This window comes from Panthera leo, chromosome D1 (genome assembly GCF_018350215.1).
Source record: "Panthera leo isolate Ple1 chromosome D1, P.leo_Ple1_pat1.1, whole genome shotgun sequence".
Lineage (NCBI taxonomy): Eukaryota > Metazoa > Chordata > Mammalia > Carnivora > Felidae > Panthera > Panthera leo.
The window spans coordinates 17,420,548-17,561,595 of NC_056688.1; the positions used below are offsets into that span (position 1 = coordinate 17,420,548).

General features: G+C 52.8%; 1 protein-coding gene and 4 long non-coding RNA genes across 9 annotated transcripts; 1 reads left to right on the forward strand and 4 right to left on the reverse strand.

Annotated features, from left to right (window-relative positions):
- Positions 1 to 26,563: 26,563 nt before the first annotated feature.
- On the reverse strand, positions 26,564 to 32,338 carry LOC122200645. The gene is made up of 3 exons (XR_006193880.1): positions 32,252 to 32,338; positions 31,705 to 31,902; positions 26,564 to 27,059 (listed from the first exon to the last, which is right to left on the reverse strand). It is a non-coding gene; the product is annotated as an uncharacterized LOC122200645 (long non-coding RNA).
- A 7,646-nt stretch (positions 32,339 to 39,984) lies between these two features.
- Positions 39,985 to 81,107, forward strand: LOC122200524. Of its 4 annotated transcripts, XR_006193832.1 has the most exons (6): positions 39,985 to 40,114; positions 46,089 to 46,266; positions 47,600 to 47,714; positions 71,299 to 71,445; positions 77,955 to 78,160; positions 80,600 to 81,107. It is a non-coding gene; the product is annotated as an uncharacterized LOC122200524 (long non-coding RNA). The 4 variants fall into 4 exon arrangements; XR_006193833.1 differs by lacking the exons at positions 77,955 to 78,160; positions 80,600 to 81,107 and adding an exon at positions 71,650 to 72,296; XR_006193831.1 differs by lacking the exons at positions 77,955 to 78,160; positions 80,600 to 81,107 and adding an exon at positions 71,580 to 71,657.
- On the reverse strand, positions 51,942 to 52,917 carry LOC122200525. The gene is made up of 2 exons (XR_006193834.1): positions 52,474 to 52,917; positions 51,942 to 52,160 (listed from the first exon to the last, which is right to left on the reverse strand). It is a non-coding gene; the product is annotated as an uncharacterized LOC122200525 (long non-coding RNA).
- On the reverse strand, positions 78,218 to 103,472 carry TRIM29 (tripartite motif containing 29). Its single transcript, XM_042906195.1, has 9 exons — positions 102,601 to 103,472; positions 94,573 to 94,668; positions 93,561 to 93,794; positions 92,154 to 92,352; positions 89,493 to 89,594; positions 87,066 to 87,158; positions 84,958 to 85,053; positions 81,919 to 81,995; positions 78,218 to 78,979 (listed from the first exon to the last, which is right to left on the reverse strand). Exons 1-9 carry the CDS (start codon positions 103,402 to 103,404, stop codon positions 78,917 to 78,919), a joined length of 1,764 nt encoding a protein of 587 aa, XP_042762129.1. The 5' UTR covers positions 103,405 to 103,472; the 3' UTR covers positions 78,218 to 78,916.
- A 25,920-nt stretch (positions 103,473 to 129,392) lies between these two features.
- On the reverse strand, positions 129,393 to 131,943 carry LOC122200884. Of its 2 annotated transcripts, XR_006193964.1 has the most exons (3): positions 131,901 to 131,943; positions 130,932 to 131,223; positions 129,393 to 129,581 (listed from the first exon to the last, which is right to left on the reverse strand). It is a non-coding gene; the product is annotated as an uncharacterized LOC122200884 (long non-coding RNA). The 2 variants fall into 2 exon arrangements; XR_006193963.1 differs by having other exon boundaries at positions 130,932 to 131,937.
- Positions 131,944 to 141,048: the final 9,105 nt, after the last annotated feature.

Genomic DNA, 141,048 nt, shown 5'->3' on the forward strand with positions numbered 1-141,048 from the left:
CTCCATCACTTCGCAGCTGGGTGACCTTGGACAGGTGGGTTATCTTGCCTTGGTTTTGGGGTCCTTTGCAACGACTGGATAATTCCGGCACCCACATCATGGAAGCACGTGATGATGACATGAGCTAATGATGGCGCCTGACACACTAGAAGCGCTCGACGCAGGTGCCTGCTCTCATCATTGCTGTCATTGTTGTCGTTTCCCCCTTCCCCGAATGGCCCACACCTGCTTCCTGCCCCGCCCTGCCCCGGCTCCCCGTCCCCCTGGGCCACACACCTTCACACATCCTTGATGGAGCGGAGGCATCTTTGAGTGCAATACACTGAGAAGAGACTCTTCAGCCTCCACCTTATTCCTCCCCTTGCCACCAATGTGCCCTGAAACAACAGATCTCAGACATCACACCTCATTTATAATAACCCAGGCCCTTGGGACCAGAGAAGGGGTGGGAGCTCTGCCTGGGCGTGGCCAGGGCATCAAGGAGTCAAAAATAGAATCAAAAATAGAAGAATCCAAGGGGAGAGCCCAGGAAACCAGCTGCAAGTGAAATGCTACATCTCTCTCGGCCGCGACGGACGTCTGGACGTCGGCTGGGGACTTTGGCCAGAAGGCTCATGCTGCTGCACGCAAACACCAGCGGGCCCCAAATGGAGGCATGAAACACTCTCCTGGGGGGAGCAGCTCTACTTCTGGCTCGGTCACCCACTGCCTCTGAGTTGTTTGGCTCCCCAGCCTATGGCCTTTGGTGACTCCGTGTTTGGCAGGCTGCCAGGAGGGCTAAACCCTCCACGTTGCCCGTGCGGTAGAGCAGTCGGGATCTCTGTTTCTGCCCGCAGCAGCGAAACATCAATTATACACTCCAATTATGTGATTACACATATTTTCACTAATTAATAACAATTCTTGCTACTCATCTGCCAGCTCCTATTGGAGGACCTCAGAGGCCAGGCGAGAGGATAACTTGCAGCTTTGACACCAAGGGGGGAACAGGCAAGGCCTGTAGAACTTCCGAGACGAAAGGGAAACTGAGTCACCGGGAGGCACCCTCTCCAAGTCTGTGATAGAGGTGACCATCGACTCTAAGACTTGGCTTTGTCTCAGTTAATTATTTACCAAACGTATGGGCCTGCTGGATGGTGCCACCGCCTGGAGAGGCGGCCGGAAGGAGAAAGTAGTTTGGCCCGAGGGCAGTACTTTGTGGGTGTCACACTGGCTGATGTTAAGGTTGAAAGTTTCTCCAACTTACAGAAAGCTGGATCTTTTGGGTGACATATCATGCTGTGTCCTCCCCTCCTGAGACTTATTAGCACGCTGTGACGAAAAGTCGCTTCCTGATCTGGACAAGAGCATTGCTGTATTTCCCGGAATCATATTTCAGAGCAGGGTGGCCCTGGGAGATCACCTGGTCCAGCCTCATCATTCTCCACAGCAGAAGCTTGAAGCCCGAGCCAGTAAAAACTACAAGGATACCTCAACATCACGTCCAGTGTCAAATTTAATTATCAAAAAAAAAAAAAAAAATACTGTGAAGTAAATTTTACTATCCCCATATTACAGAGAAAACTGGGGTCTTACCGACTTGCCCAAGGTCCCACCGCTTCTAAGTGACAGAGCTGTGACAAAACCCAGGTTCCAGGACATCCTGAAACCAGTGACTTTTTCACTGTGTCATGCTGATCACACAGCCAATTGGTGGCAGAAGACTCGAGCACTTTGATGCATATGACAAATCCATGAGCTCTTGGAATAGAAGATAAGCCAAACTGACAAAGAGAACAAGACATTCCATCCTTAAGCCGAGTGGTATCGTCAGACAGCAGCCCTGGTCACTGAAAAGAAAATCAATCAAAGCAGTTTTGAGACTGAACAGACTGATCAGCATAAGGGACCTGATGAGTTCAGGTCCCACGGTTCATCCAGGCCAAGTGAAAGCCTTGAGTGATGTCAGGATTAGATCTGCGTGCCCCCCACTGACAACCTCACTGGACTGAGTCCTGCCACCAGAATGCTATGGCCAGCTCCCCCACTGCCCAGCCGCCTGGGGCCAGGACCAGCAGGGAGAGCTGGGCATGTGGGTCCCTCAGCTCTGCCCTCCACCGCAGTGGGGAACCGAGGGTCAGGATCTTGCCCCTGTCGACTCTGTGGCCAAGGGCTTTGTGTCTGTGGCTCTGGTGGGCTTGGTGGGCTGAGAGTCCAGGCAGGCTCAGAACTTATGTCCAGGAACAAGGAAACCTAACGAAAGGAGGTGAGGCTCGGGGTCAGCCAATCCACCCACCACCCCACCACCCCACCACCCCACCACCCCACCACCCCACGGGTCTGTGCCCAACAGAGAGGTGGCCAGTAGCCAAGCACTGAAGCACCGCCATCACAGAAACGGGTCTGAGACCCCTCGGCCCTGTCCCTACTGCTTGGTTCCAGGAAAACGACACAGACCAGACGCGAGCTCTCCTCCCTGTCACACCTATACCTTTTCATCAGTCCTTTTCATAGAACTGATTCGCTGTGCTGTGAATTCATTTTCTGTATAATCTTCTACTGCCTCTGTTAGAGGTTGAGAGAGTCGGTATCGGGGTGTTATTATGTACAAATAGATATATGAATGGCCAATAAGTACACGAAAAGGTGTTCAACATCATTAGTCATCAGGGAAATGCAAATGAAAACCACAATTAGAAACTACTACACACACACCCATTAGAATGGCTAAAAGCTAAAAGAATGAAATGCTGAGTGTTGCGAGGACATGGGACACAGCATGTGCTCTGTACAGCCCCACGAAGTAGACCCTCATCCATTACCAGTGGGCGTGTAAAATGGCACAACACCTGTGTTGGGAAAGATACATGCTAGACCCAACATGCACTGAACCCAACATACTCTAGACCCAACATGCACTGAACCCAACATACTCTAGACCCAACATGCACTGAACCCAACATACTCTAGACCCAACATGCACTGAACCCAACATACTCTAGACCCAACATGCACTGAACCCAACATACTCTAGACCCAACATGCACTGAACCCAACATACTCTAGACCCAACATGCACTGAACCCAACATACTCTAGACCCAACATGCACTGAACCCAACATACTCTAGACCCAACATGCACTGAACCCAACATACTCTAGACCCAACATGCACTGAACCCAACATACTCTAGACCCAACATGCACTGAACCCAACATACTCTAGACCCAACATGCACTGAACCCAACATACTCTAGACCCAACATGCACTGAACCCAACATACTCTAGACCCAACATGCACTGAACCCAACATACTCTAGACCCAACATGCACTGAACCCAACATACTCTAGACCCAACATGCACTGAACCCAACATACTCTAGACCCAACATGCACTGAACCCAACATACTCTAGACCCAACATGCACTGAACCCAACATACTCTAGACCCAACATGCACTGAACCCAACATACTCTAGACCCAACATGCACTGAACCCAACATACTCTAGACCCAACATGCACTGAACCCAACATACTCTAGACCCAACATGCACTGAACCCAACATACTCTAGACCCAACATGCACTGAACCCAACATACTCTAGACCCAACATACACTGAACCCAACATACTCTAGACCCAACAACCCCACTTCTAGATACTTACCCAAGAGAAATGAAAACATGTGTCTACACAAAGACTCAGACATGTACATTCATAGCAGACTGATCTGTAATACCAAAACCTAGAAACAGCCCAAATAGCCATCAGCAGGTGAAGAGAGAAACAACCCATAGCGTAGCTATACAATCAGTGGAATATTGCTCAGGAAAAAGGAAAGGAAGGAACTGATTGTATATGCAACACAGTGCATGCATCTCAAAAAAAAAAAAATTATGCTGAGTGAAATAAGGCAGATAAAAAGAGTACACAGTATATGCTTCCATTTGTATGAAATTCCAGAAGACAGAAATCTAATTTATGGTGACAAGAAAGCAAATCAGTGATTGCCCGGGACTGGCAGTGGTAGGAGATCAGACAGGAAGGAGCACAGGGGAACTCTGGGGTGGCGGAAATGTTCAGATCATGACTATAATGGTGCTTTACAGGAGGGTATGCATTTGTCAAGACTCTCTGAGCTCTGTACACTCAAAAAAGGTCTATAAATTATACCTCGATAAAGCTGGGGAAAGGCTGTGTACAAGATTATGATGAACAACCTTAATTTGGGATTTCAATAACACCTTGAAGTTAATAACACTTAAATATAACCCAAACTTAGAATAAAAGAATAAATGTCAACCCCCCCCCCCCCCACCTCCCACACACATGCTATTATTGATGGACTCTGGCCTGGGGACCCAGGAATACCTAAAAGCTGCCCCTAAGGAGAGTCCTTAAAGAGACGGAATATGAACAAAGGAGGAAAGCAAGACAAAGAAATAAGTTTTCATCGGCCACAGCTTTGCCCCCAAACGCCACTGCAAAACCCTAGTAAGCTAGCCTGGCCCATGTGGAAGTGTCCATTTGCTAGGCCAGGCGGCCTTGAATGGCATAAAACCACCTAAGCCCCACCACTCTACCATTGCTCAAATCCAGGTCTCTGATTATGCCCCGCCCATGTAAGCCACGCCCACCAGCGCCGGGAGGGAAAGGAGCCAGAAATGGGCATTCACCCACTCAGGTTTATTTCATTCCCTAAAGTACCACCCCCCCAGCACACACAGCCTAATCCATGGCCAGCACATCCTTACTCAAAACAGGGCTCACAAATTCAAATTCCCATAGGGGTCCACAGGTAAGGTACAGAAATGGGCAACTACCGTGAGACAAGAGGGGGTGGGGGGACTGCAGTGGACCGGGGATTCGCAAGTGCTACGTGAATGGAGTGCCAGTCTGCAGACCCGCTGTTGTGGCAAGCGGGAAGTAGGACTAGTGTTGCTGGGCCCTCTGATTTCTCAAGAGAAGCCAAACATTCAAACTTGTATGCAAACTGTCTCCATTTTAAATACTGGCAACCAGTTTTGGGGGCACCTGGGTGGTTCAGTGGGTGAAGCCTCCAACTCTTGGTTTCGACTAAGGTCACCATCTCAGGGCGGTGAGATCGAGCCCCGCACTGGGCTCTGCACTGAGTGTGGAGCCTGCTTGGGATTCTCTCTCCCCCTCTCCCTCTGCCCCTCCCCTGCTCACTTGCAATCTCTCTCTGAAATAGAAAAAAAAATATATATATATTTTTTGAATAAAAATAAATAAATATTGGCAACAAGTTTTTAAAACGTTAAACACGGTATGAGCCAAACAAAATACGTGCTCAGGCCAAAGCAACAGAGAACCACAGGGTTGTGATACTGCTCTAGAGGCCTCCATGTAGGGGTCAAGGGCTATATTTGCCCTTGAAAAGATCGCATGTAAACTGCCTGTCAAGGCGTAAATCCCCTGTTCAACATTTCCAACAAGTTGTTTTCCAGCACATTCTTAAAATCTCCAGTGACTGAGAGACTGACCACTCCATCACGGGATGGATCACTTTATCCTCTACCCCCTCAGCTGGCTCTGACTATTCATCCAGGACTCAGCCGAGAGGCTACCTACTGCAGGGAGCTTCACCGGACCCCCATACCTAGACTGGATACTCTTCATGTTTGCTCCGGTGGCCCCCCAGACTTCCCCATCTCAATACTTTCCATACTGCATTACTTATCTGTCTGACACTAGACTCAGAGCTCCTGGGGGGGGGGGGGGGGGGGGGGGGAGCTGGGAAGAGGGTGTGTATCCAGTGATTAACACATAGAGTAGGTGTATCAGCTAGCCTTTTCTGATTGCAAGTGATGAAAATCTATCAGGTTCGCTTAAGTGAACAGGAAATGTATTCTCCATGTTAAGTGGCCAGGAAGGCATCAGGTTAGACTCAGACATAACTGAATCGGGGGTTCATACAATGGCAGCCAGCGTCCATGTCCATGTGGGAGTAAGATGGCGGCCATGGCGGGGGGTGGGGGAGGGCGGTGATCCAAAGTGTATATGCGGATCATCCCCCTTGTGGGAAACAACGTACACAGAGGGTACCGACCCCATAGCACACGCCATTCCCGGCGCCTGGTGGGCAGCAAAGTTCTTTGTCCTCCCGTGTGTTTTCTGAGCAATCTCCCTTGGCCGCTGCCTTCCATGGCTGTGTTTGAGACGGACACTGGGTGGGGAAGATGCAACCTCCAGAAAGGAGCACTCCACTTACCGAGGTAGTGGGGACCTGAGGACCGCCTTAGATGACGGCATCTTACATAGATTACTTGACAGATTGGGTGTGTCTCTTACAGAATAATTCTCCTGGGTCTTTCGTAGGCTGTTGGCGTTTGCTTCGGGTCTGGTCCCTGGGTTAGAACCTGCAGTCAGAACTCTCGCTGAGGCACAGTCCTTCCATGTGCAACCTGGCCAGTGCTCTGCCCGTCCCCCTAGCCAACAGTTTCCCAAGTCTGCATCCTGGACTCCACCTTCCTAAGGTCATTGCAAACAATGGCCTTGGGGTGGGAAGGGATTATTTTGCTCCTCAACCCCTACTGTATCCCTTGCATGGGGCAGGGGTTCATCACAGGAGGTGACTGGGAGGGGCCAAGGGGACCAGGGCGTTCCCAGGTCTCAATCTGGTTTCTGCGGCTTCCCACTTTCCTGCCCTTGCCCACACTAATTTTAGGTTTGGGAAAGATAATTGAGCTTTCCAACCCTGCAGGCCTCCATATTTCTGGATTCTCAGCTGTTTGGGATTTCAGGTCATAGCAGGAAGTGGCTCTCTTTGTCAAGCCTCATGGAAGGGCCCTCTGCTTTTAAGCAGGCCAGGTTCAACCTAACCTTTGCCATTTCCCAATCGCGCCTTCCTGAAGGTCACTTCTGTACAAGGTTCCCTCCTTTCAACCCAGGGGGCACCGTCCTGGCACTGCCCCGCACCCTACCTCCACACAGGGTGGTCTGCCATTTGGACATGCCCACTCCCGGAACTAACATCTGTACCAGTTTTCTTAAAAAGTAAAAAAAAGAAACAAAACTATCCTAAGTGAAAAGCCAGGTGTTGGCCCATTGATCTGAACATCCAGGGTCTGGCTCCAGGCACAGCAGGCTTGAGGGCCACACACAACACAGTCTCTCTGCTCCGTTATGTTTTGCTTCCGGTTCCCTGTGGTTAGCAACGCGTAGCCCATAGTTCCAGACCTATGTCCTCACCGATCACCATCCAGCAGGTCAAAGTTAGCGCTTTTCTTCTCCAGTAGCCAAACAAACCCACCGGAGGCCACTCTCCCCGGACCAGACTTGTCAGAGTCCATTGTGGAACTGATCACAGGGCGCGGGAGATGCGGTGCTCTGATTGGCCGGTTCCTGGTCACATGGCTACCTCTGGAGGTGGAGTCACCCTTACCTGAAAGGAAGGGAAGGAGGAAGAAGGGGATTTCTTCGCAGCGAAAATGGCCCTCGTGTAGCTGCCTCCTACAGGGCGAGTGGAGGCCTAGTGACCAAAACAGCAGGAGTCCCTACAACTGATGCTCAATAAATACCCTATGAATGAACACACAAGGGACTCACCCTCTGAACAACAGTGGGAACGTATTCTGGAAACACATGCCTTACTGTTCCTTCTTACTGAAGGAAGTCTGAGCCAGCAAGAACAGTGTGTCCCGAGAACATGTTTACATTAATAGGGACGCCTGGGTGGCTCAGTCGGTTAAGTTTCTGCCTTTGGCTCAGGTCATGATCTCGCGGTTCGGGAGTTGGAGACCCACCATTGGGCTCTGTGCTGACAGCTCAGAGCCTGGAGCCTGCTTGGGATTCTGTGTCTTCCTCTCTGTCTCTCTGCCTCTCCACCCCCCCCCCCCCCCCGCTCAAAAATAAATAAAGACATTAAAAAAAATTAAATACATTAATTGTGAATTTCCAATGTTCAGGAGTGGCAGATTCTCTCTGGATTATCCAGGTCACGTGTTGAAGCCTCCGCGAGGGTCCTCTGGCACTGCAGGGCTCCAAGCAGAACCCACGAGGCCAAACAAAATTACTTTGAAGTTCCCTTCAGTCGACAAGGCCTTGCCCCATTGCTCTGGACTGAACTGTGTCCTCCCCAATTTCATAGGCTGGAGCCCTCGCCCCCAGTGTGCCTATATTTGGACCCAGGACGTTTATGGAAGTAATTAGGGTTAAATAAGTCATGGAGCCCTTCATGCATACGCACCGAGGAAAGGCCACGTCAGCTGATAGTGAGAAGGCAACCATCTGCAGGCCACAGAGTGGCTCTGACCAGGAATGGAACCTTGCCAGCACCTTGATCTCAGACTCCCCCACCTCCAGAACCGTGAGAAATAACACCCATTGTTTAAGCCACACGGTCGATGGCATTTTGTTATAGCAGCCAGAGCTGATGGGGACGCCACATTCCAGCCCTCGCAAAGTGTGTACTCAGGGAATGTAAGCTCATTTTAATGGCTGTCCACGCAAAGCAAACATAGGAAAGCAAACCTGGTTTTGGTAGCAGGAGGCAGGGAGTGGGGTTGGCGTGGGAGGTCATAGAAATCCTCCAGAGCCAGACCTGGGAAGTTGGATGTGCACATGCGTGCACACCTCGTATACGGTTCGAGTTATCAGCCTCGCTGTCTCCAGCCACTGGCGTAGGTCCTCAGGACCTGACCGTCCTGGTGGGGCCACCACGCTAACCACCCCGATATAGACTAGAAAGCGTGTGAACTCACTGCCGCTATCCACAAGCCTCTTAGGAGTGTGCTTCGGGCCTGTCCTAAGCTGGGGTCCCCAGAAGCAGATCCTGAGAAAAGGAAACACACGCAAGGTATTTATTAGAGGCACGCTACCCGGGGAAACCAATCAGGCATTGGGGCCTTTAGTGAGCACAGGGAAGGGTGTGATTTCAAGCGAAGTCCCAACCTCAGCCTGACCCCATAGAAAGCTCTGGAATTTTACGTAAGTGACTCTGCAGAGGTTTTTTTCCCAAGTTGAGGCAAAGGGCTTCTGTGCCACTGCCTTGGAGGTGGTGGGTGAGGGTGAGGTCGTCTCACACGCACGTCCGGGTCGGAGGGCTCCGGGAGCCCCAGGAGCCCCCGGCTGAAGGATGCCCATGCAAGTTGTGAGCAGCAGGGCACTAGGCAGGGGCCTGGGTACACAGAAGCATGAGAGGGACATGAGGGGCCCTAGACAGGGCACCAGCCGTGTCCACTACAAGTGTAAAACCACAAGGATGTTGTGTTAGTGCACCTGCCCCAAGCCCCACAGGAGCAGGCAGGCACCTCTTGTCTTCTGGGATCCTCACTCTGACGTGTTTCCTTCCACCTCCCCCACCTCGCTCCCTTCCTGGTGTGTGGTCTTCCCTTCCTTCCATCTCTCCAGACTGCTCCCGACCGGACACGAGGTAGCTTGCTTGGAACTGCCCTTCTGCTCCTCCCCCACCGCCCCCCAGCCCAGGGCCCCCAGCGGCGAGCAGGACACAGAGTCCTGACTTCCCCCAAATGTGCTGCTCTGCCGGGGGTTCCTTCTCAACAGATGGATTACAGCAAGTTCGCTTTCTGTATCAATCACGTCACAAATCGTTAAGCATATTGACAGAGAGAGGAGCCAGCCCGTGCGCTCGCAAAGGGGTGGGTGTTTTTCTGCTGCTGAGATGGAGGGACCTCTTCTGCCCTGTTGCCAGTCGTCAGGAGACCTGTCTCCCTCCAGGGCCCAAGGCCAGCCGTCCCACCTGGCTTCTTAGGCCCACAGGGTGGGCAGAGTTCATGGTGATTTATCTATATCCCTGTAAGGACCCTTCCACGGGCCACAGCTTTGCTCAGGGCTCTTCAGAAACCAGAGACAGGAGGGGCTACCTAAGGGAGTCCTTCTCTAAATCCATCCAATAGCAAAAGTTGGTCTAATATATACTCAGGGCCTCAACCTCTATAGACAGAGCCCCACACCTTCAAGGAGCCCATGGGTTCCTCCAAGGTCATATCCTCCAACCTCTGTCTCTGCTCGGGACCCTACTTTCTGATATCATGAGGTTTTCCACACTTTCTAACACTATCTCCTAATCCTCAGAAAAACCTCCAGGCAGTTCATATTTTTATTGGTATTTTATTTATTTTTTATTTTTTCTATGTCTATTTATTCTTGAGAGAGAGAGAGAGAGAGAGAGAAAGCACAAGCAGGGGAGGGGCAGAGAGAGAGGGAGACACAGCATCCAAAGCAGGCTCCAGGCTCCCAGCTGTCAGCACACAGCCCCAAGCGAGGCTTGAACTCACCAACCATGAGATCATCACCTGAGCCAAGCTCAGACGCTTAACCGACTGAGCCACCCGGATGCCCCAACTTATTGGCATTTTATAGAATTGGCCCAGAGACGTCCAAGGCCATGCAGCTAAAAAGCAGCAGGGCCTGGGTTTCAAACTCAAAACTGTCTGGTTTTACAGTCAGTACCAGTAACTACCACGCTATATTCTCTGCCTTTCAACTGAGGTTCCCCCTGTAATCCTGTCAAATAGTCCTCACTATATGTGCTTTCTGATATCTGAATTAATTCCCTCCAGTTGTAACTTAAACCCACCTTCTGCCTCTTTTATACAGTTTGCCTTCATAATAAACTTCATTCACTAATGGACGGATGCTGGCCCAACCCACTGCCTGTCCTTTTCCAGACACACTTTTAATGTTTGTTTGAGCACGCTTGGAGGAAGGCGGAAGAGGAGAGGGGAGGGAAAGAAGAGGAGAGGATCGTGTGGGAAACAGAGTCACCCCCACCCCTTACAGATGCCCACAGCCTCATTCTCAGAACGAGGAATTGCTACCTTCCAGGGTAAAAGGGACTTTGCCAGTGTGGCCTGGTTAAGGATCTTGAGATGGGAAGATTATCCTGGATCGTCTGCTTGGGCCCAGTGGAGCCGTAAGGGTCCTTAGAAGAGGGAACAGGGGTGTGATGATGCCAGCAGAGGTCAGAGAGGGAGATTTGAAGATGCTACACGGCTGGCTTTGAAGCTGGAGAGAGAAGCCACAAGCTGGGGCAGCTAGAAGAGACTAGGAAATGGGTTTTCCTGGTCAGAGCCTCCAGAAAGAACTCAGCTCACAGGAAACTAACCCATGAAGGAAAACAAGGACGTTGCCCGAACAGTTAGGAATCTATTCTGGTGGCATATTTCCACAGAGTCAAGCTATTGTCACAAGGAGAAAGAAGCCCAAAGGGGTTAAGATTGCCCAAGTTCACGTACTTAGCTGGCATCAGAGCCCGGACCGTTTGCCACACTTAACACTCCATTCCATCAGCCAACAAACAGATATTTGAGGTAGGAGCCTTTGGCAAAGGGAGTGTGGGGAAAGCTCTTGAAAACATTGCCATGAGTCCTTCCAGAACCAGCTTCCAAGAGCTTGGACCCCTGTCTGCTGAGCTTGACCTGGCCGGCTTGGGCAGCTACCGCGGTCCTATAATGGACATATGCAATATGTCCACGGGAAGAATGTCACAAACGCAGAGGCATGCAACACTCCCTCCCCTCGGCCACAATTCAAAGAGCTCCCCAAACCATCCCTACCTCCTCCTCCAGGAAGTCTTCCCAGAGAGACAGAGGAGAGTCGTCTGCTCCTGAACCTTACCTTCCCGGACGGGACGGGACGCAGCTATGTTACCCTAAACACAGTGGCTGTGACCTCCTGCCTGTTCTCTGCACATTGTCACTCCACCTTCTGTCTGTATCGTGGTGGGGGGGCGGGGGGCAGGGGACAGATTGTAAGCCAGGACCTAAGTCGAAGTGCTCCCTCGGCACAGAACCCAGCCAGCACCCTGTGCCAATTAGAATCCATTTGCACGGACCTGAGAGTGCCGCCCCCTTAAATTCTGTCCCCCGGGAGCCTCGGACCTCACCCCAGTCCAGGCCCGTCAGACAGTGTGCAGGCTTGTCCCTGTCATCTCCCCCACAGCTGCCCCAGACCCCCATTTCCCCGACCCCTGCCACACCGCGCCTCCCATCCCTGGCTCCGACTACCCCCACCCTCCCTGGAGTCCCCCCACTAATACGTGAAGCCCCACACAGCCCTCCCTGCCAACCTCCCCCGAGCTCCAGCGCCCCAGGTCCAAGAGCAGAAGCTACTTCCCTTCAGAAGCCACCACTAAAGAATTGTGTTGTGATTTTTCAAAGGAAATTGAAATCCTCTCTTTACTGCTTTCTAAATGAACCTTATAATTTTTCCCTGTCTACAACATCCCTATGAATTGCCGTGTGTGTGTGTGTGTGTGTGTGTGTGAAAGAGAGAGAGAGAGACAGAGAGAGACAGAGCGTGCATGAGCTCAGTGCCGGCCTGGGGCCAGGCTGGGCCTGCGCCTCAGGTAGGGGCAGGGGCAGGGCCATCGCCCCGACAGCATTGAGTGCAGGCTCCACGTCCAGGAGCCACATCTGCACAAAACAGCCTTCCCCCACCCAATTCTCAGTCCCTTAGACTGGAGCCTCTGAAGGGGAAATGGCTCTGCCATGGCTGACCGGGGAATGGGATGGGACTAGCCCAACCTCAAGGGAACTCAAGGCTGGTGGGGTGGGGCGGGGGCGGGGGAGGAAGGCCAGCCTGGGGAGGGGCACAGCAGGGAACTCTGGAAAGTAATGGGTATGAGGATTAAAGGGTGGGACAAAGGTCCTAGGAGACCAAGAACAGAAGGTGGTCCTAGCAGAAAAGTCACAGAAGGATCTAGAAGAGAAGCATTGGGACAGGGAGGAGAGGGAGCCCGGGCCAGGGCAGCATGGGTGATGGGCACATTGTATACAGCATCTAGCTCTCCAGAAATCCCTGACCCTCCCTACGCCTGCCGCTCATCCAGGGAGGGTGGGAAATCGGGGACCCCTCTGTCAGTCAGTAGGAACAGGGAAAGGGGAGTCCAGACAGAGGATGAGCCAGGTCCTACCTGTGTCCTAGGAGTCAGCCAGTCCCCAAGTATCCTGCTCTGTCTGAGGACAGTGGTCTTGGATATTTGGGCTGGAAGTCTACAGAATATTGAATGGGATTTTTTTTCTGCTACCCCGGAGGAGGAGGAAACCAGGGCCGACAGTTGAAAACAGAGACATCAAGACTCCCATAGCCTACAACAGTTAGTCTTAGACCACCCCTCGGGGCTTACTGAGAGACACCCCTGCTGTCCCAATGCCACTGACTCCTCCCCCTGTGCCTGTCCTTCTGTCCATCGGGGGTGTGAGTCCTAGGCCTCTTCCATCGGACAAAGAGCAGGGATAGGGGCAGATGTCATGCTTGGGGTAGGACTCCAAGAGACTCAGGGGCTGGCAGAGTCTGTGAGAAGAGCAGTCTGGCACCTTACTCAGGCAGAAGGTCATCCGTCCGGGCAGCAGGCATGCCAAGGTACCCTGCACCTGCTGGGCAGGGGAAGGAGACTGGAGATGGCAGCGTGGGGGGAGGGACAGCAGGGAGTGGTCTGCACACCCGTCATGCCACGTAGCTGGGATAGATAAATTCTCCATGGGTCAGGGGACACTGCAGAACGTAATGGCTTGTGCCACCTTGCTGGTAGCCCCCCACAAGAAAGCAGCCCACCAGGCAAACGAGAACTTGGTGGTGGTGATTGGCACCGGCCAATTCCTCCCCTCCCTGTCCTCCCTGTCTTCCCTCCCTGTCCTCACCTCCAGCAGGGAGGAGGCTACCAGCGTGGAGAGGGAACATGCCAGAAGGAAGCTGTCCCATCCCCACCCTCCTTGCACCCCAGGAGGAGGAGGAATAAAAAGCAGACCACCTCCGGCCCCACTCCAAGGCCCCTGGGCCACGGGCAGGGAGGAGAGGTGAGTTTCCAACAGAGGCGAGGTTTGAATTCTTAAATTTGGTTTATTTAATAATCAGAAAGAAGTTACAGAATCTGCCCCGGATGTTGTCAAGGGACAGAAAAGAGAGATTCAACAGAGTACAGCTGAAAAGAGTGACTTGAGAAAAAACATTTTAAATAAGTATTTCATGTTTATGCTGAATTGAATTGAGCCTGAACGATAAACCAGTTACAGGAGGGGCAGACTGTCTTAGACGAGCTCAAAAATGCATGTTGGGGGGTAGGGGGTGGGGGTGGGGTGGGGGGGGGGGGGGTAAGGGGACTATATTTCAGGAGACCAACAAAATAACAAGAAAGGAAACCGGAATCCCAAGGAAATGCTAACAGTGGGGCCGAGCCTCCCAATAGGAGAATCCAAGCGCTGTTCAGAAGCTGACACTGTCCTATCCTCCATTCAGCCCCTGGACACAGCAGAGCTTTGTGGTTGGGATTCAAATCCTGGCTCTGCCACTGGCTACGTGAGCTTGGGAAAGCCATTAAGCCCCCTTGTGCCTCAGTTTTCTCATCCATAAAATGGGAGTGCAGCACCTACCCATAGGGTGGTTGTGAGGATTCCGTAAGTCAATACAATAAAAGTTCTTAGATTGGTGCCCGGCTTGGCCATTTTCCTTCCCTCCGGTGTCCCATCTTTGGGGCTAAGTTACCCTCCCCGCACCTGCGCCTGTATCTCCCTCTGCCTCTTCCCCTGCTGCCCGCCCTCTACCCAGCCTTTCCTCTACCTCCCAGCCTCTCTTTCGCATCCATAACGGTGGGGCGGGGGACTTGTGCGACCCCCGCTGGCCCAGAATCTGCATCGGGGCCTCTTGCGGTCTATGCAGGCTTCAGCTGCTGCTGCTGGGTTCACAGGCTGATGCTTCCTGGGTTTCCTGGTTCGGCTTCTCAAGAACAAGAAGCTGGATGGCCCAGCCCTCCGGTTTAAGCTTGCCCTTCACAGGCCGCTGAAAAGCGGGGGCCAGGGATGGTGGGGGTCACGTGATCTCAACCCCGGGGCAAAGAGGCTGCCCCTTCAGCAGAGGCTGTGGGGGTGTGGGTGGGCGGGGCACAGTTTCTCATGGAAGGAGCTGTGTGTGAGCCAGACAGGCCCCACGAGTGGCACACCTTGCACAAACAAGGACACTTACTCTGTCTCAAGGCTCCCATGATGGTAAAACTGGAAGAGCGTTAGAAAGACTCGATCGACGATGATTTGTCCCATCCCATCTGTGTGCTCAGGATGAGGCTACGTGACCAACGGACCTGGCAGCAGAGGAGAGGAGGAAGGTGGTAAGGGTGGTCCCGGCCCCCAGGTGAGGAGGCGGATTGGGTCAGACACAGACTTAGGGCCCCATGTGTGGTGAACACCCCAGGAGCCGCCAGAGCCACAGTGAGGACCCAGTGTGCCTCCCTCCTTCCCTCTCTCCCACCGCTTCCCTGCGCCATAGCCTGTGCTTCCCCAAGTCCAGGATCCTGCGAGGCCTCGGGTCCTTGCTCCCCATCCTTCTTCCACCCCTTCAGCAGAGGAGCTCCTGCCTGCTTCGTGCCGGACGTTCTCTTCCCAAACCTGCCAGGTCTATTTCAGAGGAAGCTTTTCCTGGCCCCCCATCAGCCATTCAGTCCCCGGGGCCCCTTTGTGGCCGACCTTTGTGTCTTCATTTTGTTTGCTTATTTACGTATCAAGGACCTAACTGAGGTCCTTGAAGGCAAGGATCAGGGCTCAGTCATCTCTAGATTCTGGCCCCTGGTGGCTAAAAAACAACAACAACAACAAAAAACCTTTGTAAAATGACTAGCTGAGTCAATAAGGAATAAGGGCTAACGCTGTCTGGGAAAGTTTCCCTCAAGAGGGAGAGCTCTGAGAGTGGGAAGACAGGACTGGGGGAAATGAGGCACGGGAAGACATTCCCCGGAAACAATGTGGGCAGACGCAGGGGGATGGGATTGGGGCAAGGGAGCCCTAGGATAGTAAGACCACTGACGGGATGAGAGGGCCAGGTGGGCGGGGGAGCACAGGACGGTCGTGTCCCCCGGCCTTCTACCACCTCAGCCATCTATCACCAGGTGCCTGCCTCCCCTACCCCACCCCAGAGTCCTCCCCAAGGCTCCTGACTTGACCCCTGCCGTGGATGTACCGAAAGCCCAGTGTGGATCAAGCTGGCCTGTGCAAGACTGATGCTAAGAGATGCTCCAAGCACCAGAGCAAGCCCATGGATTAATTGGCTGTCCTTACCTTGACAGTTGTCCTTGCCTGGAACCCCGCTAGGAAACCACCTCTTCACCTTGTCCCGCCAAGTCCTGGGCAAGCTGGAAGTCCTGTCCTCCTCTGGACAGCTCCCCCCGCCTGGTCCTCCTGAGACCTCCAGTGTCATTCTGGGGTCTTCTTTTTTTTTTTCCAGTTTATTTATTTTTAAGTAATCGCTATACCCAACATGGGGCTTGAACTCACAACCCTGAGATCAAGAGTCGCACACTCCACTGACCGAGCCAGCCAGGCGCCCCATTCTAGGGAATTCTTTGATGCCAGTTGTGGAGTTGCTCACCCATGGAAGTCCCCTTTACTCAACATCAGGCAACCCAATCTTGCTACTGGCCTCAGAGAGGAAAAGAAAAAAGCCTAAGACCTCAAAGGGATTCTTGCAAACTCCCTCCCTACCTCCCTTTGCCTTCTTGGAGGACATTTCGTGTTTTGCTGCATTTCTCAGTTCTCAGACTGTCTTTTCTGACCCAGCCACCCTCGAAGGGAGTCAGTGGAGCCAGAGCAGGGAAGATGCCCTCTGACTGAGCTCAGACTAAATGCCACCAGCTTGGGGGCATCACTTCAACTTAACCCAGCAGTGGCAGTCTGAGTTCCCTCAGGTCACCCCCCCCCCCCCCCCCCCCCCCGCCGCAACTCTAGACGTTTCACAGAGGAAGCCGTGGGATTTCGGAAGTTGAAAGAAAGCTCCTGTCTCCACTGGGGTTCCCCCCTCACTGCCCATCCCCTGCCGCCTTCCGGATCATCAGCAACCCCAGCTGTAGGAAGAACCGCCCGGGAGACGTTTGGAAAATGAGATGCCCAGGCCCCAGGCCTACAGAGTTGGGGGAGTCTGGAGTTGGCCAGGCTGCCCAAAGATCGAGAAAACAGATGAGGACCCAAGGATCAGAGGAGAAGTGACTGCACCCCCACCCCCCCATGCGTGGCGAAGGAGGCTGGCCTAGAGGCTGGGCCTCCTGGCTTCTTGCCCTGGGCTCCCTTAGCTCCTCCATGGCAGCTCAGCAAAGGTCCTGCCTCCTCCGTACCAGCTTGCCCATACTGGCCCGCGCTGCTGGTTCCCGGACCTCCCTTTTTTCTCTGCTTGCCCGTCTCCTTCCCCCTTTTTGCACCGGGCTCCTTCCCCCCGACCTAGCCTTAGCCTCGGCTGCTGCAGAACAGAATGAGGACTCCCATCTCTACAGCAGCCTGGATGCATTGCCTTGTAACCGCTCACCACAGACTGAGTCGCTGGGAGAGGGGGACCCTGACTCTGTATCCCCAGGGCCCGGCACCAGTCACGTGGAAGGAGCTCAGCGTTTGTGAATATTGAGCAGCTGGGGTAATGGCTTCCTTCCTGAGGCTTGTGGGGATATTTGCCGTGTTTAGGGGCAATGCTTGACCCCAGGGCATACCCTGTTAAGGGTGGGATTTTGACCACTGGTGAGGGTTCTGCACGCTTCTAGTCCTCCCCTCGTATCCACACAGGTCAGATGGGCCCTGAGACCTTTCCGCTTCCCTTTGGAGGTTCACAGGCCTCCTCACTTGCGAGGGGTTCTCCTTGACCGAAGGGCCGGCTCCCCTTAGCTCCCACCACCTGCCAGCTGAGCGCAAAACTCCAGGCTCCCCTCATATGTGATGCCCCGATTTCTAGATTATGGGCGAAGGTGGGAACCTGACAGGCTCATTCAGCGGCCTCTTCGGGCCTTGGCCAGGCCAGCAACCACCTCTGGCCGGGGTCTCTGGGGGACTGCCGGGGCAGAGGAAAGCAAATTTGCTTCTGTGGGGCTTTCAACGGATGAGCATATTGGTTCCTCTCTCCGGCTGGCTCCTTCTCTCCGCAGATAATCTCACAGACCATCGAGCTTCCTGTGACAAGAGACAGGCTTTGTTCCGGAGACGGTGGCGGGCAGGCAGCTGGTGTTGGAAGGCTTTGCGTGATCCTCTGTAACCCCGCCAAGCCACCTCCTCACTGGAGCTGGACCCGTGAGAAAGAGGGGAGCAGGCGGACAGGAGACAGACGTCTGCTGTGATCCCAGCTACGCCAAGTGGAAAAGGCCATGCAAATATTTTCCAAGTGATGGGTTCCAAGGAAAGGAGCTGGGGAGAAAGGGAGAAAGAAGAGTCCCTTCCTGGACCCACAGTCTGTCTCACTGGCCACACATGTAACCCCAAGGGAGCCCAGAGCCCCCACGGCACCTGCTCGTTCCCCACACCCACATCTGTCCCGGAGATGGGCTCTCTGGCTCCCTCCTTCTTCTGCTTCCCAGGGTCTGCCTCGCCTGACTCCCTCCTCAGAACACCTGGGATTTCAGGACCTGGAAAACTCACACCCTGGACCTTCTTCATCTTCTTCCCGACCAGCATTTCCTGAAAGTCACATCGTGGCTTCTAACACCTCCCACAGTCCTGAGGCGGGTTATCCTTCTCTTGGACAACTGAGACAACTGGGGCAACTGAGGCAACGGAGCCTCAGAGTAATTAAGGAACTTGCCCAAGGTCAATGCAAGCAGCAGATCAAGGAACCCAATCCGGGTCTGAGTTTCCTCCCCGCCTCCATGAGAACAGAGACCCACACACGGGCCTGCTGTGGTCCAGCTCCCTCCACTTTCTCCTCCAGGCTCCTGGTGCCCCAGGAGCAAGGTGAGGGTTGGGGGTGGGGCAAGAAGTCACCTTAAATCTCTTCCAGAACAAGACGGGGCATGAGCCAAGCAAACCCTAAGTGTCTAAGTGAGAAAAACTGAGCTATTTTTTCATGAGGCCTGAGAAATGTGTTCGGGTTCATCTCTGTGGGTTAAATAATTCTGGTCAGCAGACTGTTTTTGTTTTTTTTTTTAACTCTCAACTCTTTACTATGAAAAGAATTTATACATCTAGGAAAGCTCAAAGAAAAAGACAATGGGGTGGCTGGATGGCTCTGTTAGTTGAGCATCCGACTCTTGATTAGAGCTCAGGTCATGATCCCAGGATCATGGGTTCAAGCCCTGTGTCGGGCTTCATGCTGAGCATGGAGTCTGCTTAAGATTTTCTCTCTCTCTCTCTCTCTCTCTCTCTCTCTCCCCCTTTACCCCCTCCCCCACTCATACTATCTCTTCAAAAAAGAAGTAAATAAAATAAAATAAAATATTAAAAAAATTTTTTTAACATTTATTTATTATCGAGAAACAGAGAGAGAGAGACACAGAGCATGAGCAGGGGAGGAGCAGAGAGAGAGGGAGACACAGAATCCAAAGGAGGCTCCAGGCTCCGAGCCGTCAGCCCAGAGCATGACGCGGGGCTCGAACCCACAAACTGCGAGATCGCGACCTGCACAGAAGCTGGACGCCTAACCGACTGAGCCTCCCAGGTGCCCCGAAAATAAAAAAAATTTTAAAAGAAGAATAAGACAATAATAGCCCATTGGCCCCAAATCTACATTCCACAATGAACGTTTTGTCAAATTGGCTTTATCTCTGTATTTTTCTAGACCATTTGAGCCTAAATCGCAGACACCAAGAGAGTACACTCTTAAATACTTCAGCCTGTATCTCTTAAAAAAGACATTCTCCTATGTAACCAAAATGTCACCCGAACACCTTAAATAATTAATGATTGCCTAATATCATCTAATATCCAGCCCATATTCAAATCTCCACAATTATTCCAGAAATGTCTTTCATAGCTGTGTTTTAATATTAGATGCCAAAGGTCGAGCACAGCATTTGGTTGTTATATCTGTTTAGTCTTCTTCTGTCTAAAAATAGTACCCCCCCCCCCCACACACACACCTTATTTTTGTCCCGACACCGACTTTTTGAAATGATTGAGCTGATGGTCTGGCAGAATGGCCCAGTTTTTGAGCTCTTGTGGCTGTTTCCTTATGGTGCTATTTAACTCGTTGCTTTATTCCCTATATCTCCTGTAAACTGTGCCTTAGATCCGGAGCTTGATTAGATCAGAACTGAAGATTTTTGGTGAGAAACCCATCTGTGGTGACAAGTCCTAAGATCCCTGCCTCCTGGTACTCCCACTCTCATATAGTCGCCTCTCCTGGAGCGTGGGCTGGACTTTGTGACTCGCTTCTAATACGTCGAATAGAGCAGAAGTAATGGGTTGTCACTTCTGAAATTAGATGACCTAAAAGCTGTGGCTTCTGTCACGGGTGTCCTCTCTTAGTCCTGGGTTCCCATCCTGGAGGGAGCTAGATGGCACGTTGTGAGGCCGGCCTGTGGAGGGGTCCAGGTGACTGAGGTCTGCCCCCACCACATGCATGAGCCTGAAAGCAGATCCCCCATTAAGCCTTCAGATGAATCCGCAGCCCCCACCAAGAGCTTGACCTACAACCTCATCAGAGAGCCAGAGGCACCCAGCTACGCCGTGCCTGGCGGAATCCTGACACACGGATACTGTGCGGTAATAAGCATTTCTTGTTTAGGCCACCAAAGTTTGGGGTATTTTGTTGTGTTTTGCTATAGACTAAATTGTGCCCACCACCACCACCAAATTCATACGTTGAGACTCTAACCCCTAATGTGACTGTATCTGGGGATAGGATCGTTAGGAGTAGATAAGATTAAAGGAGGCTATCTGGGCGAGGCCCTAATCTGATGGAACTGTGTCCTCATGAGAAGGAGAGGGAAGCTCTCTCTTTTTCTCTCCCCACCATGTGAGGACACAGCCAGAAGGCAGCCTTCTCCAAGCCAGGAATAGAGCTCTTGCCATAATCAGCCGGCACCGTGTTCTTGGACCAGATGCCAGAACCGTGAAGAACACGTTTCTGCTGTTTAAGCACCCCCACTCCCGTGTCTGTGGTCGATGGTGGCCCCAGCGGACCAATGCAGAAATTAATAGATAGTTAACACAACTTCACAGGCGATACTATCAACTTCGTATTTCCTCCCATGAGAAGGCACATAAGGCCAGGGTTCCCACTGATTCTCATCACTTGGTTAAGGTGGCCCCTGCCAGATCTGGCCATTGAGTAATGGTCTTTTCCCTTTTTACAATCAGTGAGTAGCCTGTGGAACAGTACCTCGACCCCCTGGAATGTCCTGTTCTTCGACACGATCACCGATGCATTGACCATTTATTGATGTTTGCCTGAGTCGACTATTTCTTTGAAGATTGCAAAATCATAATTTTTCTCATTCTGCCACTCATTCCATACTCATTGGCTAGTGTTCTTTGCAAAGAAGAGTTTCCCCTTCATCAACAGGAATTAACCATAATTCCTCCTACAAAGGCGGGATAAATGCGTAATTCCGTCTTTTAATTACTAATTTCCTGAAAAGAGAACTGGTTCAAAAGTCGCTTCCACTAGTGGTGAATGAGCTTCTCTGTCTTTCAGCTCATACAGTTATTTACGTATCTATTTATCTATCACCATAGTCTGCTGGATATCCATTTGTTCAATGTTTTACAATCATTTGTACTCATAATTCTTTTCAGTCCTCATACTGTCCCAGGTCTTGCCAGTAAAAGCCCTTCCAAGCTGAGGAACCTGACTTAAAATTCCAGGCCCCTAAGGAAAGCTTTGCAAAGGGATCTCTCTTCAGCAGTTTGCCCGCTATTCTTAGAAATCCCTGCCAGACGCCATGGATGGGGTTGGGGGAAGACGAAAGGAAAGAATAGTAAGACCAAATGGCAGGGGTTTCCAGAGCACTTATTCTATTTAGGAAATAAGGTGTACTAGAAAAAGTAGAAACGAGGTATCCGGACCCCTGAGTTCCGGTCCTAGAGGCCTAACCAATTTTCTCTCTGTCATGCAGACCAGGGACCTACTTCTCTGTGCCTCAGTGTGGAAATTTGCCATAAAGCCTGGAGGACTCAGGGACTCCAGGCCTGGATTTCTAGCCCAGAGGGTATGAAATTAACTAGCACATCTGCATTGCCCAGAGGAGGACTGGCTTTGATGTCCATACGACCCCTGGTGGCCAGGTCATGCCCACTCTGCCCTTGGAGTGGGCTGAACAGAGCCGAGTTCTGAGCTCACTTCCCAGCCCTCTCTCTTTCCGCCTGAATCTACACCGGCCCCTGACTTGAACTTCCTAAAAGGCAGTGAGTGAGCTTACAGGCCTTAGTGAAACCCATTCCAATTGCTTACTCGTGAGCTTTCTGATATTACTGCATAGTGAGAATGCTGTCCTGGCCTCCACTGAGAATCAGAATGTGACCTTGGCCCAGTTTGGGAGGAACCGGAGGCTCCCATTTTTCCCGTCCGCTCGGGCTCAGCCCTCCTGCCCTAGAGATCCCCCTTCCCCATCCTCTCTGTTCTCCCACTGAGACTGAATGTCAAGGTGTTCTAAAAGCCCATGGGTCAAAAGGTGGGGGCAAGCATATCACACCTCTACTCTAAACATGATGGAACTACATCTCAGGGAGAGACTTTCTCAAGGCCCCACCACCCCAGGCCCACTGCAGAGTGGAGAATGGACAATGTGTGAAAGCCTAAGAGAAACCCAGGAACACAAATGATTTGCTAAGTGTCCTTGTACTACAAGCTTGTCCCAGCAAGGGGCCTGCACCTGTGCATGTGTCCAGCCAAGACTCAGCCTGGTGTGTCTGTCCCATGAACGCTCACAGCAATTGCTCAGCAACAACAGGCAGAAGTCACTCTAAAGAAAACACTTGTCACCCAGACGCCTCTTGGCTCTCTCTGGTGACAGAGAGCACGATTTCCCTGCGCACAGTCTCCATTTGAGCGCACACACATACACACACACACACACACACACACACACGGCTCTCCACCCTTTCGCAGGTGAACCCTCTTCTGTCTACTTCTCTCTCCCACAACCAGCACTCGCACAGGAAGAAAACAGTCTGCACTTGTCCTTGTCGGGCCCTCACTTGACCCGAGGAAGTCAGGCTAACTTCTCAGACTGCCCGGCACTTGCCAGGCACTACGCTGCGGCATCTCGGGCAGCTGAGCTCAGCGGGGGCAGTCTCATCTCTCTGCCTGTCGTCCTTACCTCATGCCAGCCAAGCACTCCTGCTTTCTATTCGGTTCAGCTGACATTACTTAGACGTGCCTGCATTTACCCGTACTCTAACATATGTCAGCAATATAAGGATGAGTAAGGCATCTTCAAAAATTTTTTAAATGCTTATTTATTTTTTGAGAGAGAGAGAAAGGGACAGACACGAGCAGGGGAGGGGCAGAGAGAGAGAGAGAGAGAGAGAGAGAGAGAGAGAGGGAGACACAGAACGCAAACCAGGCTCCAGGCTCTGAGCTGTCAGCACAGAGCCCGACGCGGGGCTCGAACCTATGAGCTGTATGAGCAGTCCTTTCTTCTTACACCTCAAGAGATCATCTAGTACACACCCCCTTGGAGACCACTAGTCTTGACTAAAGATGTAGATGTATAAACAACAGCAAATAGGTAGCATATGGCTGAAGCGCTGCAGCAGGACGAGATCCCCCGAGGAGAGCACGGACGTAGAGGGAGAAGAAAGTCCCAAGGACAGGAGATTAAGGAACATCAACGTTTAAGATACGGACAAAAAGTAAAGAAACAGGAATGATCTGAGAAACTGAGTAGGCATCATTGAGGGGTAGGAGGAGAAATGAGATATGGTGGCGCTAGGAAATCTGGGGATAAGAGAATTTCAGAAAAAGCCAACCATGGCGAAGACTTGAAAGGGGGCCATCGGTTTGCCCATGCGAATGAAGGTCACTGGTAAACAGGCTGAGAAGAGACGAAACATAGGATGAACAGGTGAGGATTAGATGGTACATTGGCTTCTGTGTACTAGAAAAGAGGGAGCCATGGAAGATTATTGAGTAAGGGAGTCACAAGAGGACAGCAGAATGTAAGGAAGACTCACTCGGGTATTTGTATGAAAAGTAGGTTAGAGGGGCCAGAGTCTGAAGTCTGGAGGCCCACTAAGGAGGATATAAACCCAGACCAGGCTGACCAGCCTAGAAATGGCCTCAAGCACATTGCTTAGGAGAAATGGAAATTGCCCATGACCAACGTGATATTGAGACTTATGGAGAAGGAGGAGAAAATGGACCCCAAGGCTGGAAGCCCTGGAAGCCGAGAAAGTGGAAGCACGATCATTGTTGGGTGAGATTCCGGTGGGCAAATGCATGTGTGGTGTGGTCATCCAGGAATGCTTCCTGGAGAAGGTGCCGTGGGAATGCCAATCCCTGGGTGCCTGGTCTTCTATCTTAGGCTCTTTCCGCACACCTAGGCCTACAGACTCTCATGGGCAGAGTCCCCAACCCCTGCCCCTCAGTGCCAAGGATGCGGTCGTGGCTGGATAGTATCCTAGAGACCCTCCAACCGGTCAAGGTAGTGCCCGGGGGCTGTGAGATTGGCACTGAGGAGAAAGAGAGCTGCTCCTTCCCATGAGGGTCAGGTTCCATCATGTGCCAGCAGCAAAGGCCCTGTCAGCCGGCATCGGAGCAGGACATATCAGGGCCACGGTGCAGCTCGTCTCTGAGGCAAATTGTACGCACAGCTCTAAGGGCTGGGGCATAAGTCAGCACTTGCTAGAACCATCCTCAGTCATTGCCATGGCCTGTACCTCTCATCAAGAAATGGGTAAAAGGGAAGGATAGGCAGTGAATCTCTATCAGCACTTGAGGAAGGAGCTGCTACTCTCGACAGCCACAGTGTCGCAGAGGAATGACCCTCCAGCCCTCGGGGACTCCCTGCAGGATTCTAATCCACTTGGTTTACCAGCTACAATGCAACAGGACTGCCCCTGAGAGCCCTCTCTGGGGAGGCCCCATGGCTGCTTTTCTCAGGCCCCTCACGGATTGGATGGGAGTTGGATTGTAGGACAATTATAGTGAAAGGTGTTCGGGGAACCGGTCACGTGGGCCTGGATGAATCTGGGCTACCAGGGGGTAGGAACGGTGTTCTGCCACCTCTCCTCACCTCGCCTCTCCTGGACCTGATATTCTCCAGGTGTGGGACTTCAGTGTGATGCTGATGGGTGCTGAGGAGGCCTCCCTCAGGGGTCCACAGAGGCCCCGGCCCTGGATGGTGGTTCTGACTAAAGACACTGATGGGGAGGCCCACCCACCTCCATGTGAGGAGCAAAGGCTACTGACCCAGCTGCCTCTGCATTGACACTTCCTCCATCAAGTTATTTTAAAGATACAACAGGAAGCCATCACTCTCATAAAAAGGGTTAAATCCTGATATGTGGGCTAAATAATACGAAAAACTTCAAAGTTCCAGATACAGTTCGCTGGATAAATGGGGGGGGGGGGGGAGGGGGCGACCCTGGATTTCCAGAGCATCTCCGAGGGTGGAATTCACTTACGCTTGGTGAGTCTCCCCTCCGTGCCAGGCCCACGCTCTGAAACTTGAAGGAGGACGAAGAGGAGTTAAAACAAAGAGTAGAAGGTGTTCCAGGCTGAAGGAACTGCTTGTCCAAGGGACCAAGTGAGAGGAAGCATTCTATGCCGGCCAGGGTTAAACACATGGTTAAATTCCAGAATAATCTGGCCACAGCAGAGGGAGGAAGGACAGCCGTCATCCCAGGGCTGGAGAAGTAAGCTCTAGCCAGATCATGACGTTCTTATGTGGTGGGAGCTTGGGTTTTATCCAGAGGGCACTGGGGAGCCATTGAACAATTTTAAGCAGAGAGGAGACATGATCAGATTCGTCTAGAAATGTGGCGGGGTGGCTTAAGAATGTTAGGTGGCAGAATAGCCTATTGAAAGACTAGCTGTGTCTTGCTTTCTCCATTGCAGGCTCCTTGGTAAAGAATGAAAGGTATTTCCACCCCTCTTCCACCTCACTCCCTCACCAGGAGGGGAGCCAAGCCACTGTATCTGTGAGGCCTGGGCTTTCCTTACCCAAAGGGGGAACCGACAATGTTTTTGTGTATCTTAAGGCAAAGGAAGAAGTTGCCAGGCTGGACTGCCTCTTTGCTTTAGAAGGCCTGGGTCCAGCCAGGGAGTATCTGTGCTGAGAAGTGAGGCACTAGACCCAGAGAGGTTTGGGCATGAGTGGGGACTTCCAGACAGTCTGAGAATAGCTGTGAACCCAGGGGAGGGAGGAAATCTCATGGCTACTCTGCTGCCAAGGAGCCTGTCAGTCTCCTCGGCCCAGGCGCTGACGCTCAGGAAGATCCTTGGGGCTGGTACCGAAGGTGGCCGACCCCTTTGTACTGACGGGATATACCCAGAGCGAGCTCTGACCTGGGACTCGGGATCCAGGCCCACCACAAACCACGGTGTGAGATGAAGCCCATCCCAAGGGCTGTCAAGCTTCATCTCCCTCATTCGTAAAATCAGTGCTTTGTGGGGGGCGCCTGGGTGGCTCAGTTGCTGAAGTGTCTGTCTTCGGCTCAGGCCATGATCTCGCGGTTCGTGAGTTCGAGCCCCGCGTCGGGCTCTGTGCCAACAGCTCAGAGCCTGGAGCCTGTTTCGGATTCTGTGTCTCCCTCTCTCTCTGTCCCTCCCCCATTCATGCTCTTTCTCTCTTTCTCAAAAATAAATAAACGTTAAAACAATTTTTTTAATTAATTTTAATTAAATTAATTAAATTAAATTGTATTTAATTGATTAATTAATTTAATTTTTAAAAAAATTTTTTTAAGTGCTTTGGACTCAGCGAGACGCACGGCTCCTACTGGCCTGCACATTCCGTGAGGCCGAAGGACACCCTTGAGCGGCCAAACGGAGCATAATGCCTTGTCACAGCACAGTGACAGGCACACAGAGCAGCTGGGGAAGTGGCCAGAACCCCTGGAGGTCTTCAAGGAGGGATTCCTTAGAGATGGGGTTTTGGGGCCCAGCATCAGACCCTGTAGCCGGGGCGCAGGGGTGCTAGAGTGCCTGGGTCCGGGGGTCCCAAGTTGAGCAGGTGCAGCCGCTCTCAGTGGGGCTGACATCAGCAAGACAGAGGACCAACGTCTCAAAGCTCGTCTCCAAAGTGCTGAAAAGACCTCCAGGTTTATATAAGGCAAGTACGGGGCAAAGGTCCGTGGGTTCCGTAGGTGGGCAATAAAGGTCAGGTGGATCATTGCCTTGGGGTCTTGCTGCCATGGGGTAGTCATTATTGCTTGAGGGGGTAGTTTCAGCTTCACCCTCAGGGTCTTTTGCCTGAGGTAAGAGAGAAACGGGAAAGAAGAACTCAATCGGTTAGAAAGCACAGACCGAGGTCCAAATGGAGGTCATCAAGTCGTGTTTCAGCCCCTGGGTTGCGCGAAAATCGAGAGCAGCAGCCGTTTTCCCCGCCTCACGTCCAGGCCCTGGCCTGGGTGGAGGACGCCGCCTGGCCCCGGGCAGGGGTCCAAGGGACAGGGTGCCCGCTTGCTGACCGGCCCAGAAAGCAGACCAAGGTTTCCACTCCTCACTCCGCACTCCTAGCCTTTTCTCTGTGGCTGCACACGAGCTTCCTGCTACTCTCAGGGACACCCTCACAATAAAAAGGCCCTTTCAGAAGCTGTGGCTCATTTTCCATTCTCTGTCTCCAACCAATTCTCCTCTCTCTTCCTACTCTATTATCCGCAAGTCTTTGCTTTCCTGATTGCTGAATTCATCTTTCCTGATTGCCTTCCCCAAGGGACCGGACTCCCCTTGAGAGAAAAGAGAATGTGTGACCAGTGACCTGATGCCCTGGAGGGTGGGAAGGGAAGCCGTTAATGGCAAGGGAAACATAACTAACTTTACTGAGCAAACTAAGGGTCAGGCTCTACACATAGGAGAGTCATTTGAGGGGCTGTTACCCCCATTTTACAGATGAGGAAACTGAGACCAAAGAGTACGATCACTTGCCCAAGATCACAAAAGCAGCATGTAGGGAGGGAAAAAATATTTTCCTCTGTCCACCTGGGGTTCTCCAGCTGTGGCCCTGTAATTAGACTGACCACAGACAGGTTAACAAGATAAAACAGAAATGTATTAATGTGTGCTTCATCCCACGTATACATGGGAGCTCCCAATAGTGAGTAATCCCCCAAGGGGCAGATAGACTTGAACTCCTGTTCCGTCTTAGACTACATAAAGGAAAAGGGGGCTTTGGGGCCGGGGTGGCAAGTTGTGGGGAGGTAACCGGAAAAAATGGGGGGTATAGGAGTTGTTTAGTAGGGCTGGGTATGCAGATATAAGTCAGGACCTGTTCCACTAATAAGAGTTGTGAAAAGTCTGGGGCACCTGGGTGGCTCAGTGGGTTAAGCGTCCGACTTCGGCTCAGGTCATGATCCTGTGGTTCACGGGTGGTTCACGGGTTCGAGTCCCGCGTCGGGCTCTGTGCTGACAGCTCGGAGCCTGGAGCCGGCTTCGTGGATTCTGTGTTTCCCTCTCTCTCTACCCCTCCCCCGCTCGTACTCTGTCTCTCTCTCTCTCTCTCTCTCTCTCTCTCTCTCTCTCAAAAATAAATAAAACATTAAAAAAAAATTTTTTTTTTAATTTTTTTTTTCAACGTTTTTTATTTATTTTTGGGACAGAGAGAGACAGAGCATGAACGGGGGAGGGGCAGAGAGAGAGGGAGACACAGAATCGGAAGCAGGCCCCAGGCTCCGAGCCATCAGCCCAGAGCCTGACGCGGGGCTCGAACTCACGGACCGCGAGATCGTGACCTGGCTGAAGTCGGACGCTTAACCGACTGCGCCACCCAGGCGCCCCCCAAAAAATTTTTTTTTAAAGTTGTGAAGAGTCTCCTCTTCCAGGTACAGGAGAGACACTTTTCCAAATGGAAATTTCCTTGATTGATGTCAATTCCCTCTACAAAAGGAAAGCTCGTTCCCTGTTATAGAGCTTTCCCTATACCTGCTGGCTCTCCATGGCCTTTAGCTCTAAATAACCCATGCGCTAAGGAGACATACTTTGGGGGGGGGGGGGGCGTAGTCAAGTAATGTTAGCATTTAAGTCCAAATGTCTTTGGCTTTCTTTGTATTTCCCTTCCCAGTTTTCCCCCAAGACGTTCACTGAGCATCTATTTTGTGCCAAACACCGTACTGTGGACCGGAGAGCCAAAGGTGGATGATGCCATGTGCAGCCTTCAGACGCTGTGGTCCCGATGGGGGACAGACCCGGAGACAAAGTGTGGTGAGTGGCAGATGGGGACGTGTGCCATGTCCTACAGGACCTCAGAGCAGGGCAGGCTAAGCAAGGCTTTGTTGGGGCGGGGAGGGCATCCCAGGGGAGTTCCAGAGGATGGGTCCCCGTCTATCAGGCAGAGGTGAAGGTGAGCAGGGGTGAAGGGACCAGGGCACGAAAGCATGGGCTGTCATACCTTTGCACCTCCAGAGCAGGGGATGCTTCCTGCTGGCATCCACGGATGCCAGGATTGCTGTGAAGGTCAGGGTCGTGCCCTTCCTCCCTCCCAGGGCCCCTTTCCAAGGGGCCTGGGTCAGGGACTCTGCCCCGAAGCCTGGCTTCCTGGGGGATGGCTCCGCCAGTGCCTGAGGCCCTCCCGACAGCCACAGCCCCCTCCCTCAGCCGGATCTTCAGTTTAGCTAAGCTGCTGGGTCCCTTTGGGTTCGATACCATCTAATTGGTTGTGGCTAATCCCATATTAACTCTCCTCGCAGAAGCTAGAGGGCCTCTCCCCACCCTCCATCACGTCCCAGCCCCTCCAGAAGCTTCTGTTATCATGTTTATGAGCCTCCACCACCACAGACAGGCAAATTTGCATATAAATAACCTGCCAGCACAGAAGGCTGCAAGAGGCACCTGGTAACGACTCTGTTTATTACTCTGGAGAGAGAAGGGGAGCAGGAAGGCCTTGTGCTGGGTGGCCCAGTCGGGATGGTTACATTTCCACCTGCTGATTAGCTGAGAAAGAGTCTGTGACCCTCAACTGCGGAGGAGGAACAAACATAAAGCCTCTCAGTTCCTCCCCTTTGGGAAACCCTATACCAGCCTACGTGTCACCTGAGATGGTAGGACCCACCTTCGTCACCAAGGCTGGCCCTGCCTGAGCACCGAGTCGGGTAGGCAGGTAAGGCCCTGGGCTCGGTGCAGTTGGATGATGTGATGCAAAAGGGAGATGGGTCGCGTCCTCAAACAACTGTGTGTTGCAGAGGACATGTCACAGACCTAGCCGGGGACACCGACCAGACAAAAACTTGGAGATGCGGTCTGTGCGTAGCGTGGCGCAGCCTGAAGGTGCTGGCGGGGGTCTTGTTTTGATATTTGCAGGGGGAGGAGCACGTGGGCTGGTTCTTGAAGAAAACCTAGACCTTGCCTGGGTGGAGACCCGAAGAGGATACATTCCCAGCCAGAAGGAATGAAGTGAGTGAAAGCACTTGAAAATAATACAAGGCTGAGTGGATTATCTGCGGGGCAGGGGACAGAAAGGAATAGGGAGATAAATTGGAAGAAGGGCAGAAGTTATGCTGGTGGGGGGAGTGGTACATGACTAAGTTGTGACTTCACCTCTTAGACCTCAAAGGTTTTTGAAGACAGGGGTGATGTCAGTTGCGGGGGGGGGGGGCAGCTCTGCGGGCTAAAGCAGTAGTTGCTAAAACCTCCCCCCAAATGTGGGATGGCCTAACAGTTACCTAAGAAGGCAGGGAGGGATCACCCTTCGCTGGGGTCAGATACCTGTTCACACACCAGCAAAGCTTAATTCAGAATAGACCACGCCCCCTGAGACCAGGAACCTGAACATCCATGAGCATCCAGTCTTAGGGGTGAGAGGCACACCTTCAAAGTACAGGGAATCTATGACTGGAAAGGCAAAGGGACTGTAGGGGAAGTGAAATTAAAAAAAAAAAAAATCTCCCAACCCAGAAAACCTCCACCAAGGTAGAGGGAACAGTGTTCTTATCGAATATGCATTAAACCAGAAGGCAATGGGCATCACCGCTTATCACGTACGAGAATTCAAAGACAGAATGTTCCTTTATCAATGTAAATTTTCTTGACAAAAGAGCCATTTATGCTCTGATTTTAGAGGTTTTCCCCGCATCTGCTGTTCCTCTGTGGCCTTCCGCTCAAAACAATCCACTTGCCAAAGGGGCATACTTTGGGGTGGCTTATTCTGGTCCCCTTCGGTAGCCAAGTGGCCACAACCCATTATCTACATACATACCCCTTGTTTATACACCATGATCGACGAGAACTCATCCTCATATAAGAGGTGTTGATAGCGCCATTTGTCACACATCCTGCTTTTACCTGGTAACTGGGCGACCATCTGTGTTAGTTTATTGGCTTTATCCAGAGGAAAAACAAACGCAGAATTTGCAACGGGAGGTAGTTTTGCAAACGGGAGCAAGGCACCCACCGAAGTTAGGCTCCTACCCTCCCACGGGAACCGAGAGTGATGTGCCCTCTCTCTCTTGATGTTTGCATTTCAAAAAGATGGCTCTTGGGTCTTTGAGGAAATGCCTGAGCTCTGGGACCAGCAGGAGACTCATCTAGCCGTTATAAAGATTTCCAAACATTTGAAAAGGACACAGGAAAAAACTCCGAAAGAAAAGGGAGAGGAGGAAGAAGTCTTCTCCTTATTTTCAACCGGGGCAATTAAGTCTCTTATTTTAATTCTTGCCCTTCCAGGACAAACAGGTTCCTGAGAGTAGCTGGGTCCTCCTGGGAGAAGTACCGACCATATTGCCAGACCTATTGGAATCCCACCTCTGCCTCGTGCCAGCTGGTGGACAAGTCAACTCTCCTCCGCAGGTCGGTTGGCTCACCTTTGAAATGCAGATTAGAATTGCCACCTCCCGGGGTCGTCAGGAATAAATGAGGTACTATCGTAAAGTCACCTGGAGCACATGGGGCATGGTGAAATACTCACCTTTGAAATTAAAGTGTATGCTGCCGTGAGGGTTGGAAGGGCAGGATGAAGAGTCGTTCACCAAATCCCAAAGCACCGAACACGAGGGGATTCCTTTAACGCGCACATCAGATGGGTACGGAGCAGATCAAGGGGAACGCTCCTCTGAGCAGCTGGCCATAAATTCAGGGAGCTCATTCCCCGAAGAGATGTCACAGTCTGAAAACATAAATAGGTTAAGGGAGGGTGTAGGCCACTCATGAGTGCCATCTCCAAAGGGGCTGTTAGGGAAGTGGCAGGAGTTGGGGCACGCTCCTAACTTTGAGGTTGACAGCTTCTAGGGTAAAGCCTTTCCCATAAAGTGGTCTTGGCAGCTCTGTCACAGGGAAGCTCTGCCAGACAGATGTATCGCGGGTTCGGACTTAGAGGATAATTCTTCTATTTCTGTGCTCCACGGCCCACGGGTCGCCCAAATCCCCCAGAATGACAGGCTGCCCTGGCAGTGGCACCGTCCCTGTGGCTCCCTTGCCATTTCTGCCACAAAGCCCGCCGTGGGACACCTGCCCACCTGTGCTCCAGAAGGGCCACGTCCCTTGAGATGGGGGAAGGAGGGCACAACACAGCCACCGTGGTCAAATTTCGTGTCCCTCTGAACTCTCCGGCTCCCTACCCCTTGCCTCCGTGGGGGCCGGCGGGGGGGGGGGCGCCTTCTTGTTGCCATAGCAACTGGATTCCCAGGGAGGCAGCCATCTTGGGAGAGTGATGCAGCCCCAAGTTGAAGCTGCTGGGAGTTCAGAGGGAGAGGGCGTCCTGCAGGGAAACCACACTCTCTGGCCAGGGTGACCCGCCGCTCTGGGGCTTTTCCCAGCTTGCTTTGGTGAGATCCCACCTTGCCAGCCCCTGGGGAGAGTCTGGAGGCTGAAAAGGAGGAGAAGCCCCCTTCCCCCGCCTCCCGTGTTCCCATTGCCCTCTCAGGGAGTCAGAGAGGAGCAAGGATAGGCCCAGCCCAGCACACTGGGCGGTAAAATCTGATGCCAGGGAGGGCGGTGGGGGGGGGGGGGGGGGAGAGGAGCCTGAGTGATGGCAGGAAGTAGATTTTCATCTGGGGTGGCTGCGGGCCAGAGGGGGGGCTGGTGGAGCAGGTGACAGGATCAGGCTGGGTGATGGGGTTGACAGAGCCCACAGGGAGGGCTGGAGCAGAGCTAAGCCGGGCGCTGGGGGGGTGATTGAACGGGGCGGCTGGCTCCGGAGGGATTGAAGCAGGAGACAAAGGATTTGCTGCGGAGCCCAGCGCCCTGATGGAGCGCGGGACGCTTTGATGCTGATGATGGAGATAGCCAGTCGGGGAGGGGGGACGAAGCCGGGGCTGATTTAGCACCTTGGCAGGCAGGACCGGCAGGACGCTTGCTCCTGGGACAGAGCCGCGTGGGCTTTGCCCATCCGTCCCCGGCTGAAGGCGCGGTGACAGAGCAGGCCCGGCCGAGGCGCGCAGAGCTGGCCCCGGAATGCAGCCCGCAAGCACATTTCACCCTTGACGTTCAAACCAATTCCAGGGCAGCTTTTCTCCGGAAAAGGAAGCGCGGTTCAAAGAGAACATAATGAATTGGCTGAAATAAATAGCTGATTAGTTGCAGATAACATCAGAAGCTCGCAGAGCGCAGTGGAGCAGCCCTTGGGCCCTGGCAGCCAGCCCCCCGTGCCCCCCCACCCCCCCACTGCTGGATACAGCGTCCCCTCCCTCTGGGGGCAGGGCTGCAGGCTCAGCCTGCAAGTGGGTCCCAAGGCCAGCAGTCTCAGACAGCAGTCCTTGGTTGTCTGGACAGCACCCCCATGGCCATCCCCGAGAGGCCTGGCCTGTTAATGGAGTAAACAGCACGTGGGGAAAGGCAGTCCGGGCTCTGTAGCTGCCACCTTGGACGCCTTCAATGGCCTTTCTGAAAAAGGAGATAAAGCTCAACTAACGTCTGCCCTGACTGCTCCCAGGGAGCTTTCCAGAGCCAAATGAGAAAAGGTTATGGCACCAACTCTGGCCTCCATAAGACACCGCCCTCCATAAGGGAAGGGGGGCTGTTTTGCTCACCTTTGCACCCCCCCGGATTGAACATAATGCCTGGCACCGGTGTTTGTTGAAGGTTGTTGAATAAACGTGGACCGTTCACTACCCCAGTGGCACCCCCAGCCATTCCTAGGGGGACTGGGCCCCCCAAACTTGGGGGTCCAGCCTAGGGGCATTCGGTTGTGACGCTGCCCGACGGCCAAGCTCAAACGATGTTTGGATTGGCCATCATTCTGAGTTAGCGGAAGAATGGGCAGTTATTTGAAGTTTGATGGAAAGGGCGGGCCATGAGCTAGATTGCCTTCCGTGGTCCAGAAGCCTCACACAGGAGCAGAGCTGGGCTCCTCCCTGCACCCCACCCCCCAGCTGAAACTTCCCTGCTCCTTTTCCTCCCAGTCCTTTGTCGGCTTTCTGATGCAGAAGCAGGGATGGGGAGGGGGACCGGGTCATTTTATGACCTCCGTGCGCAATTCAGTCTGATACTTGGGAGGCCACACAATGTATCAATCATCTTAAGCTGCATACACACTCCACATTAATTATAATTTAGCATAACCGGGAGTTGAGTGAAGTGGCAGTTGACTAGTTGACGTGTTTTGTAGACATGCAATCAAACCTTTATTAATTTTGATTTTGCAGTGTTCCTTTGGCGTCAGGGGGCCAATCGGTTCTCTTTTCAGGTACCAGACACTTCTGGAGGGCCTTCACTTCAGAGGACCCGGGCACCCAGGCAGCTGGGGAAAGGAGGTGGTGCCAGGCCACCCTGTGCTTCCCTAGAGAGGGGAGAGGCGGCGTGGCCCGTGGCTTCGGCATTTTCGTGGGAAGTCAGAGACAGCATCTGTGCCTAGAAACAGTCACCATTTGCCGTGTGACCCTGGGAGAGCTGCGCGATGGTCTGGGCTTTAACTTGGAAGCCCTTTGGAATAAGGTTTTCAGGACTGGAGGCTCCAGGCAGAGGACGATCACCACGCCTTGTCTCCCCCACATCAGAAGGTGGGACTGAGAGCATGTGTGGGGGCTCCAGGCACCTGCAAGATTCTTTGCCACCTGGAGAGACACCCTATGGGGGGCGTCGGCAGCTGGCACATGAAACCGGGGTCTGACTAGGCCCTTTTTTGGTCTCCAGTGACCCTCACTGGTCATCTCCTATAATTATTGTCCTGTTTCCTGTCCGTCTGGGGACAAGGGGCCTGGGACAGTGGGGCTCTGGCAATGCCGTGTCATCTTTCTTTCTTTCTTTCTTTCTTCTCTTTAATTTTTTTATTCATTTTTGAAAGACAAAAACAGAGCACAAGAGGGAGACACAGAATCCGAAGCAGGCTCCAGGCTTGGAGCTGTCAGCACAGAGCCCGATGCGGGGCTCGAATCCACGAACCGTGAGATCGTGACCTGAGCCAAAGGCGGACGCTTAACCGACTGAGCCACCCAGGCGCCCCGCGTCTTCTTTCTGACAACAAATAACGTGTGGCTTTGCCACACTACGACCAATTCTGTACTCTCTGAAACCAACCCTGTGTCCCATAATTCAATCCTATTCTGACGTTAACGACCCAGACTTAGTGTCAGACCCCCCAGGTCACAGGGCTCAGTCCCACAAGACCACCCCCACTCCAAACACGAGTCACAAGTCCTGACCGACTGGCTGTAAATCATGAGTTCTCACAGCCTCCTCTCAGGTGCAATAATTCCACAGAACGACTCACAGAACTCAGAGAAACACTTTATTTATGTTCACCAGTTTATTAGAAAGGACGCGACCGATGGAAGAGACGCTCAGGGTAAGAAATGAGGGAGGGGTGGGGTGGCAGAACTCCCCCAACCTCCCTGTGCGCCATATCCCCAGCACATCTGTATTTTCACCAGCGCGGAAGCTCTCCAAACCCTGTTGGTTAGGGGGTTTTATGGAGGCTCCGTTACGGAGGCATGGTAGATTAAATCAATGGCTGCTGGTAATTGGAACTCAATCTCCAGTCCCTCTCTAGAGTTCCAAACCTCTAACCCGGGCTCAGGCTTTCTGGCCACCAGCCCCCATCCTGAAGCTGTGTAGCCCCCCCCCCCCCCCACACACACACACATTCCAACCCAGCTGGAGTCCTGGCATCAGCAGGCAAAAGACACTCTTATCACTCAGGAAGATTCCAAGGGCTGGAGGAGCTCTTTGCCAGGAACCCCGGACGAAGACCGGACCAGATGTTTTTATTTTATTTTATTTCATATAGTATTTTTTATTATACCACAAGCAACTTGCAGTTACCCTGCAGTCCTCAGCGGGATGACCAAGTGTGGGCTGAGCTTGGGTTTCTCTAACATCCCCCCAAAGCATATCTTTGGGTCACCAGGCAGACCCCCAGGGTTTTTTCCAGTGGGACATTTTCTAGAGCAGCTCCACCCTGCATGTTGTCTTGTTAATCAGGCCCTAAGAGAAAGACCCAGAAAGACAGAAAGGAGGGTAAAGATACTCTCCCATCGCCTTTGAGCCCCTTCCTGGAGGACCTGAGAGCAGCCGGCCTCGTTTCCCGGGCTGAGTCTCCACGTCTCGGGAGCAGGACCCGCGCATTCCTTGATAAATAACGCATCTAATCCCAGTTTTTCAGGAGCTCACCTGGTCCAGACTTCACGATAGGGACTTCTCTTCCTCCTCCTCCCACCTGAACATGCAAACACCCCATCTCCCCAGAGGGTAGAGAGGCCAGAACAAACTTCTGGGAGTGTGTGGACAGAGACACGAAAACAAACTTGGCCCCTGGCAATTTTCCTGTCTGGGTTTTATAAACCAGTGCAGTTTCTGAGTGAAATCGGATCCATGTGGGTCCTGATTCATTTGCGCTCTGGGAAAGTGTTTGTGCAGGAGAGAGGAGATCCCAGGGGCCCCTTTCAGTTGATTTAACAAATCCCTTTCAAGCTTTTATTTTTTCATTAGGAAGCAGAAGTTGCTTGTTCCCAAACCACACACGCACACAAAGGCACATATACCCACACCTCACTGGTTTCAAATGCTGTACCTCTCCAGGCCCTTCAGCCTGGAATGTCCCCATGAACCAAGAGTTAGGAGACACTTTTCCATCTCCCCCACTTAGCACCTGCTGAGAAAGGGCCCAAGAAAGAAGTCTAGGAAGAACTTGCAGGAACTGGGTGGAAGGGAGGAGGGTGCCCTCCTGCCCTGGGAAGCCGGTGCCCTTGCAGCCTCCTGTGTCAGAAGGACAGTGGTGGCTCCAGACCCACCTTTCTCCCGTCTGGGTTCAACTTCAGTTCGGTGGGAGGGTCTTGGGCTAAGAACAAAGACCCAAAGGGGATGGGGACGGCCTGAGCCATGCCATTGGTTTCCCATTGTCTCTGCCGGGCAGGACCTTCCAGAAGCACCCACAGCAGCCCTTCACCCACAACACCAGACACAGACTCCAAGGTAAATGGAAGAGAAATGGAGTCCAGGGAGAGCTCAGCTGTGGTCCCAGCTCCCCGGTTACTGGCTTTGTGAACGTGGCCATGTCACTGAACCACTGAGCCTCATTGCCCTGCCTCTGCAACATCTATAATCTGATTACCTTCCAGAAACCAATGAGGATGGGCACGAAGGTACTTTGTAAACTGCCAGGTCCTATGGAAAGGTGAGGTGTTGGAAGTACCTATCTTGGGAGGTGTCAGTTAACAGTCCTATTTGTAAATGTTCTCAGGACAAGGGCTAGGGTGACTTCTTCAGTCACTGTGTCATAAGTGCCCGGAAAGTCCTTCCTAGCATCCCCTTGAGTTGCTTCTGAAGCATCTCACATCTCACGTCATCAGGGGACCTGAGCATGCTGTCCCGTGACAAGTTGTCCCGTGACAAGTTGTCCCGACTGTCTGTGTGCATGAACTGTGCACATGTCCCCCAGTGGGAGAGGGAGCGTGGCCGGGACGGGAGGAGGGCGGGACTCTGGTAGGGTCTCCCCTCTGAGGCCTGGCCCGCAGGGAGCCGAGCAGCACCTCCGTTGCCTAACGAGCCACAGAGCGAGGTCTCTCTCCTTCCTTCCTCAGAAGGAAAGTCACCTGAGCAGCTTTGGCCGGTTTTCAAATCAGTGGGTGTGAAAACGCACCCAGATCTCAGGTTATGAAGTGGGTCATTTTCATCTGTGCAATTTGTACCCACTGACCTTGTAGCCTCCCCGAAGATGGGGTACCTTCTCACCTCCTCCCTCCAACCTAATCTGCATCTGATTTGCTGGCGGATCTCAGACTCATCTGCACCTTTTGGAGCCATTTCCTTCCACTTAGGAGTAAATGGTGGGGCCAGGGAGCACGCTGATGGGAATGGCACTCACCCAGGGGTGGCCCTTCTTTCTCTTGTGCCCTTCTAGGGCCTTGCCTGGCACACAGGGAGGCCCCAGTGCACCGAGCTTTGCAGCCTGCCTCTGTCTGCACCCACAATGCAATCACACAACCTGAGAGCATAAAAACGGGTTTTCTCTTCTAATGACTCCCTTAACTGAGCTGGTGGCTGCCCTCCCTCCGGGCCCCGTGGGTAAGAGCACGGGAGAAAGACGGCCCCTCGCCTCCGCATCCCTCGGCCCCTCCTCCCCTCCGTCTCTTGGAAGCAGAGGTGCACAGATGGACACATTCCTTGAATGGGCCCAGCGCAGGGAAGAGGGGAGAGTACGCTGAGCGACAGGAGGTGGGATGCACGGTCCCCACGGGGCTCCCCCTCTCCTGCCAGCCCCATCTCGGTTCCATTAACCTTGCTCCGCATGTGCTGTGTTAATGGGCTGGGAAGGACGGATCACCCTGCTCGCCTACAGAAAGGAGCAGCTGCTACATGTTGCCAACCTCAACGGCGGCTGGGAGGGCGGGACTCAGGGCCCAGGCGGCCCCGGCTTGTGACCTGGCTCCCCGCTGCACCCCTCACCCCTGCCCCAGGGTGATGGGAAGGGTGAAGGGCAGCCTGATGCTGACAGGCCTGGAGGAAAAGTCCTCCCTTGATCCTCGGAGCCCCTCCTCAACAGCTAGGGAGACTCCATAATGTCAACTTCCTAAGTGCAGTAAAAGGGTCTTTGACTAAGCGTCCCTTCTATTAACTCTTCCACTTGTGCCCGGTGGGCCTCGTAATTCACTCATAGGCTTGCGAGGAAGAGGAAGCCGTGAGGCAGGTTTCACGGAAGCAGGAGGACAAGCAGTGTGGCAAGTTGAATGTCACAGGCTCGAGTGGTGCAGAGACCCAGCAGTGGTGATGCCTCCATGGCTGAGGATGGGCACGAAGGTACTTTGCAAACTGCCAGGTCCTATGGAAAGGTGAGGTGTTGGAAGTACCTGTCTTGGGAGGTGTCAGTTCTATCTGTAAATGTTCTCAGGGAAAGGCAAAGGTGGCTAGAAATCTCCCAGAGATTTCTCCTTGCCACATTTCACAGTGCTATCCCCGAGCGGGGCTAGACCCAGTCTTGTGAATCGAGGCAGGATCGCAGTGTCAATGGACAAGGAAAGAATAAAGCCATGGGCATGGGAGGGAGAAGTGAGAAGCCACAGAAGAGAAGGCAGATGAGTCCTTTTGGTGGTAGAGTCTGGAAAGAAGAGAAGTGCTGGCCTTTGGGGGGCCTTGGGGAACCACCCTGGACCCCCCCCCCCCCCACGTCACCTCGTCTTCCTGCCTAAGCCTCATGCCGCAGCTCCTGTCCTGGAATGTTGTCCTGAATATCTTTGCAGTAAATCTCCATGTTCTGGACAGACTCTAGATAAGCTGGGGGAAATAGCCCAGGGTTTCCCCATTTTACCTGATTAAAAATCACATGGGCAGTTTGTTAAACCTACAGATTCCTGGGTTCTTTCCCAGACCAAAGAGCGGGATCTCCAGGATGGATCGGTACGTGCACTTTTTACCAACACCCAGAGTGGGTCTTACAGCAAGTTTGGGAAACAATGGCTTACTCTCGTCCCCCTTAATTCATCCATGAAAGACGGCTGAGTTAAGTGAGCACAGCCACATTGCTTAAAAAAAGAGGGGGAAATGCCCATCTGGGGGTGCAGCCGGGCAAAAAAGGAGACTGCACAAATTTCTTAGCCCTTCTTTTCCTCCCTAGCCCCAAGGCAGGATATTCTAACAGTTGGAGCAGTTTCCCCGAGGATGGATGTGATATCTGGGCCCCTTCCAGGACCATGAATTAACTGCTGCTGGGTTACCATCTTCAGGGGTAGGAAAGAGGAAAATTCCAGTTCTAGAATTTTCTAAGTCCAATCATCACTACATATTCATTTTCCTCCGCCTCTGTGGTAATAGAATTTTTAGCTGAACAACATAACAGCCGGAATTCCAGCCTCCCTTTCAGCTTTATGTGGCCACACAACGAAACCGTGGCCAAAGGGATGTGAGCAAAAGTAACGTAGGCAACTTATGGATCAAGGCTGGTAGAAAAGGTACATACCCTGCCCTCCTCTTTCTCCCTTCTGAGGCAGAGCCGGGGGGGGGGGGGGGGGGGGGGGGGGGGGGGGGCAAGGGGCACTTTGGCCCACGTGAAGAGGGGTATAGGAAGTGCCTCCTCTTCCAGGGAAGGTCAGCCCTTTGGTCCTGGTTGGGCGTTCAGCTGATTGAATGAGGCCCACCCACAATAGGAAGAGCAATCTGCTTTCCTCATTCTACCAAGGTAAATGCTAAACTCCCCTAAAAGCACAGAAATACTCAGAATAACATTTGACCAAATATTTAGGCACCCCATGGCCCAGTCAAGTTGACGCATAAGATTAACTGTCACCAAGGGCAATGCTGGGGATGCCAGAGCAGCAAAATCAAAAAGGTCTGGCTTTCTCTACCAGCCCTGTGGTAGGAGAGAGAAAGAAACTATTTGGTATAAGCCACTATTATTTTGGATTTTGGTACAACATTACTGCAGCTGATCTGTATCTTAACTATAGGATCCTAGGGTAACTTTCACCCAAGAGATATGTTCACCCCAGCTGTCCCACTTTATGGCAGGGCTCAACCGCCCCTAGAAGGTTCCCCCACATCCCTCCTGTCCATCACATAGGTCCTTGTTCCCAGAGATGGGACATAGGTCCTACGGTTCATAGGTCCTTGTTCCCAGAGATGGGACATCAGAAGAAGGACTTGTTTCCTGTGGGTATATTCAGTGGCATCCCTAACACATTCCACACTGAGAGTGGATTTTTAATTTTTTTTTAATGTTTGCTTATTTTTGAGAGACAGAGCATGAGCAGGGGAGGGGCAGAGAGAGAGGGAGACACAGAATCTGAAGCAGGCTCCAGGCTCTGAGCTGTCAGCACAGAGCCCGACACGGGGCTCGAACTCACAGACCATGAGATCATGACCTGAGCCGAATTCGGACGCTTAACCGACTGAGCCACTCAGGCACCCCTCAGAGTGGATTTTTTTTAAAAAACCTTTTCTATATTCAACAAAGTTATTTGCAGTAATAATCATGAAATGAAACAAATAATAATAAAGTACAGAAAAGAAACACAGAGAGTAAAAATGTTCTTATATTGAACTATATATATACAATCAGTCCAATAAAAAAATAATAATATTTTAGGTAAATAATTTTCTAGTAATTAATAAGTGAATTTTAATAAAACCCAAACATTTGCAAATGGCTCAATTTAGGCCATACTATAGCGTACCAATGATGTTATATTTTATCTTTCGGAATCATTCTTTACCTTTAAAACAATTAACAATTAATTTTTTTTAAAGAATAATACATTTTAATTTTAAAGATATTATTTAAATTAAGCAAAATATTTCATATATTTAAAAAAAAAGCATTGCTAAAAGGATCTAGGCCTTTTTTGTCATTGGCATCATCATTGGCTGCTGCAGTGTTGTATTCAACCAACAAGTGTCTGTCAAGATATTGGTCCTGTGCCCAGTGTCATTCTAGGCACGGACAATCAGCAGTGAACAGAACAGAGATCCCTGCCTTCCTGGAGCTCGGTCGTAATGGGAGAGACGTAGGCAAACAGGGGAGTGAAAACTGCTGGGAGGAAAACTAAGTCAGAGTCAGAAGGTGGATGGTGACAGGGGTGCTGTTCCTACAGGGGTCCGGGAAGTTCTCCGTGAGGAGGGCTGTAGGAGCCTTGGACCCCATTTCCTACCTCCCTAGCTCAGGGCGTCAGGCTCCCTGGAATCCAAGCCCACAGGCCCTGAGCTGAGCACCTGTTACTAGGCGGGTGTTGATTCTCCCTCCAAGTGCAACCAGAATGTCACAGGAAGTTAACAGGTGGTCCCATTGATCTCAGTGCTCCAAGCCCCCAGCCGCGTGGTGTCGGGAAGGCTGGTCTTTTAGGGAGTCATGGCTATATATAGTCTTAGACTTTTCAGGGAATTCCCAGGTGGGCACAGGGCCACTCTAGCCTTGTTCTCTGCACCTACCACCCAAGGCCCAGGGCCCGCAGCATCCCTGAGGCATCACTTCTAGGACTCCATTCTATTGCTAGTATCTTGCCACCACCAAGTCCGCTGTTACTGTCGTGAAGCCGTAAGTCAGAGACTAGGAACGCGGCCCATGATTTTGCCAACACCGGGGAAGCCGAAACTCGGTACCGTCGCTCTTGCAAAGTGAAAAGGGAGTACCACAAAGAGTAACACAGCACAAAGCTGTGCACGGAGAGTAACACAAACAGCACAAAGAGTAACACAAAGTTGGTTCCTAAAATGTTATCCAGTTAGTCAAGCAGCAATCCCTCTCCCTGGACAGTGTCAGGGGAAGGCCTCCACCATGGCCCCCCATCCCTGGTGGCCATGGCAGGGCTTTCCCAGGCCAGAACAGGCGCTGCTCCAATGAATCACCCCCTGCTCCTACCCCAATGGCAGCTCTGACTTTGCAAACAAGAATAATATATCTGATCACTCAGTCGAGGGATGGCACACGGATTGAGTGGCACAAGCATTTCTGAGGTGAGTTCGTTCTGAGTGCCCCCGTCATTCTCTCGGGTGATCTGCTTTCCTTTAGGTGTCATCCCTCCCAGTGCTCCCTCTAGCCCCCCATCCATCCGACATGTTTGTGTCCATGCTCCAAGAGTCGACAAGGTTTGTCTCTTAATCCTATCTTTTGTATGAGAAAGAAGGGAAAATAAGAGAACGTATGTATCTATCAGCTTCGGATTCCAAAAGAAACACAGGGCAGATAAACCAGAAAATAATGAGGTTGGTTATCTACAAGAAGTAGGAAGGAATGGGGCTACAGGTGGAACATGTGTGTCTACTCAGAGGTTGACTTCATATGTTGAAACCTAATCCCCAGTGGGATGGTATTGGGAGGTGAGGCCTTTGGGAGGTGATGAGGCAATCAGGGCGGAGCCCTCATGAAGGGGACTACACAGCCAAAAGGACCCACAGCTTATGAAGCTTAGTAAGCAGGCTCTCACCAGACACCAAAACCTATCGGTGCCTTGACCTTGGACTTCCAGCCTCCAGTACTGCGAGAAATGAAGTTCTATTGTTTCTAAGCCCCCTGGTCCATTGTATTCTGTTATAGCAGCCTGAGCAGACTGAGACAGATCGGGTGGAAGCGTTATGGGAAGAAGTGGTACTTCTCTGAGTGTATCTTTAAAAAAAAATTTTTTTTTAATGTTTATTTAGTTTTGAGAGCGAGAGAGAGAGAGAGCAAGGGAGGGGTAGAGAGAGAGAGAGAGGGGGAGACACAGACTCTGAAGCAGGCTCCAGGTTCTGAGCGGTCAGCATAGAGCCTGACAGAGCCTGATGCGGGGCTCGAACCCACAGACCACGAGATCATGACCTGAGCCGAAGTTGGACACTTAACCGACCGAGGCCCCCAGGCGCCCCGAGTGTATCTTTTTTAAAAAAATAGTTTGGGGCACCTGGGGGCTCAGTCAGTTGAGCGTCTGACTTCGGCTCAGGTCATGATCTCAGGTACATGAGTTCGAGCCCCGCGTCGGGCTCTGTGCTGATGGCTTAAAGCCTGGAACCTGCTTCGGATTCTGTGTCTCCCTCTCTCTCTGCCCCTCCCCCACTTGTGCTCTGACTCTCTCTCTCTCTCTCAAGAATAAATAGACATTAAGAGAATAATAAAATAAAAATAATTTTGACTTTTGTAACCATGTCAATAATCTACAAATTCCAAAAATGAATTAAAATTCATACAGATGGGAAGAAAGGAAAGAGCGAAACCAGTGAGCCTAATTATATTTCAGGTGAGAATCATAGCCGCACTGAAGGGGGAGGAAAGAGAGAAAGAACTAATCCAAGTAACTTATGAAAATAGTTTTTCACTATTTACCCTTAACCTGGGGCAGGATAGAGTATGTGTGTGTGTTGGGGATGGCAGAGGAGGGGAGCAGGGGCACAAGCACAGACAGATCCCAAGTTCTTTAGAGATTAGTTTACTGTAGTGGAATGAACTACATGTTTCTCACTAAGGAAAAAAGGCTATACAAATATAAAAGTGGGAAGGCAAGAAGAACCCTGTGTGAAGAGACTTGAATTATAATTCAAGTATTGGTGTGACCTCGTGATTTTACAAATGTGTGCATGTGTATGAATGTTTACATGCATGTGCATAATCCAGGCAGGTGCATATGTGTATGCATATTTGTGTGTGTATTTGTATATTCGTGCACATATTTCCTAGCTCAACCACTGAAAGGGCCAAGAAGCAAAGATACCCCGGCAGCAATGAGCACACCCAGCCCCCAGATCTTGGTCTCTAATACCATTTTCCCTCTAAAAGGAGCCAGGACTTCTCAGAGAAGTGGCTGATTCTAGGACTAGAGCAGAGTAAGGACAAGACAAGCCTAGAACATCTTAGGCCACAAAGTAAGGAATTGCTCAATAAAAAACAACAATAAAAAATGATGAGGTATGTCACAGAACAGAGGAGCCACCATACTGGGGCTCCCACTGGCCCAAATCTGGACAATTTGGACAACAACAAAATAATGGGCTAGAATAATGAATTATGAACGACCGAAAAAAATGGAAATTTATGAGTCCATATCAATAATAGATATTTATTTATTTAGATGATGATAGATAGATAGGCGGATGATAGATAGATAGATAGATAGATAGACAATAGTGGATCAGCTCTTGCTTACAGTAGAATGTTGAGGACAAACACATAAATGTAGAGAGAACATTAGAGCTGGGCGATTAGCATTTTACAACCATTGGTAAAGATGGATTGAGTCGGTCAAGAATCATTAGTAGTTATTAAATCTAGGAGAAAATTCTGACAAGAAATGGTCTTCTCTTCCCAGACTGCTTACTAGCTGCAAAGGTGGGGGGAAATGATGGTAATTAATAGTGGAGAAATCAGGCAACACATGACTGGATGATCAAAACTAAGATCACCTGTGAGGAACAAATGGCTGTTATGTGCCTCCAGATGGGATACCCCAAGAAACATGCAGCATCGCGTACATTGATTTGTTCCCAAGTATGCACAACCCCAGCCTAATCAAACTGGCACACAAACACAGAATGAGAAACAGCCTATTTTTAAAATGGGGGCGGGGCACCCGGGCCGCTCAGTCGGTTGAGCGTTCAACTTCAGCTCGGGTCATGATCCCGCAGGTTGTGAGTTTGGACCCCATACGGGGTTGGGTTCGTTGCTGTCAGCCTGTCAGCCCAGAGCCGGCTTCAGATCCTCCGTCCCCGCCCCTCTGCCCCTCGCCCACGTGTGCTCTCTCAAAAAATAAATGATAATAAATAAAAATCAAAAATGGGGGCACTGTATTCTTCAAAACTGCCAATATCCTACAAGGCAAAGAAGGGCTGTGGAAAGGTTTCAGATTAAAGGAAGTGAAAGGGACGTGACAACCAAACACAATATCTGAGCCTCCCCTGGAACCTGTCCTGGAGGGGAAATGCTATTAATAGATCAAGCAAAAAAAAAAAAAAATTCTAATCTGGGTGAGGCACCAGATAATGCCCATCTATCAAGTTGGTAAGCACACTGTGGCATGTAAGAAAGTACCCCTAGCTTCAGGAAACATATACTGAAATGTTTAGGGGTATAGAGCCATAATGCATGTAACTTACCACAAATCACAAATGGTTCAGAAAAAAAATATGTATGACATATATACATATAAAACTATGTGTGCATGATATATATACATATATATATATATAAAGAGAGAGAGAAAGTACACTGTTCTTAGAACAAAGTAAACTGTAAATAATACGGTAAATCTGGGCGAAGTGTGTGTGGCTGTTCTTTGCGCTATTTTTAGTTTTGCACCTTTTGTGAGTTTGAAATTCTTTCCAAATAAAATGCTTAAAAATACCCTTATGTTTGCCTTGCACTTGACCATTTTTTGTCATGTTCATATGCTCTGGTACTTCGGATGCTCCCAGCATCCCCCTGAGGCAGGCAGGACACGCATTGCTATTTTATTTCCCATTTTTCAGATGAGGAAGTGAAGGCACCGGGCCGCTGAGCGTCTCGCCAAGTATTCCTTCCGGTGCAACGGGGGCTCGGCCCCTCCCCTCCAGGTGTCCAGCGCAGGCTTCCTCCTGTGACAACCACGCGCATTTCTCCCATCCTATCGCGATCCTTTACGGTTCCTGCTACTGATCTCTCTGGGAGGTAATGAGTTTCATAATTCTGTTTCCCTGAGTTTATTACTCAGGCCTTTGAAACCCAAGGCGGGAGTCTGTTTCTTCAGTGATCCCCTGGCCCCCTGTGTCCCCTCCGCTGGCATTACAGGGGCCCCTCGTGTGTTCTCCCCGGTGCTGGACACACACTGACTTCAGAACGGGTTGCACGTATTGTCGCCACTTCCGATTTGTTTCTGTTTGTCTCCCTAAAGGGCAGGGACCACGTATTGTACCTCTGACCCTCAGCCCCAAGCTCTGTGCCTGGCTCTGAATGCTTGACGAATAAATGGCTGTGGGGCTGAATGAAACCTTCTCTTATTTGACCTAAACTCACCTCAATCAAGTCTCAAAGTGAGCCTTTCATCATGGAATTGGAATTAAGTAGGATTAAAGTTAACACTGTCCTGGCTGGCACACCTCTCCGGCTCCTTCTCTCTTGTTGTTGTCTTTTTGTTCATAAATGTTTATTGACTTATGGTGAGAGACAGAGACAGAGAGTGCCTGAGGGGTGGGGAGGGGCAGAAAGAGAGGGGGAGGGAGAGAGAATCCCAAGCAGCCTCCACACCCAGCGTGGTGCCCAAAGCGGGGCTTGATCCCGTGACCCTGGGATCATGACCTGAGCAGAAATCAGGAGTCAGAGGCTTAACCGACTGAGCCCCCCAGGCCCCCTGGCCCCTTCTCTTTCTTGCAGGGGGTAGCAGATTAAGGGTGAATCCAGGTCATATGGAAGCAGGTGGGGGTTTTTCCCTACTACGGGAAGGAAGAGCTTCCTAGTGAAAGTGGTCCAGAGGGGGGTGGGAAGCAACAAGGTTAGGGGATGGAGTAGACAGAAGAGTTGAGGTCTGAGGCCGGTGAATAGGAACTTACTACTGAGTCCCAGGCTCCACGTCAGCGGGAGGTTCAGCCCTCAGGGAAATGGGAATTTTGGTGGACCAACCTTCAACGCAGTCTAAGTGACCACCTCCCCTATGTAAGTAGCCCAGAAAATAACTAAGGAAGGGAGCCTGCACACCCATCTCAGGGAACCAGACTGATAGCTGCCTTCCTGAGTCATCGCCCTCGGGGGACTGGGGGCTATGATCTTCCCAGCACAGCTCCGTACAGAGCGTGAGAAGGTAGAACCTCCAAAGAAACCCCTGGATTTGAGACAAGGCTGAAATCTTATTTGAAGGGATTTGCTTTCGATTTCCTTTTTTTAAATGCATTTTTAATAACAAGCCTGTTCAATCAAAAGGGGGTATTGGACTGCTCGGAAGAGCAGCGGGATCTCCGTCAGTGTAATTTGGATCCTTTCCTAAACCCACTTCCTTTGATTCTGCCAGCTCAGATCTGTCTTCAGTCGGGAACTCACAAAGCCTTGTTGTCAGTGGTGTGGAAGAAATTCAGTTAGAAGCGTCCCCAAGTACACCCCTGGACCCATCCTTGGCGGGCAAGAGGGTGAGTTCCCTTTCGCCGGGTACCAACGAGCGACATCACACAGATACTTTAAATGTTAGAGCGGGACCCTGGGTCGTATGGGCCCAGCCTCTCATGGCACTGACACCCGCAAGGCTAACCTCCTGAGCCCCCCATGAGGATAGACAGGTTCCGGCTCCTGTGGCTGACCTGTCCTTCCTCTTACGGAACAGGAGGCTGGACAGGCGGCCATGACCCTGGGGCATGGCACCAACACGCCTTGTTTTCTGGACCATGGAAGAAACAATGAGCACTCAGATCTGATAGGCAAGTCTGGGGATTCTTGGGTTAAAACTCCCAAGGAAACCGGGGAGACGATCGGTCCTGTTAACCGCTGGGGTTGGGCTGCTCCAAGCCGGTCTTGGCTGGGCCATGGAAGTCAGTCTAAGGTCAGAGGGCTGGGGGCCCTGGACCTCAAACCGATCTGAGTTAGTCACAGTGGTGTTGCATAGATTCTTCCAGTTCAGAAGAGGGAGGTGTGATCTAAGCCTCTGTGCCCGGCAGCAGTGCCCATGTGGCAGAGTGGACACACCGCCAGGGGAAGGAGGTGGCCATGGAGCCCCACGGCACAAAGCGAGGCTGCGCGGCTTGGGAGAATTTGACCAGGGCAGGAGCCTGGGTATCAGAGCTGGCCATGGCGGGTGCCCCTAAAGCCAGGGTAGAAGATGAGGCCGGAGTCATACCTAGATTGAGCCAAGTCAGCCTCCTCCCTCATCGGTACAAACATGGGGCATGTTCTTTTCAATGTTTTCCTAGAAATGTTCCAATCCTAGAAGGGTACAGATAATCTGGCAATCATATAGACCTTCTCCAGTCCAGGGACAAGGACAGAGTGAGGACCTAATCTCAATTCAATGTGTTCTGAACGCAGTACCCAGAAGGATCCTGTAAGAGCTCTCCTCTGTCAAACCTCCCTTGCAGTGGCTGCAAAGCCCAGGGTGTTGTGGTTGCCTGTTAGTTCTCAGACAGCATCCTCTATGGTTCCCCCCACTTTGTGGCCCCGTTCTGGCCAAGCAGGCCTTCTCCCTATTTCCCTGGCTCACCAGGCCTGCGGGTACATGCTTGGTGTTCTCTCTGTCTGGGTCTGCCTCTCCCAGATATCCCCAGGGCTCTGGCTCTCTCCTGCAGTTCTCTACTGAAGCATCATCTTCTCAGAAGGGCCTGCCCTGACCACCCTATTTTAAATGACAACACCCCTCGGGGCGCCTGGGTGGCTCAGTCGGTTAAGCGTCCGACTTCGGCTCAGGTCATGATCTCACGTTCCGTGAGTTCGAGCCCCGCGTCGGGCTCTGTGCTGACGGCTCAGAGCCTGGAGCCTGTTTCAGATTCTGTGTCTCCCTCTCTCTGACCCTCCCCCGTTCATGCTCTGTCTCTCTCTGTCTCAAAAATAAATAAACGTTAAAAAAATTTAAATAAATAAATAAATAAATAAATAAATAAATAAATAACAACACCCCACACTCCCTATGCCCCTCCCCTAGTGTAGACCTTATTTACCATCTGATGCACTTGGTGCTTAAATGATCTGCTTATTATTGGGCTCCCCGACCAGAAAATGGAGCTCCGTTGGGTTGGAATTTATGTCTGTTTTGCTCACCACTCACTCATGAGGACCCAGAATAGTGCCCGGCACAGAGTAAGTGCTCTAAAAGATCCGGGGAGTGCGTGAAGGTGAAATCGGTTAAGATTCCTGGCTCCTGGCTTGACCAGCCATGTCGGCCTGGGCCCCCTACCTGACCACCTTCTAAAAGGGTTCCTCTCCCCAGGCCCCAGATTTGCTTAGCTCGGCTCCTGGTCCCCCACTCCCCTGCCTGCCTTCTGCCCTCTCCCACCACCCAGCTCAGTCCTGTCCCATCCCCACCACGAGAGAGGTGCCTAACCTCAGCATTTCCCTGTTTCCCACAGCACGGGATCCACTTGTCTTTATAACAACCTTCTTTGATTGGGAGACTTTTAATTAGCAACCCAGTCCCTCACTGCCTCTCTCTTTCGGGCAAAGCAATTGACAATATCTTTAAAATATATATATATATGTGTGTGTGTGTGTGTGTGTGTGTGTGTGTTGTGTATACCCCGAACCATTATACTCAGGCAAATAAGCCATCAATTTGGTCACAACAGGTGGTCCTCTAGCTATAGGGGAAGTTACAAGCCTTCCCAGTACAAGCCTGCCTGCCTGGTAACCCTCAGCCATGGGCAAACCCGGCCAAAGCCTCCTCCCCACTGATCATCAGCGAGCCAACAGGGAGAAGAGCCCCTCTTCGGGCCCCTTCCCTAAATCAAAGGAACGTATGCTTTCAGAATCATAAAGTACGGGAAGGCCCCAAAGAGAAATTCAATAGACACGTGTCCCATTTTGCCAGGGCAATTCTTTCAAGGCTCGCCGATGTTGACATCCAGAGCTTGCGTCTCAACAGCCCCACACAGACTCCAGGATTTCTCAAAGCAATAGAGCAAAACAGAAACACCAGCCATCTGTCTCTTGAAATTTCGTAGGAGGGGCAACCCGTAGTTGGGAAGACACTCGAAGGCAGTTTTCAAGTCTGAGACGCATCACCCTGAGTTATGGGAGCAGAACTTTCGGGAGGCCTTCTCTCCAATGGTATGAACGTGAAGCAGGCATATTTCGCACCCACGGCCACGGCCATGGCCCCTCTACCGCCAGTGGCCACAGCTGTGGGGGGGACCCCGCAGGAGCCAAACAGCCTGCAAGAACGCTGACTCGGGAGAGCGAACCCTGGCCCAGCAACATCCCCAGTCATTCCGGGCCAAATTCAGCTGAAATGAGACACTTTTCAAAAACAATTTCTAGGTAAGTGGTGGAGAAAATAGGATCACCCCGAACACGCGGAGCAAAGAAAGGAGCAGCCCCGTAAGTGTAGAGATGGGTCCTCCGCCTTCAGGCAGGGTGAGCCCAGATGCGCCTTCACGCAGAGGCATCGGCTGGGACAATGACTTGTGTGGGTTGTCATGACAATGAAATTGAAACTGGGATAAACAATAGCCACTCCGCCAGCCGCCTAACCTCTGAGCCGACCTGTCATTACGACAGCAGCTGCCTGGGCCTCAAGCAGACGTCAGGAGATGAGCATCCCTGGGGCAGGCTTTCCTAACAGGTGGCCAAACGTGAGGCTGGAAATCAACTGGGCCCTTTTGCTCATTCTTGAGCTACCCTAGGGAATCCAGCAGCCTCCTGTAAAAGGTCCCCGGAGCCTGTAGAGGGACCACAGAGCCCAGAAAGTTCATGCAATGGGCCCACAGACCCACAGCATGCCAGCAGAAAAGGCTAAGAAATGGTACCTCATCCTAAGTGCAAAACCTCAGAAACCAGTGTTTCCTGGGAGTGGCATTTCTAAAGGCTACTTTCGGCAAAAGCTTCCCGGCATTCCTCACCAAATGGACCGATGCAAAATTGAATTATTGTCTCTGATAGAACTTGAAAATCCCTTTGTACTTCCAAGGCAAATGCAAATGCACAGTCCTGTGGCACCTCTGTCCCACCCTCCCCACCGCCTCTGCTCGCCTCAGACTCCAGCCTAAGCCCCCACCGCATCTGCAGGAGCCGAGCACCAGGAAACAGAATCAAATATGCCCCATAGGGCTCAACTTGGCTTTAAAAAATGGTATTATTTATATTTAATAGCAGCTTCAGAAAAAGCTGCAAATCCTAGGGCATGGCAGAAATGTAAATGCTAACTGATTGTTATTCTTACGGAAACTTAGAATTCAAAAGTTTAATCAACCTCGTTAGCATAATTTGGGTGACTTCAGTCCATAACCTTACCCTGGAGTTGATTATTTATGGCGCCCTGAACAGAAGTCGAAAATTAACTTTGATTTAATGTAACAATTCCATCCCCAGTATAATTCATAATGCAGATACGTTTGTCAAAAATAAATCACGTTGCTTCGCCCATCTCAGAACAGGAAACCCAGAAAGGAATAGAAACAGAATCCCTAATCTTTGGTTTCTGTAGTTGTTCTGGCTCTCCCTTCCCCTGCTCAAGTCTGTGCCTGCCCAGGGACAGGCTTTGGAGGAGGCTGAGAGCATCCGTGTGCAGAGAAATCTATGGATCAAGACAGACGGGCCCGGGGGGGAGGGGGGTGTGGGGATCTCTCGGGGTGGGTATCTTGCTTCTCTTGAGGGTTTTACCCGAGTAAGCAGCTTTTTAATAAGGCGGAATGAGAAAACATCACAGGAGGCCAGTCTGGTGAAAAGGCTGTTTGTGGAGAGCACAATCCGATGTCTTGCGTGTGTTCGAGGTGTATCTGTGTACAGTTTGCTTTCACCCGTATCACTGCCTCAGTCTTCACATTGATAGATGGGGCCGATGGCAACTGAGGCCCGAGGAACCTAAATGCCTTGTCCACATCCCGTGGCTGGTGAAAGGCGGTGCTGATCTTGGAATGCTGGTCTCCCAGCACCATCTGTCAGCAGGTGGAGAGAAAGGAATCCAGCTAAGCAATCTGCCTCCTGGCCAAGGAAAGCAGAGTCCTTGCACACCCCATCAAGGGACAGTAGGAGACCCCGCTCCCAGAGCAGACAGGAGAAATCCTCGAGACATCACCAGCGTAATCAATTTCCAAGAACTCAGAAGTGGCATTCGTTACGCCTGCTGGAAAACCTCAGAAAATGTAGGTTTCCCACACGTTTGGCAAAAAGCACCGTATAGAACCTCCCTAGATGATGGGGGGCATAGAACTGCTGGGATTCTCTTTATCCCCCTTCGCATAAATTTACCTCTGCGATGTACCAATCTCCCTGCCAAGGAAGAAATCTCTTTCCATGGGCAGTACCAAGGAGCCAGACTGGCGTTGCTGTGTGCTAATTCTCTGTCTGGACTGCTAAAGCCACCCAGACGTGCCAAGTTTTAGCGGCAACAGGTTTGCCTGCCAAGAACCAGCGTCCCCTGCTTCCTCTCCCACCTACAGGCCGGGCAGCGCCAGCTCCCCTTTTCCATGCCAGGCGGAGCCGATGCGATCTCACAATGGGCCGCAGAGCAGGGTGCCAGCAGCCAGAGCCTTGGCCAGTGGCTGGCAAACTCAGACTGTGCCATTTGGCTCTTTGGCTTCTGCTGTGGAAAAGAACTGGCTGAGAAGAGGTAAAAGCTTTTGGCAAAATATGAAGTTTGGGTTCTCTTGGTCCCAACCCAGCGGGGATAATCATGACCTGGCATGGCTTGTGTGTGTGTGTGTGTGTGTGTGTGTGTGTGTGTGTGGGTGTCCTCATGCTTAATCGCATAGCTTTAACGGTTATAGAATTAAGATGAAACCAGGCCACCTGAAACTAACACAGCACTGTATGTTAACTAAGTGGAATTAAAATAAAAACTTAAAAAAAAAAAAAAAAAGACAAAACCAGGCCAAAAGATTCATTGTGAAACAGCACCCAGGGCCTTGGGATAAATTGTGACCAGCCTTAGATTGGGTCACCATGATGTCATAATGCACACGTGGGTACATCAACCACGGGCCAATACTCTATTGTGTCCTCCATCCATGTTCTTTCAGGTGACCTTCTCAACGATATGCAATCAGTGTTTTTATCGTCTGGACTTTAAAGACGAGAAGACTGAGGTTCAGAGCCGTTGAGTAGCTTGCCCAAGGTCACACAGCCACTTAATGACCTATTCAAGGCCCGGACCCATATCCATCCAGTTTTCCTCTTTACACTTACATGTATGCAGTTGTCCCCTAACCAGACCGTAAGCTCCATGACGAAAGGGTTTGGATTCCCACGTCTGAAACGGTGCCAGCATCCAGGCGCAGAATAGGCTCTCGGTAAATATATATTAAGTACGTGCACGAATAAATGAACGAGCCCCACTGTGACTATGTCACGGAAGCAAACGGCTTCATATCCACTCCCTACCTGAAGCCCCGGAACAGAGTAGTTAAGGACGGGGCACTGGGGTGTTACGCTCCCAGGGGACAAGGGTGAGGTGAGCCTACGCTCTCTGCTCTCTGCAGGGTCCGGACGACAGAGACTGCCTGCCTTCCTGTCTCCTAGATATTTACTTCATCACACCCCAGCGCAAGCTTCCCGTCGGTCACACGTCTCCCTGATAGGCCCCTGCGCCGAAACGCCCCGTGCCCCTTGGCACCCACGATCATGGCGGAGGCATCCATCCTCCATCTTGTCAAACAGCTGTCACACCTTGACAGCAGATGGCCTTGGCAATCTTGGCAATCCAGCCGGACAAGTTTCTACCTGAACTTTGGCTCAGCCAGTGCCTGGATGGAAGAGTCAGAAAGGAGACCTAGAAAGGAAAGTACCTTCTGTTTTCTCATTCCCAACCGCACAGGGCTGGGGGAAAGAGATATGCTAATGGCCGTGGGGAAACACCAGTGGGAATATGCCTGCTTTGGACAGATAGGAGCTAGGGTCCCCCACTGACCCCCTTGCCTCCAGGTATGCCTGCACACAACTCACCTGCGACAGACCTGTTCTTCCACAGCCCCCAGACAGGAAGCGCTCTGATATCATATCTATCTGCCACGTTGAGTCCCTCCCCATGGGCAACGCCACAGGGGTGGGGAAATCCAACGATCTGATGATTCTCTCCAGGGGCTCGGGATGGAGCAAGCATCCGTTCTCGGCCCAGCTTCTCAAATGTATGTGTTGTTACTGCTGCTATTTTCAAGGACCTGCTCTATTTACGCCTCGCTCCTCGTTGCTGCTCCTAGGACAAGAGAACTGAATAAATAAAGCAGGCAGGCTTAACCCCTCCCTTGGCAGGGATAGGAATTTGCCAGAGTCGAGTGGGAGCAGAAAGTCCGCAAGACACATACCTTGGGCCCACAAAATGCTTTATATTTGGCAAAGCATTTGCTCATGTAAGCCCCGCGGCTGTGAGATACGAAGTCCATGTTACAGGTACGAACACAGAGGCGAGGCCGAGGCCACGAAGGTTGCTCTAAGCCATCTTTCGTCTCCTCGTCACCCGGGTTCTCGGTGCCTGGAGAGCAGGAGAAGAGAAACGGTGGTGCTAACGGGCCCCACCACTGGCGGCACTGCCCGCTTGGTAGAAGGCGGCCTGTCGCTGAGGCTCCCGTGTCCTGCTCTCCCTCCCCTCTGTGAGGGCTGGGGCGGATAAAGGGCCCGCGGAGCCAATCCTATGTGCCAACTTGACTGGGCCATGCGTGCGGTGCCCAGACAGTTAGTGGAACATTATCCTGGGTGTGTCTGTGAGGATGTGTGGAGAGGATTTACCATCTGAATGGAAACATCGTCTCCTCCTGGGCCTGAAGCCTTAGCCGAAAGGCGCCGCCAGCTTCCCCGCGGCACCAGCTGGCCCACTCCTGATCTTGGGACTTGTCAGCCTCCATAATCACGTGGGCCAGCTCCTTGGCGTAATTCTCTTTCCATTTCGATGTATCTATATCTACACCTATTGGTCGTTTCTCTGGAGAATCCTGACTCACACAGAGCCCCGGACGGGCTCTGAACGGGAAGATGAGCTACAAAGCCAGGCTGGGCCGAGGCAGGCGGGGACCTCCCATCCTGGCATCCATCAAGAAAGGAAGTGTTATTAAAATTAAAAAAAAAAAAAAGGAAGGAAGGAAAGAAGGAAGGAAGGAAGGGTTTTCTGCTCTCTTGCACAGACTCTTCCTCAGAAACTGCCCTTTCTCTCCTAAAGCATTTCTCCAAAAATATTCACTGATACCTGCCTTGTAGAGGTGCTGTTTTTGGAGTATGAGTATATCAGTGAATGAAACGGACCAAGATCCCTGCCCTCAGGACACACAGTTCCCATTGCAGATGTGATAAGGAACTTAGATAATATATTGCAAGGGGAGAAATAGGAGGAAAAAATTAAAGATTGACTAGGGTAAGGGGGACCAGGTGTAGCGAGGTGGGGGGCAGGTGTTGTGCTGAGCAGGTGACCAAGGAGGGTCGCGGTGGGAGTGAGGTGTGGGAGGTACTGAAGGAGGCAAAGGGGTCAACCAAGCAGGTATTTGGAGGAAGAGCACTCCAGGCAGGGAACAGCCAGTACAAAGGCCCTAAGGGGGGAGATGCCTGGTGGGCACAAGGAATTGGAATGAGGTCAGTGTGGCTGGCACAGTGAAGGTGAAGAGGGCAGAGGGGCAGGCGATGGGGATGACGTCACAGAGGCAGGATGGTGCAGGACCATCGGAAAGATTTGAAAGGGAAGCCATGGCAGGGCTTCCGGCAGAGGAGGACATGATCTGCTTTGGGTTTTAAAGGGATCTCCTTGGCAATCTCTTGACCCCTTTTTGTAGGGGCGGGGGGAGGAGAGGGTCAAGGATAGAAGCAGGAAGACCAGTTAGGAAGGTCTTGCCAAAATCCAGACCAGAGATGGTGGTGGCCCTGCCCAACGTGGTGTCAGTGGTCAGGTTCCAGATGGAGTCAGGCGGAGATGCCCCCCCAGAGGAGAGTACGTGTTTTCCGGTCTTGAGTCCTGCTCTCTGCCCAGGGACATGCCCTAAGGTGTCCTTAGGGTCCCCTCCCCCGCCCCCCCCATCCCGGATATCCCTAGTCACAACTAGGAAGAGTCTTTTTATGAATGGAGCTGGGGAGAATGATGAGAAGGTCAAGTTCTATTCTCTTCCCCAACATCTGGAGCAGCATTAAGGGCTGATGATACCATTCAAGTCCTAGAGCCAGGTGGGGGACAAAAAGGAAAGGGATAGTGGTCTCTTCCATAAGTATAGTCAGTGGTGTGCTGGTGAATGTTTGACAATTGGCTCTCCAGGAAAAAAAGTGTGTAATTTTATGATATGTGTGTAATTTTACTGATAAAAAAATATGTTGCATATATTTTACAAATACTAGGGCACCCTGGGTGGCTCAGATGGTAATACTTCTGACTTCAACTCAGGTCATGATCTTACAGTTCATGAGTTTGAGCCCCCTGTCGGGCTCTGCACTGACAGCTCAAAGCCTGGAGCCCGCTTCCGATTCTGTCTCCCTCTCTCTCTGCCCCTTCCCTGCCTGTGTTTTCTCTCTCTCTCTCTCTCTCTCTCTCTCTCTCTCTCAAAAATAAATAAAACTTTAAAACAAATACTAATAAAATACACAATAGCCTTTACTGTAAATTCTATAACCAATTGGTTCTCACAAAATGCTCCTGTTGATTTTTGGAGAACTCGTATCTGTAACCAATGTATGGTTGCAATTGATAAATGAGTGTAGTTCCCACATGAATGTTGGTTGATATTTGTATTTACATTAATGGGTAAGAAGAAAGTGAACCAGCAAAGATGTTCCTTGGGACTTCCTTCTGTTCGTCAATGATGTGAACGACATCTCTGCCGCATCTGATTACTAGTCTTCAATTACTGCGAGAATATTTCCTCGATTTCTTGTGCCATTTACAATGTAATAGCTACACACCCAAAACACTTTTAAGTTAAATCTGCATTATTAAGATTTTCCCCATCACTGTTTAAGTCTAAACAAACAACAAACCATCAAAGGAAGTCCTGACTTAAAGCATTTGCCAATTTCCATCTCGTGAATACTCCCACCCTGGCCGATTCCAAGCTACCAAGGTGACATTACTGAATGTGGACTTAGAAAGGGATTCTTAGCCATGAGCCATTATATAATATTTCCAACATACAGATACAGTTGATGTAAATAACCTCAAGCGTAAAGATAATAGTAAAATGGAGTAAAATAATTAGGAGCTAGTAATGAGTTTTGAGTATTTATTACCTTTGCGTTTAATATAGCTTATTTAATTGTAAGTTTATATAATTTAATTTTTAATAATGGCTGTGTTTATCAACCAGCTTGCAAAATCACTGGAAGTTTAACAGTAGACCCTCGTGAGCCAATTCGAGCAGCCCTAGTGCCCCGTCGACCGTATGGTACTTTCTCAGACATCGCCCATCTTCCCACTGAGAGATCTGCTAGCTACCTATCAAAAACTGGGGACACTGGGGCTGAGGGGGTGAGGTGAGATGCCCAAGGCACCTAGCAGCTGATGTCCTCGAGCAAGGGTGGCCTCAGGAAAAAGTAGCTGGTCTGCGGTCGGGGAGGGTGGGGGAAATGCGAGAGGGCCAGAGGAAGTTTCACACGAGGGCAGTGAGGTCGGCGAAGGTTGTGGATGAGAGGGAGTTCCAGCCTGTCCTCACGTCGCCATCACCAATTCCCCTCAAGCTGCCTAGGCTGGCCTCTTAGAACAGGATCTTGGCGGATCTTCGTGGAGAGGTAGCTGCACCCTAGTTGCATAGGCTGTGGTTGATCAGCAGCTTAGCTGCAAATCACTCGCCAATCAACATAAACACCAAGTTCGTCTGCATGATGGATAATCTGCGAGCACCAGCCCCCTCAGAGTCAGTGTATGAGGATCAGGCCACAGGGAGTCAGGCAGAGTGTCTGGCTCTATCTGCCCAATGCACTAGTGTTTTACTGTCCCAGAACTTAGAGAAGGGCCAAGAGAAGAGTTGAGAGGCAGGAGCTGGCAACCCAAAGATCATAGGTGCATCTGCTGGGTAGGACCTGGTTTCCCTGGGGACAGCCCTACTGTCCAGGGCCCTGTTTCAGCTCCCAAGTTCCTTCTCTACGCACCAGTGCCTCCAAAAGGCCCAAATGACCTTCGGGGCCCCAGAAATGAGAGTTTTGGTGGCAAGGCCAGGCCCTCCCAAGCCTCCCCAGGCCCACCCAGGTCCTGGACGTGAAGGGAGAGCGCTGTGTCATCCTGAACAGCCAAGAGGCCGAATGGTGGCCAAAGTGCAGTCACTCAGGTTTCGCCCAGCTTAGAAGCTGAGGGCAGAGCAGGCGTCCTTGGGTTCTGGACCCTGAAACAGGTGAGGGCAGCAGAGAGAGTGTAGTCTGGGTCTGGCCGGAAAGTGGTCTACACCCTGGCTTGTAAGCACAGAAAGGAGAGCCCCCAGCCCACCGCTGTCTTTTCTGATTCCATTAGCTGTGTGACCGTGGGCAGGTTAAAAAACTTCTCTGAGTTTCCAGTTTCTTCATGTTACAAGAAATGAGTTAATAATACAATAAATCCTTGGCTTCCATGAATTTAATATTTGGCTTTTGGTTGTTATTGTTTTTTCACTATTTAATGATCTGCCTATTTGCCTGAGGAGCACCCACTCGCTGGTCCTGTTTGCCTTCCCAGAAGTCCTTGGTCTCCTGCCTCACCAGCCCTGATGAAAGCTTGGGAAGAAGGACCCAATGTCTGCTTTGAGCCCCCTGTTCCCTACTCCTCCGTCCAAAAGCTCGTTTCCCCAGGGGGACTTGGGGTCTGGGTTCTGGTAACTCACACCTTACAGTGTGAGGTCCCAGCCAAGCACCGGGACCTTCACACAGGGCTCTGTGTGGCCCTGAGTGGGGCGGCTGTGCTCACTCCCCTGGTGTCTGTACTTTAACCACCTTGGGGATGGAGGAACACGTGGGCCGGGGGGTCCCACAGACCCTAAGGCTCAGAGTTGGCTCTGCTATTGAACAGTTACTGAACACAAGTAAGTGACTTGGCTTTTCTGCCTCCAGGTCCCCTTCCTGCCTCGTGGAAGATCACCTGAGCGCGCCTGCCTGGGCCTGGGGCTGGCGGTAGGGTGGGGGCGAGGGGAGGGAGCTGCTTCATCCTGCTCTCCCCCACCTGCCCACCCCATGCTCAAATTTCCTGGCCGCTAGTGACAGCTCAGCTCTAGAAAGGAGCTGAAATGAGGCCCAGCTCAGCCTTGGGCAACTCCTAGAGGGGAGAAGCAGTGGGAGGAGAGCAGCAGGCAGGGAGAAGCAGGGGTGAGCAGCCGATAAAGGGAGGCAGACACCAGCGTGGGAAGGTTAGGAGGGGAAAGAAGCGCTGATACAGCACTCACTCTGCAAATTTCTGCCATAAATCACTCTCAGGAGCAGCCTGGGAGCCCTCACAGCTGGAGGGAGAAGATTCTCAAAATCCCAGATTCTGAGCCTAAAACATTCTCCTGGAGGGCTGGGGACCTTAGTCAGCTCTTTGTTCTCACTGGGGGACTCAGTTTACCCCACTGCAAAGTGGGGTAAAACTAGCCCCTCCTCTTAGGCCCTGTGCAGAGACAGTGTCCCCAGAAGCATTGAGGTCCCCATGCAGAGGTCTGTACATAAGCAATGGGATCGTTATTAGCAATTATCATTCCTGACAGTGTTAGTAAAATCAAAAACAAAAACAAAAAAGTCACACTGAGCTCAGGAACATGCTTGCTCTGGGGTGTGGAATAATAACTAATGTTTATGTAGCGTCTCACAGCATGAAAACCCCAGTCATGTGTATTTTTCTTATTTGATCCCCACAACAAGGCAGCAATGCAGGTAAGGCAGAGATCTTTCCCCTGGTTTTATAAACCGGGAATTTTCCATTTATAGAGGTAAAGGGGCTGCCCCAGGCCACGGAACCACGTAGTTTGGGGGAGCAAGAATGAGAACCCACGTTTTCCCTTTCCGCTGCCTCAACTGAAGACGCTGGGAAACAGGAAACAAGCTGATTCCCGGGAAGGTGAAGGTATCACAGGATTTGGGGGTCCAGGTTTGGCTCCCAAACGTGCCGCTTACGAGTGGTGTGGCCTCAGCTACTTCCCCAGTATAACGGGGGTAATACAAGCAGTCCCCAGCTGCTGTGGTCATTGGACGCATTAGGAGAGATAATGGATCAAGGAGCTCAGCAAATTCCCAGAACAGAGTAAGTGCTCAATTGACGTCAGCAATTGGCTTTCTCATTCCTTTGTTGTTGTTTATTTTTTAAAATTTTTTAAAATTTTATTTTTTTAATTTACATCCAAGTTAGTTAGCATATAGTGCAACAATGATTTCAGGAGTAGATTCCTTAATGCCCCTTACCCATTTAGCCCATCCCCCCTCCCACACCCCCTTCAGTAACCCTCTGTTCTCCATATTTAAGAGTCTCTTATGTTTTGTCCCCATCCCTGTTTTTATATTATTTTTGTTTCCCTTCCCTTATGTTCACCTGTTCTGTGTCTTAAAGTTCTCACATGAGTGAAGTCATATGATATTTGTCTTTCTCTGACTAATTTCGCTTAGCATAATACCCTCCAGTTCCATCCACGTAGTTGCAAATGACAAGATTTCATTCTTTTTGATTGCCGAGTAATACTCCATTGTATGTATATACCACATTTTCTTTATCCATTCATCCATCAATGGACATTTGGGCTCTTTCCATACTTTGGCTATCGTTGATAGTGCTGCTATAAACATTGGGGTGCATGTGTCCCTTTGATGGATGCTGTATCCCTTGGATAAATATCTAGTAGTGCAATTGCTGGGTCGTAGGATAGCTCTATTTTTAATTTTTTGAGGAACCTCCATACTGTTTTCCAGAGTGGCTGCACCAGGTTGCATCCCCACCATCAGTGCAAAAGAGATCCTCCTTCTCCGCATCCTGGCCAACATCTGTTGTTGCCTGAGTTGTTCATGTTAGCCATTCTGACAGGTGTGAGGTGGTATCTCATTGTGGGTTTGATTTGTATTTCCCTGATGATGAGTGATGTGGAACATTTTTTCCTCTGTCGGTTGGCCATCTGGATGTCTTCTTGGGAGAAGTGTCTATTCATGTCTTTTGCCCATTTCTTCACTGGATTATTTGGTTTTTGGGTGTTGAGTTTGATAAGTTCTTTACAGATTTTGGATACTAACCTTTTATCTGATATGTCGTTTGCAAATATCTTCTCCCATTCTGTCGGTTGCCTTTTAGTTTTGCTGACTGTTTCCTTCGCTGTGCAGAAGCTTTTTATTTTGATGAGGTCCCAATAGTTCATTTTTGCTTTTGTTTCCCATGCTTCCAGAGATGTGTTGAGTAAGAAGTTGCTGCGGCCAATATCAAAGAGGTTTTTGCCTGCTTTCTCCTCGAGGATTTTGATGTCTTCCTGTCTTACATTGAGGTGTTTCATCCATTTTGAGTTTATTTTTGTGTATAGTGTAAGAAAGTGGTCCAGGTTCATTCTTCTGCATGTCGCTGTCCAGTTTTCCCAGCACCACTTGCTGAAGAGACTGTCTTTATTCCATTGGATAGTCTTTCCTGCTTTGTCAAAGATTAGTTGGCCATACATGTGTGGGTCCATTTCTGCGTTCTCTATTCTGTTCCATTGATCTGAGTGTCTGTTCTTGTGCCAGTACCATACTGTCTTGATGATTACAGCTTTGTAGTACAGCTTGAAGTCTGGGATTGTGATGCCTCCTGCTTTGGTTTTCTTTTTCAGGATTGCTTTGGCTATTCAGGGTCTTTTCTGGTTCCATACAAATTTTAAGATTGTGTGTTCTAGTTCTGTGAAGAATGCTGGTGTTATTTTGATAGGGATTGCATTGAATATGTAGACTGCTTTGGGTAGTATTGACATTTTAACAATGTTTGTTCTTCCTATCCAGGAGCATGGAATCTTTTTCCATTTTTGTGTGTCTTCTTCAATTTTCTTTCATAAGATTTCTATAGTTTTCAGTGTATAGATTTTTCACCTCTTTGGTTAGATTTATTCCTAGGTATTTTACGGGTTTTGGTGCAACTGTAAATGGGATCGATTCCTTGATTTCTCTTTCTGTCGCTTCATTGTTGGTGTATGGGAATGCAACCGATTTCCGTGCATTGATTTTATATCCTGCAACTTTGCTGAATTCATGAATCAGTTCTATCAGCTTTTTGGTGGAATCTTTTGGGTTTTCCATATAGAGAACCATGTCATCTGTGAAGAGTGAAAGTTTGACCTCCTCCTGGCCGATTTGGATGCCTTTTATTTCTTTGTGTTGTCTGATTGCAGAGGCTAAGACTTCCAATACTATGTTAAGTAACAGTGGCAAGAGTGGACATCCCTGTCTTGTTCCTGACCTTAGGGGGAAAACTCTCAGTTCTTCCCCATTGAGGATGATATTAGCATTGGGTCTTTCGTATATGGCTTTTATGATCTTGAGGTATAATCCTTCTATCCCTACTTTCTTGAGGATTTTTATCAAGAAAGGATGCTGTATTTGTCAAATGCTTTCTCTGCATCTATTGAGAGGATTATATGGTTCTTGTCCTTTCTTTTATTGATGTGATGAATCACATTGATTGTTTTGTGGATATTGAACCAGCCCTGCACCCCAGGTATAATTCCCAGTTGGTTGTGGTGAATAATTTTTTTAATGTATTGTTGGATCTGGTTGGCTAATATCTTGTTGGGGATTTTTGCATCCATGTTCATCAGGGAAATTGGCCTATAGTTCACCGTTTTAGTGGGGTCTCTGTCTGGTTTTGGAATCAAGGTAATGCTGGCTTCATAGAAAGTTTTTGGAAGTTTTCCATCCATTTCTATTTTTTGGAACACCTTAAAGAGATTTGGTGTTAACTCTTCCTTAAGTGTTTGGTAGAATTCCCCTGGAAAGCTATCCGGCCCTGGACTCTTGGTTTTTGGGAGATTTTTTATTACTAATTCGATTTCTTTACTGGTTATGGGTCTGTTCAAATTTTCTGTCTTCCTATTTCAGTTTTGGTAGTTTATATGTTTCTAGGAATTTGTCCATTTCTTCCAGATTGCCCATTTTATTGGCATATAATTGCTCATAATATTCTCTTATTATTGTTTTTATTTCTGCTATGTTTGTTGTGATCTCTCCTCTTTCATTCTTGATTTTATTTATTTGGGTCCTTTCCTTTTTCTTTTTGATCAAACTGGCTAGTGGCTTATAAATTTTGTTAATTCTTTCAAAGAACCAGCTTCTGGTTTCATTGATCTGTTCTACTGGGTTTTTTTTTTTGTTTGTTTGTTTGCTTTGGTTTGGTTTCGATAACATTAATTTCTGCTCTAATCTTTATTATTTCCTGTCTTCTGCTGGTTTTCGATTTTATTTGCTGTTCTTTTTCCAGCTCTTTAAGGCATAAGGTTAGGTTGTGTATCTGAGATCTTTCTTCCTTCTTTAGGAAGGCCTGGATTGCTATATACTTTCCTCTTATGACTGCCTTTGCTGCGTCCCAGAGGTTTGGGGTTGTGGTATTATCATTTTCATTGGTGTCCAAGAACTTTTTAATTTCCTCTTTAACTTCTTGGTTAGCCCATTCATTCTTTAGTAGGGTGTTTTTTAGTCTCCAAATATTTGTTACCTTTCCAAATTTTTTCTTGTGGTTGATTTCAAGTTTCATAGCGTTGTGGTCTGAAAATATGCACGGTATGATCTTGATCTTTTTGTACTTGTTGAGGGCTGATTTGTGTCCCAGTATGTGATCTCTTCTGGAGAATGTTCCATGTGCACTGGAGAAGAATGTATATTCTTCTGCTTTAGGGTGAAATGCTCTGAATATATCTGTTAAGTCCTTCTTGTCCAGTGTGTCACTCAAAGCCATTGTTTCCTTGTTGATTTTTTGATTAGATGCTCTGTCCATTGCTGTGAGTGGGGTGTTGAAGTCCCCTACTATTATGGTATTACTGTCAATGAGTTTCTTTATGTTTGTGATTAATTGATTTATATGTTTGGGTGCTTCACATTTGGCGCATTAATGTTTACAATTGTTAGGTCTTCCTGGTGGATAGACCCCTTGATTATGATATAATGCCCTTCTGCATCTCTTGATACAGTCTTTATTTTGAAGTCTAGATTGTCTGATATAAGTATGGCTACTCCGCCTTTCTTTTGTTGACCATCATGTTGTTCTCCATACCCTTACTTTGTTGACCATGTTGTTCTCCATACCCTTACTTTCAATCTGAAGGTGTCTTTAGGTCTAAAGTGGGTCTCTTGTAAACAGCATATAGATGGATCTTGTTTTTTTATCCATTCTGTTACCCTATGTCTTTTGATTGGAGCATTTAGTCCACTGACGTTTAGAGTGAGCACTGAAAGATATGAATTTATTGCCATTATGTTGCTTGTAGAGTTGGAGTTTCTAGTGGTGTTCGCTGGTCCTTTCTAGTCTTTGTTGCTTTTGGTCTCTATTTATTTGTTTGTTTGGTTGGGTTTTTTTTTCATCTTTTCTCCCCTCAGAGAGTCCCCCTTAAAATTTCTTGCAGGGCTGGTTTAGTGGTCACAGACTCCTTTAATTTTTGTTTGTCTGGGAAACTTTTAATCTCTCCTTCTATTTTGAATGACAGCCTTGCTGGATAAAGAATTCTTGGCCGCATATTTTTCTGATTTAGCACACTGAATATATCCTGCCACTCCTTTCTGGCCTGCCAAGTTTCTGTGGATAGGTCTGCTGCAAACCTGATCTGTCTTCCCTTGTAGGTTAGGGACTTTTTTCCCTTGCTGCTTTCATAGTTCTGTCCTTGCCTGAGTGTTTTGTGAATTTGACCATGATATGCCTTGTTGATGGTCAGTTTTTGTTGAATCTAATGGGAGTCCTCTGTGCGTCCTGGATTTTGATGTCTGCGTCTTTCCCCAGGTTAGGAAAGTTTTCTGCTATGATTTGTTCATATAACCCTTCTACCCCTATTTCTCTCTCTTCCTCTTCTGGGACCCCTATGTTTCTGATGTTGTTCCTTTTAAATGAGTCACTGATTTCTCTAATTCTTAAATCATGCTCTTTTGCCTTAATCTCCCTCTTTTTTTCTGCTTCATTATTCTCCATAAATTTGTCCTCTATATCGCTGATTCTCTGTTCTGCCTCATCCATCCTTGTAGCCGTGGAATCCATTTGAGATTGCAGCTCAGTTACAGCATTTTTTTAAAGTTCATCCTGACTAGCTTTTACTTCTTTTATCTCTGCAGAAAGGGATTCTAATCTATTTTCAACTCCAGCTAGTATTCTTATTATCGTGATTCTAAATTCTGGTTCAGACATCTTGCCTGTATCTGTGTTGGTTAAATTCCTGGCTGTCGTTTCTTCCTGCTCTTTCTTTGGGGTGAATTCCTTCATTTCATGATTTTGAAGGGAGAAAATGAATTAATGAGGTAAAACAAATTAAAAATTAAAATTAAAAAATTAAAATTAAAAAAATATTAAAATTAAAAAATTAAAACACACACACACACAAATTGAATAAATGATGCTAGATCCTAGGTGTGTTTTGGTCTGGATGTTGAAAGGGACTTGACAGATTAGAGAAAAAAGAGGAAAGAAAAAAAAAGAAAATTGTTTGAAAATTTGAAAAAATGAATACACTGAAGTAGACTAAAATGAAATGATGGAAGTAAAATGGAATTTGAAAAAATATACACAAAAGTAAAAAATATAGTAGAAGAAAACAAACAAAAATGTTTTTAATAGAAATTGAAAATAAAAATGAATTTTTTCTCTTTCTGTATTCAAGAAAATGAAAAGAAACAAAAAAGAGAAAAAAAAAGAAAGAAAATTGAATAGGTGGACCAGCGAACAGACTGAAACATGACTTCGTTTTCCCCTAGATGTCAAACTATGAAACGCTTTATTGTCCATAAACTAAGCAGGCGGAGAGACTTGTGTTCCTGAAGAACAAGGTTGGCCCCGTTGTGCTGAGCTTAGTGTAATGGGCTCCACTCTCCACTAGATGGCGCTGCTTAGCTTACTGGGGCAGATCGTTGTGGCGTGCGTAGGTGCGTATGCGCATGCACGGGAGCGGTTAAATGGCGTCACCCAGCCACCCGGTCTGTAGTATCTGAATTCTGTTCTCCCCGATCAGCAATCGCGCACCCGTCCTTTGTCTTCGGCTTCCATCTACTCCCCGCTTTTACACGGTTCGTGACCAAGCCCCAGGCAGCACCTCCCTCCCGAGTTTTGTCTCAGATGCGGCTGTGTTTCCCGACTCCTTACTTCTGAGAAGCTGCGGCTTTGACCCGTTCTGCCCGTCTGCTGGAGGGTCTCACCGAGCAATGACCGGGTGCCGGTCGCACCCAGGAACGTTGACAGGACCGTGCTGCTGCTGCCCAGAGACTGCGGCCGGGGGCCAGCCCGTCCCAGAAAGAGTTTGCGAGACAGTGTAGCAGCAGCATTTCAGGGACTATGGAAAATCACAACACCCATCCGGCACCAGGCTTCACCCACAACGACCTTGTTCCAGCACCGGTGAATGTGGTTGTTCTCCCGGGGCCACTGGGGCCTTGCCTTTGGGGGCGGGGGAGCCACACAGCCTCTGCCAGGTGTCCTCCCAGCAGGGGAACCACCTCTCCCCGTGTGGCCTGAACCCCGGACCCCGCTCTGCTCCTGGGGATTCGCCCTTCCCACCAGAGCACCACCAGGTACCAGCTGCGGAGTTTCAGACTCTGCGCTCCCCGTTTATAGTCTTAATGGAATTGAAACCCTCTCCTTTCTCCCTTTTTAGTTCAGTCCCTGCGGCTGTTTCCACTTTTCCACTTTCTCTCCAGCTGCTTTTTGGGGGGGGGGGGGTGCTTTTCCCATATTCTCCTCCCCACCCCACCCACCCCCCATCTCCATCCTCTCTCCATACGCAAAACACCTCCCTGCCCTCCGCGGCTTCTCTCTTCCCAAGTTCACCTCTCCGCGCCGTGTACCTGCTGAGTTGTGTGGTTCAGGTTGTGCAGATTGTTGTGTCCTTCCTCAAACCAGTTTTCTAGGTGTGCAGAATGGTTTAGTGTTGGTCTGGCTGTATTTTGGGGACGCGAGACACCTAAAAAACTTCCATGCTGTTCCGCCACCTTGGCTCCTCCCCTGTTGTTGTTGTTCATTTATGAGAGAGAGAGAGAGGAGAGAGAGGGAGGATCTGAAGCAGAAAGCAGAGACAGCAGCTCTATGCTGACAGCAGAGAGCCCGACACGGGGCCTGAACCCGCGAACCATGAGATCATGACCTGAGCCGAAGTCAGAAGCTTAAGCAACTGAGCCACCCAGGCACCCTGGCTTTCTCATTCCTAAGATTTGAGGAAAGGGGGATATGTCCTTGGTTTGCCTGCCAACTAGAGGCTGAGGGATGGATGTGGTGAACCACCCTCCCCCAGTTCCTGCCCAGATTGAGGGACTCAGAAAGTCATTTCCATGGTCTTTCTCACTCTCCCCTGGAGTCCCATCCCAGGGGCTTCCAGGCCCACAACAGCCAGCATCACCAGAGAGCCAGAGGATGTCACCAAGGTGATGGGTGTCCTGAGCTGAAGCGGAGGGAAGCATGGATCTAGACCCCGGAAGTTTAGAAGCTTCTGCTCTGACCTTGGCTTTGGAGCTGATTTGAGCTCAAGGCAAGTGCCCAGGACAAAAGATCTGCTTCTGACTAAAGTGATGATTTGGGAGGAAGCTTGGAGCAGTGCCAGGAGCACAGGCTCTGGGTCCCGGCTGATCTGAAAGCTAACTCTGCCTCAGTTTCCTCTTCTGTAAAGTGGGCTATAATAGCCATAGTGAGGCTTGAATGTAGTTATCTGGTAACGAGTTTCCCTCCCTTCCTTCACCGTGGAGGCCGGAATAAGGCTCAGGAGGCCAGACCACCAGGCAGAGCCACCCGAAGACCTTGCTTCTCTTTTTGTGACTGCCCTCGGGTAGGGTTCCCCGGGATGGGACCCTCTCGTCAGGCAGAACTTGGCAGGTGGGTGTGCTGGTCACAGGAGCACTCAGGGGCTCTCCGCTTCTTCAGGGCACGCCAGCTGCCTCCACCTTTCAGGATGTACCCACCCAGCTGACACTCTGAGCCCTCCGAGAATGCCCTGCCCCCCCTCTGTGGCTGCCTGACTTCCCCGGTCCCCGGCTCCCCTCCAGGGTCCCCTTGACCTCCATGCCACACATAGCCATCACACGTGGCCGCCTCCTGCCGTCCTCACCCCTGTGGTGGGCGAGCAAGTCAGGCGACGTGTCGCGAGGCTCCGAGGGCTCCCCGTTAAGTGCTGTACTTTAGCCCAGGTTCTGTGTTTTGATTTTGCCCAGCTGCGTCTGTGTGCATTTAGATTAATCCTGTTAGCTAGTGGGAGCGGGGCTACCTGCTGTTTATCAAGAGTGCTTGTGTGATGCCCTTTTGATGTGTAGCCACCGTCCCCCGGCGGAGAAGCCTCCGGTTTCCTTCTGCCCGTGGGAGCGGGGAGGGGCGTGGGGGTCTGGCCTCAGCCACTTTCGATCTTGCCCAGACCCACCCATTGGCTTGCACCGCCTCCTCCATCCTCAGCCCCTACCCAGGTCCCACTTTCACTGCACGGCCTCTGACCTGCTGCATCTCGGAGTCCAGAAGCTTCCAAGGACGTAGCCGTGGCTGCTCTAAAGCCCACAGGAGGCAGGTGCTCTGAGTGTTCAGAGACCCATCCCGACTCTGTTTTCTCGCCCGCCTGTGAGTTGGGCTGACTGATAGCCCTTCCCACTTACGCAGACATTTGCCCCGAGGGTGAAATGAGAGCGCTTTGACGGGAGTCGCCCCTGCCGTGTTGCCAGGTACAAGGCAGGAGGGTGGTGTGGTGGAGCATCATGGGAAGCAGGGTCGGGTTCTGCTGAGACAGGTGAGGGACCGTTATTACTCCCATTTTGCAGGTGAGGCAAGTGGGGCGCAGAGAACTTGCCAAAGGTGAGTGATTCCAGAGCCGAGAGCCACAATGGCGGACGGCCTTCCCAAGGGAGACAATCAATGTGTGTTGACTGAACGAGCGAATGCCTCCGCCGCCAGGGAACTTGCTACCTCACCAAGCAGTCTGCTCGACTGTTGGATAGTTCTAGTTACTGCAAGATTCTTGCATTGAGTAGACATTGTCTGCCTCTTATCACACCTCCTTGCCATTGGCCCTGGCCCTACTCTGATGCCCAGGGGCTTGGGTCACCCCTGCTATCTCCGGCCCTAGTCTACAGCCCACCCCAGGCCAACTCATGTCCTCAGGCACAAGCCCAGGGACCGCAGGGCTGAGTCTGGGGAATGACCACCCCCTACTGGGTACAGAAAGAGCCAGACCCCCCTCCCTAGGGAGCAGGATCTAAGTCCTCCTCATAGAGACGAAGCTCTTGTTACAGTGATGTGGGAGCCGTGGGTCCTGGCTTGGGAACCCCCCATCAGCCACTGGGTCAGGGTATGGCAGGAGCAGGACCCAGGTGACAGCTGGCACACGGGAGGGGTGCACCCGGGGGGAGCCGCTCCTTCCAGCAATCTGAACAATCCCACGCTTGGTTAGCTCCGCAAGTGACGTTGCCTCGGAGCTGACCGGTTGCGGCCCTGAGTCTGACCTGACTAGAGGGCCATGAGACCCAATCTCGGGCTGTGAGGCTTGGAGAGCGCTCGGAGAGCCGCAGCGGGGAGGTGACTTCAGGGCGTGAGCCTCCCTTCCCCCCCGTCCTGAGGAGTGCACCCAGCCCGTCACGATGTCAGGCAGGAGACAGCACCTGAGTCCACTGGGGCCCCTCCGGACAAGGTGGAAGGTCTGTCTCCAGGAATCATCCTGCCTGAGCCCTTCACCACAGCAGGGGGCCCAGGGCAGGGCCCCCTTCTGTCTGCCCTTGAGAAGCCAGGCTGGGAGGCACAGGCTGGGGACTGCTCCCTCCCGCGTCCGGAACTGAGACCCCCCCCAACAATCCAGGGCCAGGACCTCCGGCCATGTGCTGGATGCCGAGGGGACTCCCCCTGACAGGGGGAGCACTGAGAGTCATCGGTTCCAATGCCACCTGCAAGTCAGGGTGGCCACGGCGAGCCAGGTCCGGGACTCAGGATGAACCGGGCTTGAATCCTGCTTCTGCCCGTTACCTCACTGCCCCGGCCTCAACTTGCGTTTCTGTAACACGTGGAGTGATGCTCACCTTGCCGCGTCACATGAGTCACTCAGGCCGACTTGCAAAGGTCACTACGTATTTGGCATTCGTGAAATAACAAAATGAAAGAAAGGGAGAACAGATCAGGGGCAACCCCTCAGGGAAGGGGAGGAAGGGGAGGTGAGGATGTCTACAGAAGGGCAACAGGAGACATCCTCGTGGAAAGGATGGAAACCAAGGAAATGCTCTGTGCCTGGACCGCATCGGTGCCAGTATCCTGGGTTGCGATATCGTACGTAGGTTCTGCAAGATGGTGTTAGCGGGGGCAACGTGGGATCCCTTCGTGAATCCACTGCGAGTGAATTACCACTGCATGTGGATCTTCAACGGTCTCAATAAGCTTAATTTCTTGAAAACCGTCATTTTATGTCTGCTGAAGAGAAAGCATCTTTGACATTATCTGTTCTTCCTCCTCCCTGCCTCGAGTTCTTCTGTGAGCTGGGGTGGCCTGGGAATTGGCATCATATAGAACCGTCATGGCGAATGGCGGGGGGGGGGCCGGGGGGGCTGGGTGGGTAAGAGGCGCCTTGACTGTGTGTCTAGCATCTTTTATTTCCATGCCTTCCGTGAGTGCTTAATAAATGCACAAGTGATTGAATGAGTGTGTGCGTGCATGAATGAATGCCCATTAACAGAAAGTAAACTGTTAACCTCTCACGAAGTGAAATGGGCTTAAAGCGCGAGATACTTGGGGTAGACGCGGGGCCAGTCTTGCAGCCCCCAGATTGGCCAGCCCAATTCCCTGCCTGGCCTTGTCCACCCCGGGGCTGCATCGTGAGGCGTGTCGGTGGGGGGGGGGGGGGGCGGGAGCCAGCTTCGTGCCTGCGAAGACAGCAATGTGACACAGTTTAATTAGCACAAGAGTAAATTACATCAGACGTAGCGAGCCCCGACTTCTCCCGACGGCGTGGGGGAAAATGGAAGCCTAGCATTTTCAATTTAAGGTTTAGTTAGATAATACCTATTGGTGCCAGTAGATTACAGAGTGGATATTAAATCCTGCAGGATTTGGAATCGGAGCGTACAAATGGAATCCATAAGTAGGGGGAAGCAGCCGGAAGGAGCTGGCCCTGTGTCCTCAGCTAACAAGAAAGCGTCTCTGCAGCCAGCACAGACCCGGGTCCTTAAGCTCCCACCAAAGACTCCAGGCCGGTGAGAGGGGTCGGTGATCATTCTAGGGGCTCCCTCAGCAAATTCTCCCCACGTTATGGGTGCGGGTGCCGGGGCCCAAGTGCAACCCACATTTTAACAATCAGAATTGCAACTCACTTGTCGGCTCCATCCAGGTCTTCCTCTCCTCTCCATCTGGTCAACTCCTACCCTACCTTCAAAATGGCTCAAGCCTTCCTCCTCCAGGAAGCCCCGAACTCCACTCGGATTCCTCCCTGAGCCCCACAAGCCTGGGCTTCTGGGCGTTGCAGTCACCACTGGTTATGGTCTTCAAGGATGGCCTCGTACCCCCACCTCTCACTCTTTGAAGAGAGTGACAGGACTTACTCTCCTGCACCCTCGTTCTCAGGCGTGCGGGGGAGCCAACGAACGCGGGCTACACAGATGGGCTGTTTGCATTACACGCGTGTTGATTTGTGGACAGCCGATGAATTCTGAGTATGAGATACATTCGCAGCATTTGAGACTCAAAAAGTAGAGAAGGATCTGGCCTGCTTTGCAGGGCCTCGGCTCCCCGCCGGGGGCAGCCCGTGGCGGGCGTAAGCCTCCAGGCTCGAACCTCCAAGCAGATCTGCGGGTGCATTTCCCCCTTTCTTAACAAAACAGCAGAATTCGCTCCATGTTACTCCCCCTTCACCGGCTTCCCTTCACCGCCTTTCTTGGAGCCTGGTCTCGTCACTGCCGGGTGAAACGTCTCTGGCAGGCCCGGCACGGAGGCTCAGACTCAGTGGAGAAGGAGGATATAGAAGCTTATTAGTCTAAGCAGGATGAAATGTGTAAATTAATTACCTCGGCCACCCGTGCATGTAGTGGCCCGCCCTGCACTCGGGGAAGACAAGAATTAGCCTCCGTTCTTACAGTTTGGCACCCCTGCCAGACGCGACTGGGAGGGCCCCTGGCCGCCTGCCCGACACGGGGGAGGGAGGGCCCCAGGAACCAGAGTCGGGTGGTCTTGTGGGACAAGCAGGTCCCTCCCTAGATGGGGGAGGTTGGACTCTGTCTCCACCAGCAGCAAGAGCAGGGGGATGGGGAGGGGCCTCCCTCTGTCCGGTCCTCGATGCCCGTTCACTGAGCACCTATTTACCAGGTGATACAAGGTGTCGGTCACCGTGGTGACCCTTTCCTAGTTTCCCTTCCTCTGATCCTCACAAAAACCCCAGGGGGCAGCCCCACTTCACAGAGGAGAAAACTGAGGACCAGGAAGAATAAGTAACTAGTTCTACTGACCCAGCCACTAACTGCCGGGGTCAGGATTCAGATCCAGGACAGCATGCTGCCTCCCAGGAGGACGGACAGGCAAGGAGCTGTCTCTGGGGCCCTGTCGCCAAATGCGCCTTCCCTGCTTCCACGCCCCATGGCAGGACTCGCTCCCCACACCCCCACCCCAACCTCCTCCTCCCCCCCCCCCCCACCGGAGCCTGTGCAGCTGAGCCTTGGCCCTCCTCCCCCTGCAGCTGGGACCTCCCACCTGCCTCACCTGCCCACGGGCCCTCTGCTCTCGGCCAGTTTCCCAAACTGCCTCACCCCCCTGCACGCCTAGCCCCCTTGTCGTTGCTTCTTCCGCCATCCGGAATAGCATCACCCGCCACAATCGGCCCCACCGCCCGTGTCTCTGGCCACCGCCACTGTCCGCCTGGACCTCCACTCCAGTGTCACCCCAACCTGTCCCGGAGCCCTCTTCTTAGGGCGCTAATATGATCACTCACCCTCCTGCTGTGTCAGTGCCACCATTTACGGGAAGCCCCAGCTCCCCACGAGGCGCTGTGCCCTGGGGCCCTGCCCGCCTCACTGCTGCCCAGGGTCCCCTCCTCAGCACCCCCAGCCGGCTGGCCCCCGCCGTCCCCATACTTGCAGAACGTACTCTTTCAGGCAGGTCCCCTGCTGGGCGATCCTCACCCCCAGATCCCCTCAGAGGGAGAGCCCGCCTCCCCCAGCCCTGCTCCCTGACGGCACCGTGTGTCATATGTCGTGCTCTGCAGGACACTTATCACATCTAAGCCAGCCCACATTCACCGGTGACTTTATCTTCGGCTTCCCCGACCAGCTGTAATTTCCACAGAGAGAGAGCCTCCTGTCTCCCCGTGCTGAGATCTTGGTGCACCACGAATATTGGCAATGAATGAGGAAGCCCCTGGGTCCCGCCATTCTGAATCCTCACCCCCAGCCCTCTCTGTCACCTGGGCCTGCGCGGTGGACCCAAACCTAGGCTTCAGGTCATCTGGCCCAGGTCGCCCCCTAGGAGGGTCCCCTGCCTGAGCCATCGAAGACCCACAACCTTGCCTCCCAAGGAATAACCGTGAGTCCTTTTCAGTGACAGGCTCTCAAGGCCGTGCCTTCCTCTGACAGATTCACCTTCTGCATGTTGCCAGTCAGCGCTAAGGCTTGCAGTCCATTGAGGGTCTACACACGAGGACAGAAATGCAGTTTGCCCCCCAAAGCCACCCCAAAGCCAGTAGGGAAACAAACTATCAGTCCACTTAGGATTAATTCCTTCACCACCAGCTAGCCAAAGACCTTCCCTTCCTCCCTGACCTGGCTTCTGCCCTCCCTGGACAGCCCCCAGGGACTAGGGCATCATTCTCAGTCCCTGGGGGAGGGGGGGGGGTCCTGCCCCCCCCACTACCCCCCCTCTTGCAAGAGGGTCTAGTGGTTCCCATGACCCCGGTCCCCGATTCCTCCTCCTTGCCTTGGCCCTTCCCAGCCTCAGCCTTGCCGGTTTTCAAACTTAATAGTCAATCCTCAGAAAGATAAAACTGCCTGGGTCCCTCCTGGGAGGCGATTTGAAGGTTTGGTGGGAAGAGGAGGCCCAGACAAGAGCTGGGTCCCCACCTCTGCCTCCCAGTCCCCACCCCCTCTGGACACTCATTCCTGGCCCCAACTCTTATCCTTCCGATCTCCCCGCACAGTCAGTCAGAAGGGAGATACAGATCTCCCCATCTGGTAAGCAGGAAATCTGAGGCTGACAGAAGTCAAGGGGCTCTGCCCCTCAATTTGCTGTCACCTTCGATTTTGAGGACTCTGCCTTTCTATTTACCACCTCACCTGTTGGTCTGCCCTGTACAGAGTCCCCTCAAGCTTCAGGGGCTGCAGAACTGAACCTGACATGCCCACCAGACCCCCTCCCTCAGCCTGCCCGCCTGCAGGGAGAGCCCAAGGGCAGCAGCTCCCACACGGAGGGGACCCTCCCCATGCCCCACCCTGCAGCCCCCGGAGCCAGGCTGGGCAGAGTTCGGTGGGGTCAGCAGCAACCTCTCGTTCCTGCCTAGCTGGGGGACTGCTGGCCTGTAATCACACGTCCCACAGTCTAGGGCAAGATCTGCTTAGCTCATGCAGAAGGAGTGCAGAAAGGGGCTCCCCTTGAGAATGAGCTGTGGGGGGCCGCCTTCGGCCTGGGGAGGGAAGCTCAGCGCCCTTTAACTGCAGTGAAATGCTGCCACCTGCTGGCCATGTCTCAGAACTTCAGGGAGCCGCCGGGCTGGTTCTGGGCCCGGAAAGCCGAGGGAAACCGCCCTTTCTGTGCCCCTGGTCCCTTGTCCAAGGGCGGAAGCTAACAAGGATGGGGTTGGGATGCTGTCGTCGCTGCTGCTGCTGCTGCTGCTGGCTGCTGTTGTTAATGCGACCACAACCACATTACCACGTCTCAGTTATTGATCACTTGCTGTGTCAGGTGCTTTGCACATTGTTCTTGTTCTGGCAATCTAAGATGCTTCCTTCTTGTAGGCTGGGTAGCTTGCCAAGGTCACACAGCTGGTGAGTGCTGCAGCCGGGATTCTAACTCAGGCAGTCTGGCCAACTGTCGCCCAAACTCAGAGTCCCAAGTGTCAACTCCCCCAAGAAGTGTCCCAGATATGCCCTCATGCCTGGCACCTCCCCAACTCTTCTGTTAACCTTCCCCACCTCCCCCCACCCCCCAGGGAACTGCTCCTTAGCCTCCAAGGCCTGTCCACATGGCCACACTCTTCTAGAACAAAACGGAATAACCCCTGACGTCATGGAGTCCCTACTGCAGCGGGTCCTGGAGATCCAGGCCCAGAGCAGAGCTTAGATGCCTCGGAGGCTCCCAGACCCTCCCTTCTGAGCAGGGAAGGCTTCTGTTGGGGAGGGACCCAGGCCCTGACAGGGCGTGGAGGTAAGGAGGGGAAGCTGGGCTGGGTAAGGGGAGCCTCGGGGATTTGAGAATCCGATCCACCCGGTTCTCAAGCCAGTCCTGGTCACGGAGCCCCCGCTGGGACGGAGCTCGATTCCCAGTCCTCCCAACTATCCTCGCTGTGATCCTTAGCTCACAAACTATCACAGCTGGGAAAGGACCTCAGGAATGATCCAGTGAAAACACCACCTCCTTCTGTAGATGGGGAAGGTCAGGCCCAGAGAGGGCAAGCAGCTGTCCCAGATCACACAGCCAGAAGCGACTGAGCCAGGAAGAGGACTCCCAGCGACCTAGCCAGGGCTCTCTGCTCAGCCCCAGTTCTGCCTCCCCCCTCCCGCAGCCCAGAGCCCTGTGGCCCTTCCCCCACGTGCCTGTAGGCTACCCACAGCAGGCCTAGAATTGCCTAAAGCCCACAGCCTGCGGGGACCAGACACAGGGGAGCAGGGACAGGGACTTGGCTGGGGCTGAGAGGAAAAAGAGTGGAAACAGCATTGATCCTCTCCTTTCTCTCCCTTTCTGGGAGAGACACCTCCCTTCCCCTGCACTCGCGTCCCTGAGCCCCTCTCTCGAGGCCTCCAAGGGGGCCGATGTTTCACTCATGCTGAGGGAGGCATGCTCAAGAAATGGAAGCAAGGATTCTCCTGATCACTGCATTATCACAGCTCTCACGGTAATGGAGCCAGTGGGGAGTGATGGGGAGCATGGTGCTCAGGGGACATCCCCACCCAGGCCCCAGCAGAGGGCCCGGGGCCTCTGGACACGGCTGTCCTCCCGCTGTGCCGGCCTCCGGGCTGCAGGTGGAGGTTCCCGGTGAGGACCCAGCCAAGGACAGACGGGGGTCCGGGGGATTCAGCGAGACAGAGGGTGCCCGTCCTTCTCTCTTCTGGAGCCAGTGGCTTTGGGAAGGGCCCCAAATGTTGGGGGACTAAGGCCTTTCTCAGAGAATCTGGGCATCCCTGGAGCCCAGGAGAGTGACCCTCCTCCCGCTCATAGCCACAGGATGGCAGGTCCTAAAGAAGGTCCGGGAGGCTGTAGGGCACCCAGTGCCCACGGCTGGACCTACTGGCCCGGGGGAGGGGCTCCAAAGAGCATTGCTTGTGGTCACGGGCTGCGGGGAGCAGCGGCCAACCTGGGGGAGACCGTCCTCACGGCTCCCGAGGGAAGGCACGGAGGTGACACAGCACACTGGTTCCATGGTAGGTAGCTTCCCTCACACTGCTGCACATCCTCCCAAGATGCCCCGTGTCCCCTCACCATCCTTTCCTGTCTTACCCCTTCCCCTCTGTGCTCTGCTTCTGGCTCAATTCTCCCCTCCCTTTTCTGATTCTAAGGAGCCCCCTCTGGAAAGTCTGGCCACTGGCCCAGCAGGGCAGGGAGAGGGAGGAGGGAAGGGGGTTGTCCCTCCATGATGCACCAACAGCTAGCTCATTTAGGTACTTTGACTATCTGGCAGGGGAGAGAGCTGCTCCCCTGGTGTCCCTTGGCCTCGGGTAGGGAGAACAAGGAAGGACAGTGAGAATGAAGGAGACTTGCGGTGGGGGGGGGGGGGGGGGGTTCCCGGCCACATCAGGGAAAGGGCTTGTTTTCCTTGCACCCTCTTCCTCTCTCTTCCAAGTCATGCTTCCTCCTGTCTTGCTTGCCTCTTCCAGGAAGCCTTCCCTGACTACCCCTCCTGGCCTCTCTGGGCTTCCAGGGCCTGGACAGCCTCATCTCCTTCCTGCATGCCCCCAGCCCAGGATGGTGCTGCCCTCAGGAGCCCACTGGTTCTCCTGCCAGGCCTTGGCCGTGGGGTCCCCCTGCCCAGAAAGCCCTCCCCACCACAGAGAAGCGCTTGGCCACTCTCGACTCCAGCCACTCCTGGGTCCTGATCCCCTCCAAGGACTGCAGGATAGGCTGGCTGGCAGGGGGGTAGGGGAGGCGGTCAGAGCACTCAAAGCCCTCTGGGTATTCAATGTACCCCAGGACCCTACCCCACCATCCTCCCTTCTGTTCACTGTTAGCTGAGACCCGCCTGACAAAGGTCCAGTTTCCTGCACTGCACCCCAGGGACTCTGACGGGGGGTGGGGAAGGAGAGAAGGGAGACCTGAAGGAGCCACGTCTTCTGGAAGAAAGAGGAAAGATGACTCCAATGCCCCCAGCGGTGGGGAAGTGTTCAGCAGAGGGCCCCTCTGGTGACCCTCGAGAAATGCTTGTTCAGTACAGAAGTGGGCGATCAATGGTTTATTCAGGAGGGGAAAGCCCAGGCTGAATGTCCCCCTCCCCAGAACCCTCAGGGCCCTTGGAAGGGACAGCGAGAGGAGGAAGGGCCCCACCTTGCCGTTCCTGGTTTGGTCCCCTCTGCAGGCCCCGAGCCCCATGACGGCGTGTGACATGGAAGGTAGTCAGAGGGAGGAGGAAGACGGGTGCGGAGCAGTGTGGAAGGCACCCTGGGAAACAGCGGCAGTTACGTGGAAATTGCAAGTTACCAGCCCAGCCCCACTTTCCCCCCACCTGCTCACTTGTCATTGCTGGAGAGGACACAGAGTTGCAGAACCATGAAAATTCCATAGGTAAATGGCATTTCCCTTGGGGCAGCTCGGCCAGTAGCTGTTTTCGTGGATAGATTGTATCATGGTGAGGAAATTGCTTATCTCAGCTGGTGGAAGAGGGAAGTATCTTGGCTAAGACCATCCTAACAGCCAGGAGAGCCCATTCCCAGGGACTTCAGACTCAGAGTAGATATGGTGACGCCCAAAGTGGCCAGGATGATGCCAGACACTGGGAGCTTTTCCTGCATGGTGGCCAGGGCCTGCAGGCTCCTCCGGGCTGGGCACTGGTGGGCAGGACCAGAGCAGGGCACTTAGGGCCAGTCTCCTGATGGGGCCGGGCTGCTGCGAAGAAGAAGGTGGGCCCATGCGGGTGGAAGATGGGCAACTATCTTGGCCAAGCATCTACTGACCACATCACACGGGAAGGAGCCTTGGAGAGAAATGGCCAATAGGCCTCAAGACAGCAGGGGGGGCAGGAGAGGCAGGCTGCTACCACGTGGGCACCCATGGGAGCCCCAGCAATCCACCCTGGAGGAGGGTGGTGGGTTAGGGGAGGCAGGCCCACCTATGTCCCACCCCTGCGACGGCTGGCCTCTGAGCACAGGAAAGACGGTGACCATCAGAAGTCCCAACGCTGGAGAGGGGCCTGGATGGAGCATGGCTGATGGGGGAGGAGGGGGGAGGCTCCCATCCACCCAGATGAGAAGGATGGCAAGAGGAATAGGATCAGCCGGGGAGGGCAGGGGTGGCAGTGCCTCGTTTCTGTCCGTCTGGAGCTCACGGGGCCTCGTTGGACCCCATCGCGTTGCCTTTGTTGACGTAGAACGGTCGGTAATGAGACTGCGGGAGAGGGGGGGAAACAAGAGTCGTTAAAGGAGGCAGATGAAAGCTGAGCCTATTAGCCAGACCCCCTAGCCTAATGTCCCCGCGGGAAGCAGCAGTAACCTGAACCCACAACTCTAGGGCCCTGCGGCCTCGCCTGCAAGCTCTCCCTGCCTTGTGAGTGGGGGTCGGGCCCCAGTATTAGAGTCTCTGGGCTCATATCCTAATGAGAGCTCATTCCCGTCCGTCGGTAAGTGAGCAAGAACCTCAGCCCCTCATCAAACCTTCTCTCCGTGGCCCAGGAACACCCCCCAGCCCACCATAGCCCCCATTTGTATACGCTTTCACCTCTATGGAACTGCACTATGCTGTTACCAGGGTCTTCTATAGATGGTCCCGTTTAGGTTTTTACAGCCACCCAATTAAGTGGGTTATTATTACCATCCTTGTTTTATACATGAACACATCAAGGCACAGAGAGGCTAAGCAGCTTCCCACGGCCACCCAGCAGCTGAGTAGGGGAGCTGGGATTTGAACCCTAGCATTTTAGCTCCAGAGCACGCCCCCCAATTCCACCCGTGTCTCCGAATGACCTCTTGGGTCTTCCAGCATTTGCTTCTGTCGTCTCCGCGTGACTCCCACTGACAGAGAGGGTGCAGGTCAACACCCAGCTGCCCAACCCCAGCCCCTTCGCCTCTCTCACCCTGGCCCCTCATCGGGATTCAGGAAGCGTCCTCAGCACAGAGTCAGCAACAACTTTCCTCCCCCCACTCTGCTCCCAATCAGCTCACCAGGGCCCTGAGAAGTCCTCCGGCAGCGAAGAGGCCGGGATTCGCTGCTGCTTGCCTTGTGTGAGCACCCCCGGCCCCTCTGTGGGCTTCTGGAAGTGGCTCTGTCCCTGAGCTGGGTCAGGGACCGAGCCCATCTCACCCTCCACTGATGCCGGTACAGGAGACACCGAGGATGTTTCCAGCCCCTGCCCTTGACCTTGCTTGCCGGGAAACTTGTATCTACTGGTAGCTCCTTGCCCACGTCTGGACCACGTCTGGTCCAGAGCAGAACTGGGGCCTGTGGAATGTGGGGGCCGAGCCCTTAGCTCAGACCTCGGTTAAACCACTTATTAAACAATGCAAGAGGGGCGTCTGGCTGGCTCAGTGGGTAGAGCACGTGACTCTTAATTTCAGGGTTGTTGAGTTCGAGCCCCATGTTGGGTACAGAGATTACTTTTAAAAAACAAAATCTTTAAAAGTAAAAAAAAAAAAAAAAATGTTTTTAAAAATAAGCAACGCAAGAGACAGAGGCCCAGGAAGGAGAAAGGCATGGCCAAAGTCACATAGCTCCCCAGTGGCAGAATAGGCCTGGACCCGAAGGTAGGCAACAAGGCAACATGAATAGACCTAGAAATGGATGAACTCTTTCTTTCTGGAAGGCTGGGTCAGGCAAATGGGCCACAGGTCAGTGAAGGGTGCTGTCCTGTTCAGAGCCCAGAGTGGTGGGTAGGCAGGAACAGAGCTTCAAGTCCTCTGGGCTTGTCCCCATTTTCCCAGCCTGCCCCTGTCCCCTCCCTGGTTCAGGGTCATGGCACATCAGAGCTGGGAGGACTGTGAGATCATCCAGGCCATCTGACTCTCGTTACAGATGTGGAAACTGTGGCCCAGAGGAAGAAGGACTCACATGAGGTCACACAGCAAGTCGGTAAGAGGGTGAGGGCCAGACCCCAGGCCTCCTGACCCCCAGGCCAGCCTTCTTCACATACGATCACCTGCCTCGTACATACGAGCCTCCTTCCAGTGCTGCGTGCGAGCTGAGGACGTCAGAACCCTACCTGCCAAGCAGTGCTAATGAGCCTTCTCTGCTGGGACCCAGGCTCTCGGAGGTGAGAGTATGTGGTTGGGAGGGGAAGGACCGAGTCCAGGAACAAAAACCCTCTTTCTTTCTCCCCGTATCTGCTCTTTGCAGTCCTGCTGCTACAATGCCCCTGGACCCAGCTCCAAATTATACACACGATCACTTAGCTCCCCTCACCAGCAAATTAAAAGATTCCCTCCAATTAAACCAGCCCCAGTCACCGTGGCCCGGAGCAAATCACTTCCCCACGCTCTGACCTCGAAATGCAAAGACAGCAGGGAGCGAGGGACTCGAGCCCCTGTCCCCGGCAGAGCCCCTGATGCCACCCATACCCCAGGGCAGCTGTCTGACTCTGTCAGCGGCAAGGGATATGCACAGCAGAAGGTGGGGGCACAGCCTATCAAGGGAGGAAGCCCCTGCTTGCCTAGGTCTTGGGTCAGGTCTAAAGGTTATCAGGGGTCACTTCATCTCAGTACTACATTATAAAACGGGGGCAACAGTCTCAGAGAGGGAATCTGGGATCCCATGAGCTGGCTGGCCCCCAAGGTCATGCTCCCCTCTTGTGTGGCTTTTCAGTTCCTGGTTCAGGGTCATTAGCTATTGGACCCAAAACAACTCTATTCTTAACACTGTAGCCTCTGCCTCACCGCACTATAACCCCCATGGCCTCTGTGCTGTCAGAGCTGGGGAATGGCCGCAGGGAAGTGGGACCCGTCACTAGGATGTCTGTCCCCTGGACGGAGACTATCACACTGTCAGAGCTGATGAGGACAAAGCTATCATTCAGCAAACACAGGCACCCAGCAACCATTTGCCAAATGAACAAAACCAAAAAACAAAAAAAAACCCCAGGGCTGCCCACTTTACAGATTAGAAAATTGAGGCCCAGAAAGTGTGTGCTTACCCAGACCCACTGGGGTAGCCCTAGGTCTCTACTGCCCTTTGCTGAGTGTCCATATTCAGGCCACTGTTGCCTCCCCCCTCCATCCCAGAGGTGTCCCCATCCCCCTATCACCTCCCCTGGGAAGTTGCCCCTGGGGAGCCCCATTCAGTGCCCATTCTAGACACACCTATATCCAGGCAGGCTCTCCTGGCAGTCCCTTACTCACCAGCAAAGTCTGCTTGCCAGATTTCCAAGTTTGGGGCTGGGTCTTGGGGCTCTGGCTCCTGATGAGGGAGGGATAGCCTGCGGAAACAGGAGGCACCGGTCAGAGGGAGAGGGGCTGGGCAGTCAGGGCCTCCAGGACCACAGCAACACAGGTGCCATCTCCAAAGTGACCACCAAGCTCCATCCAGCCCATTACCAAGTGTGGCTACCCCTCAAGAGGTATGCAGCAGCTGTGGGGGGGGGGGGGCAGTGGAAAACCCTGGGGAGGCTGGCCAGAGGGAAAAGGCACCCAGACAGAGGGAGGAGGAACAGGCCAGGAGGGTGGGGCCAGGCCGCAGGGGAGTGTGGCCGCCAAATCCAGGTCGGGCTCACATTACTCCCCAAGGATTTCCCCCCACCCACCCTGAAGGTTCACACCACTGGCTCTGTCTCTTCCCATAAGCACAACCTGCCAGGGTTTCTACCAGGAGGCGCCCTTTCCAACTGCCCACGCTGCCTGGACAGGGCTCCATTGTCACCACCGTGGGGACTTTGCACACGGCTTCTCCTTCAGCCTCACCCCGTTTCTGTGAGCTCAGCGGTTGGCCCCAGCTGCACGGCCAAGGGAGCGGCAGTCGGGATGTGAACACAGGTTTTGTGGGATGTCGAAACCCATCCCCACGTTCCTCCTGCCCAGTTCCTCTGCCTCTGGCCTATTGCGGGGCGGGAGGCTGGGGCCAGGGACAGGCAGTAATTTGCCTGGTGGCTATGGTCCGGGCTTGAGAGAGCAAGCCCACGGAGCCCAGAGCACATGGGTGCTACCCGGGCCTGATCCTCCCACCTACCCCACTCCCCTTCAGCCCAGTGGGATCTGGGAGGACCTCTGGACCACAGAACAGTGGAAGGCACTGTCAGCCTCAGCCATCGGCCTGCTGGGACGGTCTGCAGGGCCTGGGAGGAACGGACTATGACCCGGACTAGAGAAGCTCAAGAAATAAACAGGGTCTGTCCTTGGCTGGGGCAGCCCGGAGCCCTGTTCTGGGCTGCTCTAGAGGAGGATGAGCTGGTCAGGCCCAGAAACCACCTGCAGCCCTGCCAGGCTGCCAGCCAGGCTGACCCTTCTCTTGGTCTGCCCTCCGCAAGAGGGTGGAGACAGAGCAGAGAAGCCAGGTCTCTCCCCACATCTGGGGGTGGGGGAAGCCTTGGAAAGAGAGGGTTCCACGGGTCCTGAGCGGCAGATGGAGAGAGGGAGGGATTCAGATCTCGATTCTCAGTTCCCAGAAAGAAAAACCCATGCCAGCCATGAGAGAGGGGAGGATGGGGGTGGGGCCGGGGGGTGTGGTCCAGGAGACCAGCCTCGTAGAGCAGACAGAAGTCCAGGGGAAGGGTGAGCTAGGAAGGGTGCTGGGGGGGGGGGGAGGGGGTGGTGGGTGCGGCGATGCATCCCTCTTCCAGGGGACTCTGGGGAGGAGGGACCAGGGTCCCCTAGAAGTGGCAGAGAGCCCCATAGGATTTCCCGTCTGCCCTGCTGTGGGAGAGACAAGGGGAGGGAAAACAGGCAGGTACCAGGATTGTTTTTAAATAGCCCACTGCCGTCCAGGGGTTTGGAAAACTCTGTGGTGGCCTGTCCCGAGGTGGTGAACTGATAGGGGACTTTCCCAGTGCCTGCTGGGAGAGAGAGAGGCATTAGCAGCACGGCCTGGTCCCAGGAGGGGCCAGAGGGAGTCACAGCTCACCCCGGGGCGCTGTTATTCTGGCAGCCTTATCCAGGCAGCGCTGAGCATCTCTGCTTCCTTCCAGGGCCGCGGGAGTAGGTGCAGGTGGGGTCCACCCTCACGGCGGTGGGGGCGGGCTGGGGGGGGCACGGTGTGCGGATTCTGCTTGCACACAGGCAGGCACCTGCCCAGAACCCCCATCCAAGGCCATTACCGGCTGGGATGGGCTGATCCGTGTGAAGGGGACCACAGATGTTCCTGGGCTGTTCCTCTGGGGCTTGGTATATTTGAGGAGGGGCTGTCCTCGGGCCAAGCCTTTGACAGGGGAGGTACTGCAGGCCAATGGGGGGATCCAGGGAAGCCTGAAAGCTCCAAACCACACCGGAGGGTGACTGTCTTCCCTGACTGGTGGCCTCTGATCTAGAGGCTTGACCAGAGAGCAGGGAGGGATGTGCTAAGAGGCAGACAAGGCCAGGGCAAGTGCCGGTTTCCTGGGCCTGACTCGGGGAGAGGACATCCGTGGGGGTCTTGCGGGCTGGGACCCTCCGGTCACGTTGCCTTGTAAGGCGAGCAAGGGGAGCTGGTCCTTCCAAGAATCCCAGGCCTGGGTACAGGCTGGGATTCCAGCCCGGAAGGGACAGCTGACTGATAAAGCCACCCTCGGAGGCCACAGTTTGGGGGTCTGCTGCCCTGCACAGCCCCTTTCTCCTCCCCCTCCCTGACTCTGGCCAACCTGCTTATCCTTGCTTCTGGGCCAGATGCCTGTCCGAAGACAGACGGGCTTAGACCGGAGTCCACAGAGCTGTCCCTGGGGCCTTTCAGAAGAGACACGAGGGCCCTGGCCAACCTCAAGGGACATGAGTCACTGACCACTCAGCTTCATCAAAGAATTCTGGGGAGCAGAGTCAGACTCGGGAGGCCTTAGAAGTGGTGTAGTCCTGCCTTTGCGAAAGAAGGCTTCACAGGACTCTGACTCTGCAGCGTGTTGGCAGCTGCTACGTGGCCACAGGGCTCTCGAGTCAACTGAGGCCGGCTGTCGCCGGATGAACCAAGTTCTGCAACGGGAGGACTCCAAAGTTAGGCCCGACGGAAGCACCCTGGGGATGTCAGGGGTGGCAGTGGGGATATGGCATGGTCACGTCCTGACGATGTGGCTCATCGTTAGTGGCCATCGCTGGTGTGGCCCGTGCTTCTCTAACAGCAGAGGCACGGGTGGAGGCAGCTCCCTGGCTCTCAAGCCGGGGGTCTGTGCCCTACAGGGCGGGCGGCTGGTGAGGGAGGGAGCAGAGACCAGCATAGAGCTCAGTGAGTGATGGGAAAAGCAGGGCAGGGTGGGGACCGCTCACCTTTCAGGGAGAAGGAGGAGCTGCCTTGGACTGCGGGCAGGTCGTCAGAGCTCTGAATGGTGGAGGAGTATTCCCAGACCCTGGAGGTGTAGTTACCTGGCAGGACACGGGAAGAGGCGTCAGACCCGTGCTCCCCCCGTGCAGCCTCGTATGGGGGCTCAGAGGGCAGGACGAGACCATTTCTGCCAATCTGTCCAGCCCCCGACCCGCTTCCTGCCAATCCTTCCTGCCATCAAACTCGTGCTAAACCACAAGGTGTCTGCACGTCCCTGCCCAACCTCAAGGCCGGGACTCAGGTGCCAAGTCCTCAATCAGTGCACAGCACTTTCCTGGGCCGCCCGCCCCCACACTCACCGGCACCTCCACCTCCCGGCTTCACCTCCCTTCTCTCCTCTCCAACACTCCACCCTCCATCCAAGCTACCCCTGAGCTCCCCAGCACCCCAGGCACAGACACTCGACCTGCTCCCCATCCTCAACAAATATGTTGGATCTTCTGACGTCAGCTTCCCTGTCACTCCCCCAAATCTGCGTGTGCCTCGGCCCCAGGCTTCACGTCACCCTGCACCCCTCGTCCCCCTGGGTCCTAATGGCAAGTTTCATCGTCTGTGTCCCCCCCCCCCAGGCTCCATGGGGCCAGGGGGCAGGCCTGTCTGGCCCAGCATCACGCGCAGCACCTGGCACTGAGCCCCGTTCCTAGAAGATTTCCTTGTATGGTTGATGGAGGAATGAACGAAAGAACAAATAAATACAAACACATGCGAACACCCGGGGACGGAAGCGGCTGATGCTACTCCTGAAACTCTGCTTGCCAAGTTGAACAGGGGGGCAAGTGTCCGTTTGGAAGTATGCCCCGTAGTCTAGAGGAGGAGAGGCAGTGGGGAGGGCACGGAAATGGGGATGCTCAAGTCTGGGGCTTCAGAGCCCCCCATGGATGACGCAGCCGTCCCGGGCCCTCCCTCTCAGCAGTCCGGACAGCCCCCTCCCTGGTGGTCCTCTCCCACAGCTGCCTGCCTGGGGCTGACGTTGGGGCTTGGCGGTCAGAGATGGCTGGGGCCGCCTGCCCACCCCACCGTGAGCCCCTGCCAAGGGGACCTCAGGAGGGCTCTCCAGCACGGCCCCTGGGGAGCAGACCCACCCAGAGCTCCGAGGGGCCAGAGTCCCACACCCTTTCATCCACTTGTTTGGATCCACTCCTAACACTCTTTCAACTCTTCTGTCCACTCTCCACTCCTCCTCTCTTTCAACTCGTGTTTGCTGAGCTCCCCCCTCCAGGTTTGCAGCAGTGAGCCGGACAGACCCAGCGTCTGCCTGGGAGCGCACCGTCTACCATGCATGTGGTAGTAACTGTGCGAACCCAGTCCCGACACAGAGGCCTGGCCAGTGCCCTGTCCACGGGTGCCCTTGACCCTCCAACCCGCCAGATCTCTGAGGGCCCATGTCCTCACCGAAGAGGTCCCCCACCCCCTTCCTCACCTCTTCAGACCTCCCGGTGCCACATCCGAGGTGGGGGTTCTGGTGGAGATGCCCCAATCCCCTCCTTCCCTGCACATGGCTGGCACGCACCTCAGAGCCTCCCGGAACCTGGGTTCTTGGGGTGCATGGCCCTACCCCTGGCACGACGGTGCCCTCGGTGCACCGGGCAGAGGGGTCTCTGTGTTTGGCAGCTCTCCCAGAGGAGCCACGTCTTCACCCCTAGTTCACCTTCTCCGGGTCTTACAGCTACACTAGTCTGTCTTAACCACCGTGACTTCTCCGTGCAGAAGTGTCCAAATCAATAAAGGACCGGGTCCCCCTCAGGTCCTTGTGTCCCCATGCTTGCTAAGGGAAGCTTCTACACCTAACCCCAGCTCCCAGTCTCCCTGACTCACCCATCAGGGGGAGGAAGATCGTTCCGACTCAGCGATGCCCAGGTGCCCGGCTGCCTCTCCGTAGCCCAACTAATGAGGTCACACCTGGCCCCCCACACACACACACACACGCACACGCACACACTCTGAGCTCAGCAGGCCCCCTCCCACCTGTCTCTGGGCCCCTAGCCCACCTCAGCCCCCACATTCGCCCCACATCACGGGCCCTGCCCATCTACACACTGGGCCATTCTCTCACCTTTGGTGCCATAGAGATTGTTGAAGTTCTTCTGGTTCGTCTCCTTGGAGAGGCGGCTGGGGGACCCTGGCTGGTACGATGTCCTGGCCCCACCTGTGAAGCAGAGGAGCAGGAACCATCATTGCAGAAAGGTGGGTCTGGTTCAAGGCAGGCCCATGGCTCCTGACTTGGGGGTTATATGGGACTCCTTGTCCCCGAACAGCCCCCATTGCCTGTCTCAGGACCTGGGTTTCACCACTGAGCTCCTCTGGGTCTAGGATAGGCAGTCACTTAATCTGCCCTCCAGCCAGGACACTTGAGAAGGAAGGAGGGCTATTAAGTATGCAAGAACATCAGGTGTAAACCTGGACAGACTGGGGCATATGGTCACCCTATCCAGGGGGCTTTGAAGGTCACCAGAGGCTGGAAAAGCCAACACTTCCCTCCTGAGCCAGTCCCCTGTGTGAATGAGACCCCAGAGGCCAGGAAATGAGGCGCCCTTGAGGAAGGAGGATCACGGCAACCGTGGAGGGGGCCCAGGCATCAGGCCCTGGGCCAAGCGAGAGCTCTCCAGAGATGGTGAGCGGGTGCCCGCAAACACCTCTCGGGTGCTTCCCCGTCTGGGGACAAGACCTTACACTGCACGGCAACCTCCAAATTCGGGTTCCCACAATCTTGAGAGGACGGCAGGCTGGGATTCATACCCCCACCTCACAGGTGAAGAAAACACACTCCCCATATGTGCCAGGGTCCTTCTTTCGGCCCCTCCCCTCCCACCTAACCAGCACCTGCTGGTCCTTCTCTAAACCCCTGTGCCTGTGGTTCCTCTCACCCAGGTGCCCTCTGTCCGTCGCAGCCACGCCTCTTTACTGAGCACACTGCCCGTCTCGGGGGGCCTGGAAGCTGACCTCCGCCGGGAAGTCTCCCTGCCCGAGCCCACTGCCCCGGGGCCCCCAGTGGCCCTCGGGTGGGCCTTGCTTCCCGATCCCCTTGCCGACTCTCCCTGGCCCTTCCTTTGCCTCTACCCTGAGCCTGGGAGCTCCCGGAGGGCAAATTTCCTCCTTCCTCCTGTCCTCCGTGCAGGGGCGGGGACACCGGATGAACCTGTTTCTTCCACCTACAAATGTCACAGCCTGACTCAGTGACAAGCTGAAAGGCTTCCTAGCATCTGAGCCTAATCTGTCTCCTCTCAGAGGGGGCAGTGACCAGGCCAAGGTCACCAGGTCCTGGCTCTGGGACAGCCCCTTGGCAGCCCTGTGCTCCTCCCTCCACCCCTGTTCCTGCTCTGCTCCCCTCCCCACGACCAGACTCACGGTGGAACCCACACTCTCCTCGGTCTTCCACAGAGCAGGGGAGCCCAGCAGGGGCCAGCCGAGGGGAGCGATCGATGCACACCGGGGTCCTCAGAGGGACCAGCTTGGGCAAGGGACGCTGGGGAGGCTGGTTAGTGCAGCTCAGCCACTGGCAGACCTGGGACAGAGCCCCGGGAGGGGAAGGGGCAGGCCTCACCAGGAATGTGGGGCAGGGGGCACCCGGGGTGCCCAGCTGCCTCGCCATGCCTCTGCCAGAGCCCAGGTGTTGTTTTCAAGTTGGGTGGAGTGCAGAGTTTTCTCCCGCTGAGCTCATCTCTCTAAATCCCCTACGCCCTTCCCATGGTGTGTGTGTGTGTGTGTGTGTGTGTGTGTGTCTGAGGTGTGTGAATCAGCGCTCTGGCCTGGAGGCCCCCCCCCTCCCCAGTTCCCTGCGCCTTCCCCACGTCTCCGGTCTCCTTTCCCACCTTTCCCCACACCCCCATTCTTCTCCCGACGCCCCCCACCCCCACTCACACACCTTCTGTCTGAGGGCCCACAGGCCTGGCACACCCACGCTTACGTAGCGGGCATTACTGTGGTTTGTTGCTAGTGCAAAAGAATGCGACAGGCTACCTACCGCCCCGGGCGAGGACAGGCAGGCTCTGGCCTATACCCCCACCCGGCTGGGACCGACCAGGCCCAGAGAGGGAGGGCCAGGCGGCAGGCACGGGAGGGAGAGGTGAGGCAATGTGGAGCCAGCCGTCGGTCTCCCTGCCCTTGAGGAGCAGAATGGCTCTGGGGGAGCCCACGGGACCACAAACACTCAAGCGGGAGCGGAACACGGCTCAGGCCCGGCAGACGGCCGCTGGTGAAAACAGCGGCCAGGGGACCCTCCGGGAGGAAAGGCAAGGAAGGGTTCGGACTGGAGGCAGGGACCCTCCGGAGGGGAGGGAAGCCATGAGGGGCAGGGTGCCAGCAACTTATCTCTAACCCGGATGCTTCTGAGGGTGAAAGAGGGCACCGTTCGAGGCTCTACCGGGACAGTGGGTATATTCCAGGACTTCCCGAGGCAAACCGAGTGACGGTCACTCGACCAAGGCGGAACCCGGCTGAGTCTCCGGGCCCGTGGCCCGCAACGGCAGGGTCTCTCCCTTACCCTTGGGCGTGAGGTACATGGAGTATCTCTTCATGGCATCAGGCGCACTCCACTCGCTCGTGTAGCTGTTAGCGTAGTTGTTCATGTAGCGGTGGTCGCCCCCTGGGAAGGAGAGGGGTCAGTCACCAGAGGGGCAAGTGGAGAGGAGAAGCCGGCCCTTGGGGGCATCCCTGGGCTCTGCTGAGTCGGCCCACAGCCCCTCTGTCCCAGGGAGAGGCAAGAGTCTCCGACCTCAGAGAAGGCAACACCCTGCCCTCTGCTCCTGAGCTCCCAGGAGGCGAGAGAGACTCTACAGTGGGACATCTGCTTCCCTGGACTGAGCCTTGGCAGTAAGGCCACAGGGACAGCACCTTGCAGTTGACAAGGCGCTGCCGATCTCCGTTTCTTCTTGGTTGTGTACACCCTCATGTGACAGACAAGGAAACTGCGGCTCAGGAGGTAAGTGAAGCCACTTGCCCAATGTCACATGGCCCATAAGGGCAGCGTTGGGGTGGGAGCCCTCGTCCCCGCTTCCTCACTTCGTCCCAGCCACCGTTGGTGGCCCGAGGGGATGGAAGGACGTCCTCGCGCTGACCCCCATGGCCAGGGATCCAGCTGGCTGAGCAGAGGCACGCAGAGGGGAGTGAGCTGAATGGGAGGGGCACTGACTCTTCCCACCCCACCCCCACCCACCAGTAAACCCCCAAACCCAAACAGATCTGTGGAGCCAAGCTCGCCCTCCCCACCCCATTCCTTCCTCTCGCCACTTCCCCATCTTCTACTTTCCCTCTGCCCTTCCCTCTCCCTCTCCCCGGGGCAAGAGAAGGAACGAGAGGAGGCTCAGACCCCCGTCCTGTATCTCCACCACCTGTCCTAGCAGGGGCCCGACACACAGTAGGCCCTCCTAGGTGTTGGCCCAGCCCCCACCCACCCTTCCACCACCATGGCAAGCCCCGGATGAAGGCGATCTGGTGCTTCTTAGTCTCCGGGCCCAAGGCTGAGTCCCTGGTCTGATGGGCAGGCTGGCATCCGGGAGGAGAGGAGGTCTGACTCACTGGCCACCCACCCATTCCCCCCGGCCACCCCGCCCTAGCCAGGGACACTCCCAACAACAACACAGCAGCGACCAAGAACCGACGTGGAGGCCCAGGGCCCCGGGCACAGGTGCAGGGCTACTGACATCAGCAGCGCCTCCCTGCACACTCTGCACCGGGCACCGGGCCACACCTGCACAGAGGCCATGGCCAGCACGGCCATGACCTAGAAATGGCACGGCGGGCGGGCGGGCGGTAGGGCTCACAGGCCACCCTGACCCAGTCAGGGCCACCCTCGTTGGTCTGGCCAGACCTCAGATGAGGGGCTCTGCCCTCGAGGTCCTACCCCAGGGACCGTGATCGTCACGCTCCCCGACCCCTCTGCACAGCCACCAGCAGCGGCAGCTTCTCGGAGGGGAAGACGTGGAAAACTGAGTAGCTGAGTGTGAATCCTAACTACATCCCCTGCTTAGCTGTGTGCCCTTCGGAAAGCTGCTCCTCCGAGCCTCAGCCTTCTCGTCTGTGAAATGCAGTCCACCCAGCATGGAAAATAAGCTGCGGTAAGTGGAGAGCCCCCACAAGGCCAGCACACAGGGAGTACTCAGTCACTGTTAGCCACCGCCATCAGTGTCATCACCATTGTCCTTAGGAGGAGTTCAGGATCCGAATGCCTCTTGAAGCCAAATTATCGTCTTGCGGCAACGGCTCAAGAACCCTCAGGTGTGGCTGAATGTCCCTCACATTTCACAGGGACACCGTGTGATGGCACCATCACCAACATATATAGATGCCCCCCTAAACTTCAGCACATCTGCACGCCGTTATCCCCTTCTCATCCCCAAAGAATCACATGCTCCATCTGGAGACAAAAGACAGGGACCGCTCACTTCCTTTGGGCTGTTTGGAGCCAGAAGTGTCCTTAAGGCCCTGTGTTGGGCCCGGGCCACCGGGTGGGGCCTTGGGAGAAAGTGCTCTGGCTTCAGGCCCTGAAAGGACTAGGCTGGGCTGGTGAGAAAAGACTTAATGGACTAGTTTCTCAGATGAGGAGGCTTTCTATGAGATGATTCAATTGGCCTCCGCGGGGGACAGCATGACTCAGAAGAGAAGCTGACTTCAGGGGAGCTGGTGAATCACTGAGACACATGTATCACATTGTCCCCAGCCAGCCCATTAGGCCAGGTCTAGCCTCTGGGCTCAACACCACTCAGTGTAGCCATGGTGACAGGTAAGCTCTCCCTCCAAGCATGATGCGGTTCTAGGTCATGTCTACTGGAGTCTGCAAAGCCACCAGGTTAGCGTCTGGCCCTTACAAATGGCAGCATCTGCTTTCCCACACAGCTGTTGGATTGAGCTCCATAATCAGATGTAGACCTGAATGAAATTAATCCCTGAGTTTGATGGATGACCCACAGAGAGGAGGCATTTGTGCAGCCAGTGCCCAGACGTTCGCTGCCCTTGAGGGCCCTTGTAATCACTGCATGACCTTGGCAGCAAGTTCAAGGGAGGCCTACAATCCCCGAATCCCTCGGGTGGGATGGGTGGTTTGGAACAATGAGGGGCTGGCTGGCTAGGTGCCAGCCCGGGCAGCAGGGATTGGCCTCAGAGGAAAGTGCCCGTGGCCGTGGGACCTGCCCACAGAGGGACCTACCGTTCTCCATGTGATTCCTCTCAATGAAGTTGCGGCTCAGGTCGGCCTTGCACATCTTCTCAACGTGGCGCATGCACACATTGAGTAGGTCATCCTTGAAGTTGCCAAGCGACTGTCCCAGGCCCTCCCCCTCCAGCAGAACGTGGTAGGTGGGCAGAGGTGGGGGGAGGGAGTAATTGCTCATCAATGCACCGAATTCCTACCAAGGAAGGAAAGAAGCCATTAGCTTTCTAGGTCTTTGGGAGCTGGTGGGGGGCGGGGAGGGGGGGCTCCTCTGCAGGGGGCTCTCAGTCCAGCTGGAAGACTCAGTACCCGGAGCCAAGTGCGCTGGATTCAAGACACAGCTCTGCTACCAACTAGCCACACTTGTCCTCATAAGTTTCTCCCTCCGTGAAATGAAAGGGTTTGACCAAACTCCACCGGAGGCTAACAGCTCTGATGGAGCTGGTAGTCAGATATGCGACTCTACGGTTCCTACTTCCACAACTGGACACTTCATCCTACCTCACAGGGGTTTATGAGAGTGACACAAGCTGTAGCATCTTTGGGAGTGAAAGCACTAAGGAAATGCAAGGAACTTCTAGAATGTTCTGGGTCAGCCATGGCACTACCTCCACCTTTACGTGCCATACTCAAGCCTGCCTCACGCTTTGTGCTTCTCCCCTCCCTTCCCCCTCACTGGAGAGTCCCTCCTCTTTCTCAAACCTCTCTGGGCCTTCAAGACCCAGTTCAAATTCCATCTCCTCCACAAAGCTGTCTTAGATTACTCCTGCCTGCTTGCCCTTCCCAGAGCTTCCACAGAACTTATCTTCCGAACCACATGCTTTATCATTTAATTACACACTCTTCTATATTGCTCTCTAATTGTACACATCTTATCTTCCCAGCTGGATTGTAGCTCCTGGGGGGCAAAAACCATATCTTGTACTTTTCTATTCTCCACAGCACCTAGCAGAGTCCTGGGCATGCTGTAGTACCCAAAACACTCTAGCAGTTGGAAGGATGGGTGGATGAATAGACACACAGATAAGATCAAGGACAACACATGGGTAGCGCTTACATGCCACTCCCCCACAACCACAGCAGGCATCGCTAATCAATCCCAGAACTCTTTCCTGCTGAGCCCGAAGCAACGTTAATACATATCAACTGAAGTTGGTACAAGGTGATATTTGTGTGCCATCTTTAGAGTAGACAGGAAAATGGCTTGGATGGAAAAAGTAAATGGGCAGATGGGATGGAGGATGGATGGATGGATGGATGGTGGATGGATGGATGGATGGTGGGTGAATGGATGGACACATGGGTGGTAGATAAATGAATGATGGACAGATGGATGCTGGATGAAGATCTGGGAAAGCAGATGGAAGAATTGAGGGACTGAATGGTGGAGGAAGTCCTTGTTACCTGCAGAAACAGCACTGAGTCACTGATGCTTTGCATCTGCTCCCTGGTCTGCTTGTCCTCATGCAGCACCTTGGCCCTCTCGTCCAGAGCATCCACGATCACCTTCACTTGGTCCACAGCATCCTGCTCCCGCTGCTCCAGGGCAGCCCTCACTTCTTCCTTTTGTTTCTCCAGGTCCCTCACCAGGTCCCGGAAGTTTTGCTCCAAGATAGCCTTCTCGTTGGTGGTGAAGCTCTGGGTCCAGAGTGAGAGGAGAGAAGAAAAAGGCTTTCCATAATTAAAAAGAAACTCCCTCGTGGGATGTATCTTTAGGTTCCCAACCCAGAATCAGAGCCAGGCAGGGTATTTCTACTGCCCCAACCCAGCAAGCCTGTTTGGTTAAGAATCTCATTCAAAGGCACCATTGACATCATCTATTGACAGAGATGGCCAGGGTTTTTACAGCCCATTCTTCCTTATCTATCTGTGACTCCTCCCTGGGTGGGTTGACTAGAGCCATCATTCCAACCTTGGGCGATTCCAGAGACCCAGAAGTTCCCCCATGAGTCAGGCTGTGCTCTATGAAACTCAGCTAGAACCAAACATCATTCAGAAAGTGAATTGATGGGCTGTTTATGCAGCCAGGGTCAAGAGTCAGTGATTTCGGACTGTGGTTGGTAGTTACTCAAACCAGGGCAGGCATACATCCAGCCATACTGGCACAAGTCAAAGGACAACGTCATGCATTTGGTGGCCGGGTGGTCTGGTAGACAGACCAGACAATGGAGGGCCCCGGAGGACCGGTTGATGTAGGGACTTTATTTGCTAGGATGATGTCAAATGAGCACAAGGTGATGGACAAGATCCCACCCAAATGCCTGGCCCAGACTTAGAAGGGGAACTGGTGGGGATGCCAGAGGGGTGGGAGGAGCCAGAAGAAGTGTGCAGCATAGATGGGGGCCAAGCCTGGCTCCTCGCAGGTGGGACAGGTGGGGTGAGCCCACGGCAAGGCTGAGGCATGGAGGCGGCCCACCTTGATGCGGTCCTTCTCTTTCTGCCACTTCTCAGCTTCGTCTTCAATCTCGATGATCTTGAGCTGCAGCTGTTCCTTCTGCAGCGACAGCTCTGTCTGCAGGGAAGGAGCCAAGGTTGGAGAAGTCAGGGAGGAGGAGCACCAGAGAATCCAGGAGTGGACCCATCCAGGGGGCCGGCTTGGGCAAGGTTCGCCACCCAGCCCTTTGGCCTCCATTCTGCAGACATTCATCGGGACCCTAGGTATGCCAGGCACTGTGCCCTTCATCAGGGATCCAGCAACAAGCCAAACACTACTTTGCTATGAACTCGGGCCTCGGGGGCTGGACATCCCAGCTGTGTCTCTATAAGGACTAAACCTCCGCCAGGTCTGTCCGCCCAAAGTGAGCAGGAAGGAGGTTTGTTTATGGGGTTCCCCCTCCTTTCAATGGACCTGTGGCCACTGGGGAGAGGGAAGAAAGCTCCTGTCTCCTTCAAGCTTGGGGGAGCAAGGGACCCAGCCAAGCTCAGCCCAGCCCAGCCCAGCCCAGGGAGTATCCCGTGGCAGTAACAGTGTGCAACGTTTCTGTGCCATGACGTGGGGCCTGTGTTGCAAGCAGGAGCCCAGGCTGCAACCAGCGGGGACTCCTGTCTGGACAGGCACAGCTATAAACCTGTTTACAGGAAAGAGAGTGCAGTCTGCAGTTTGGGCAGGATGGGGACCTCTATTCAGAGTCCCTGGAGGAGGAAGGGGAGACCAGTGAGTGAGGCAGTGATAGGGGGGCGGAGGGAAGGATAAGAGAAGACAAGCAGAGATTCCAGGGACCTCTGCTCAGGGGAGGACACAGGCTGCTGGGGTCTGGGGTGGGTTGGGAAGGGGACCAAGGAGAGGTACCTTGGGAGGGGAGCTCTAATGGATATGGAAAGTATGGATAATACTTTCCTTCCATTTGGGGAAATGCCTTCTCTGGAAAGCAGCTACCACAGAGACGAAAGGGGAGGCATGAAGCCAAGGCCAAGCCGATTAGGCCAAGCCAGGAAGCACCTCTTTGTTCTGCTGGGCCCCCTGCCAGTGCTCTCAAAGCACCTTCCAGCTCAGAAGACTGGTGGGTGATCTCCACCCAACAGGCAGGAAGACTAAGGCATCTGAGAATACCTTGGGGTGCTTGCGGTCACCCCACTACCCTGGGTTTTGAACACAGAGTTCCAAGCCTTTCTCCAGCTGCCTCTTTGAGGAACCCACAAGAAGAGTCAAGATGAGGAGGCCACAAACCGCTGGGAATGTGAGCTCCGTTGGCACGGAGTCCTGAGCCGGGTATAGACTTTGCCACACGTCACACTTAGAGTGCTCCACCAGGACGACAGGAGGCCACCTGGGGTCCCTCAGCACATGCCCAAGGGGAGTGGATTGGTAGTGGAGACAGCTTCCCTGGATTTCTTGGAAAGGGTGCCCAGAGGGCCAGGGAGCTGGTGGAGAAGATGGGGAAGGCCCGGGGCAGGAGGTGTGGAGCTCCCTGGCCCCTGATCCCACCCCACACCCGCTCTCTGCCCACGCTCCTGCGCCCTCCAGGCAAGGAGACTCTGAGTTCTCAGTAAGCATCCGCCCCACCGGCAATGGGCTGAAAATCCTATAACATGGAAAACGCCATCACCAGAGAGAGAAAATGGTGGTCCGGAGGAAAGAATGAAGGAAGTTGAGGACAGGGTCCGGCCTGGTCTCTGGAAAAAGGCTGGGGAGAAGCCAGGAGCTGATAGACACCGCGGTGGGGGAGCAAAGGAGTAAGACTCCACTGTGGACACGGAGACTCAGCCTTCGCGCTCCCTGAGGATGCAGGGCCCGAGAGCCCAGGCCACAGAGAGTAGAGCAGATCCAGTGGCCTGGAAGGACCTGGGTCATAGGAAGAGACAAGAGTCTGGACAATGGGTCTGTGCCAGGCACCTTGCCCATCCCGGGAGAGCTGCTGGGTGAGGCCCGAGGTCAAGGGGACAGCTGGAAGCCACTTCCTGACCTGGCTGGAGGCGGGGAACTGGCCGGGCGCTCTCTCCCCTACCTCGGCGCCCCCAGAACAAGGCCTGATGGACAGGAAAGCAGAGAAGGAAAGTGCATTCACTCCCACCCCCGGGCCTGTGGCTGGTGGGGGGCAGGGGCAGCCCTCCCATGAACGAGGCTGGGGGATCCAGCAGGGACCCCACCCACAGCACGGGACTGCAAGTCTAAACATTTGGATCCAGTTACCGCCGCCCCCAGGCAGGCGACTTAAGTGCTCCGTGCCTCGGTGGCTCTATCTTCCGTGGACACAACAAGAGGCCTGCCCCCCAGGAGGTCATGGGAAGAGCTGGGAGCAGGACAGTGAAGCTGTCAGAAGGTGCCCGGCACAGAGAGAGCCCCGGCCTGTGGCCCAGCATCGTGTTGTGTGGGGCACCTTCCATGGACCAGGAGCCGTGCCGGACGCTCTCGCTCGGGCCAGGCTTGGCAGAGTGAGTGCAGTGTGGCGAGCAGGCCAGCGGGGCACAGGCGAGCGGGGCGGGGGGCGGGGGGCGGACAGTGCGATCAGGTGGGGCCTAGCTGGTGTCCAGAGGTGAGGACCGCAGGTGCGGCCTTGGGATACACAGTGAAGGGTGCACACACAGAGGTCTGCATCGTGGGGAACAGAAGCCCGGGGGACCCTGGGGAAAGCAGAATGGGGATGAGGGAAGGCCGACCTTGCCAGTGGGAAAAGGTATGACCAGAGAAGGTGAAGGCCAGAGGAGTCACGTGCAGCCAGCAGCACCTGCTAGCCGCTGTGGGGGGAAGGGGGGACATGAGGCTGGGCTGGGGCCTGCAGGTGAGGAGAAGTCTCACCAGACAAGCGTGGATTCGCCGGCCAAGAGAGTGGAAGAACCATGGAGTAAGAAGGAAGGGGTTAGCACGATGGAGAGCCGGGGCCAGGGCGGACCCTAGAAGCCCATGCTGCGGAAGAGAAGGAAGGAAGAGGGCAGCGGGGCTGGCAGAGGTGTGGCGAGGAGAGCCAGAGGGGAGGAGGGGGAGGCGGCGGATCTGGAAACATGTGAGGGCAGGGGCACAAGTGGAGCCACACTGTCTGCAGCAGTGGGCGGGAGACTCAGGGCGGAGGAGAGACTAGTCTCCTTCTTTCTTTGGGGCACTGGGGAAGTCGGACACAGGCTGGGAGGGGGCCTCGCAAGACCAGACTTGCAGGACGCAGCGGGATCAGGGAAGGGCCCTTGGCCTGGGAGCCCTGTGCTGCTAGAATGGTCCTTGCTCGCCTCTGGGATGAGGGCTACGCTCTTCGGAGAGGAGGGTTTGGGGTGAGACCCCTGGGGACGCAGCCAGCATCTGTGTGGCCCTTGGCAGTTTCTGCCCGCTTAGCAGGGCTGCACAAAGCTGGAAAAGGCGGGATATAGGAAATAAGATAACGTAGGAAGGCTCCGCGATCCTGGGTTCCCCCACAACACTAGGAGGAGGAACGACACTTAACTGTATTATTGAATATCACCTACACGTGTGGCGTTGTCTCCTTTAACCTGGTGTCACCCCATTTCACAGATTCAGAAACGAAGGCCTAAGAAGATGACGTACCTTGCCCGAGTTCTCACAACTAGAAAGCAGCTATGGCCAAGATACAACAAAGGACTCAGGTCGTAGTATGTGGCCCCTTCACCTGCAGCCTCTTCTCCGCATCTTCGGGGACAGCGTCCTTCCCCTTCAGTCCTGCTGCTGGGGCCTCAGCTCCCCACCCCTCCATCGCTGTCTGCACCTTCCTCATCACTTCCTCCTACTCCCGGTTCATTCCCTCCACCCTGCCCAGGCCTGTCCCTAAATGCCTCCTTTGTTCCCTTCTCCTACACTCGTCTGGTTGCCTCCCGCTCTGTTGCCCGGGATGGGCACTGGGTAAGCCACCCTGCCTGCAAATCCGTCTGGCCTTGGGGGACCAGAGGTCTCCCTGAGAGCAGAGTGATGGCATAGCAGCCGGTGCCTCCATCCGATGGGGCCCTCAGACACACCCGAGCGAGCGCTCACCTGGACATGTGACCTGCATGCCCCCAGGGAAGGGGGCGAGGAGGCTGTGATCCTCTTCTGGCTTGATTTGACCGCACGGGCCGTTGGCTCTGATATTTGCCAAATGAGCCAGTTAATTGCCAAATTTGTACTCTCAGACAAATGGTAATTATCTGGATAAGGATCTGAAATGCTGGATGGATTTCCCCATTTCCACCCAGACGTCAAACAGCCCAGCATTAGTCTGTCTCACTGAGGCTCACTGTCCCTTCTGCTTCCTCGGGTGTCAGGACAGGGAAGGGGCGACTGGGGGCAGACACAGTACCACCCAGGCTGGCTCCAGACCAGCGGCGGGCCCTTGAGAACGTCGGCCCGCCTGTCCAGGCCTCAGTTTCCTCCTGGTGATGTTGGACGTGATCCCTGACTCCCAACCTGGTTCCACGTTAGAATCCCCAAGGGAGACTTAAAAATACAAGATCCCAGGCCTCAAACCCCTGAACCAGAACCTCCCAGGGAAAGGCCCAGGGAGCAGTGTCATGATTCACCCGCCAGGTGACTCCAACCTAAGGATGGCTGTTGGGAGCCACTGGGCCCAGTGGCCCCTGGAAGGCCTGCCATCACCTGAAAACAAAGTTTAAAATACTAGAGGGGCACCTGGGTGGCCCAGTCGGTTAAGCACCTGACTCTTGGTTTCGGTTCGGGTCTTGATCTCACAGTTTGTGGGTTCGAGCCCTGGGTCGGGCTCTGTGATGGCGGCGTGGAGCCTGCTTGGGAATCTCTGTCTCCCTCTCACCCTGTCGCTCGCACACTCCTGCTCTCTCTCTCTCTCAAAATAAATAAACTTTGTTTTGAAAAATGGTAGCGAGGAAACAGTCACCGGAACAGTCCAAACCCCAGCTTTGCCGCTCTGCACTGTGACTTCAGGTAAGTCTCTTAGCACCTTCAAGCCCCTGTCTTCATCTATAAAATAGATGCAAAAGCCCATACCCTGTGGGGCTGTTGTCAGGACTAACATGTAAACATCTGGTGCATAGATGTGTCCATAAAAACGGATGCGTCTCCTGCCACCTGCCGGTCCCTTTCTTCCCCTGTCTCCAAATAGTTCACAGGATGAACTGCTTCCCCTCGGCACCCACAGGCGAGTGCTCCCCCATTCATGCCTCTCCAGGCTGCCGACCCAGAGCCCAGGCCAGACCCACGCCAGGGCCACGCAGCTGGTGGTGCAGAGGCCGGGCAGGTCACCCTCGAGCAGACAGCCATGGGCCAGGAGGAGTCCTCCCTCCCGAGTCGATGCAGCGGGAGGGACTTGGGATAAGGCAGGAGGCGGGCCTTGAGACACAGAAAAGGAGGGATATGTGCAATGTAATCTCATCAGCCTACTCCAGCCCGTCCAGAGGCAGGAGGGCAGACCGGAGGACATCTGTGGAGCGGGACTAGAACATTCTGGTCTTGGATCCACCAGAGGAAGGACTGTCATGCTTCAGCATCAAGTGGCCTTTTCCCCAACACCGCCTCCGCTCAGAGGCTCCAGGGAGAGTTGAAACCCAGGAGATGAGCACCCCCGCGGCCCTGGGTGTCCTTTGCAGCCTAATGCAACCATTCAAGGTAGCTCTAAGATGACCTCACCTGGGCCTTCACCGGCCGGCCTGCAGAACAGGTTCTGGATGGGGCTCCTTGCAAAAAAAACCTGTGTGTGGGTTGACGTTTGGGTCTGCAGAGGATGCCTCCAAAGGACGCCAGGATTGACACGCTTATTCATTTCAATCAATCAACCCACTAACCCCGCTCTGTGCCAACGTCCCCCACGTCTGACATTCCAGCAAAGCCAGGCCTGGACAAACAGCCGTGCTCCAGCTCAGCCTCCCGGCTGGCCCGCGCCACTCCCTGCCTACCCCCTTGGCTGCTGGTGCACGCTCGTGCACACGCACACACACGCCGTCTGAAGTTCCCACCGTTAGTCACTCCGGCGGATCAGACATTTTCCTCTGAAAGCCCCTGTAAAGCACGCGTATCCTGGATCCCATCCCCTCAATGCCCTGCCTCTCAGTTGCTCTCAAATCTTGGAAGAGAATCAGGGGGCTTCTTCCTCTACATGCTGGCACAGATCCCTTCCTCTCCCCGGGCATGTGTCCCCGTCTGCAAGGTGAAGGAGGGGACAGAGGAGACTGCTACAGTCCAGCTGGCCTGGCATTCCGCCCTCTACAAGTTGATGTTGATCTACGGCTGCTTCTGTGTAACTGGGCGGATGTTCCCCAGGCTTGTTTGTGCATCTGAGCTCTGCCTCCTGACCTACATCGTGAGCCCTCAAGGGCGAGGGCTGTGTCTCTGAGTCCTGCGGCAGCCCCAAGCACTGGAAGGTGAACTCTGAGTTTCTGGCGCCTCCACAGAGGGCTGACCAAGACCCTCGAGTCCTCCAGGGGCACTTGGACTTTTCTTAGGTGATACTTTTGTTTCAGACGCACTTTGCGGGCAAACCCTACGTATAAAACAGATAAATAAGAATGTATTCTGCTTGTAGTAGAAGTGGGAGCCGGAAGCCCCTGCCTTCTTGGCACCAATATCTGCCCCCCTCCTTGTCGGGGAGGTGTCAAAGATATCTCCGAGAATCCTAGGACTCCATGGGGGAATTTGAAAATCACCAGTCTAGTCCAACACCTTGGTTTCACACACGGAAAAACCAGGACTGAGAGAGCGGTAGGGACTTGTCCACAGTCCAACGGCTAACGAGAGGCAAACCCCAGGGCTGGACCTCGGTCAGGCCTCCCAGAACCCTCTGCAGGGTTTCGGTCGCAGTGGATGAGGATGATGGCCCTTGCTCTGTTGTGGTTCCCCAGGTAAGCTCCCAAAGGACGGGTTCCACGGCTCCGCCCCAGCCCCGTCTCCCAGCGTGAGGCTTGAAGCCGGGCTGGGGTCCGGGGCGCCGGGAAACAGGAAACACCTCCCTGGGCTAAACGAGGCCTCTGAAAAGGATCTCTGGGTCTTTCCTCATTTGTAACCCGTCTCTCTCTGCCCAGGGCTGTGGGCACCAGGGGTGCAGGAAGACAGTAATCGGCCAACTCTCGGTCAGGAAGGCTGAGCAGGGAGGAGTCCCGGGCTGCCCCATCTGGATGGTCACAGAAGCTGTTGAGGAAGGTCAAGTCCCCCACATTGAGCACCAGGAGGTTCACGCCGGGGGGGAGGCTGTCCACGGCCACCCGCCGTGTTGGTGTTACAAGAGAGCAGGACGCAGCATCCACGGGGCTAGGGGCAGCAACCACAGCTGAGCCTTTGGCCCAGAACACCTTCCCCAGGTGTAGCACATTCACAAGCCTCCACACGCCTCTGCTCCTCCCCGTGGAAGCCCAGACGCAATCACGTCGACAGAACCCATGCAAACACTTACGCATCACCTACACAAACATATGCACTAAACACCCACACGCACATATCACACACGCATATATACGTACATCCCGCCCACATGCAGACTCCAACCCTCGCCAAGTAGTGTCCACCTACAAGCATAGGCACGTGCACACGCAACCACACAAAGCACGCAGGGCCGGCCCAGCTGAGAGAAGGACAAAGGAGGCCACTGGGGACGGCAAGAGACCAGCCCGGGGATCAGATAAACAACAAGAAGCCTCCGTACTGCAAATGCAAGCTCTAAAGCCAGAAGAAAAGAACGTTTAAGTGGCCCCCAAATGCCCTCCCCCTCCCCCATCACCCCTGCCCCAGGGGTCCTCAAATTAAAAAAATTAAAAAAAAAAAAAAAAAAAAAAGAATCTCCCCAGCCAGGCAGAGCGCAGGATTGAGCACTGATTCTCTGATCAGACTTGAATTTATCCTATGACCTTGGTCAGGCCCCCAGTCATTCCTGCCCCTCCGTTTGCTCATCCAGGCAGTGCCCCTGTCTCTAGAGACCTCAGAGCATGAGGGAACTGCCTCTGCCCCCCCCCCCCAGCCTGCAGGTGCAGAGGGGCAAGAAACGTATCCTGAGAGAGCCAGGGACCGACGAGACTCGAGGCCCAAACCCTGGGAGCCCCCAGCGCAGAAGAGGCCCCAGCAAATTACCTCCTTCTCGGCCTTGGCCTCTTCCACCGTTACCGTGCTGTGGTTCTTGTGCTCCTGGAACATGCAGAGGTAACAGATGCAGGTCTGGTCGGTCTGGCAGAAGAGCTCCATGGTCTTGCCGTGCAGGGGACACTTCCGGGCCTCGAAGTCCCGGATGGGCTCGAGCAGCTGGTGGTCGCGGAAGGCGGCGCCCTCCAGGTGGGGCTTGAGGTGCAGCTCGCAGAAGGACGCCTGGCACACCAGGCAGGACTTGACGGCCTTCTGCTTGTTGCCGATGCACGAGTCACACAGGACCTCCTCGGAGCCCGACTTGGAGCGCAGGAGGAGGCCGCCGTCGGCCCGGGGGTAGCTGTTGCGCCGGGCCTCCCCGGGCTCCACGATGGACACCGTGGGCTTTCGGGGCTCCGAGAAGATAGACTTGCGCAGCTCCCCCTTCTCGGCGAAGGAGACGGGCTGCTTCCTGGCGGCCCCCAGCTGGAGCCCGGCGTAGGGGGACCTCTTGCCGTCCCCGGAGTCCATGCTGAAGTAGCTGGAGCCCTTGTCGTCCACGGACTCGACAAACTGGATGATGGGCCGCCGCCACTCATTCCCCGAGAACAGGGCGCTCTTGCCCTCCCCCGGTTTCGGGGCGCCGCCCAGGCTCTTGCCCTCGGCCGCCTCCCCGCCGTGCCCATTGGTGGTCTTGGCATCCTGGCCTTCGCCCTTGGCCCCGTTCTCCAGGGCGCCGTTGGGCCCCGGCGGGCTGCGGGCATCCCTGGCTTCCGGGCTGGCCCCGTTGCTTCTGGAGGCATCCGCGGCTTCCATGGCGGGTCACTGGGCAGGCGTGTTTGGGACTCGCTGGGGCTGCAGGTGGGTGACCTCTCGGGCCGGCGTCTCGGAGGGGAGTGGGACAGGCGGCAGAGCCCAGAGAAACACCTATAGGGAACAGGGGAGGGGGAGGAGGAGGAGCGGAGGGAGAGGAGGGGCAGCAGGCCCAAGCCTGACACAACGGGCCCAGGAAGAGCAGGCAGCTCCCAGAGCCAGCAGAGCGGCTAATTATACAGGGGGCCACGCCCTGCACATTCATACCTAACCTGATTTCTAAAGGACCTGGGTTTTTGTTTTCTTTTTCCTCCCCTGGTTTAATTATCTTCCACAGCTCAGCAGGCACACGGCCTGCTTCCTTCCGACGCAGCACCGTCTTCTCCCGAGGAAGTGGGGGGGGGCCTCTGTCCTCGCAGGTGGGCGGGCTTTGCTGAGCCAAAGGGGCGCCTGGGGCGAAAGGTGAGGTGTCTGCAGAGGCCCGCGAGACAGAGGGCTATTAATTGGGTCACACAAGCCAAATAGCCTTGTAATTTGCCGGATTTCAGAGGAGAGACTCCCCACCCTGGGACGGCGAACTTGCTTCTCACCTTAAGGGGAAAGGTGGGTGCAGTTCGATATGGACTGTAGGATGGGCAGCGAAGTGGCTACTGATTACTGAACGCCACTTGCCAACTTCCAGGCATCGACCCAGGTATATCGCCTACATGAGCTCGTTTCAACCCCACCATGACCTGTTCGATGATCCTTTTTTCATTTATTTATCCGTGTTCATTTATTTTCGAGAGAGAGAGAGAGTGGGGGGGGGGGGGGGGGGTGGGGGAGCAGAGAGAGAGGGAGACAGAGGATCCGAAGCGCAGAGCCTGACGCGGGGCTCGAACTCATGAACCGTGAAATCATGACCGGAGCCAAAATGGGACGCTTAACCAACTGAGCCACCCAGAGCACCCCAATGACCCTATTTAATAGGTGAGAAAACGGAAGTTCTAAGAAGATGATTCGCTGGCCTACGTCAAGTGGCAGAGTCGAGATTCGAACCCAAGGCCTCTGAGCTGCCGATGTTCCTTCTTCAGCCGGGGTGTCACGGAGCCGCCTGAACGTCTCAGTGGAAGATGACCTCTAGAAGTCGTGCCTATCCTAGCAGCCCGAACGAGATGCACGCGGCCCTTACGTTATTTCTACCCCCCCCCCGGTATTCTTTTTTTCATGTTTTTTAATAGTTATTTTTTTATGGAGTTTTGTATTTTAATTCCAGCAGAGTTAACAAGTAGTGCGATATTAGCTGCGGGTGTACAGCAGAGTGATCTGACAATTCCATTCATCACCCAGTGCCCATCAAACCAAGTGCACTCCTTAGTCCCCGTCACCTATTTCCATCCCCCCCCCCACCTCCCCTCTGGTAACCAGTAGTTTCTTTCCTTAAGAGTCTGTTTCTTGGTCTCTGCCTTCTTCTTCTTTTTTTTTTTTTTTCTCTCCTCTGCTTGTTTGTTTTGTTTCTTAAACTCCACATAGGAGCGAAATCGTATGGTATTTGTTGGCCCTTATGTTATTGCTACCAGAGCAGGTCAGAACCTGTGTGGACTAAGACACAGAGTAACAGTCATGAGGGGGGTGCAAGCAGCGGCAGGCCGGGTGGCTGAGGCCCTAGGCCCCAAACCCTTCACCCTCCTCTGTCTCCACACCAGTTTTGCTGTATGGCTCAGAAAAAAAAAAAAAAAAAAAAAAAAAAAAATCTGCCTGCCCCTTCTGGGCCAGGCCACAGAAAATATCCTCCGAAAAGAGGCCAGTGAGGGGTGAAACTCAGTCTCAGAAGGGAGCTGTTTGAGTATGACCGTCATATAAATACAGACCTCAGGGAGCAAACTGAGAAAGATGACTGCCACCGCCTTCTCTCTCTGACCGCCTGCAGGAACACTGGGGACCCTCAGCTCCTGCCAAGACATGCTCTTGGGTCACCTCTGGCTGCAACCCATTGCCACGGTCCTGGGAAGCCAACACCCCCATCGAGGAAAGGGTGTACTTCGCCGAGGCTGGACGGGACGGGGCGTGGCGGCAGGTGAGTGTGGTGGGGGTGGCAGGGTCTGGGCTGTGTGGAGGGGAGTGGGTTTCCCTTCCTTTCCCTACAATCCAGGTCAAGTTCTGGGGGCCCTGCCCCTTTGGCTCACTAGGCTGAACAGCTAATCCTTTGCAATAACAACCCCTGGGAGCAAGAGCAGAGACAAGCTTTTCACAAAGCAGCCAGAGTTTTAAGAAGAGGTGGGGGGTAGGGGCGCCTGGGTGGCTCTGTCGGTTGAGTGTCCGACCTCGGCTCAGGTCACGATCTCGCGGTTTGTGCGAGATCGTACTGGCTTGGGAGCCAATAGTGTGGAGATTTATTGACATATACTCATCCTTTTGTAAAAAAAAAATGTTTTTAATGTTGGGGCACTTGGGTGTCTCAATTGGTTGGGCATCCGACTTTGGCTCAGGTCGTGATCTCACAGTCTGTGAGCTCGAGCCCCGTGTCGGGCTCTGTGCTGACAGCTCAGAGCCCGGAGCCTGCTTCAGATTCTGTGTCTCCCCGTCTCTCGGCCCCTCCCCTGCTCATGCTCTGTCTCTGTCTCTCAATAATAAATAAATGTTAAAAAAAATTGTTTTTAAAAAGAAGAGGTGGGGGGTAGTGTTGTGATGGAGAGAGCTGGCTTCATGAGGGGCTTTCTTCTTACCTGATGTCTCTGTTCCCAAGCCCTACTAAACCCCCTCTTGTTTTTACTCACCAGTAAGTTAGCTAGCTCATTGGGCCTTCTGGGGTGGAGAACCGTTTCTCAAAAAGTCGGGCCCAATTCCCCTGGGTTTTTGCTTGAGGCTTGGAGGGAGAGGTAGAGAAAGAGCAGTACGGGACTGTTGGGTGGGGACACGTCCGTCCCTCTTCCCCTGATAGTGACTCCCCCACCCTGTGAGAACGGCCTATGGAGAAGAACGAGCAGGGAGGGCAAGGAGGAGAAGAGGAGCACCCAAGCGTTCCGGTTATGGATCCAACATCAGTGTTGGCTGAACTGGGGGTGCTATGCTAGTGGGTGTCTGCTATTCCTTAGAACTCATGCACCTGTCTTCTAGGAGTCTAGGCAAAGATTTTGAGCCTTGGGAACAGGTCAACACAGAGTAGATGCTTGTGGATGGGTGGGTGGGTGGTTGGATGGATGGATGGATGGATGGGCGGACAGTGGATGGATGGGTAGGTGGGAGGGATGAGTAGATAGTTGGCACATTGGATACAATAATTGAAAAGAAAGGGGAAGAAGGAAGATAGGTGGGAAGCAGAGAGGTAAGAGGAAGGAAGAAAGGAAGGAGGAGGGTAGGTAGTGGGTAGGTAAGTGGACTGACAAACTTTAGCCCTGGCTCCTCCAGGGTGACAAAGCACCGATTTGTGGCATTTGCCGGTTTCTCCCACCCTGGCCGATTCCAAGCTACCAACACAAGGTGTTCTGGGAACAGAGGCACGCTATTGGCTCCCAAGCCAGTATGAGCCGGTTCCAGCATATCACAGAGGATTGGTGGGTGATTGAAGTAGATAAATTGACTGCAGGAGGGAAGATAGAAAGACGGATGCTGGAGAATGCTGCTCTCAATTGTCCTGGGGGAGGAAGACAGGTTCAAGGGATTTCAAGGCAATGGAAGACAAGGCTAATTTATCTCTTCCGCGAGCCTTTCCCTCTACTGCTGGTCCTCAGGGATGGCTCCCTCCCCTGAGCTCCTGGAACATCCCTGTCTCTCCTGCTAGAGGCATTTAGCTCGGACCACCCAATGTCGCCAATTATTCACTCATTCACACAGATTTCTCGAAAATTCTTCCATGTGCCAGGCTCTGAACAGGGACTGATCACACAGACATGAATGAGAGTCCCAGACCTCGCTGTTGGGAAACTTACAGCCAGTCTGTTAAGAAAACAGACCAGTGAGTCAATTGTTTGAATTCGGTGTGAACGGCGAATGAGAGACATCTGTGTGAGTGGCTCGGGGAAGCCCGGAGGAGAAAAGCCCAGGACACGCTGAGAGAGGCCTGTGCCTCCCAGCAGGCTGAGTGTGGCTCACTTCCCCACTCCCCGTGCACAGGGGCACCCTCCCCGGCCAGCCCGAGGCAGCGTTTGACGTGGCTCCAAGGAGATTTATTTGGTTCAATTCTCAGTCGATGCTGGGGGACTGGCTTTTTGGTCCCCCTGAGCAGGGGTCCCAGACCCCTCCCTTCCTTGGGGGACTGCTCCCTGCAAATGCCTGGTGGACAGTAGGGTCTCCTGGGGGTCCCCAGAATCCAGGGGCTGAAAAGACATTCTCAGGGGAAGAAGTCAAAGAAGGAGTTGTCCTTCCCGGACTGGTTGCAGCCTTCACACAGTTCCCAAAGCCCATCGGCCGGTGGGGCTGAACCAGAGAGGCAAGGATTTCTACCCGCTCGAGTGCTGAGGTCTGGGATGGACACTGATGACCCTCCATGGGGAGTGATCGCCCCCAGAACCCCCCCCCCCACCAGACCCCTCACTCCAGCTCTGCCCTCTGTGCCCACCAAAGGGCCTAAACACACCCGACCCCACCTGCCCGAGGTCCCACCCCTCTGCAACTCCAAACCCAGTTGCCCAAGTCCCAAGGAAACACATTTCCTGATAACCTGCAGGGCCTATGTGTCACGTGCAAACTGGCAAAAAAGCCCCCAGAGGCCGATGCATCCACCCCTGCGGCTTGGGAGTGGGGGCTGGCTACAAAGGGAGCTCTTGATTTTTAAAGGCCTGGGAAGAAAGGGATCCCGGGAGCCCCCTCAGTCAGTCATCTCCCGTCTCATCCTGTTCACCCCCCCAGCCTAGCTTAAAGCCCTCCTGCTGCAACATCTCTCCCTACACCAGGTGAGGGTGGAATTCGGCTGCAGCCCCTCCTCTAGCCTTTGCAGGTTTGGGAGGAAGAAAAGCAGGCAGGTGTGGCCTCCAGAGAAGCATCCTTATGGAGCTGGGGTGAAGTCCGTCTCTTCAGATGAGGCAGGCCCAGCCAGCCCCCACCGAGTCCCTTTCTCCCACGCCCACCTACTAGCCAACCCCAAGCTGCCTCCTGGCCTTCTTTCATGAGGCATCTCAAAGCCGTTCCCCTCCTAAGAAGCCTCCCTGGGTTCAACGGGTGGAGCAGCCTCCCCCACCCACAGCTGGGGCCTGGTAACACCTGACTCCCTCACCAGTCACCTTCAGATGAAAGAGGAAACCCCTTACGAGGAGTTAAAACTCCTCCGGCTTCCTTGAAACCCCAGGGCTGGGAGGGAGCCGCTGCCTCTGAGCAAGACTCTGTCTCGAAACGTCCTCCGGAAGACTGGCGAGGGAAAAGCTGCCTCCACCTCCTTCGGCCATCCGCATCAAGCTCCGGGGCAGCTCACCGCAGTCTTAGATACTCTCTGTTTTTCCCTCTGAGTCTAACTTAGTCTATACGTTTCAGCCGCAGATGAGGAACTGAGCCTCCAGCTCAGCAAAGGCCGAGATGAGGGACCATGGCATCCTTGAGGGGGCAGCTCTGGTCCAGCCCCGGCGGTCCTGTGGTTCTTTTGGCCGCTCGGCATCTGTGTCCTTTGGGAGCGCCTCTAGCTGTAGATAATAGCAGGAAGGCTGTGGTGGTTCAAAACTTTATAGAAAACTCCTCAAGTCTCATTTTCTCGTGTCTGCTAGCCTAATAGTAGGGGGTTTATCCTGAAGTTGGAGGGGTTTAGATTGTATATTAAGAAGAACTCTCTAGGGGCGCCTGGGTGGCTCAGTCGGTTAGGTGTCCGACTTCGGCTCAGGTTATGATCTCACAGTTTGTGAGTTCGAGCCCCGTGTCAGGCTCTGTGCTGACAGCTCAGAGCCTGGAGCCTGTTTCAGATTCTGTGTCTCCTTCTCTCTCTGCCCCTCCCCACTCATGCTCTGTCTCTGTCTCAAAAATAAATAAACATTAAAAAAATTTTTTTTTTTAAAGAAGAACTCTCTAGGGGCGCCTGGGTGGCTCAGTCGGTTGGGCATCCGACTTCGGCTCAGGTTATGATCTCACAGTTTGTGAGTTCGAGCCCCGCTTCAGGCTCTGTGCTGACAGCTCGGAGCCTGTTTCAGATTCTATGTCTCCTCTCTCTGCCCCTCCCCACTCATGCTTTGTCTCTCTCTGTCTCAAAAATAAATGTTAAAAAAAATTTTTTTTTTTTTTAAAGAAGAACTCTCTAGGAGTGCCTGGGTGGCTCAATTGAGCATCTGACTCTTGATTTCAGCTGAGGTCGTGATCCCAGGGTCGTGGCACTGAGCCCCGAGGAAGGGTCTGCACTGGGATTCTCTCTCTCTCCCTCTCTCTCTCTCTCTCTCTCAAATTGAAAAAAAAAAAAAAAAAAAGAAGGAAGAGGAAAACAAGAAAGACAGCAACAATAACAACAACTTTAAAACCAGGACTGATTTCTACCTGCCTAGGCAGTTTCAGGCCTCCACCTGGGAGGGAAATGGAAGGGGAAGGAACAGACACTCGTAGCACACCCTCAGTGAGCCATGGTCTCAGCCTGGGGCGCAGAGAAAATATGACACTGTCCCCGCCTTCAAGGGCCCTTGGCCGACTGGGTCCTCAGGGCTCAAGCAACAGTGTTCTTACCCTTCCTCCTACTCCAGAACGTCCCCTTTCCTCCTTCCAGGGCCTTCTGCCCCCTGAACAGACACTGGCCTTAACTGTAGCTCTCAAGTAAGCAGAAGCAAGGAGGGGCCTCCCCAGGGGCAAGCGGTGAGGTCTGGATCTGGCGGCATAACCCTGACCTAGGACACCTTCAAAATGAAGAGGTTCACAGAGGGATCCGTCATCCCCAAGTTCCCTCGCTTGGCACTTGCCTGGGACTCCGTGGAAAAGGCCCTTTGGATCAGGCTGGCTTCTCCCCGTGGCTCCCCATAAACACCCATAAAGGAGGGGGTGATGATTAGTTTCATGTGTCAACTTGGCAAAGCTATAATACCCAGTTATTTAATCAAACACTAATCCAGGGGCTGCTGTGAAGGGATTTTGTAGACGTGGTTAATATCTACAGCCAGTTGACTTTAAGTGAAGATTATCCTCTATAATGTGGCTGGGCCTCACTGAATCGGTTGAAAGCCCTGAAGAGTAAAAACTGAAGTTTCCTGGAGAAACGGGAAATTCTGCCTCAAAACCATACCCTCAGCTCCAGCCTGAGTCTCCGACCTGCCAGCCCGCCCTCTGGATTTTGGATTTACCAGTCCCCACGATGGCATGAGCCAATTCCTTGAAATGAATCTATTTACATAAATATATATCCTGTAGGTTCTGGTTCTCTATGAAACCCTGGCCGATTCCTGCTGCGGCCCAGCTCTGGTCCCCCGGGGGGGTGGGGGGTGTTGACAGGCTCTTCATGAGAGGGGTGCCTCCCTAAGGGCCTGCGGGTGCAGCCGGGTTGGGGTGCCAGTAACATGCCGGAGGGAGTTTGGGCGGAGAAGGCTTGGAACTTTCTTGGTGTGTGAATCTGGCAAGTTACTTAATCCCTTGGAGCCCGGTTCTGGGCCTACAAAATGAGACGAATCATAGCTCCTTGGCAGGACTGTTGAGAGATTAAGGAGGTAACAATGGTGAAAATGTCCACAAGGAGCACAGCTCACAAAAACTGCTCGACAAGGTTTTTGTTTAATGTATCGCTTTAAGGGAAAACGAGCAGGGCTTTCCTCTGTTGGAGGAAGAATAAGGAAGGGGGAATTATCTAGGGGACAGCTGGGCTTCCTTCCCGCCCCCGGCCTGGGTGGGGCGAGGCCTTGCACCTGGCTCTGTTCCATGCATCTGCCAGGTACCTTCCAGCTCTGAAATTCTATGATTATAGGGCTGCAGCCCACAGAGAAGGGCAGTGAAAATAATTAAAGACTTGGAAAACACAACCGGAGAGGAAAGGGTGAAGAGCGCTGGGATTATTTAGCCTGGAGAAGGGGTGGTTTAATAACACCCTTCTTAACCAGGGAGGGTTATTTGGATGTAGGCACTGGCCAGCTCTTCTCCCCTTCTCCAGAGGGCAAACAGGAGGGGACAGGCTCGCAGCACAGCTGGGGGGACGGGAGTCGGCCAGCAGAGTGTCTGTCTCACCTGAGATAACATCTACTCCTGTAGAGGGTTTGGGGTTTGGGAAGGTGATTTTCAGACCTGCCTTGTGGTTGGCAATGGATTGGGTGACCCCTGAGTTTCCTCCCTGCTGTCCGATTTCTAGAAAGTCATTTCCCCCAGAATGGTGAACACTAGGAGGAAAGAGGAAAACCTGAGAGCAGACCCAGCAGGTGTGGGGAGGCTGGCCCAGAGGTTAGGAGGGGTCAGTCAGCTCAAGCCCCGCAGAGCAGGGACCGGCACGGAAAGACACCTGTGCCCTAGGCTGCTCCCGGGACCTCGGGAGGCACCTGCCTTCCCATCCCTCCCACGCAGATTAAACGTGAACCTGCTCGGGTTCTGACAGTGCTAACATCACAGAAGGACCTCAAGGAGAATAGAATGCACTTCTCATCCTGAGGCTGCAGCAGGCAACGCTCTCTCCCAAGGGACATGAGCGTACGTCCACTTCCCTCCTGGACCCCTAAGCTTCTTCCCCAACTCTGTCATCAGAAAGACAATACTAGCCACTATTTTTTACTGTGGGCTCTCTGCCCACAGTAGGTTAGCCCTGATTTCACAACTCTCCCTGGAACGTGGTGCATGGTTCGGATGAGGAGACAGAACACAGAAGCCCAGAGAGGTGAAGCAACTTGCCACGGTCACACAGCAGAGCTGGGACTCAGCCCGGTGCTGAGTCTATCCATGCCACACCGCTGAACTTCACTACTAACCCGTAAGATAACATTGTCCCCGTCTTAGCGATGAGGGAATGAAGACTGAGAAGTACTCGTGAAGACATCCCAGGTGCCAAACCTGAACATCTCCCCAAAGAACTGAGGATGATGGGCGTCGCCCCCTCCCCCAGTCTGCAGCTCTCTGATCCCCACAGAGGGAGGCAATAAATCTCTGTGACACCCCCCGGCGGATGGCAAACAAGGGTCACTCACCTGTCCACCAGAGGAATCGGACAGGATAATGTTAACAAATAGCATTACTATCATTATTCACTAAACATGTACCATGCCGCAGGCCCTAGGCTCAACCCTTAGGTGGATTATCTCCCTCGATACTCCCATAATCTTACAAAGCGGCTGCTTTCATTCTCCCCGTGTTGCAGAGGAGGAAACTGAGGCACAGAGAGGTTAAGTAACCTGCCCAAGGTCACGCGGTTAATAAGCAGCAGAACTGGGTTTTGAACTCCACGTAATCGGACTGTGGATTCTAACCCCTTCAACCATACGGTTAATTTCTTCCTGCCAAGCTAAGCACGCGAACTGATTTTAGAGTCTCACGGTTACCTCTATGAGGTCAATTCCCTCCGTGCCTGCTACCCTGCATGGCTGCCCCTGGCTCAGGGGTGGGGGAGGACCCTCCCCAGGAGGAGGCCAGGAAGCCAGAATCTGCTGTGGATGGCCTCACCGGAACTAGGGCCCAGACCGCCCACCCAGAATACACTCCGACTTCTAGCAGGAGCCACAGCCAGAACTAGACCCAGACCCAGAATCCAGAGCCCCAAGCAGGACCGGGACCGGGACTGCAGCCAGCCGCAGGGCCACAACCAGACCCAGAGCACTCCCCGAAAGGCACAGGGGGCAGAGGAGGCTGCCCGGCCCCACAGAGGCGTAAGTCCCAGGGGAGAAGGTGAGGCAGGCTCTGCCTGAGTCACTGCCCAGCCTGAGGGCTCTCTGGAGGGAGGGCTGGTGAGGGGAGGACGTGGAGGAGGAGCACCCAGGTGCCAGCTCAACATCACCCTACTCCAGTCCTGCTCTGTTCCAGGGGAGTCCCCCCCACCGATCTGGGCAGAAGCACAGTGCCCTGGGGAAGGGGTGCGCAGGCCAGCTGGGTATGGCCGCTTCTGGCAGGGGTGCTGACCTCCGGGCCTCATCTCCCGGCCGGGCCCGCCCTGCACCCTCAGAGTCTGCCCAGACAGAACTGTCTGCAGTTTCCAGAAGGCCCTGCCCCTGAGGTCTCACTCTGGGGCTGTTTCACATGCTGTGTCTTTGCCGTATGCCGCTGTCTCTGGGTCTTAGCTTCGTCGGTATTTCCTCTGAGAACTGCTTCTTGAGCCCTGCTACCCCGGTCCAGACTGGGCGTCCCCTCCCTGTGCCTCCCCAGCTCCTCCTGGTTCCCCGGTGGCTGTCCTTGTCACACCGTACGGTAGCCATCTGTTCCTCCACGTCCGCCACCAGCCCGTCTCTACGGCCACCAGTGTCTAACTCGGTGCCCAGCACGCAGCGGGTGCCCAGTAAATACCTGCTGAGTTAAGGGATGGTTAGAGCAGGAAAAAAGAGAGAGAGCAGACTGTAGGTGTCTTGTGGGGCCTGCCCTGGAGCCTGAGGTTTCCGGAACGGTGCCAGGCGCTCAGCTGGTTCGTGGCAAGAACAATCAGGGGCACAAGGGCTGAGATGCTGACAACAGTCATGAATGAGGCAAGTCACCCCGACGGAGGGCGGGGTGGGGCAGGGCGGACCCAGAGAGGCGGTGCACTGGGGCGCAGCGCTGGGAACGCGGCTCAGATTCCCCTCAAATCTGACAGTTTTCAGGGAGGCCCGGTGAGGAGACATGTCAGGGCAAAGGCAGCCCGTCCGTCCTGTTGCAGGGAGCAGGCTGCCTGCTGCGTAGCCACAGGGTCAAGACAACACCCTGACCCAGGAGGCAGCTAGGCGGGTAAGAAAGGGGAACTGGACGGAGAGCAGCAGTAAGGACGAAGCGGAACAAGAATGCAGCACAGAGAGCAAGCCCCCGAGAGAGCGAGAGCGCAGATTCCAGAAGGGGAGGGAGGCGGATCCGTCGGAGAAAGCCAACGTCAAAACGTACTTCCCAGCCTACAAAACCCCTTCCCCAGCACTGTCTCCCAGGCCCGCACAGCAGCTCCGCGAGGTGTAATTACCCTTTTCCTTCCTTTTCTTTCACTTCCTATTACGGGGACCTTCAAAAGCACACAGTGTAAACATAACAGTATAATTGAGATCCCTATATACCCATCGCCCCACTTCAACAATTACCAAGCTGTGCCGTTCTCTGTATTTTCACTATGTTTTCGCCCACTCAACTTTTATTATTGACATTACTAGTTTTTAGAAAAATTTGCATGCGTTGAAATGTACAAATATTCACCGTAAGATGTTGATACATCTTTTACCCAACTCACCCACATCCCTGTCATAATATGGTACTTTACCATATCTCACTGGAAAATTCTCTCCTGTTCGTTCCCCGTCAGTCTCACCCTAAACTAATCTCTTTATGTTATTATTACTTAAGGTCTTTATTGACAGGTGTTTGCTGTTGGCTTTTTTTTAAATCAAATTGTAAACTATTATTACCAGTTAAAAGTGAGGTTCTTAAAAAAATCTCAACTTCACCAGATATAAAATGATTTAAAAACGTTTAAAGAGCAGGGCGCCTGGGTGGTTCAGTCGGTTAAGCCTCTGACTTCAGCTCAGGTCATGATCTCACGGTCTGTGAGTTTGAGCCCCCGGTCAGGCTCTGTGCTGACAGGTCAGAGCCTGGATCCTACTTCAGATTCGGTGTCTCCCTCTCTCTGTGCCTCTCCTCCACTCACACTCTGTCTCTCTTTCTCAAAAATAAACATTAAAAAATTAAAAAAAAAAAAAAAAAAAAAACCTTTAAAGAGGTATTGAGAAAGCCCAGGCTTTAAACACACACACACACACACACACACACACACACACACGGCGCCTGGGTGGCTCAGTAGGTTAAGCATCCAACTCTTTGATTTGTGCTCAGGTCCTGAGCTCACGGTTCGTAAGATCGAGCCCCACGTCAGGCTCTGCCCTGGCAGCACAGAGACTGCTTGGGATTCTCTCTCTCTCCCTCCGTCTCTGCCCTCCCCCTGCACATGCCCACACATGCTCTCTCTCCCTCTCAAAATAAATAAATAAAGATTTTTAGAAAGTAAGCACAAGAGCACCTGGGTGGCTCAGTCAGCATCCGATTTTGGCTCAGGTCATGATCTCACAGTCTGTGAGTTCAGGCCCCGCATGGGGCTCTGTGCTGACAGCTCAGAGCCTGGAGCCTGCTTCCGATTCCGTGTCTCCCTGTCTCTCTCTACCCCTCCCCAACTCGTGCTCTGTTTCTCTCTTCCTCGCTCAAAAATAAATAAACATTAACCAAAAAAATGTTAAAGTAAACACATAAAGAGACATCTTGAGATAAACGTAATTAAAAACCCCAAGCTGCATACATAGTAGAGACAGGTCCAGTCATCTGGTCGACAGGGAAAAAGCAAGCAACTTGAGGTCCTCAGCTCCAACCTTGTTCATTTCTTACTGCCGGAAGCTACTGTTCGTTTCTCCTTTGGGTTTGACTAAACCGGTGATGGTGGCATGAGGAGGCTGGCGTTGACTCAGCCCGTCCTGCTCAGCCTCCAGAGGGATCAGACAAGCCGACGACTTCTTAAAAGTGGGAATTACCCGAAGAGTGGGCGTATGTGGAGCTTTAGAAAAAACCGTCAAAAGTTTTTCCAGAGAGATTGCACTCTTTCGCATTCCCACGGGCAATGTGCGTGCATCCCAGCTGGTCCACGGCCTTGTCCATGTTTGGTGTTTGTGAGGCTTTTAAAATTTAGCCGTGCTAGTGGGTGTGTAATGTGCATCGCGGTAATGCCCAAGGATGTCAAGCAATGTTTCATATGCTCGTGGGCATTCACATGTCTTTTTTTCTGAAGCACCTGTTCGAGCCTTTTGCCTGTTTTTAATGGAGTTGTTTGTCTTTTTATTATTGAATCATAGGAGCTCTTTGTATATTCTGGTAACAAGTCCTTGATCAGATATATGTCCTCTAATATTTATTCCAAATCTATGGCCTGCCTATTAGTTTTCTTAATGGTGTCCTTTTATCAGATTTATCAAGGCATAATTCACATAAGATTCACTAATTTCAGTGAACAATTCATTGAGTTTTTAACAAAAGTGTGAAGTTGTGTAACCACCATGAGAAGCAGGGTGTAGAACTCCAAAACGTTCCCTCGTGCTCCTTTGTAGTGAATCCCATACCCCTCGCCCCTGCAAATCACCAATCTGCTTTTTCACACTATAGCTCTGCCTTTTCTAGAATTTCATATAAATAGAATCTGGCACTATGTAATCGTTTACGTCTGGCTTCTTTCAGTGTAATGCCTTCGAGATTTATCCGTGTCGTTGCCTATGTAAGTTCTTGGGGCACTTGGTGGCTCAATCGGTTGAGTGTTCAACTCGATTTCGGTTCAGGTCATGATCCTAGAGTCATGGGATTGAGCCCTACATTGAGCTCATCACTGAGCTTGGAGCCTGCTTTAGAGTCTCTCTCTCTCTCTCTCTCTCTCTCTCTCTCTCTCTCTCACTCATCCTCTGCCTCTCTCCCCCACTCGAGCTGTCTCTCATAAATGAATGAATGAATGAATGAATAAATAAATAAATAAATAAATAAATAAAAGTTCCTCTTGGGGCACCTGGCTGGCTCAGTGGTGGAGCATGTGACCCTTGATCTTAGGTTGTGGGTTTGAGTCCCATGTTGGGTATAGGGATTACTTGGAAATAAAATCTCGGGGCACCTAGGTGGCTCAGTTGGTTAAGCTTCCGACTTCAGCTTAGGTCATGGTCTCAGGGTTTGTGAGTTCAAGCCCTGCATCAGGCTCTGCCCTGTCAGATCCTTCGGATCCTCTGTCTCCCTCCCTCTCTGCCCCTCCCCCACTCATGCTCTCTCAAACATAAACATTTAAAACATAAAATAAATAAAATAAAATCTTTAAAAAATTTTTTAAGTTCCTTTTTATTGATGAGTAGTATCCATTGCATGGATAATCCACAATTTTTTTATCCATTCACCCCTTGATGGGCAGTTAAGTATTTGCATTTGCAGCTGATATAGGTAAAGCTGCTATGAATACTTACATAAATGTCTTTGTGTCTTTATTTTTATTTCCCCTGGGTAAATACCTAGGAGTAGGTTTGTTGGGTCATACAGTAAGAATATGTTTAACTTTATTTTTTAAATTTCTTTAATGTTTATTTAATTTTGAGAGAGAGAGACAGACCGAGAGACAGACAGAGAGTGTGAGTGGGGAGGGGCAGAGAGCGAGACAGAATCCGAAGCAGGCTCCAGGCTCCGAGCTGTCAGCACAGAGCCCGACGCGGGGCTCGAACCCGCGAACCGTGAGATCATGACCTGAGCCGAAGCTAGATGCTTAACCAACTGAGCCATGCAGGCGCCCTAGCTGTGTCATTTAAAAAGCAAAAAAAATTTCATGTTGATAAATCAAATCTATTGATTTTTTTTTTCTTGTAGGGATTGTGCTTTCTGTGTCCTATCTAAAAAAATCTTGGCTAACCCAAGATCAAAAAGAGTTTAAATCTCTGACCCACCATTTCAAGTTAATTGTTGTCTATGGTATGAGACAAGGTTTTGTTTTGTTTTGTTTCATTGCTTTTAGTTTTTAGATTTTCAGTTGTTCCAGGACGATTTGTTGAGAAGACTGTCCTATTTCTCCCATTGAATTACCTTGGCATCTTTGTGAAAAATCAATTAATCATCTATGGGTAATATATTTCTGGACTCTCTATTCTGTTCCACTGGTCTAAATGTTCTACTCCATACCACACTACACTGTCTTACTGAAATTTTACTATAAGTCTTGAAACCAGGTAGTAATTTCTCCAACCTTGTTATTTGTTTTTCACGTGTTTTGTTTTTCGTTTTGTGTTTTGTTTTTAGTTGTTCTAGTCCTTTGCATTTCCATATGCATTTTAGAATCAGCTTGTCAATTTCTCAACGTACCTGCTGGGATTTTGACCGGGAGTACGTTAAATCCGTAGATCAACTTGGAAGAAGGACTTGTTACCCATATCAAGTCTTCTGTCCATGCATGTTATTTAGATCTTTAATTTCTCTTTTTAGAGCTTTAATTTCTGCCAGCAGTATCTTGTACTTCTCAGTGTACTATATAACTTTTGCTAATTTGCGCCTAAATACTTCATGTTTTTATGCTGTTATAAATGTTATTTTAACTTAAATTTCTAGTTGTTAATTTCTAATAGAAAATCATTAATTTTTGTAAATTACACTTCAATGCTGCAACCTGCTAACCTCACTTATTAGTTCTAGTATCCTCGATTTTTTATGAGTTCCTTAAGATTTTTCTAAACGGATAATCATATTGACTCCTCCCTTCAAAACAACCTACACTTTCTTTCCTTTTCTTAAATTTTTGCAGTGGCTAAGACTTCTAGCACACTGTTAAAGAAAAAGTTATAAAAGCAGGGGTGAAAGTGGTCAAAAGGTAAAACTTCCACTTATAGTACTAGTAAGCACTGGCAATGGAATGCACAGCATGGTGACCATAGTTAATAATATCGTGCTGTTGGGGCGCCTGGGTGGCTCAGTTGGCTGAGCGTCTGACTTCAGCTCAGGTCATGATCTTGCGGTTGGTGCATTCGAGCCCTGCATCGGGCTCTGTGCTGACAGCTCAGAGCCCGGAGCCTGCTTCCGATTCTGTGTCTTCCTCTCCCTCTGCCCCTCCTGCACCTGCACTCTGTCTCTCTCTCAAAAATAAAGTTTAAAAAGGGGGCACCTGAGTGGCTCAGCCGATTAGGCATCCGACTTTGGCTCATGTCATGATCTCAAGGATTTGTGGGTTTGAGCCCCGCGTCGGGCTCTGTGCTGACAGCTCAGAGCCTGGAGCCTGCTTTGGATTCTGTGTCTCCCTGTCTCTCTCTGCCCTCCCCCCACTCATGCTCTGTCTCTCTTTGTGTCAAAAATAAATAAACATTAACAAAAAAAATTTTCAGTTAATTTTAAAAATTTTAGGTAATAATGCTGTGTTGTATATTTGAAAATTGTTAAGAAAGTAGATAGTTCTCATCACAGGAAAAAATTATAACTATATGAGGTGATGGATGTCAACTAAACTTATTGTGGTAATCATTTTGCAATATTTATATTTACCAAATCATTATTTTGTACACCTTAAACTAATATAATGTTATATGTCAATTGTGTCTCAATAAAACGGGGGAAGGTGAGAAATAGTTATGACAGATATCCCATCCTTCCCTTGTTCCCGATCTAAGAGGGAAAACATTCAACCTCTCACCAAGTACAATGCTAGCTGTAGGTTTTTTGCGGACATCCTTTGTTGAAGATTGTGTAAATTTCCTTCTATTCCTAGTTTGTTCATGTGCCTTGATGTCATTTTTCTTAGTTTTATTCTACTTGGGTTCATGGTTGCGGGGGGGGGGGGGGGCGGTTGATCTGTGGTCTCACACTTTTTATCAAATCTGGAAACATTTTCGTCATGAATTTCTCGGTTTTCTTCCTGCCCCCTTATGGAATGCTAATTCCACGCATATGAGACGGCTTGACATTGTTCGACAGACACTGAAGCTCTGTTCATATTTTCCCAGTGTTTCTCTCTGAGCTTCATTTTGAATAATGGATACTGCTGAATCTTCAAGTTCATTGATCCTTTTTAGTATCTAACTTGTCAGTCATCCCTTCTGATCTATTTTTTATTCCACATACTAGATATTCAGATATTTTCATCTCTGGAAGTTCCATGTGGGTTTTTTAAATATTATCCACCTCTCTCACATTATGTTCGTGTCTTCCTCCACCCTCTGGAACCTGGGCAGCCTCTTTACGATACCTCTTTTAACACCCTTGTTTGCTAATTTTATTATGTATGTTTCTCTATTGGTTGATTTATCTCCTGCTTGTGGGTTGCATTTTCCTAATTCATTTTATGCTTAGAAATTTTTATGAAATGCTAGGCATTGTAAATTTTATGTGATGGGTGGTGGTTTTTGTTGCACGCTTTTAAGTAGTGCTACACTTTATCCCGGTGCACAGTTAAGTGACCTGTAATAAGTTTGAGCCTTTTAAGCCTTGTGTTTAAGCTTCATTAAAGTGGACCCACAGCAGCGTTTAGACCGGAGTTAATTTAGCCCCACTCCTAAGGCCATACCCTTCTGAGCATTTTACCCAACGTCCCACTATGGTAAGGTCTCTCCACTCTGGCCGGGGAGAGTACAAGTTCCAAGTTCTGTGTGGGCTCCAGAAATTGTTCGGCTCCCTCCTTTCTGGTGATCCTTTCCCTAGCTTGGGGCCCTTTCCTCCCACACATTATGGATCGGTAGCCAAAGGCGGAAGGGGCCCCTCTGCAGACCTCCAGAGCTCTCTCTTTCTGTGTAGCTTCCTCCTCTTTGGCATGTCGCCTGCAAGTCCTTGGCTCCCCTGAACTCCAGTCACTTTCTCCTCAATTCGATGAGGCCACCGGCCTCTATTTAGCCTCTCTCTCCCTCTGTTCTGTGACCTGGAAACTGCCTCCAGGAAGTGAAACTTCACTTCATTTGTCTCCCTTCTCTCAGGAATCACGGCCCTGTGCTGACTGTTGTCTAATATCTAAGAAATATTTACTATATATTTTGTCCAGTTCTCTGGTTGTCTAAGGTGTCAGGTGTCTGTGACGCCGATCACCAAGCTGAAAGCGGAAGTGTTTCGTGATGAACACAGTTTGGGTTTAGTTGTTTTCCGTGGGTTTTTTGTTTTGTTTTGTTTTGTTTTTTTAATGAAGACTAATTTATTATTTTTTTGTTTATGGTTATTGACTTTTGGGTCCTGTTTGAGACTTCTTTGCCTACCTTTGGATTTCAAAAATATTCTCTCCTATGCTTGCTTTAAAAATACTTTAGGGGGGCGCCTGGGTGGCTCAGTCGGTTAAGCGTCCGACTTTGGCTCAGGTCACGATCTGGCGGTCCGTGAGTTCGAGCCCCGCGTCAGGCTCTGTGCTGACAGCTCAGAGCCTGGGGCCTGTTTCAGATTCTGTGTCTCCCTCTCTCTCTGACCCTCCCCCGTTCATGCTCTGTCTCTCTCTGTCTCAAAAATAAATAAACGTTAAATAAATAAATAAACTTTAGGGGCACTTGGGTGGCTCAGTCAGTTGAGCCTCTGACTCTTGATTTTAGCTCCAGTCATGATCCCAGGGTCACGGGATCGAGCCCTGCCTATGGCTACGTGCTGAGCGTGGAGACTGCTTGGGATTCTCTCTCTCTGTCTCTCTCTCTCTCTCTCTCTCTCTCTCTGCCCCTCTCCCCAACTCATGCTCACTCTCTCTCTAAAATAAAATAAAATAAAATAAAATAAAATAAAATAAAATAAAATAAAAAACTTTATAACTCTAACTGCTATATTTAGGTCTATGTTCCAACAGACTCTAATTTTTTTATATGTGATATAAGGTTCAGGAGTCAAAGCTTATTTTTTGTCTAGACAAAGATGCCCAGTTGTTTCAATACCATTTGCTGAAAGGTTTTCTTTTCTCTATAGAATTGCCTTGGTAACCTCCATCCAAAATCAATTAACTGTGTAAGTACAAGTCTATTTCTAGAACCTCTGTTGTGTTCCATTGATCTACTTGTCTATCCTTACGCCAATACAACAAGGCTTTGATCGCCACAGCTTTATAGTAAGTTTTACAGTGATCTACTATAAATTCTTGAGCTTTGTTTTTCTTTTTCAAGATTATTTTGTTTCTTTTGAACTTCCATATAAATTTCAGCATAAGCCTATAAAATGTTACCACCAAAGCCTTCTAGGATTATGACGGGAATTACATTAAAATCTAGGGATTAACTTGGCAAAAATGACATATTGTCGATATTGGGTCTTAACAAATATTATATTTCTCTTCATTTTTTTAGGTCTTCTTTAACTTCCCTCAGCAATGTTTTGTAATTCTCAGTGCACAGTTCGTGCGTATCTTTGGTCAAAGTACTTTCCTAAGTATTTTGTTATCTATAATACTATTGCAAATAGAATTTTTCATTTTCCAATTGTCTGCTGCTAGGATGTAGAATCACAATCCATATGTTTATATTGACCTTGTAGCTTTCAACCTTGCTAAATTCACTTATGAGTTCTAGTAAGGTTTTTATCCATGTAAACTCTTATGGCATCTGTGAAAACAACGCGTTTTACTTCTTCCTACCCCAAATTTGTGTTGTTTTTTTTTAATTTCTTTTTCTTGCCTTATTGCATTGACTATGATTTCCAGTACGGTGTTGAATAGAACTAATGCAAGTAGACAACCTGATGTTATGGGGAAAGCGTTCAGTCCTTTACCAGGAAAGATGACATTAGCTATAGGTTTCATATAATGCTCTGTATCAGATTGAGAAAGTCTCTTATTTTCCTCGTTTACTGAGAGTCTTTGTCATGAACAGGTGGGATTTTGTCGAATGCTTTTTGTGCATTCATTGAGATAATCAAATGAATTTTCTCCTTGGCTCTGTAAATGAGGTGGGTTATAACAATTGATCTACAAATATGAAATGGATAAACCTCGTATAGTCAGATATGTTTTACATATTATTGGATTGAATTTGTGAATATTTTGTTAATACACTGTCTATCCACTTATATATGTATAGTTGGATTCAACTTGTAAGTATTTTGTTAAAGGTTTTGTATATATATTTATGAGAGACAGTGACATATAGTTTTCTCGTCTTTGTCAAATTTGGGTCGCCAGGTTATGTGCGACCCTGACAAGACTTGAGGAATATTCCTGCTTCACTCTGTTTACTGAAAGACTATGTGTAGTGTTGGTATTATTTCTTCCTTAAATGTTTGATAAACCCAACAGTGAAATCATCCAGGCCTGGAATCTCCTTGATGAAGTTTCGTAGCACAAATCCAAGGTACCGGATAGGTATAGGACTACTTTGATTTTCTATTTCATTTTATGTGTGTTTTGACAAGTTCAACACTGTGGTCCTCAAGAAGGGGTGGAGTGGCAGGAAGGCCGAAAAAGAAGGGACAGATGTTTCCATGAGATCCAGCAGTTCCTGGAGGAGACCTACCATATTTCTCCTGGGGGAGAACAGGGATATTTTGGGCACTAGAGAAGCATGTTCTGTGGGAGGGTAGGGGGAATTCACTGGGCCTCACTAAGGACTTCCCGGTGACACTTTACAACGATGGATGAACCAACATGTGTTCTGAATACAAGCTCACAGAGAAACCTAAAAACTTAATCAGCATCCCAGAGAAGCAGCATATTTGGTAGACCCCAAGACGGCACCTGCTTTACCTTCATTACAGTAATAACTTTCTTTGTACAGCTGTGTGTGTGTGTGTGTGTGTGTGTGTGTGTCCTCAATATTTGAGTCTGCCAAATATGATGTGAGGATGCCTTAGAACCTGTGAAAATAGTACAAACTGCATTGTTATTACGCTTTCTATTTCAGTCTCCTGTTTGTTTATCACGAATCAGTTTCCTGGAGATACATTGCCTCCAGGTGTACTGACAGAATCAAGCTTCAGAATGTGAAAACAATGGACAGACTACAAATTTCAGTGATACCCCCCCCCACACACACACACACGGTACTGTGGGTACCCTTTTGAAGAAGGCCTGACATGTAGTCCAGTCAGGCACACGGTGGCTTAAGGTGGGTACAAGAAATGAGGAGGGGCTGGACCAAGGGCCGAATCCCACATACGTATGTCATTCTGGGCATTGCATCTGTCCCCGTCACCACCCTGGACTTCTCAAGAGCCTCCTGCTGCACTCCCCACAGTGACTCATGCCCCGTCCAATTCATTCTCCATGCAGCAGCCAGAGGGACCTTTCTGAAACATAAATTTTAGCTGGCCATCGCCTCCTTCTTTCACATGCCTGCCCAACCGAAATCCCTTCATGGCTTCCCATTTCTCTCGGGGAAAAGACCCAAGTCCTTTCTCCTGGGGTAAAGACCCTAAGACGGTTCACAGCCTGCATCCTCAGAGCTTGGCACGCAGCAGATGCTCATTGAATGAATGCGGTCCTTGGACCGGTCAGCACCCCTGAGCCATCCTAATACCTCCTCGGTCTGTGATGCACATTAAATGAGTAACTCGAGTGAACTTGCTTCCGAAAGCGGTAAAGCGCTGCGAAGTAGTGTTTATCCCCATCCGTGAAGTGGAACTTGGGAAGGACGCAAGCGGAGGGGGCAGAGGTGCGCGGGCGGGCGCCCCCGTGCGGCGAGACCGAACCAGTGCGGCGGCGGAGGCGGCTGGAGGTGGGAGCGGTGGGAAGCCAGCGAGGCCCGGGCTCTCAGCCTCCCAGACCTGCCCGGGCCTGCTGGGCTTTGATGGCTGCTCCCCCGCCCCCCACCCTCCCTGCACAAAGTCCTGTTTCATGCCCAGCGCTGGAATGGACTTTATGTGTGCCCTTGGGCACCCGCAGCCGGCCAATGGGGGACCTGGTTTAGGTTTCTAGTGAGCATCCGGGGGTGGCAGGGGCCTGAGCTCCATAGGTTCTGTCCAGCATGGGAGGAGGGGGAGGAGAGACCAACCTGACCAAGGACGCAAAGGGGCTGTTGCGAAATCCACCGTCCAGCCAGGTAACCAGAAAGATAAAGGCGGTGCTCGTTCTAAACGGCAGTCCAGCTAGTTAATATCCGCTGGTGGTGTGCTTTGTTCGGGGCTCTATGCCCAGCCTCATCAGGGAAATGTATCTTGGTTTCTGTCTCTGGGTCTGTGTCCCTGCCCTGGGTCTCCTCGCCCTCTTTGCAAGCAGGCACCGCAAAGCATGGATTCATTTCCGATCCCTAACACCAACCACTGCCTGGCACAGAGCAGGACTGGAAAGCCTTGCTGAGTGACCGGATGTACTCATTTAATGCCACAAGTACCCTCTGCAAGGGTGGGGGGTGTGCGTTTATCATTTTCATTTTCCTGATGAGAAATCTGGAGCCCAGGGAGGCCACCTGCCCCGCATCTTGCAGCTATAGAAGTGAGCAGGTGCAGGGGACCCGGATAGATAAAATGTGCTTCTCATGGGAGATTCCCTGAGCTTCATGGGCTCTAACTAGGCAGCTTCAGGGCAGAGAGCCCACCCACCGTGACCGACCAGACCCACCCCTACAGAGCCCCCCAGCACTGCAGCGTGGGAATGGCTGTCTTTGCCTGGCTCTGAGATAGTACTCAGGGTGGCTGTTGAAGCAGCGTCTCGTGTGCTGAGCCCCTGGAAGGGTGAACAGGAACCTCACCCTCGTCCAACCCAACCCAGCTCGCCCTGCACAGCCAGCTCTCGGCCCGAATCGATGCTCTCAGCAAGTCCGTGGTCAGGGCACGTGGGCAGAGCAGACAAGAACCTGGGGAGACCCACTGGCTACACGGGATGAAACCGAGAACGGCTACAGTGTGTCCAGGACATTTAAGAGCCGAGGACGAAGCAAAGCCTGGGTTGCCTGCTGTGGCCACAGCGTCCATGAGGACATGATCGTCGACGGGACCAGCCTCTGAGTGGTCATCTGAGCACCCCGGGAAACATTCCCTTCCTTTACCTTCTATCACGGAATGTGGCCCAGGCAATGATGGCTTCTGTGCCACCAGGGATCCATCTTCCACCCAGGAAGTCTCTCCTGGAATCCAACTACATTCCCTCCTGCTGGCGTTAGCTCACTCCTCACGCTCTGACCTGAGAGGTGATGAAGACCGGATCTTCATGCTCTTCCCTTGCCCTGGGCCCAGGAAAGGTTGTCATAAAGCTGAGGAGAGAAAGTGCTCTTGAACATCAGACTTGAGGTCCAGGAGCCTGGCCACCAGATACCAATCTGATGTCCCACAGCTTCTGCCTGACCAGCGCCAGGAGTGACCCATTGGGCTGAGCCGCCAGGCGTGCTGTGGCCACGTCCTTGAACCCCTTATCCATTACAGACACGCAGGAACACGCCTATACTCGGACCGGCCCTGCCGATGTCAGACTGAAGGGTCCCAGCAGTGGGGAGCCAGGGAGGCAGCTGGGACCTGTGTGCTGAGACACTGGCCCGGGGGGCTTGGGCTCCTGGGAATGGCTCTAGCATGTTTCGAGGTGAGGTCCCACCGTGGCTCTTGGGGACAGGATCCCAGCCCAACCAAGCCACGACCACACCCCGGGGCCTGAATCGAAGCAGGACACAACCCCTGGCTGCGGGGAAAGAGAAAACAAGGGGTGACAGCAGGGGCGGTTCTCCCGAACACAGCTCAGGCATCAGAAGGGTTCAGAGCTGCACAAGCCTACGCTCACCCCACCGCACGAACGATCCCCTGGTGATCCTCCTTGGAGAGCCCGGAACAGTGGGGAAGAAAGGTGGGTGAGGAAGGAGTGCCATTAGGAGCCTGCTGCCGGCGTCCAGGTAGGATCGGGAGGGCCTGGAGGATGGCCTCTAAGGAAGCACACGGCGTACCCAAGCCCCAGCCTGGAGATAGGGCAGTTGGAGCAGTGCCTGAGCTCAGGGATGAAAAGGTAGTCACGGCCCTGTCTCAGCTCTGCCCTGTGCCCGTCCCATCTTGCCCAGGTCACTTGAATTGGCGAAGCCTATGATCGATCTCCTCTTTAAAATGGAAAGGAGAGGGGCGCCTGGGTGGCTCAGTCAGTTAAACGTCCGACTCTTGATTTCGGCTTGGGTCATGGTCCCAGGGTCGTGGGATCGAGCCCTGAGTCGGGTTCCACACTGAGCGTGAAGCCTGCTTATGACTCTTTCTCTCTTTCCCTCTACCCGTCTACCCTGTTCTCGCACTGTCTCTCTCACTCTTGCTCTCTCTAAAATAAAATAATAAAATGCAAGGGAGACACCCCACACCTGTGCCAGGCGCCTGGTCCTGGGGGAATATAGGGGAAGTGGCCGAGAAGGGAAAGAGGAGGGAGGGCTGGTAACCCACCTCTTCCCACCTCTGGTTCTGCCTCAGTGGCCTGAGTTGGGCTGGTCAGGAAGCCAGGTGTGGCCAATCAGCTCTCTTGCCCACCCCCCCCACCCCCACCCCCCACCCCAAATGAGCTCTAGCTCCTACCCACTTCATCTCAGGAATAAACCTAGAACAAACACTCCACAGTCCCAGCTCTGCTGCTTTTTGTGGGGCGGAGTGGCAGAAACCTGGATTCGACCCCTGCTGTGTAAGTCCTTCCTGGCTGCGTGACAGTGGGCATGACGGAACCCCTCTACAAATGGCCAGCCTGGCTTTGGCCCTTCGTGCGTGCCAGATGCCGGGATAAGCACTCTGCCCTCACCCCTGCGGCAACCCTCCGAAGTCTCCCGTGTCGCAGGTGAGAAAACCGAGATCCAAGGGGTTGCGCAAGCTGCCGAGATCACGCAGCTGGTGAGTCGCGGAGCTATAAGGTGGACAGTCCCACGCTGAAGGAGGCGTTGGGATAGCTACCTCCCAGAGCTGCTGTGGTGAGCAGATGAGCTCTCACTTGGAAAGTACCTGCCTGGCACAGGCGTGAGCTCAAATAAGCCTCCTTCCTATTTTGTCCCCGCCACCTTCCAAAGGGAACGGGACTGTGGTTCCTCCTTCTGACCACAGGGTGTCTCCACGCCCTTGCTCAACCAGCCACCCAGGCAGGGCCCAGGCTGACTTTGACACTGCCCTTCATGGGTCTGGCCTAAATCCTTCGTGCTCCTGGTTAGCATATCCATCCCCCTCCCCCCACCGGCGCCCCCCACCCCTGTTTGGTCTTGACTGTTATGGGCACAAGGTCTGTACCACCCACACCCCCACCTTTCCGGGTGGAGCTGAGTGGCCTGGAGGGCATGTCACTTTCTGGGTGGGCCTGCATCCTGTGGACCCCTGGGTAGTTGGTGACCTCCTCAGGTTCCGGTCAGCAGCTCAAGGATCGGATTTTTTCAGGAAATCCTGCACCCTCCCCATGGTGGGCCTTGACCGGCCTGGAGAGAGGCTCCTGCCACCTGCTTTGGCGACCCCTGCCCAGTCTGACGGAGTAACTGGTGGCCTGGGTTTTGCTTTCTAGTCTCCACCACCTGTGTTCTCCTGAAGTTCTCCCTGGGAGGGTAATTAGAAGACGCATAGTTCTCTCCTTTTGGAGGATCAAATGAGGTTAAGTAGGTGAAAAACATGATGTAAGCTTGTTATTACAATTTAAATGTTAGTTGCCAAAGATAGGGAAACTGAGGCCCCACAAGCCACACAGCATGTCACCGGTGGCCACGGGGGAGAAGCCCGGGCCTCCTGATCCCAACCTAGCCAACTCGCCCAAAGAATCACATTTGGCTTCGAAATGGCTCCCTCCATGTGACCGCAGTCCAGTGGTTTGAAAGGGCAGCAGAACAGAGATCAGGGGGCCAGAGGAAGGCAGGGACGAAGGGGTTAAGGGGGGGCCTGGAGCTGGATGGCTGAAGGCTATTAACAGACCAGTAGGAGAGGAAGAGGCCAGAGAGTGGGTCTGGCTTTGATTAGGTCCCAAGGCCATCTGGAGAATCAGACTCTGGAGATTGGTTGGTTTTATAGGGGGCAGATGGCATGAATTATAGGGGCTTTAATGGGGAAGGGGGCTCTCCCCACAGTGCCTCTGAAAGGGTCCGGGTGGGGCCTCTTCCCTCGCAGCCTGGACCGATTGCATCAGCTTCCGCCCCTGCTGTGCCTTCCTGCCTGCAGTACAGGACCCCTCTTCACGGGCCCCACAGTACCCACCCCCTGAGGCGTCTGAGAGGATGTGCTATCACCCACAGGAGAAAGAGACCCTCTGCTCTTTCTACAGAAGCCACATCAACATGAGGTACCAGCCAGGAGCCACTGTGTGATGGGTGAACCACCGTGTGGCCCGGCGAAATGTGAGTAGCCATCTTGCCCCCAAGCTAACTGCAGACCTTAGACAGTAATCCACCCATATCCTTGATGGTGAGGAGCTCGGAGACCATCCTGTCCAAAAGCTTCCACAGAGGCCAAGACCACACAGCTAACCACCCAGTGCCGGACCTGAACCCTAGTCCCCCAACCCTCTTCCTGACCACACTCCCTCACACGGCCTCTCTGGGTGTCCTTTCCTCCCGGAACCAACAATACCTGTTTGGCCTCCCTCACAGCTGGAATGGAATGAAATGTTGGCCGCAGAAGGCTTTGAAAAATTAGATCCACCACGCAAAAGATCTCGGCATTATTGCAGTTTGGTGAACAGAGCCCGGAAGCCCACGGAGCTCCCTGGAAGCAGGCCAGCTAGTGGTTCCCCTCTGAGGAGGAACCCACCTGACAGCCCGATTCCCTCTCCAGTGCCGCTCTGCTCAGGGGAAGCCAGTAGGGCGCAGCCCAAGCAAACATCTTGAGGGCGTTGGGCCATTCTGGAAAACAAAAACAAAAACGAAACAGCTCTCTCTTCCTGCATCCCAAAGCCAGAGATGAATTATCCCCGCCTGGTATCCCAGACGGGGAAGGGGGAGGGAAGGAGGGTTGACAACCAATTCTCCCACCATTTTGGATATTATCTTGGCCAGCCAGAAAACAGCCTGAGCCATGCCCATCACCCTAAGGTATATATCTCTGACATGACAGTGCCTCCTCTGCAAATCTACCCTCGGTTAGATTTGCACAGACGTGTGTGCAGAGGGCTGTCCATACAGCTTTGCAATAACTGAAGACTGTCCTTAGGGGACGGGGTAAATGCATCAGGGCACATGCATACTATATAATACCAGGCAAAGAATGAAGTAGATGTATATGTGTATATAAATGAATATACGTATATATAAGTGAAATCGACGTACAGGAAGATCTGTAAGATACGCTGTTAAGAACAAATCATACGTGGAAAGGTACGCGTATAATATGTTCCTGTTTCCCACACACGCCAAAAGGAGATGCAAATAAAGCACAGAACGTTTCTGAATGATACACAACACAGCCGTTAATCGTAGTTGCTTCCCAGTTGGGAGACAGATGGTGTGAGGTAACAGAGGACTTACCCTTAAGTACATGCCTATTTTAGCAATTGGAGATGTGCTACTTTTTCAGTGAAATGAAGGGAGGGAAAGCCAGTCTGGAAAAATAGCTGCTTGGGCTCGGCCGCATCCCTCATCTTCCCCCTTCCAATTTCCCGAAGTTTTCCCCCCGCTTCCTTTCCACCTGCTCTGACCCACGCCAGCCCATAAGGGTGTTTCCACCTCAGCCACCCTTCGTTCTGTGAGGACCAAGGACTCCCTTCCGTGCCCAGCTGCAAGAGGCCTACGAGGACCTCAAATGCTTGGAGGAGCAAGGTCGCCCCAGGTAGGAGCCGTGGGAGCAAGCCAAGGGGCTTGGTTTCCTATTAACTGCTGGAAGGAGTGGCAGTTAAACACCAAGCTTCAAAGAGTCTAAGATTTTCAAAACTCGCTTTTGGGGAATATGCAGCTTTTATTGGAGGTGTCAGACATTAATGAGAGTTCTGGATCTTTCCCAGCCCAAAGAGCACTCTCCCTCTCTTCCCCACCCCCCCACTCCTTCCAGCAACCGGCTAGCCCCCCTTTGATGAATGGAGAGAGACTGAAGGTTCCAGGGGTATTCCTGTCCCACTCCTCAGCCCACCTCTCTCCACCCCCTACACTTCGAGAGGAAGGTGTGGAAGCTGAGAGGATCCAAGGGGAGGGGAGTTAGGAACCCAAGGGAAGGGCTGGGGGGCAGGTTCAGACAGAGGCAGAAAGGCCAACCTTGCTTACCTGCTCCTTTGGAAAACGTTTCAAGGCCAATGATTAGTTGTCCTGTGCCTGCCCTATGCCAGTTGGATGAAACCCTCAACACACACTTGCTCCCTCTTGGAAATGATCGTGTTCTTAGATATTCTGAGATCCTGACACAGAAGGAATTGTGAGCGCTCCATTTTGTCTGAATGTATGTAGAGTCACAACTGAGCTTTTCTTGACCACATTTTTAACGCCGGCTCACTTCCCAGTCTTGGAATGTACCTGGTGAGCTTGAAAGGTAGGCAGGATGTCCAAAACAGAGGGGCGCCTGCCAATAAATACACTCTGAGCAGAGGACACAGGCAAAAATATTTGTAGGATGAATTTGTGCAGAAGTGAATGAGTGAATGACTTTACTTACAACGCAAAGACGTGACGTTAGACATTAGAATTTATACATTAGATCATGTTAGATATCTAGATTAGAGATTAGAAATTACTCCTGTTAGTTAGGCATCGGGGCCTCTGAAAAGACTATACCATGATTCTTAAAGGAAAGGATCTTTCTCCTAGTCATCTTTATAAAGGATGGATGGATAGATGGATAGATGGATGGATGGATGGATGGATGGAATGGATGGATGGATGGATGAGTGAAAGAATACCTAGTCTCATGATCCCTGGAGATATAGGGATATCTTACTATATAAGACAGTAAGACAATTATATATCAAAAGTTATATAGGGGCAAGGTGACCTATTGGGCCTGTTTCCAATCCAACTATCTGCGGCTAGAGCGAGTATTCAGGAATATTTGTATCTAGACTGAGCATATGATGGTACTCAGGCTTCTCAGAAGTTACTCCTTTCCAGTCTGTGAACAGCCATCAGGGAATGCGCTCTCTCCACTGAATGAGTAGGGCGGGGCGGTCATCTCCAACACTACTGGCTCTTGGAATCATCTTCCACTGCCAGTAACCATGGTGACTCTACTTGGTGACCCACCAGGAGCTCGTGGTCCTCCAGATTTCTCAGCAAAATCCCCTGCGAGAAAATGGAGAAAGAGTTCTGTCCTTTTCTCAATACCTTCTTCCCAGAGAGTGTGTCTCGGGTCAAACAGAGAACTAAAGTGGAGATGTGCGAAGTTAATTTGTTTGTGTCACTCAGGGTAGAGCTTAACAGCAACACAACATTGGGGGAAAGTTAACTTGTTAGTTTCCAAGCACCAACAAAGAAAGGCGGCGCAACGGTCACTGGCCTTGAGACACAGCTCTGTCCCCTTCTCCTCCAGATCTCTTTGTCTCTCAATTTTCCATTCTTTCCCTAGAGTCCCTTCCATCAAGTCAAGGACCAGTGTCCTTCAAGGACCTACTCCTTCCCTCCCCACAGAAAGCCGTCGTGTTTATGGCCTAGAATTTAGCCAGATGCTCATGGAGACTCTCCTCTTGGCAACAGTTGCTAGTGAATCTCCCATGGGGGAGCTGTGGCCAGTGTCCTCATTAGCCAAGAAGCAAACATGTCTCCAGTCCTGATGAGCACTTGTTCTTTTCCCAGAACCAACACGGTCTGGTCTCATAGGACGAAGGGCTATTTTTCCTCTTAGCTTGTCTTTGACCCTGCCCTTATAAAACAGTAACTCCAGCATTAATTTACCTAAGAAAGCATCACTCATTCCTGAGCTTGGCTTACAGTCGAAGCGTTACCACATCAGTTGTTAAGTGTTCTCAGCATCTACAATGACTAATTCGATTTGTTCTAATTTCTAATACCCCCTTGATGAAAGATGTCACGGCCACCAGGTAGTTAGTTCATTCTGCCATAATAAGAATTATCATCTAGAATGGTCCATCCAGCTAGATCCTATCTCTGAGGATGGAGAATAGCCCAGATCCTATCTCTGGGCTATGGAGAATATACTGTTCCCATAATATCACCACTGGGATGCTAGGGGGGAAATGCATCTGGGCATCCCTTATTCCCCTGGTGGATATGTACGAATAACTTGACCCTCTACAGTTTACCAAGCGTGTTAATGTGCATTATCTTTTCTCGTTCAACTCCTGGGAGATTGATAGTATTGTTATCCCTAAAGCACAGTTAAGGAAAAAGCAACTGAAATTCAGAGACTTGCCGAAGGTCATATAATTGGTAAAAGACCAAGTCAAGAATGGAACACAGGCCTCCTGACCCTCCTGCTTTCTCCACTTTACCCTTTTCAAAAATGTTATGTTTCCACCTAGAAGCCGCTATGCGTGCTAAGACTGCTAATGTGCCCGGGAAGCGTTACAAAAGCACTTCCCACTTCCTGAGGCTGGGCTGGGTGCCGGGGGCTGGGTGCTGGGTGTCCTGAAGCTGCAGAGAAGCAAATTCCAGCATTTCTGATCTTCTAATGCCTAGAAAGAAACCAGGCCATGAACGAAGAGAGCCCATTACACCATCTAAAGGGAGAGAACGGAGGAAGGAAAGAGAAGGAGAGAAGAAGGAGGAGGAAGGAAGGAAGAGAGGAAGGGAAGGAGGAAGAAGAGACCAGTAAACAATTTTCTAAGGATTTCTGGGAAACCACACATACTCCGACATGGAAAGCACGCGCATGCACACACACACACACACACACACACACACACACACACACCCTGCACATCTGTATGAGGGTGTAATGGAATGAGCATAAGCTTCTGAGCCAAGTGGACCTGGTCAGTTACCCAGCTCTAACATTACTGCCTGTGAGTCTGTAAGTAAGTCACCAGATCGTTCTAAGGCTCTGTTTTTTTCATCTGCAAAGTGTGGGATGTTATGCCCATCCAAAGACTGCAAAAGGCTCAAGAAAAATGTTGAGCCAGAGGCTGGAGGAGAAGGGGAGTAGGGGAATTTGAGCAGAGAGAGACTGGGAGGCCCTAATGGGAAAATGTTTGAGAACTTCAGATAAGTCTAAGAAGTCATAGCAAAGAAACCATTCTCCAGAAGTCACAAACCCCAGAAAAAAGTTCAAATTCTTTTCTCCTTACGATTTTGTTACCGAGCCCAGCTCCCCTCCCTCTTGAGAATCCTTTCCTCCCATCCCCACCCTAATGTGTCCTCCAGACTTGGCAAGAGGACTCTCCCAGCTGCCTTTCTGCCGCCATGTTTCTTCCTGCTCTCACCCCCAGCCCCCCGGGCCAGAACCAAAGCCAGCTCTCCCCGGATGGGCAAACCTAAGACAGCCCTGAGCCTCCTGGCCCCAGCTGTCCTCCCTGTGGCCCACCGCAGACACAGAAGCCTAGAGAAAGAAGGCTCACACACGGGAGGCCAATGGCGGGACTTGGGAGGAGTCAATCTGGAATGAAGATTTGAAAAGGTCCAGGGTAGGGGAAGGGCCGGGCCCACTGTCCTCATATCGCAGGCCTAAGCAAAGGCCAAAGGCGAAACTGAGGGGCAGACGCTGAGGTTACCGAGCCAAACAAGGTTGGCTGAGTCCAGAGCCATGCTCAAGGTCAAAGGGAGGAGGTGGTCGTGCTGAGGCCAGGAAGACACCAAGGGCCAGGGAGGGAAGTTTGGCGTCGATGAGATGGATGGTCTGCAGCCACAGGCGCCCCTGGACCTCCACCCAGTGGATGAGTCAGCAACCCAAGCTGGAGGCGTAGAGAAGGCAATGGGCTGGGTATGAGAGAACCCAAGGCAGTGCCATCAAGCAGGGCCCGTGAGAAGCTCAGGCGTTAGCGGGCCCAGCATTCTTGCACCGTTCCCAGAGAACGATGCCCAGGGCAGCTTTGATCCCTGCAGCGTGGCCCAGCATCATGGGGGCGGGCAGCCTCTGTCCAGGGAGCCGACCCCTCTCCTCTTCGGCTGCCTCATTAAAATGGACCCTCCCTCCCCACCCCTTCCTTGTGAAACATCCTGGACTCTCCTCTGCCCCCGGCTTCCCCACGACACCCCACCCTCACACTCCCTCTCCTATTCTAGCCTGCCGAGATCAACAGCTCAGCCTTTCTTCAGCCTGAGTCAGCAGGCGGGCAAGCTGCCTCCTCCAAGCCTGGAAGGGCAGGAACGGACGCCCTTCGAAGGCTTCCCCTTGACACCTCGGTCCTACTCCTGGCTGTGCGACCTGGAACATTCCACATCATCTCTCTGTGCTTGGTTCCTGCAGGGAAGATTCCTGCCAGCCCCCGTGCTCTACAATTCTCCTTGCAATATTACCGGGGCTGGGATCTCCTGCATCCTAGACACGGAGCCAAGGAACCTGTGAGGCAGTTGAAGTTCAGAGAGGTTAAACCGATCACCCAGGATTGCACAGCTGAGTGGAGACTCTGATCGGTTTGTCTCAGGCAAGATGCACAAGACCCTCGACAAGCATCGGTTGATTTGCTGCAACGAATGCTCTAACAGCGACAGGCTGGAGAAACTCAGTGGGGTCAACCGGCCACAACAGCCTGGGGTCCCCAAGGCCTGGGGCTTTAGTCATGTTTTCCCCAGGATGAAAGATCTTCCCCCAAGGCGGCTGAGCCTAGTCCCAGATTCTCTGATGACTGCTGTGCACCCACCCCGTCCCCCATCTCTCCCACTTGGAAAAGCACAACTACGCACATTCATCACTCGCAACAAAGACGGGAGGGGTCGCCCACCGCCCTGTCCCCTGGGAGAGTCCAGCCCTGCAAACAGCCTGTGAGTCCTCATGCAGGACTTCAGCCCTCTCTTCGTGGAAGGGACAGGCAAGGGGAAATCAGCCCAGCTCTTCCTTCCTTCTACAACACCCCCTGCAGCCCAGAGCCTGAGGCAGAAGCCTAGGCTTAGGAGGTCCTGGGTTCGCTGGGCACTGAGTCAAGGCCTCATTCAAGGGAAAGTTGCCTCCACTAGGCTTGGGCCCCAGCTTTCTCCTGTTAATTGAGATAATGACCCAACTCCCAGGGCTGCTGTAGCTTGAAAGGGGCTTTGAGATGCTGGGATGAAAGGCACGGGAGTGGAGTACAAAGCCAGTGCAAGCCTGGCCCTGGGCCTTCTCCAGCCCCCATGCTGACTCACTTCCTCCCTCCTGCCTGGATTTTGCCTCAGTGATCCAGAGGCGCTGAACTCTCCTTTCAGGACAGTTAGGGGGTGGGGTGGGGAGGTCTTCCCAGAGAGTGTAAGCGGGCCACAGGCCAGGCATGATTCTCAACTCGCCACCACAGCCCCCCACACCCACCCCCGGGGGGGTGTGCTGGTCTGGATGCTGGTGGGATGCTACCACACATTTATAGTCATGACTCTCCTCTTCCCATGGGTGGGACGGTGAGGTGGCTCAGGGATGGGCATCCTTTTGTTACACTTGAAGACACCGAAGAACAAAGAGGTAAGGAGGCTTCCCGAGGTTTCCCAGCACATCTGAAGAGAGAGCAGATCTAAAGCCTTCTAACCCCTGTATCCTTCCCCCAGAGGGCAGCCAGACCCCAGGTTACTCATTCTTTTAAATAGGAGGCCGTCCTACAAGCTTCTTGACCCTGTGCCTGGTGTCACCAGCACTCACACGGGCTTTGCCTTCAAGGAATCTCTGCTCCTGGTCAACCAGTATCTCTTTAATATGTGGAAGGGTCACTAGATAGTTTAGGGTGAAGGAAAACACCTAAGCGTTGGGCAAGGGAGGGAGGTCTTCTGGAAGGTCAGAGTAGAGAGGTGGGCATTGCCAAGGACAGGATCCTGGTGTTGGCCCCTGCCAATGGACTAGAACTGCAAAGTCCTCCAGGGAAGGCTCCTAATGCAACAGGTCTTCAATTCTGTTCCCTTCACCTGGTGGACCTCAACCCAGGGGGCTTGGGTTCCCTTCACCTGGTGGACCTCAACCCAGGGGGCTTGGGTTCCCTTCACCTGGTGGACCTCAACCCAGGGGGCTTGGGTTCCCTTCACCTGGTGGACCTCAACCCAGGGGGCTTGGGTTCCCTTCACCTGGTGGACCTCAATGCACCACCCCCCTCCCAAGAGGCTGGGTTTCCAATTCTGCATTCTGACAGGGAGAGGACAGCCAGCCGGACCCCACTCTGGGCCAGTCCGGTGCTACAGGCAAACAAGACATGCTTCGTGCCCTTAGAGTAAAGAAGAAACATGCACAAGGCCACCAGACCGAGAGGGACATGAGCTGGCAGGGAAGGAGGTGCAGGCATCATGTTTGGGGACCGGGGAAGAAGGACTGAGTGAAAGCCCAGAAGGTTACTCGTTGGTAATTTGGAACCAACACCTCCCCCTCTTTATTGTGTAAGCCTCACCCCCCAGTTCAAGGCCTTCAGTGGCAATCCTTAAATCAGCCAGAACTAGCTGAGTTCAGAACGAGCTCTGAGTGGTTCTCCCCCTGCAAGCTTTCTCATCCCTGGACACCCAGAAAGTAGGGGCCATAATACCACCCGCAGCCAGCGGGTCGTGCGTTCATAGACATGGAGTGTTGGAACAGTTCTAGCCTGGAGCATGCACTTCGGAGGACCTGTTACTTTACTCCTGGTACTTTCCAAACCCTGCTTATTAGAAAGCAGTGGGAGGAGCTCGTGTGATGGGCAAAGAACTCTCCGAGGGCCAGGGTGGTTAAGCCCCAGAACCACAGGCTGAAGGAGATTGTGTAAGGACTTTATGGGAGGGCTTCCCAGGTAGCTGGGGTGGCCTGGACCTGAGGCAGGGTGCTCCCTGCAGTGACCTCTCGGGTTTCCTGGGGCTTGGGCCGGTCTGGAGGCCGCAGGCCGGTGTGCAGGACCCAGAAGGAGTGTGGGGGAGAAGCTCGCAAAGGGTTTGTTTTTCCTATTTTTCTGGGCTCGGGGCTGCTCCTCCTGGCACGGGTCCTTCCTGGGGCCCCAGCTCCAGCTTGTTAGTTTTAAGTGGAACAATTTCCTTTGAACTCAGCTTGAATTAGCATCACCATGGCAATGGACCCGAGTTTTCACGAGTTTTCACGAGTCGACCTGGTCTTCACCCCTCAAGCAGTTAGCTCCTGGGAGCAAAGCAGGAGGAGGAGGAGGAGAAGGAGGAGGGAGAAGATGAAAGGGGGAGGGTGGGGGGAGGTGGAGGAGCAGGGGAAAGGTAAGGGGGAGAGGGATGGATGAATGAGGAGGAGGGAGAGACAGGAAGCTGGAAGGAGGAGGAAGGAGACAGGGAAGTGTAGGAGAGACTTTCTGAGCACCAAGACTGCCTTTACCTACCTCCCAAGGGCACACCTGCCTGCAGGAAAGCTAGGGAAGCGAGGGAACCAGCATCCAGACCTTCCACACACACACAGCCTGGGAGGAAAGGTGCACTGTTCCCACTTTCTTAGGGGACAGCCGACAGCCCAGCCCCCACCGAGCAGTCACCCCCAGACGGTAAGCCCCTCCCTCCTGAAGGGACCAGGCTGGTCAGAGCCAGGACAGGGCTTTGGAGACTGAGAGCCGAGGAGGGGTCGAAGATCCCATGCTTACTTGCCCCCTGTCCTCTGTAAATGGCCATGGGAGGGAGGGTTAATGCCAGGGCCACCCTGGCCTGGACTCCGCGGTGGTCTCTGTGACATCATGGCCTGCCCACTTGTCTGCTCCCTCCCTGGTCTGGGAGCTTCCCAGACACCAGCACAGCACCGTGCCTGACACGTATTAGCAGGCAATAAGGATTTTTGCAAATAAATTAACAAATGAATAGGCTGTTGTGTTTTTTAATGAGTGGTAAGGCCAGGAAAGGGGAATAGCAAACCAGAATCCTCCAGAATTTGATAGAGTTGAGATCCTCTCTTTTGTCAAGAGGCTGTCTGTCCCCACCTCCTCCGGGAAGCCCGCAGGGACTTGCCACTCCTAAGGCTCCTCAACCCCTAAGACCCCTGCAATCATCCCCATGACCCTGCAGCTAATTACTGTTTCACTCATCCACCTCCAGAGCTAGGCCGGGGTCTATGACAATAGGGGCTGTGCCTCGCTCTCCAACTCCTTCCACGCTCCGAGTACCACGTGTGTGCTCTAAAAATGTCTGTGAATGCATCAACCCGAGTATTTGCACACTGCCTGGACCATCGTTCAGCTGTGTCCCGCACAGGGCCAGGTGGCCGGCTCTCAGAGGCCAGCAAAGGCGGTCCCTGGGTGAGACGAATGTGTAAACAGGACTGGCAGTTACAACAAGCGAGCAGAGGGAAAACCAGAGGCCGTGAGCCGGTGGGGCCACGGGGGCGGGGCTTCCGAGGACCCTCATTCCTGTCTGCTCTCCAGAGAACTGAGGGGGAGAGGTGTTTCGTAGGCCCTGGGGGGCACAGAGCATTTGAAGAAAGCAAAACAGCCTCGGTCTCTTCTCAAAAGGAGTCCGGTGGGAGGGAAAGGCTGGCAGGCGGGAGGAAGGCCGTGTGTTCTATCCACGCTGTGTGGGACCTTCTGAACTGACCCTCAAGGAGGGACCCAGTCTTGGCTTTACAGCTGGCGTATGTGTACTGTCTTGGGACCAGGAGCGGTCTCTAGGCACGATCGGCTGGCGCCCCTGTGTTTTCTGTCTCCCCCTGGCTCGTACCGTGTGCCCCCAGCAGCCGCCGCCGGCTCTGGGGGTCCAGCCGCCCAGGGCTTCTGAGCTGGCTGACGTTGGATCAGGGGTCGGCACGCAGCCTCATGCTCCGGGCCTCCGGCTCTGCCCCCGTAAGGAGGGGACAGTGACAGCCTCCTTTGCTGGTCTCCAGGATTCCATGAGGGGCTGCTGGCGAAGCACTCAGCACAGCCGCCCAGTGTCTCCAAGAGCTCAGTCGGCCTGGCTGGTGTCACCTGGCGTCCCTCTTGAGTCTGGTTTCCCACGTGTACAACGAAGTCAAATCCTTTCTTGGCATTGTCATGTCACGCCTCCCCCGCCTCCACACAAATCACCACCTTTCTCTTGGGCGGACCTCTATCCAGGCGCCATGCACCATTCGCATCGGTCCCAAGGGCTGCCCTTTTCCTCCCTCTGTCTGCATTTCTGGCCCTTGGCTTCACGCGCTCTGGTACCGTCCCTGCCGGCCTTCCTTCCGCCCCTCCTCACTTCTCTTCTCCCAAGTCTTGCCTTGGGCCTCTCCGTCCCTCCCTCCCTCCCTCCCTCCCTCCCCTCCCCTCCTCATTATAAAAAAGAAATCTTTCTCAATACGCCAAAAATGCACTCATCCCCCCACGGACCCCAGTCTAGCACAAAGGGCTGGTTCTTTCTGGCTGCTCTATGTGGTCTCCTTCTTGCCCACTGCCTTTGAATCGTGGCCTCGTTCACAGGGCTGGAAGGGCTCACTGGGGATTTTCCCATGTGGCCGGGTGGGGAGGAGGCAGGGAGGGCCTCCAGTTGGTGGAAGGGGGTGGAGACCGGCGGCCTAGCATCTTCCCCAAATTTGGTTGATCCTCAGGGGGAAAACAAACTGCCTACTTGATATCATGAATAACTCCTTGAAACCAGAAGAAGCCCACTGGATTTGCGGGAAGGATTCAAGATAGAAATCAGGAAGGCCACCGTGTGGAATATTGGGTGTCAAGGACACGACAGAGTTGGCCTTCTCCCTGGGGCTGGATGACAGTCCTTTGGCCTGGAAGCGGAGGAGGGGCTCCCTGATGGATCAGATGGGGTGTAAGCACGCTGGGGTTCTTCAGGGAGTGCTGTGCTCTCTGAGCTCTGGGCCCCTCCCCACCCCACCCCCCACCCAGTGCCCTCAGGTCTCTGGTCCACGGGAGCCCTGACCTAACCTGGTGAGCGGCCCCTCCCCTCCAAAGCCAGGATGACCTTGCTCCAGAAAGAAAGTCTTCTGATGCATTCAGGAATGGGGGTGGGAGACAGGAGCAGAGGAGAGAGGGTATTCAAGGCCTTCTCAAAGAGGCTCAGGGACAGGCCCCGGGTGGGCTCCTGCAGGGCCTCAGAGCACTCTGCTCCTGGCTGTGACATTCATTTCCAGGCTGGAGAAGGCCCTGGCCTCAGCATTTCCTGCCTTCCGGTCCCCTGTGGATTTCTGAGTTTCCCACTGTCTTTCCTACATTCCCCCACCAGCAACCTCCCCCTCCCTTCCCCACCCCTACAGCAGCTGGAAGTCCATGGTGTTCCTGAGTTAATCAAAAACTCCTGTACTTTGCCCTTGAATCCAAGCCATCATTCCTTTGTCCCAGGGCAATAGGGTAGGCTTGCTCTCCTCTGGCTTAGTGTTGGAAGAATAAAAGGCGGGGAGAAGGAGAAGGGAATTAATGTTTAGCTTCCTGCTGTTATCCGGGCACTGGGCTGG

What these genes read in the sequence shown, in the direction of transcription:
- TRIM29 (XM_042906195.1), bottom strand. Translation starts at nt 103,404, where the DNA reads ATGGAAGCCGCGGATGCCTCCAGAAGCAACGGGGCCAGCCCGGAAGCC. An exon ending in AGGCCAAGGCCGAGAAGGAG is followed by an intron (nt 94,669 to 102,600) that starts GTAATTTGCTGG and finishes CCTTCCCTGCAG; the next exon opens with ACAGAGCTGTCGCTGCAGAA. An exon ending in CATGTACCTCACGCCCAAGG is followed by an intron (nt 87,159 to 89,492) that starts GTAAGGGAGAGA and finishes TCTGCTTCACAG; the next exon opens with GTGGGGCCAGGACATCGTAC.